Source organism: Neovison vison, chromosome 1 (assembly GCF_020171115.1).
Source record: "Neovison vison isolate M4711 chromosome 1, ASM_NN_V1, whole genome shotgun sequence".
In the NCBI taxonomy this organism is placed as follows: Eukaryota; Metazoa; Chordata; class Mammalia; order Carnivora; family Mustelidae; genus Neogale; species Neogale vison.
In genome coordinates this window covers 166,379,118-166,523,296 of record NC_058091.1, presented here as the reverse complement: position 1 = coordinate 166,523,296, position 144,179 = coordinate 166,379,118, and the positions used below count along the sequence as shown (strand labels likewise).

At 41.8% G+C, this 144,179-nt stretch overlaps 2 protein-coding genes across 4 annotated transcripts; one reads left to right on the top strand and one right to left on the bottom strand.

The window, feature by feature from the left end:
* The first annotated feature begins 50,454 nt into the window (after window positions 1-50,454).
* CNOT6 (CCR4-NOT transcription complex subunit 6) lies at window positions 50,455-126,168 on the top strand. 3 transcript variants are annotated; one of them, XM_044262384.1, is made up of 12 exons: window positions 50,455-50,629; window positions 72,192-72,305; window positions 94,882-95,068; window positions 97,006-97,091; window positions 113,828-113,917; window positions 114,014-114,082; window positions 115,142-115,299; window positions 115,970-116,124; window positions 116,737-116,891; window positions 117,818-118,048; window positions 119,938-120,140; window positions 122,103-126,168. In XM_044262384.1, exons 2-12 carry the CDS (start codon window positions 72,194-72,196, stop codon window positions 122,313-122,315), a joined length of 1,659 nt encoding a protein of 552 aa, XP_044118319.1. In that variant the 5' UTR covers window positions 50,455-50,629; window positions 72,192-72,193; the 3' UTR covers window positions 122,316-126,168. The 3 variants fall into 3 exon arrangements, with proteins under 3 accessions (XP_044118319.1, XP_044118302.1, XP_044118310.1); XM_044262367.1 differs by having other exon boundaries at window positions 50,457-50,629; window positions 113,828-113,932; XM_044262375.1 differs by lacking the exon at window positions 50,455-50,629 and adding an exon at window positions 70,588-70,607 and having other exon boundaries at window positions 113,828-113,932.
* An 11,397-nt stretch (window positions 126,169-137,565) lies between these two features.
* Window positions 137,566-139,042, bottom strand: SCGB3A1 (secretoglobin family 3A member 1). Its single transcript, XM_044239717.1, has 3 exons — window positions 138,892-139,042; window positions 138,015-138,265; window positions 137,566-137,709 (listed from the first exon to the last, which is right to left on the bottom strand). The coding sequence occupies exons 1-3, from the start codon at window positions 139,040-139,042 to the stop codon at window positions 137,686-137,688; spliced, it is 426 nt and encodes a 141-aa protein (XP_044095652.1). The 3' UTR covers window positions 137,566-137,685.
* Between the last annotated feature and the right edge of the window lie 5,137 nt (window positions 139,043-144,179).

The following is a 144,179-nucleotide window of genomic DNA, read 5'->3' as shown; positions in this document are numbered from 1 at the left end:
ACAGATGTTACATCAGAAACCATAGAACCCAGAAAGCAATGGAATAATATTTTTAAGTCTTTGGAAGAACACAGAATTTCAGATCCAGCAAAAATATCCTTCAGAAATGAGTTGAAATAAAGACCTCAGAGGAAAGAAAACTGAGATAATTTGTTGCCATCACTGAAGGAATTGCTAGACAAATTTCTTCAGATGGAAGAGGAAACTTGGAAAACTTTGAAAGAAAACTTGGAAAACTAGGAATAAAGGAAGAACAACAGAAATGGTAAATATCTTAGTAAATATAAGATATTCTCCTGTTAAGTTCTTCAAAACAAGTTTTATGTTAAAAGTAAATATTATAGAATTATGTGATAGGGTTTCTAACATTTGTAGATATAATATATAAAACAGCTACAGTGGAAAGAAAGAAGTCATGGTGAAAGTGTCTGCATTCTACTGGAAGTTAAAATATTGAGTGTTAGTAGACTGAAAAGTTAATTGTTGCTATCAAAATCCCTAGAGTGAGCATAAAAAGTCTATACAAAGACATACATACATACATTATATAAATTAATTAAATGGAATACTAAAAATTTTTCAAATAATTCAAAAGGTGGAAACTTCAGGCCAATACCACACTGTCTTGATTACTGTAGTTTTTAGAATAAATACTGAAATCAAGTAGGGTTAAAACAACCATCAGCTTCGTTCTTTGCTCCAAAGTTGTTTTGGCTATCCTAGGTCCTTTGCAATTCCATGTGAATTGTAGAGTTATCTTGTGAATTTCCACAAACAAGCCTTCTGGAAATATGTCTGAGATTGCATTGACTCTCTAGACCAACTTCAGGAAAGCTGACATCTTAACAATATAAAGCCTTCCAAATGGTGAACAAAGTCGGTCTCTTCATTATTTTATTTAGATACTCTTTAATTTCTCAGGAATGTTTTGTAGTTTCAATATATGGTTTTTCAACAATTTTTTTCAGAACTTTATAGTACTACTGTCAATATTTTTAAACTCCAATAACTGATTTTTCAATCCTAGCATGTAGAAATAGATTTCATTTTTGTATATTTATTTTGAATTTAGAACTTTGCTAAACTCATGAGTTCTAATAGCTGTTTTTATAGATTTCATCAGATCTTCTCCATAGGGAATTGTGTCATCTGCAAATAAAGTCAGTTTTTCTCCTTCTGTCCCAATCTTAATGACTTTTTTTTTTTCTTTTTCATGCCTGATTGCACTGGCTAGAAACTCCAGTACAACCCTGAATGAATGTGGTGGGAGTGAATATCCTTGTTATGTTCCTGATCAGAGGGGAAAGAAGTACTCAGTCTTTCACCATTCGTGGTGCTAGCTGGAGGTTTTATTAATCCACACTCATCAGACTGAGGAAAATCCCCTTATATTCCTAGTTTGCTGAGATTTTTTTTTTTAAATCAGGAATGGTTGTTGGATTTTGTCAAATGCTTTTTCCTCATTTATTGAGATGATCACATGGTTTTTCGTTTTGCGTTACTTAGTATGGTCTACTAGTTTCCTTGGGTTTCTGTAACAAATTACCAGTTAGAAACACAGAAATTTATTCTTGTACAGTTATAGAAGCTAGAAATCTGAAAATAAAGTGTCAGCAGGGCCATGCACCCTCTAAAGGCTCTAGGGGAGAATCCTTCCTTCTGTCTTCCAGCTTCTTGTGGTCCTTGGGTAATGGCCAGATAACTCCAGCCTCTGCCTACTTTCATCTTCACATAGCTTTCTTCATGTTTGTCTTTGTAACTCTCTTCTCCTCTTAAAGACACAAGTTATTGGATTAGGACCCATCCTAAACCTATAATAATTTTATGTCAATATCCTTAGCTAATGACATCTACAAAGACTACTTCCAAATAAGGTCATTCCCTGAAGTTCTGAGTAAACTTGAATCTCGGGGAGGAGGGAGACACTGTTTGACTCACTGCCTATACTGGATTCCATTGTGATGTTTGTTTCTAGAGAGTGAGGGGAAGAACAGCAGGAGAAGGAGAGAGAATCTTAAGCAGGCTCCATCCCCAGTGTGGAGCCTTGAATTGGGGTCAATGTCACAACCCTGTGGTTGTGACCTGAGCTGATTCAAGATTGGATTGCTCAACCAAGTGAACCACCCAGACACCCCTGTCGTTGTGATTTTTGAATGTTCAATCAACCCTACCTTCTTGGGAGAAACCCCTATTGGTCATGATGTATTAATCTTTTTGTATATTGTTGAATTTGGTTCAACAATTTACAAATATGCAAATTTTTATACATTATTATTTATATAATTATATACAAAAATAAGAATTTTTCATCTGTATTTATCAGAAATTTTAGTCTGTAGTTTGTCTTTTTCTGGTTTCCATATGAGTATAATGCTGGCCTCATGAAAGTGATTGGGAAATACTGTCTCCACTCTCATGTTATGGAAGAGATTGCATAAGATTGTTACTACCCCTCCCTTAAATGTTGGGTGAATCCTATGGTGAAACCATCTGGGCCCAGAGTTTTCTTTGGGGGAAGGTTAGTAACTACAAAGTCAATTTCTTTAATGAACACAATGCTATTTATCTATTTCTTCTTGAGTCATCCTCAGTAGTTTGTGGCTTCCAAGGAAATCTGTGCATTTCATCAAGGTTTTCAAATTTATGAACAAAATTTTTCAGAATATTCTTCTATTATTTTTCAAATATCTGTAGACATCTGTAGTAATGTTACTGCTCTCATTTCTACTATTGTTAAGTTGTGTTCTCCCAAATTTCAGTTTTATTGGTCTTCTCTATTGTTCTTTCTGGTTTTGATTTTCCACTTAATTGATTTCCTCTTGGTCTTTATTATGTCCTTTCTTCTGCTTGTTTTGGGTTTAATTTGCTCTCCTGTTTAAAGTTTTCTTTTAGCATAACTTTACCTGCATCCCATAAGCTCCTATTGCTATGTTTTCATTTTCATTCAATTCAAAATACTTTCTACTTTTCCTTTGGTTTTATTCTTTCAACTGTGGGTTATTTAGAATTGCATCACTGCTCAACTATTTGAATATTTCCCAGATATCTTTCTTCCATTGATTTCTAATTTAATTCCACTGTGGTCACAGAACATGATTTGTATGACTCAAATCCTTTTAAATTTATTGAGACATGAATCTCAGAGACATTAAGCTGAATGAAGAAGTCAGACTCTAGAAGTTTCATACTTTAATGATTTCATTTACATGACATTCTGGAGAAAAAAAAAACTATAGGAAGAAAGAATAGATCAGTGGTGGCCAGGAGTTGAGTATAGAGACTGGGTTTCTACAAAGTGGTGACATGAGGGAATTCTTTGGGGATGATGAGACTCTTCTGTATTCTAACTGTAATTGTAGCCAGACTTTTCCAGAGCTGGAAGCTGGAGTCCTCCCTCCAATTACCTAGACATTTAATATGCCCTTATTTGGCTCCTATAATGCGTAGGGTTGGACACAGGGGGTTCGATGCCTTGCCACCTGTGGAACACCAGACATGAGCAAGCATGAGGAGTAGGAAAGCATAAACTCTGTAGTACTCACTCCCAAGTGAGATGTGCAAAAGCCATGACTCCACTTTCCATCGTACCCATGAGGACCACTAGCTGTGGGGAGAGAGTCACTCAGAGACACAGGCTCCAGCTCAAACGTGTAAGATGCTCCTGGAAACTCCCCAAAATGCAGGGGGCCGGGATTGGAATTTCCATACGTGGGAGTCTGGATTTCTTGACAAGGTGATGGGAAGGCTAAGGGGCAGCCTCAGAGAGAGCAGGATGGGTAGGGACCAAACCAGGCAAGGGCAGGAGCCAGGCCAGCTCATGTAGGAGGTACCATGGGCGGCCTCAGCTGGGGCACTGGGCCATCTGTCCTCTCTTTATACCTGCAGGACTCACCTGCAGTCCAGAAGGGCTGGCCTGCCTGGTCTTGCTCCTCCCAGTCAGGATGGTCCTGAGTCCCTGAATCGAAGGTGTCACTAAGTCTGACCATGTGGCAGGGACATCTGGGTGGCTCTGTCAGTTAAGCATCCAACTTGGTTTTGGCTCAGGTCATGATCTTGGGGAAGGTTGTGAGATCGAGTCTGCATCAGCTTTGTGCTCAGTGTGGAGTCTGCCTCAGATTCTCTCTCTCTCCCCCTCTGCCCCTCCCACTCATGCTCTCTCTCTCTCTCTCTCTCTCAAATAAATAAATAAATTCAGAAAAAAAAAACTGACCATGGGGTAGGTGAAAAGTGGGGCACTGTGACCTGAAGCAGAATGAATCGACGCTGGGGACCCAGCACTTGCGATTGTGCCTGCTTTACAGTTGGGGATACTGAGGCACTGAGTGGGGAAGTCACTTGCCAAGTGTTGCTGTCTTGTTTGGGTTCTTCAGAAACAGATTCTGAGACAAGGGTTTGTGTGCAAGTAGTGAAGCAGGGCTACAGTAGGTTAGCTGCTGCGAGTCTCCAGGAAGCATGGTGAGAGAGCAGGAAAGAGACATGGGAAGGAAGGAACCCCATCAGGTCCATGTTAGTGAGCAGGTTACCACTGAGGCTCAGTAACCCATGGGACCTCCTGATAAATTTAGAAGCATATGCCTTGGAGAAGCCCACTGAGGGGCACGGGGACTGATGTACTCCCACACCCACTTCCTTCTGGAGTCATTGATCCCCAGCACCTTGAACCTGCCCTGCTCAGAGGCAGAGATATGCCTGGGATAATAGAATGACCACGGGGAGAAAAACGTGGGAATGCCAAGTGGCTTTGTGTGGGTCTAGTTAGGGCAGCCACTGGCCACATCTATACCATTCCACAACCAGAAAATGGTGGGCAGGGGACCCAAGTAAGGTGATTGGCCTTGTTCCAATAGCACATCCTCCTTCCCTCTTCATGGCAAAGCTGTCCAGTATCTTACAGCACATGGCTGCTGGTGGAGTTCAGCTGGCATTCCTCTCTGCTAGGCTGTCTGGCAATAGGCTGCTTTAACTGTAAGGAACAGGTGAGCCCCCAAAGCCAAGACTCAAACCACACTCAGAGGACCCAGGATGCTGCTGAAGGCCCGGGCTCGCTCTTCTCTCTAACTTTGCAGCTCCCTTTGGTCCCCAGCCTTCCAGAGGGTTGGGAGCAGCCTTTCAAGCTGGGGCCCAGGGTCCGGAGCATGACTTGTGGGGGGAAGTGCCTCTACCTCCCTTTGGCCAGATCTGGGTCTGTTCTGGCTGAGCTGGGGAAGTTAGCACCTCCTCACCCCCTGTCTGCCACCTGGAGGGGCTCTAGACCTGGGGAAGTGACCGAAGAGGGGCCTAGGTGACCATAGACTGCCCATGGAGGCCAATGCACCAAAGTGCCCCACCCAAAGTCTGTCTCACCTCCAGACCTCTCCGTGTCACAGGTAGACCAGGAATCCATTCTGCGAATACGCTCAGTCAGTGTCCCAAACTCCGGGTTCCCTATTAGTCCTTCCCCCATCCTGAGGAAACCAGGGAGAGAGTGCCCAGGACAATAGTCCACACCTCCTGGCAGGAAGGCCTGCTGCAGGCCTGGTTGGATGCCAGGAGCCTGGCATGTGTCCCTCCTGCATCCCCCAGTGCCTGGGGTAGTAGCCAGGGGCTGGCCCCAGGGAGCTGTCCATTTTGCCTTTCCCCAGAGCATCCCAAGCCTTGGCAGCCTCTAGGCTGGATAACAGCCACTACCAGAAAGTCTCTGAGCGGCTTTTCACTTATACTGTTAAGTTCATTTTAAATACTCAAGCATTTAAATACACTAGTATCTAGTGGATACATTTTTCTTATATAAATGAAATATTTTCAATACAGCCGGGGGTTCCTTGACCATTTGGGCCTCGGTGAATCCCAGGCTGGGATGAACATTACTTGGATTTGCTGACTCTCCTTGTGGACATCTTCTATGCATTCGTAGACACTTGTGTTGGCCTGTGGTGTATATAAAGCGTGTGTGTGTGTGTGTGTGTGTGTGTGTGTGTGTGTGTATGTGTTATAAATAGCATCATCCATGCATGTTGTTCTGCAGCTTGATTTTCTCACCATCGACTGCCTTATTGGGTGGAACCTATGTCAGTGCGTGGCCCTTTGTCATCCTCTTAATATGTTTCCCTAGGATGACTAGACTAGCTGGTGTAGTCTCATTCCTACTGATGGATATTTGGGGTCCGGGCAAGGTTTTACAGTTCTCTTCCTTGGGTTAGATGATTTCTCCTCCGTAACTATGGAGTGTCTCCAAGCTCATTTGCCCCCTTCCTCTTCACGTGCTCTATCACTGTCTCTTTCATCACCTTGCCTTACATTTTATCTCTTGCCAATGATCCCACATCTCCATCTCCAGGGTGAACCTCATCTGGCCACCTCCACTGGACAGCCCACAGGCATGGCCACCAACAGACTGACCTCTATGTTTCACAAGAACAAGGACTGCAGCCAACAAACATTTGTGGAGCCCAACAGTGTTGGTCATGCTTGAGTCCCTCTAGAAGAAATCTAGAAGGACTCTAGAAGTCTTAGGTGGGCATGCTTACACACGGACCATTTCCTCGATTACGACTGCTTGAAGGCAGCCAGTTCCAAGGCCAGCTGTGATCCATGACCCAGAATGAACTGCAAGAAGGAGTCTTGTGGAAGGCAAGAAGCCTGAGCTCACATCTCCTCCCACTTACTGGCGCTGTGCCCTTGGGCCAATGAAGACCACATCTGAGCCTTGATTCTCTCGTTGGTAATTTTGATAGTAACAGAGTGTACCTCAGGGGTAGGACTGAATAAAATAAAGCATCCCAAATGCTACAAAATGTTACTTCTGGTATGACCATTATCAGGTTTCTTCCTACCATGTTGCCAAGATCATATACAACAGAGCACAACTAGGCACTGAGCACTGCGCCAGCTTCTTAGTAGGTACTCACTGAATGCTGGCTTCCTTTCTTTCTTTCCACATGTATCTTCAAATGCAAAGAATTAATCGGTGGTGATCGAATGGCCATCCCCCGTGGCACCACACTGAGGAGTGGGTCCTTGCTGACTGCTGATCAATAGGCATTAGTCATTGCTCAAAATGTTGATGGGATGTTTACCTTGCCGGCACTAATGTTGGAGTCTCTAAGAGAGGAGCATCCAGATGTCTTGTGGCTCCAAATGGAAAGTGCTGGAAATCCCAGCCCCACCTCTGAGGTTTCTGCCAAAGAACTGAGCTTGAATCCAGGGAACACCTTTATTTTAAAATTTTTAAAGATGTTATTTATTTATTTGACAGAGAGAGAGACAGCAAGAGAAGGAACACAAGCAGAGGGAGTGGGAGAGGCAGACTCCCCAGTGAGCAGGGAGCCTGATGCAGGGCTCGATCCCAGAAGCCTGGGATCTTGACCTCAGCTGAAGGCAGATGTTTAATTACCTGAGCCACCCAGGTGCCCCTAGGGAACACCTTTAGAACTGACTTCCAGATTAGAGGAGGAACAGAAGATAGAAAGTCCAGTTAAAGGGCACCACAAGGCAGCCTAGACAAATTGGGGAGGAAGGACAGGCTACAGGATGACTGTCCTGGCTCATGCAGCATGTCAATGGCAAGAAAGGCAAGGTGGGGGGCACTCTAGATTTAAAAGAGAATTAGGAAGCGTAACATCCATATATCATCCATGGCCTTTGTACGGATTCTATTTGAACAAGATAAGGGAGAAGAGGCCTTCTTTTTGAGGCAATGGGGAAATGGGACTATGGGCTATACATTTGGTAACACCGAAGACTTCTCGGTCATTGAGTGTCCCAATGGCATTATGATTATGTAGGGAAATGTGCTTCTGAGGTATGCAGGGACAAAACAGGATTTGCTTTTTAAGTAAAGCTATGATGATGGCAGACCAAAACTTTAGTTACTTTGTGAAAGATGTCTGATTACCAGTAACCTATCTGCTTGTCTATGGCCTGAGAATCCTAGACAAACGTTCTGAATTTCCAAAAATGAAAGAATAAAGCCATTTGTAAAAATGTTGGAAAGTTAAGGCCAACAGTGCTGTCACGAAACCAGTATATCCGTGTTGGTAGCGAGAGCATGCAAACACTGGATGAAAATTTGACAATAAACAGCAAAAGCTCTAAAAATGTTTGTTCATCTTCCCCAGCCTGATCCTCTCACTGCTGGGAATTTACTCTGATGAAGTAATCTGCCAGGGCCAGGGGAGCCTCTCACAAGGGCCTGGCTCTTCGACTTACGCACTTTGGCTTAAGAACTCGGAAAGCCAAGTGCCAAGAGCTGTCGCAACTTAGAGGCCTAAGCGGTGCTTTGGGGACTGCACTGGGATTACAGGAACACGGAGGCATGGGTGCCTGGGCCCTGGCTGGAAGAGGGCCTTGGAGAGGGGAGCTCAGCCCCAGTAAGGCACAGCTGGGCGGGCCAGGAAGTGGGAGACAGGGGTGTTTCCAAGCTGGTACCACGCTGTCTGGGCCACAGATACAACTTCCTTGGGAATGATTTGGGAGCCCGGAGTGGACTGTGTTCACTGGTGAGAACTTAGCACTGCGGGTTTCTACGAAGCATTTCTCCCACGAGCTCCGCTCTCCAGTCCTGGGACTCTCTGCTCATACACAGACAAGCTTCTCCCACTAGGGTGGGATTGTCAAGGCTTTTCCCGAAATCTCGGGTGGAGAAGGGGTGAGGTCATGAAGGCAGAGTATCTGGGATGGAAAGAGGGCCTGTGGAGGAGAGAGGGAACTGGGAGACTGGTGCTAGGTTCTTGGTACATATTTATCGCGCTGCCTCAAAACCTTCTTCGAATGAGACACTGTATAAAATGTCTCATCACCGTTTCTTCACCATGGTCCCTTGTAGATATCCTGATCCCATGTCACAGATGAAGACACTGAGGCCTTGAGGGGCTGGTAATTCTCACTAAGGTTACTGGCTTATAGAGTTGAGACACCAAACTTCATGCTAAGGTGGTTGTCTGTCTCTACGGTGTCTTCTTCTCAGGTGACTTCTCAGGAAACCAAGGCTGATGCTTAGAGGCTTACACAGGTGAGCTCGCTGCCAGGTGCTAGGTCCAGGTGCTAGGTCCCATTGAAGTATGGCCTTAAGGCCTCAACCACGACTTGAGCCCAGGCCGTTGGAACAGTGGCATCATATGGTAGATATACAGTTTACCGTTTTTCTTATTGTGGTAACATTCATACAATGAAATTTGACATATAAATCATTTTGATACATACAATTCAGTATGTAGTGAGTACATTCATGTTGCTCTTCAGCCATCCCCACTCTCTAGTTCCAGAACCTTCTCCTCATGTCAGATGAAAACCCCATACCCATTAATAGTCACTCCCTGTTCCTCCCTTCCCCCAAATCCTGGCAATCCCTGATCTGTTTCTATAGATCTGCCTATTCTGGACATTTCATGTCAGTGGAATCCTGCGATATGTGTGCTTTGTGTCTGATGTGTTTTCTCCAGTCACCCAAGTTGTAGCATGGATCAGCAAGCCATTCCTTCTTTTTTTTTTTTTTAGCCAAATAATATTTCATTGTACAGTTGACCTTTGAACATCTCAAGGGTTAGGAGCCCGAACTCCTCATGCAGTCAAAAACCCGGGTGTAACTTTTGACTTCCCCAAAACTTTACTGTCAATAGCCTCTTGCTGACTGAGCATCTTGCTAATAATGTAAACAGTTGATTAACACGTATTTTATATCTTAGATGTACGATATACTGTGTTCTTACAATAAAATAAGACAGAAAAGAAAACATTCTTAAGAAAATCATAAGGAAGAGGGGCACCTGGGTGGCTCAGTGGGTTAACGCCTCTGCCTTCAGCTCAGGTCATGATCTCAGGGTCCTGGGATTGAGCCCCGCATCAGTTTCTCTGCTCAGCAGGGAGCCTGCTTCCTCCTCTCTCTCTGCCTGTTTCTCTGCCTACTAGTGATCTCCGTCTGTCAAATAAATAAATAAAATCTTAAAAAAAGAGAGAGAGAGAAAATGCATTTATGGAACTGTACTGTGTATGAACAGACCCATGCAGTTCAAATCTGAGTTGGTCAAGGGGCAACCGTACTCATATTCTACCTTCTGTTTATCTATCTGTGCACTGATGGAAATTCGGGTTGTTGATGCATTTGGGCTATTGTGAATAATGCTGCTATAAATATTCGTGCACAAGTATTTATCTGAGTACCTGTTTTCAATTCTTTTAGGTATATACCTAGGAGTGGAATAGCTGGGTCATGTCATAATTCTGTTTAACTTCCCGAGGAACCGCCTAGCTTTTCCACAGTGACTGTATTATTTTACATTCCCATCAGCAATCTGCAAGGGTTCCCACTCGGCAGCCTTGTTGTTGTAATTGTCATTCTGGGGGGTGTGACGTGGTATCTTGCTGTAATTCTGATTTGCATTTCCCTGATGATGAGTGAAGGTGGGTATATTTTCACGTGTTTGTTGGCTGTCTGTGTATCATCTCTGGAGACATGTCTACCCAAGTCCTTCATCCACTTTGTCACTGGGTTGTCTTTGCGGGTGAGTTGCGCGAATTCTTTATATATTCTGGATAGTAGACCCTTACCAGGTATGTGATTTGTAAATATTTTCTCCCATTCTCCCATTCTTCAGGTGTCTTTTTGCTCTCTCTTAAAAACTTCGTTAATTTTTAACCCAAAGAACAAATAATCCAATCAAGAAATGGGCAGAGGACATGAACAGACGTTTCTGCAAAGAAGACATCCAGATGGCCAACAGACACATGAAAAGGTGCTCCATATCACTCAGCATCAGGGAAATACAAATCAAAACCACAATGAGATATCACCTCACACCAGTCAGAATGGCTAAAATCAACAAGTCAGGAAATGACAGATGCTGGCGAGGATGCGGAGAAAGGGGAACCCTCCTACACTGTTGGTGGGAATGCAAGCTGGTGCAACCACTCTGGAAAACAGCATGGAGGTTCCTCAAAATGTTGAAAATAGAACTGCCCTATGACCCAGCAATTGCACTACTGGGAATTTACCCTAAAGATACAAACGTAGTGATCCAAAGGGGCACGTGCACCCGAATGTTTATAGCAGCAATGTCCACAATAGCCAAACTATGGAAAGAACCTAGATGCCCATCAACAGATGAATGGATCAAGAAGAGGTGGTATATATACACAATGGAATACTATGCAGCCATCAAAAGAAACGAAATCTTGCCATTTGCGACAACATGGATGGAACTAGAGCGTATCATGCTTAGCGAAATAAGTCAAGCGGAGAAAGACAACTATCATATGATCTCCCTGATATGAGGGAGTGGTGATGCAACATGGGGGCTTAAGTGGGTAGGAGAAGAATCCATGAAACAAGATGGGATAGGGAGGGAGACAAACCATAAGTGACTCTTAATCTCACGAAACAAACTGTGGGTTGCTGGGGGGAGGGGAGTTGGGAGAAGGGGGGTAGGGTTATGGACATTGGGGAGGGTATGTGCTTTTGGGTAAATTGGAAGGGCAGATGAACCATGAGAGACTATGGACTCTGAAAAACAATCTGAGGGGTTTGAAGTGGCAGGGGGGTGGGAGGTTGGGGTACCAGGTGGTGGGTATTATAGAGGGCACAGCTTGCATATAGCACTGGGTGTGGTGAAAAAATAATGAATACTGTTTTTCTGAAAATAAATAAATTGAAAAAGAAAAAATAAATAAATTACATGAGCTATAAAAAAAACTTCGTTAATTTTTAAATTGAAGTGTATCTGAAGACTAAGCATTTTCTATATTTAAGTACAATTTGATTCTCTGATATATTGCAACATAATCACCACATTCAAGCTAATTAACACACCCACCTCTTCAGATAGCTATCACTGTGTGTGTGTGTGTGTGTGTGTGTGTGTGGTGAGAATACTTAAGATTTACCCTCTTAGCAAATTCAAGTGTTCAACTGTTGTTAACTATGGTCACAGGGCTGTGCTTTAGATCTCCAATACTTGCGCCCCTTGCATAACTAAAACCTTATATTCCTTGCCATGTCTCCATTTTCCCCTCCACCCAGCCCCTGGTAACTACCATTTTACTCGCAGTTTCTATGAGTTCAACTGTTTTAGATTCCACATGTGAGTGAGATCAGACAATATTTCTCTTTCTTTTCTTTTTTTTTTTTTTAAGATTTTATTTATTTACTTGACAGACAGAAATCACAAGTAGGCAAAGAGGCAGGCACAGTGAGAGCCCAATGCTCCGCCGAGCAGAGAGCCCAATGCGGGGCTCAGTCCCAGGATCCCGGAACCACGACCTGAGCCGAAGGCAGAGGCTTTAACCCACTGAGCCACCCAGGCACCCCAATATTTCTCTTTCTGTGTCTGATTCTTCACTCAGCCTAATGTCCTTCAGGTTCACCTAGGTTGTCGCAATGCTTTCAAGATTCTGTCTTTATCTTTCAGTAGTTTAATTATAATGTGTGTCAGTGTAGGTCTCTGAGTTTATCCCACTTGGAACTTACTGAGCTTCTTGGATGGGTACGTTCATGTATTTTATCAGGTTTTGTAAGTTTCTGACCATTGTTTCTTCAAATATTCTTTTCGCCTCTTTCTCTCTCTCTCTCTGGGATTTCTGTGATGCATGTGTTTGACATGCTCAGTGGTGTCCCATGGATTTCTTGGGCTCTGTTAATTTTTCTTCATCCTTTTTTCTACCCATGAGACTAGATAATTTAATTTGACCTATTTTTAAGTTCTCTGATTAATCTTCTGCTATTTCAAATTTGTGTTGGTCCCTGCTAGTGAATTTTTCATTTTAGGCATTGGACTTTTCATTTCTTAGTCCGTTAAGGCTGCTGTAACAGAATACCACAGAAGGCTTAGAAACAATAGAAATTTATTTCTCACTGTTCCAGTGGCTGGAAATCTGAAATCACGGTGTTGGAGCCTTTGGTGTCTGGGGAGAGCCCACTTTCTGGTTCATAGGCTGCCATTTTTCACTTCAGCCTCTCATGATGGAAGGAGCAAGCAAACACCCTGGGGTCTCTTTTACAAAGACACTAAGCCCATTCATGTCGGCCCTCTACCTCCAAATAGTCTCCTCTAAGGCCCACCTCCAAATATTACCACATTGGGGATTTGATTTAAACATACGAATTTGGGGAAGGGAAGGGACACAAACACAAGTCTATAGCCTCCTTCAAATTTTCTGTTTGGCTCCTCTTTATGGTTTCTATTTCATGACTGATGTTCTCTACCTATCGAGATATCCTTTATTTGGGTTTCCTTTCATCCTCTGTCCCTGGTTCTCTTTTTTTCCTTTGAGTGTGGTTAAGACAGTTAAAGTCTTTGTCTAGTAATTCCAATGTTAGGGACACGTTCTGTTCATTTTTACCCCCTGTGAATAGGCCATGCCTTTTCATCTCATTGCATGCCTAATACTTTGTCGTTGTTGTTCAACACTGGGCATTTTATTTTATTTTTTTTTAAAGATTTTATTTATTTGACAGAGATCACAAGTAGGCGGAAAGGCAGGCAGAGAGAGAGGAAGGGAAGAAGGTTTCCCGCCAAGCAGAGAGCCCGATGTGGGGCTCAATCCCAGGACCCTGAGATCATGACCTGAGCCAAAGGCAGAGGTTTAACCCACTAAGCCACCCAGGGGCCCCAACACTGGGCATTTTAAATATTATGCTTCTATAACCTGGAAATCAGATTCTGTCATCTCCTCGGGGTGTGCTGTTGCTGATTATGAGCTGCAGTTGCTTATTTAGTGACTTTTAAAAACAACTTCCATAAAGACTTCTCTGGGATGTGTGGTCTCAATGTCTCTGGTCCTTCAGCTTCGTCAACAGCGAAAGCCTGGTAGGCATTTCTTGAGATACGATGCGCCAATAGAGGAAAAACAAGAAAAAAGGAACAAGATACCCTTCAGGTCTTTGCAGGTTGTCTCTGTGTGGAGACACACCTTCCAAGCTCAGCCAGGCCATTTTCAGCTCTGCCTGAGACCCCACTTGCTGCTTTTCTGGAGCCTACAGGTCAGCAGGTGGTAAAAGCTTAGGGTCTTCTCAGGTCTCTTCTCAGCACACGTCGTTCCCTAGCATGCACAAGGTTTTCTGGATCCCTCATGACACGTGGGAGCGTTCCAAAACGTTTAGTCCCCAGTGCACCTCAACCCCTAGCTTTTCTTCTCAGGCCTCTGTAATGTTTACTTTTTTCTCCAATTGTTATCTCCCCCACCACTCCAGGTGATAGCTGGTCACTCTTTGGGCAATATCCTCTGTATAATCACTTCTCCGTCCTGAGAGAGTTCCCAGTTGGCAAAACAAAGACAAGCCCCCTGCAGATCCTCCAGGAAACCTCAGCCAGGATAAAACAAACACAAGTTCTTGGAAACAAAGTCCACTCCGCTCCCAAGCACCCCACTGGCAGTGTGGTCTGGAAAAAGGCAGCCACAAAGCCCTCCTATCCCATTTCAGTGGCCTTTCTTTTGGTTAAGCTCTTGCTTGCTTTCTATAAATCTTTGACTGTTTTCCAGAGTTCTGATAACCTTGCTTCTGATGATTTTTACCAAGGTTTTTCAGTGTTTTTAGAGAGGGAAAAGCCCCCTAGAATTCCCCACTTCACCATTTGCAGTGATATCACCCATATTCTACTTCTCAAGAAACTGCCAAACTGTTTTCCAAAAATCATGGTAACATTTTAGGTTTCTACAGTGTCTTCACAGATCTACCAACTTGGTATGGTAGGTCTTTCTCACTTTAGCCATTTTTTCTGATCGCCTCTTATTCACCCTTTGTTGAGGGAGGGATAGTATGAGATGGCTGAACATAGAACCCCTGACACTGGACAGACGAGTATTTGTTTATTAGTCACGTATACTCACAGCCCAGGGGCAGAGGATACCATATGCCATGCAGGGTCTTTTGGAGATTGCGCTAAGGCATGGAATGAACTGGCAGTGGCTGTGGTAGGCATTCTTTGTAGTGACAAGAGAGTAGAGTGACCCTTGGTTCCCATAGAAGGATATGACTGGCTTGTTTGAGTATTTTCATGGGCTATCAGGGAGATAGACCTGTTAGATTGAAGACTGGATAGAGTGTCCCTGGTCCAGCTGAGGGGGGAGCTCCTGGGTAAGGAGACTTTCCCTTTAGTTGGGGGGATATCTGGTAAGACCAGGGAAATCACCATTAGAACGTTGAAGCGCTGATTGAATAGATCATCTTGGAGAAAACTGACATCTTAACAACACTGACTCTTCCAAACCATGAACAAGGTATATTTTCCCATTTTTTTAGGTCTTCAAAAATTTCTCTCAGCCTTTTTTCATTGTACAGGTGTTGTGCATCTTTTGTTTTATTTATTCATATTGCATATTTTTGTTGCCATTAAAAATGTTAGGTTTTAGATTTCAGTTCCTTTTTATGGAACTTCTAGCAAGTTCAATAAGGCAAGAAAAAGAAATGAAATCAGGCCATACTGGAAAAGAAGGAAAGCTCTTGATTCATAGTCTACTCGATGGTCTATGTAAAAATCTGGTGGAATCTATAAAATCTATTGGAACTAATATATGAATTTAATAAGATTTCAGGACATAAGGTCAAAGTACAAAAGTCAGTTTTATGCCTGTATATTAGCAAAGAATTATTTCAAATTAATATAGAAATTCTCAAATTAAACTATAGATTCAGTGCAATCCCAATTAAAATCCAACAGGTTTTTTTGTAGAAATTGACAAGCTGTTTCTCAAATTCACATAAAAATCACAAAGCACCTAGAATAGTCAACACAATATTGAAAAAAGAAACAAAATTAGAAGACCAATGTTACCTGATTTTAATACTTTTTATAAAGCTATATCGTCAAAATTGTGTGATATTCACATAATAGAGAAACAGATCAATGGAACAGAATACTTGAGAAATTAATGGAGAACTAATTTTTTAATCTTTTTTTTTAGATTTTTATTTATTTATTTGTCAGAGAAAGAGCAGAAGCGCGGAAAGCTGCAGGCAGAACAGGCAGAGGGAGAAGCAGGCCCCCTGTTGAGCAAGGAGCCCAATGTGGGACTCGATCCCAGGACTCTGGGATCATGACCTGAGCTGAAAGCAGATGCTTAACCAACTGAGCCACCCAGGCATCCCTGGAGAGCTAATTTTTGACAAATATGTGAAGCAACTCAGTGAAAAGTGAATAATTCCTTTAACAAATGTTTGGAAAAATTGGACATACATATGGAAAGGCAGAATCCCCAACTATATGTTGATATACCTCATACCTTATACATAAATTAACAAAAAGTGAATCAGAGATCTAAATGTAAAATGCAAAACTATAAAACTTCTAGATGAAAACAGAGGAGAAAATATTTGTGAACTTGAGTTAGCCCTAAGGCTGAATAATTATGTATTTGCCAGTTTTTTTTTTAAAGATTTTATTTATTTATTTGAGAGAGAGACAGTGAGAGAGAGCATGAGTGAGGAAAAGGTCAGAGGGAGAAACAGACTCCCTGTGGAGCTGGGAGCTGGATGCGGTACTCGATCCCGGGACTCCGGGATCATGACCTGAGCCAAAGGCAGTCATCCAACCAACTGAGCCACCCAGGCATCCCTACCAGTTTTATGTATAAATAATTCTGGATTTTTAGTTAAAGATGGTAGATTGAACTTACACAATGGACCTCTGCTCCATATGGATATACCACTACAATGAAAATAGGTATGACTTTAAAAATGCAAAACATAGTGAATCAAACTCAAGTAAAATGGAAGGAAATTATACTGATAGGGGAAAAAATGAATGAATGTAAAAGAAACATACACATAGTGAGAATTTGAAAACTCAAATTAAAGCTATTTGAAGATTATGGCATTGATAAACCCCCAATGAGATTAAGGGGGAAAAAGGGAAGAGACACAAATAACCAGCAATGAAAAAGAAAATGTCACAGTGTGTTCCTTTTTTGAAATAAAAATTGTGTGTGCTTAAGGTAAATAATATGACATTTTGATATACACACACATAGTGAAATGATTGCTACAATCAACCCATGAACATATGCATCTCCTCACATGGCTACCATTTTGTGTGTGTAGTGGAAGTGCCTGGTATCTACTCTTAGGAATTTTCCAGTATTCAACACAATATTATTAACTATAAACACCATGATGTACATTAGCTCTCTAGACTCATTCATCATATATCATTGTAATTTTGTATACATTTTAACTAATGTTCCCCCCACTTCCTTGTCCCTAATAACCGCGATTCTACTCTCTGCTTCCCTGTATTCACCTTTTTTAGATTCCAGTGAGATCACACAGTATTTTTCTCTCCATATGTGACTTACTTCACTTAGCATAATGTCCTACAATCCATCCACATTGTCACAGATGGAAGAATCTTATATTCTTTAAACATTAAAAATATAGTAAGATGTTATATAAAAGTTTATGACAATACATTTGAAACTGTAGACATAATAGATAGATTCCTGGGAAAAAACACAACCTAGCAAAATAGAATGGAAAAAGAAGATGGAAAATCTGTAGAGTTTAAATATTAAAGCAATTTAATGCATAACTTAAAACCTTCCTACAAAACAAGGGAGCCTAGATGGCTTTGCTGAAGGAATGTCCCAAACATTGAAGGAAGACATTGCAACCATCTCACTAAGTCTTCCAGAGAATACAAGAAGAGGGAACATGTTCATGAGAAAAGGTGACAGCAGGTCTGGACCCTTTCTTCACGGAAGTAAGCCTGACTGGAAAAATGACCTGGGGTTGCCTTCCATAGAATGTTTCCTTGGAAGATATGAAGTGGAATACAGAGCATGGGGAATTGGTAATGGGCCCTGTTTACTGTGACTCCCCCAGTCTGTGTGACCGTGCCTGGACCATGAGAGCTGTGAATTGACATGAAGACCAGGACCCCCAGCACCTGGAGGGAAATCAAGGCAGTGGCTTCTCTGGGCGGAAGAGTGGTAGATTTGCATTGTGTCAGGTTAGCTGAGCTACGACTGTTTCCCAGAGTTCCTGTCCCTGCATATTTCCAGGTCCACACGGGCCACAGTGACATTTCACAGGAGATTATGGAGGTGGACGCGAAGCAGCAGCATATTCTTTAATGCAATGCCCAGTTGGGGCCCACAGAGGACAATTCTCTGCTGGCTCACTTCGTTGGTGCAGGCAGCTGCTGCCAGGTCCTTCTTTATCTCCTCAGGCTCCTGGGCCAGATACATGTTTAGCTCATGATGAAGGGTTCCAGCTTCTCCGGGAGGTCACTTTCATTGTCAAAGATGGAGGCTTGAAGACAGTGATAGTTCAGCATGGGTTCTAGTCCATTCTCATTGGGTCCAGTTCACGCTTACAGGTCTCAGTTTGTCTTTGTTTCCCACTCTTCACATCCAAATCTTTCTTCTGATTACCTGGTCACCTGACTTTAGGCTCCAGCACCAACCACAGAAGCAGGAGTTCACAGATTATTTAACAAGCTCCCACATTGCATAAGGTCCAATTCCTCCAATATATCCCTATATTTGCCTGAAGCTCCTGACAGAAATGTCATCTCTGGCAACCATAAATATTTCTGTGCAAGTGTGGGGTGGACAAGATGCTACATGCACAAGCAGTTGTTGTTTCCTTCCCAGTGCATCCTACCAGGAGATACATGCTGTTGTCTTGTCTCATCATGGCTAATGTCAGCCTTCGTCACTTGGTCACAGTGGTGTCTGCCAGTTTTCTCCACTGTAAGTCAGTATCTTCATCCTTGTAGTTAATGGGCATCCTGTTGGGGGACACTTCTAGATTACTAATTTTTAGCAACCATTCATGATTCCTCTCCTGCAACAACTGTTTACAGTAGTGCTTGCCAAGTAGTGATTTTCTATTTCCATCTTTCCTTCTGTATTTATGAATTAGAACACTTCTATAAAAAAAGAGCTTCCCCCCATTTAATTACATATTTAAATACTTATTTATATCAAATTTTTGGATATTTATTTGACCATGTGGGTTATAACCCATTGTTTATTCTGTTTTGCAAATGTTCCCACATTTGGCCTTTGTGACCCCTTCAAGATGACTCCTCTGTCATAGGACCATCTTCTGATCTGTTGATTTCCTCTGTTGTTTATATATTTGCTGTTTTATTGGTTTATGGACCAGTGATGAGTTCCTTTTCCTTCTAATTTATTGCTTTTTTCCCCCCTAACTTTTGCAGGCAGAAATGTACTAAATTGATTTTAAACTTTCACTCTTGTACAATATAATCATTTAAAGTATTGGGGAGTGGGATATCTGGGTAGCTCAGTTTGTTGGGTGTCTGACTTTTGATCTCAGCTCCGGTCTTGATCTCAGGGTCATGAGTTCAAGTTCTTCACTGGGCTTCATGTAGCCTATGGGGCTCCATGTGTGTAGCCTACTTTCAGTGTTGGGGAACAAGAATTCCTGTCTTCTTAAATGTCCTTCCAGCTGGACTAAGAAACAAATTAGTATGAGTCAGACTAACAGGAGAAAACCAAATTTAATAGGCATATGTACAGCGAATCCATGTAGACATAGAAATTCTAAAGATGGTCAGGCAGAATGAAGTATATACGTTGCTCTGAACTAAGGAGAGGGGATAGGGATCTGGGTCTTAGATGGAAGGGAATGTACTTCACAGGATGGTAAGAAGAGCAGATTTTTGGTTTACCATAAGTGACTCTTAATCTCACGAAACAAACTGTGGGTTGCTGGGGGGAGGGGGGTTGGAAGAAGGGGGGTAAGGTTATGGACATTGGGGAGGGTATGTGCTTTTGGGTAAATTGGAAGGGGAGATGAACCATGAGAGACTATGGACTCTGAAAAACAATCTGAGGGGTTTGAAGTGGCAGGGGGGTGGGAGGCTGGGGTACCAGGTGGTGGGTATTATAGAGGGCACAGCTTGCATGGAGCACTGGGTGTGGTGAAAAAATAATGAATACTGTTTTTCTGAAAATAAATAAATTGGGGGAAAAAAATCTAAGCAATAACTGGAAGTTTGAAGAATAAAGTAATCACTTCACCCAAATTGCCTGAATCCAAAAGTAACTGTGATTAAAATTTGGTTGATGTGAATACATAAAAAAAAAAAAAAGAAGAGCAGATTTTTGGTAATTTGGTGTTTGCCCTATCATACAGATGCGTCATTCAGGTAAAATGTATCTCTGTTATTAACTCTTATTCGGGGGAAGACCTCCAATTTAGATTCTTCTGTGCGATTAAAGGAAGATAAAAGTTTCTCCTGAGCTTTCAGGGTCTCAAGTGCCTTCAACTCAAAATAATCCACATGCCACAGTGGCACATTCGGGAAGGAGGGGCTCTATCTTTGTCATATTTGACTTTTTCCCCCTCTTTTTATGGGCTTCTTATGTCTAGAAAAATTTTGATAGTATGCTGGACATTGTTATGCTACATTATTGTGGGACTAGATTACGTTGTTTTCCTTGAAAAAGCCTTGTGTTTTATTTATCTTTGTGGTGTCCCATCTGAGTGCTTGACATTCGTCCAGTTCTTTCTCTTTTGGCTATTTGGAATTGCAATTCCTTCCAATACTGCATGACCTCAGGAACGTCAGTTCAGCTCAGTTTCCTAATTATTTGTCTCCAAGTGGCCTCACAGAGTCTTAGCCTTAAGACGCCAGCTCAGTCTTTGGTTGAAGACTCAAAGAGACCACCATGCACATTTCTATGTATCCTTCTCTGCCCTCCTCTCTGTTATTCTGTCCCCACAGATTCTAGCTGCTGTAGCAGCTCTAAACCCAAATTCCCATTTTCCCACCTAATAAAACTAGTGCTCCCTGTTTCAGCAACAGTTTGTGGTTTGGAAGGTGCTCGCAGACAGAAAGCTGGGATGGATATAGAGCTTACCGTTTCCCTTTTTTCGAAGGTCACTTCATATCTCTTCTACAGTGTGAGACTTGTCTAGGGGAGGAAGATAAATCCAATACTTGTTTTTTGTCATGCCTGGAACTAAAAAGCCTTCACCCTACTTTTCCCCATTTTATTTATTTTTTTTTTAATTTTTATTTATTTATTTTTTTTAATTTTTTTTCCAATTTATTTATTTTCAGAAAAACAGTATTCATTATTTTTTCACCACACCCAGTGCTCCATGCAAGCTGTGCCCTCTATAATACCCACCACCTGGTACCCCAACCTCCCACCCCCCCGCCACTTCAAACCCCTCAGACTGTTTTTCAGAGTCCATAGTCTCTCATGGTTCATCTCCCCTTCCAATTTACCCAAAAGCACATACCCTCCCCAATGTCCATAACCCTACCCCCCTTCTCCCAACCCCCCTCCCCCCAGCAACCCACAGTTTGTTTCGTGAGATTAAGAGTCACTTATGGTTTGTCTCCCTCCCTATCCCATCTTGTTTCATGGATTCTTCTCCTACCCACTTAAGCCCCCATGTTGCATCACCACTCCCTCATATCAGGGAGATCATATGATAGTTGTCTTTCTCCGCTTGACTTATTTCGCTAAGCATGATACGCTCTAGTTCCATCCATGTTGTCGCAAATGGCAAGATTTCGTTTCTTTTGATGGCTGCATAGTATTCCATTGTGTATATATACCACATCTTCTTGATCCATTCATCTGTTGATGGACATCTAGGTACAGCATGGAGGTTCCTCAAAATGTTGAAAATAGAACTGCCCTATGACCCAGCAATTGCACTACTGGGAATTTACCCTAAAGATACAAACGTAGTGATCCAAAGGGGCACGTGCACCCGAATGTTTATAGCAGCAATGTCCACAATAGCCAAACTACTTTTCCCCATTTTAAATGTGGTTGGAAACTCAGGGACCACTACACATGTGAGTAAATTTTCCTATACCAAGTTAAGATACCAAAACTAACAAGCAAATAAACAAATAACTTGAAGAAACCATGCATGGAAAGAACAAGTTTTAAAAAAGAACCATTATTAATATCCTCATCCATGATCCAAGAACAGAATTTTATATTTTAAAAAGGTGGGAAACCATTTGGAAAAAAAACCCCTCACTTTTAGAAAATAAAAATTTGATCCCAGAAATATGAAGTTCAACAAAGGGATGGAGAATATAAGAAAAAAAATTTAAATACATAATCCAGCCCAAGAAGTCTAATGTTTGAATAACAGGAATTTCTGAAAGAGAAAACAAAGGAGAAAGAGAGACCAAAGAAAGAATTGAAGAAATTTCCACAAACCATGAGTCTCCAGAAAAATAACACACCTCCCTCAACAGGTACTCTGCACAATTAATGAAAATACACCAACACCAAAATACATCACAATGAAATTTTAGCATACTGAATAAAAAGCACATATTTTATAAGATCCCAGACAGGAAATAAAACAAACAAACAAACAAACAAACAAACAGATTCTGTTTAAAAAAAAAAAAAAAAAAAAAGGGCGGGGGAGGGCTCCTGGGTGGCTCAGTGGGTTAAGCCTCTGCCTTAGGCTCAGGTCATGATCTCAGTTTGAGCCCTGCTTTGGGTTCTGTGCTTGGCAGGGAGCCTGCTTTCCCCCTTTCTCTCTGCCTGCCTCTCTGCCTACTTGTGATCTGTGTGTGTGTGTGTGTGTGTGAAATAAATAAAATCTTTTAAAAAAAAGGATCAATTAGAATGGCTTCAGATGTCTCGATAATGACTCTGGGAAGGAAACAGACACCATCAGATGAGTCATAGGAGAAATATCTATCCCCAAATTAGATATCTATATCCAATAAAGGTATCAATCATGTGTAAGAGAACATTAAAGACATTTTCAGACATGCAAATCATTGAAAGAATTACCTCCCATGCTTCTGGTCTCTAGAAGCTGTTCTAGAATTTGCTGATAGGACACAGGAAGAGATTAGGAAAGAGAACAACACAGGATCTAAGACAAGGCTCTAGCCCAGGAGTGAGCAGAGGAGGACCCAGAAGGATGGTGAGAGCCACAAGCGAGGCGCAGGGCCACCTGTCCAGACTGGGCTGGGCCAGGAGGCTCCAGGAGAGTGCGCTCAAGAAGTTCAGGGTGCAAAGACATTTCATACATTTTTTACATAGTCAAAAGGAGATTTACCTAGGTGGAAAAACAGTCAAGGGATGAAATGAGTGATGAGCCCACAGAGAAATAGATGGCAGTCATTATCTCTAGTGCAAACAAAAGGCTGTTCTAGAAAAGGGAAAGTAATTACGGCACCACATGTTCAGCTGTGAATAGCATTTACATAGACATAATGGGAGAACTCCTGAAGAGCGATCCAGCCAAAATGACAATAAAACCACATACAGGGGAAGATGAGGGATGATAAGTGGGTGTGGAGGCTGGGGAGAGAGAAAGAAGGGACGTGAGCTAAATATTCATCTTGCCCTGTGGAAATGCGATAAATGAACTTAAAATGAAGCGGTCCAGAAGTAGCAATATAAATATGCTACTTAGAGATATGATCGTTCGCGCCTGCAGAACAAACTAGAAAACCTGACCAGGACGTGGCGGGACTGCTGTTCCTGCTATAATTCTTACACAGTTTCTTTCTTTCTTTTTTTAAGATTTTATTTATTTATTTGACACAGAGAGAGAGATCACAAGTAGGCAGAAGAGGCAGGCAGAGAGAGGGGAAGAAGCAGGCTCCCTGCCGAGCAGAGTCCAACACGGGGCTCGATCCCAGGATCCTGAGATCAGGACCTGAGCTGAAGGCAGAGGCTTAACCCACTGAGCCACCCAGGTGCCCTCGTACACAGTTTCTTACATCTCTATTCGTATGCACGCATACTTTTGATGACCAATGATAAATTTAAAACAAATAACACTGTGATGAGCACTTACAGGCAGAAATTTATTTTTATGTTTAAAGATTACTCCCAAAGGGCGGATTCCTAGAACTGAAAGTATTAGGGCAACGGTATACTCTTTTGGAAGCTCTTGCCACATTTTGCCAGGCTCTTCTCTAAAAGGCTGTAACCAGCTCCATTCCGGGAACAGCTCCTCCGACTTGGACTCGCTCTGTGCTCCTGCATCTTGCTCTGGGTTCTGGGCAAGCCCAAGCGTTGCGCATCTCTCCCCTGAAACCTGACGTTTGACAACTGAGCTGTGAGTCGCAGGGCCCCAGTGGAAAGAGGGAGCCTTCTCAGAGGCTACTTGAGGGAGGCTTCTTAGAGAAGGTGACATGGAACCTGGATCGAAAAGAATAAGGAACGGCTTCGCATGTGGGGGAGTCAGGGAAAGACTTCCGCGGGGAAGTAAGAGAAAGATGTTTTGTGGATTTTTTTTTTTAACTTGATGGTCAGTTAGGGGTAGCCACAGGGGAGTCCCAGGAGAGGCTCAGGAAAATACATTTTATTATATTCGCTGGTTCTAGGGACAGGAGACAGGTCACACTGTGCAAAGTCACATGGGAAAGACCCCAGCATGGTTAGAAGGCAGAGGACAAAGAGTGAGGGGAGTCTGTGTCAGAGCCTTTCTTGGGGTCTCCTCAGGAAAGGGTGAACCATTTAGGGCTGGTTTGGTGCTAAGCTAGAGGGTGGTCCCTAGTTGGGGGTCACCCGGCCTGGGATGATTAAAGCAGAGGAACCTTGCCTCCTGGGCTTCATGGGCCGGGTAGAGGAGCTAGGGGCTCTGAAACAGCTAGTTTTTAGTTTGCATAACAAAAGGCATGCTCTGGGGTGGGCCCTTTGCCATCTCCTTGAATTGGCTGGCCCCAGGAGGGGCAGCGTCCGCAGTCAGGAAGATTTGCCGTAATACGTGGAAAATAGAAAAATATAAACAATACAGAAGCCAGCTCGAATTAGGAAGGGCAGAGGGGAGGAGACTTAAGGAGAACGAAACAACAAGAGGAAGGCAGGCCACCCTCTCTCCCCACCTCCCTGTCCCTTTGTGAGGGTGTACGTCGGCTTCATTCACACAGACCAGCTTCTTCCTCCGCCCCTGGCCTGGGGTAGGTGGGGGGACAGGGCAGCCTGCGTTCCAGGACCAGTGGGCAAGGCCCCTCTCTCTGCTCCAGGTCAAAGGAGCGCCCCTTGACCTGATTCAGGTCGAACGTCCGGCCACACACACACACACCCCCCCGCCCCCTCTGCCTAGGCACACACTTCGGATCCCTCTGACAGGGGCTGGTTACTGTGTTTGAACCAGCAGGTGTCAAGGGCCTAAATCTGTGGCTGGTTGGAGGTAGATAGTGGGTGGGGGGCAACTCAAGGGGACAGCTAAAAACAGACCCCCAACTCCCTTCTCCTCTCTAACTCCCCATGTACTCCATGAAGGGGAGGTGGATCACGAGAGACTATGGACTCTGAAAAACAGTCTGAGGGGTTTGAAGTGGCGGGGGGCGGGGGGGGTGGGAGGTTGGGGTACCACGTGGTGGGTATTATAGATGGCACGGATTGCATGGAGCACTGGGTGTGGTGAAAAAATAATGAATACTGTTACGCTGAAAATAAATAAATTTAATTATATTAAAAAAAAAAAAAAAGAACAGACCCCCTTCGAGGTGTTGCCCTTGGCCTTGCTTCAGCCTGGAAGGCTCTTTCCCAGGTAGAATGGCTCCCTCTCCTGCTCTCCCTAGCTCTCTGCTCAAATGTCTCCTCAGTGGGCCCTCTTCCTGCACCTTGTCCTGCAACTGATGCTCACAGTCCACTGACCGGGCCTTTCCCATGCCTGTATGCCTGTCTCCCTGTCCTGGACTAGAACACGTGCTCGCGGGGGCAGAGCGTTGGTTCCAGTTGTGGACTGCTGTGTCAACAGTGCCTAGAACCGTGCCTGGTGCGTGGCAGGTAGTCAGCAGACATGCAGATCATGTGGCACAAGAAAGCAGTGTGTTTAGGGCCATGTCCTCCAAAGAAAGAGGAATAGCACAAACATGGTGCTGGGGTGTCATGGAAGAACAGAGACGCCCTGACGGCATCTCCTGGGGCTGGGGTCTAGGAACTCCACACCCTGAGCTAGCACAGTCCTCTTGGGCTTCAAGGCCTCTGCCCTACTGGTAAGGCTCCTTCCACTTACACTCCCATCCCAAGGACAGAAGCCAGTGTGGGCTCTGGGGATGGGAGGCGAGCGGTAAGAGAAGGGTGGGGGCTTTGCCCATAGAAGCGATGGATAGCCACCTAGCGGACCCCTTGCAGGAGCCGGGGTGAGCCACATGGGTTTCTGGACACCTGTTCTCTCTGAGACATTCCTCTCTTGTGGACAGGAAGCTGTCTTGGGAGCAACTGGGGATGGGATCACGGTGGGAAGGATGAGATTATGTTAGGACTCAGAGTGCCCCAGAGAGACCCCTGAGTACGCAGGAGCAGACTCCACCCAGGGGAAGGGAGGGCAGGTAGGAACAAAAGGTAATGAGTGGCATCCCTCCTGGTCCTCTGCCCTTGCCTGGTCCTGCTCGTGAGGTGGGCTTCCGCCCCTGCTGCTCCAATGAGGACACAGAAGAGCTCAGTCTAAACACCCACCCCGGGAAGACTAGCTCCAGGGGGCCATAGAGCCGTCTCCTTTGTTCACAAAGGTGTGTGTGCAGTGTGGGGTGGGCCTTCACGGATATTTGTGGGACCATGGGAAGTGTCTGGGCTTACTAAGCAAGCCGAAGGCTGCTTTGGGTGTAGTCCTGAGTCCATTAACATGGTCAAAGCACCTTCTTTTCAGAAGACCACCTTCCAGCAATAGGGCTGCCCAGGATGGCAGAAGCCCACCTTGACAGTGGTCAGACCTGGTCTCTGGGGGTGCTCTGGAGGTCTTTCCACCTCCATGGGCTTCTCTCTGGTGAGCTCTGCATTTGGGGACACTTCTGTTTCCAGGCTTACCTGCCCAAGTGTGGACACCGAGGCTCACCTGGTGTTGGAAAGGTCCTGCTAGACTCACCCTCCTGGCCCCACCCCTGAGCACACAGGACCCCCAGTTCCTGACTGGGGGAGGCGAGAAAGAAATCTCTCTAAACCACAGGCAACCCCCAGGACAATGACCTGCAGGGGGAACCTTCGCTCCTCAGTAGAGGCGAACCACACCCCAATAGTCCTCTGACTTCATTAACACCTGAGTCCCCTGGGGTGCCTGGGTGGCTCAATAGGTTAAGCCTTTGGCTCAATAGGTTAAGCCTTTGGCTCAGGTCAGGATCTCAGGGTCCTGGCATCAAGCCCTGCATTGGGCTCTCTGCTCAGCAGGGAGCTGCTTCCCCTCTCTCTCTCTCTGCCTGCCTCTCTGCCTACTTGTGATCTCTGTCAAATAAATAAATAAATAAAATCTTTAAAAAAACAAAAACAAAACACCTGAGAACTTGTGAGAGACCCAGATTCCTGAACCTGGGAGCCTGCTTCCCTAACGACCACCCCAATGGGACTGGGAGAGCAAAGGCCCTGTTCTCCAAGGCTCTGTTCAAGTAGCGCCAGTGTGTCTTGGCCACTCACCAGGAAGCTCCTCCACCTGGAGTTGCTGCAGTCATGGTTTGGCATGCATTTTGGGTGGGGGGGCCTCTCATGCAGCGTGTGGGGTGGAAGCCCTGGTCACCCCAACTGGAGGGTGCGCATGTCCCAGGGAGCTGCCACCACCTAGGAGCCCAGTCTTTAATGCTCACTGTGCTGAGGGACACCTCCCCTCCTCCCCGCCCAGATCCCAGGACCAGCTGTCTCCACACAGAGGGGAGGGTAGTAGGCTGAGTAATAGCCCCCGAAGATACCCGCATCCTAATCCCTAGAACCTATTAACGTTGCCTTATAGGGAAGGAGTCTTGGTGAATATGATTCAGTTAAGGATCTTAACACAGGGGAGATTATCTGGGATGATCTGGGTGGCCCTAACTGCAACCACAAGTGACCTTACAAGAGAGGGGCAGAGGGAAATGAGACCCAGTGGAGTAACTGGTGATGTGACTACCAAGGCAGGGATCACAGCCATATGGCCCCAAGCTAGGGGACCGATGCCTGTGGCCACCAGAAGCCTGGGGGAGGCAAGGAACAGATTCTCTCCTGGAGCACCCAGCTTGCCGATGCCTTGACTTCAACCCAGTGAGATTGATTTCACGCTTCTGGCTTCCAGAACCCTAAAAGCACAAATGTGTGTTTTTGTTTTTTTTTTTTAAAGTCTCCAATTTGTGATCGTTTGTTTGTTACAACGGCCACGGGGCATCTCTCCCAGGCAGCTGTGCCTGGCTGGCTGGTGGAGAGGGCCAGCAGGGGCCTAGGGAGGAGTCATCTGGGGCTTGAACCCAAAGCCAGCAGCCCTGAAGACCTCTGTTCCCCCTCAGGGTGTTGTTTTCGGTTAACGGACAAGCTGGGGGCCACCCAGACTGGCCCCAGAGCAGACGTCAGCCTGTTGGCACAGCTGGATGCCAAGGTCATTCGCAGCCCAGGTCTCCAGACCTCTGGGCCATGAGGCTGAGCCCCCTACCCCCATCCCGGGGAAGCTTAGCCCAGCCTGAGGGGATTCCTGAGCAGGCAAACTGAGAGGTGGGGCGGGGAGTCACAGTTTGCCCTCAGCCTCCTCCCCATATCCTGAGTGGGCCATGAGCCCCCACCCTAGAACCTGGGATTCCTCTGCTGCTCCTCCCACTCACATTTCAGGGCCTCCACATCTACCTTTAGACTGGGCCTCCTTGAGGCAGAGGCTGTCCACTCTGCAGCAGGAGGGTAGGAATCCGTGCTCATCACGGGATTCTTGGCCCCTACATGTGTCTGGGCTAAATGGGCCTTGGTGCCTGGGGACACAGGAGGGCTGGGCAACCAGCATGAGGATCCGGACTGCCTCGTCCTCCCATTCTGGGCCTGAAAGGCAGGGGAAAGTCTCTTCAGGTTCCTGCACCCACTGCCTCCCCAGGGATGGGGGGAGCCTGTGTCTCTGTTGAAGGAGTAGTCCCCTAGACCCTGAGAAAGCAGATTTCTTAAGGAAAGCACCAGAGATAGATCTGGGCATCAGCAGGAGGGGGAGACCCTAGAACCCAACTCTGTGAAGCCTCCCTGGTCCTCTCCAGGACCCTGTATAGGGCTTCTGGTACCATCTGCAAATGTCTTCATTTTTTGGTTCAGACCCTGACGCCCCTCCGTTCCCCTCTCCGCTGCACACACACTTCCCAGACCACCTTTCTGTCCACTCAGCCTCCGCCTGAAACTTCTCCTGTGAATTTGCATTGCCATGCTCCTTTCCTGCAGACATCCAGGCTCTAGTCTCAGCCTGTTGAGCCTTGAGCCTTGCTCAGCTCTTTTGTGCAGGGGCCCAGATGGGACCCAAGACAAAGGGCCTTCGTTGCTTGGTGAGCTGGAACTGGGTGGGTAGAAGGCAGGCCTCCTTGGTCGGTGGCTGATACCCGATCCCCAGGCCTGGGCATCTCCCCGCTGTGTTGCCCTCTCCCCCACGTGGCCCTGTCTTCACGTTTGAGCAGGCCCACCGAGCATTGAGACTTCCTGTACCAGGTTTAGCAACCCCACAGGAAACAGTCCCTACAAAAGTCCCGGAACGGTGGGAATTTTCTTCCTGGGCTGGACCTCTGCCCACCTCAGAAGCAATAGCTTTGGCAGGGAATAGAATTCTCTGAGTCAGCCTCTGGGCCTGGGCCCTGCGCCCATGGGTGCTGGGAAAGGTGATCTTGCTGGAACCCCCTCTCTGTAGAATAGGGTCAGGGAGCTGCCTAAGCGAGCAGATGCTCAGTGGGTAGAAAGAGCAAATGTGTCACCAAGAGATGCCCGTGTGCGCTACAACCATCTCTGACACCCGTTGGCACTCCCCGCCTTCCCACTGCCAACAGGCTGCCCAGATCTGGCTCTGGGAACCAGAACAGCACCTGGTCTCCCGCTGTGCCCTTTGGGCGGGGATCCTCACCAGCCTGAGCCCACCAGCTTTGTTCCCTTGCAGGGACCAGACCGAGTGAACCAATGGAGTCCTGCCCCAGGCTGGTTGTCACCTTCCCCAGCTGGAAGGGGCACCAGGGGGCAGCAGAACTGGGAGATACCTGCCTTCCACATGAGACTGGAGAATTCAGCCTCAGTCTTGCTGATCTCAACATGAGAGGCCCCGTGAATCCGGCTTACCTGCCTGCACCAGGGTGAGGACAGTTCAGGAAGGATGCTTTGCTGGCTGAGCGCCCTGTGGTAATGTGAGCCGGCTGACGGGCCTCCAGGGCAGCTCCCCTAAAGTGACCCTGAGCTTGGAGATTCCCTGAGGCCAGGGTGCGGTCCCTAGATCCTGCAAAACGCCTGCCCACCAGTCTATTTTCCGTGCCATGTGCGCTGGTCCGTGAGAGGCCACCGGCAGAGGGCGGTGTGGGCCCAGCCTCTCGTCCCTCAGCAGTCCCTGGAGAGACAGCATCCCTCTTGGCTTTCCTGGCTGATCCACATTCCGCTCAAGCTTAGAAATTCTCTATTTCAGGCCTAATGCACTCCCAGGGTCCAAGACTGGAGAGTCGAGAGTTCCTAAATGCTTCCCTCAGCCCCACGTAGGCCAAAGAGGGTGCTCACAAGTGTCCCTGATCTGTTCCTGAGAGGGAGGCCCTGGAGGGTCCCAGACCTACCAGCCTATGTGTAGGGAGGTGGGGAAGGGGCTCACGGCAGCCACCTAGCCCTGACCACTAGTCCGGGCATAAAGGGGAACCCCGCACCCTACAAAGCACCAAATCAATGAATGGAGTTTTGTGTAAGTTTTGCATAATCAGTGTAACCCATTGCAAGTGGTCTACCTTAAATGGCACAGATCATGGGAGCACGGTCCCCAGAGGAGGAGAGAGCCCTGGGGGCTGGAGTCATCAGGGAGACTTTCCCGAGGACAACGGGCCTGGGGCTGAGAGAACTAGGAGCAGCTTCGGATGATCTGCGGGCAAGACCAGGGTGGTGTTGGGAAGGCAGGGCGTGGCAGCTCTGGCTGGAGCCCACGGTGATCTTGGAATTCCCCAGGGCTTTCCAGATGCCAGAGAGCAAGGGTGGAGTGGGCTGTCCCTCCTGTCTTGCTCCTTCTGTACCAGCCACAGCTGGGAAGCCCTGGGTAGTGCCTTCAGCTAACCAGCACATTCTGCCTTTCCCAGACACAGAAGTGGGCTGAGAGGAGTGCCCGAGAGGTGTCCTGGAGGTGTGCACTCAGGACGAGAATGAAGGCTGCTAAGGGGAGAGGTGCTGACAAAAGGCGCTGATCTGGAAAATGGCATCTGAGAGTCCCAAAGTCTGACAGCAGTCAGGGTGGAGAAGCTGATGTGGGCTAAGACAGGGGTGCAGCTGCTCGGGAGGAGTGGAGCCTGGCTGTGGACTGGGCCAGACGGCAGGACTGGTCAGGGGGCAAAGCAGGAGGGCCAGAGCAGATGGCCCAGTAGCATGGTCTAAATCCAACTCGGAGGGCTCTGGGGATTTCTGGGCCTGGGCTTATCACTCTTGGCGTTGACATCCCAGAACCTCCTCCAGGCATGTTCCATGACCCGCCCTGGGACACCTCAGTCTCTCCCCTCTCCATAAGCGCAGTCTAGTCTCAACTCATGGTTGGTCCTGCCAACAAGTCTCTACTTTCAAACTACAGCTTCGCTTTGCCCCTCTTCCCACTTTGTCTCAGGAAGGCCCTCCAGGAATTGTGTTTTGAATCTCTCAGGATCCTGAAGCAGGTCGACCAGTCCCAGCACAGACAAGAAGGTGGCGGGCAGCTGCCGCCCTCACTGACCGTTGTGGGGGAAGACAGGCGACAACTAGGGGAAGGAACAGATACACGGTGGTAACTCTCAGATCTGTGAGAAGGAAAGGCTCAGTGGGTCAACGGCTACCACGGAGCTAAGAGGCAGAGGCATCTCTGAGCTGGGGATGCAGGGAAGGAGCCTGCTGTGATCTGCAGGCATCCCCTGGCAGGCCTGGGGTGTAGAAGGATGGCCTGTGGCTGTCACAGGACCCAGCGGAGAGTGGCCCAGGCCTACGGGGACAGGTTGCAGGGCCGGAATCCCACATGCTGAGGCCCTGGTGTCAGGTTTGACTTTGTTCTTAGAGCCGCGGGAAGCCACCAGTAGACTCCGAGCCGACATGGGTGGTAACCGGTTTGCCTTGGCAACCTCACTCTGGCTGCTGTGGGCAGAGGGAATTGGAGAGGTCAACATGGCATTCCAGGATACCTTGTTGAGGTCATGGCCATCCTCTGGTTCAAAATGAGGTTCTTGAGTGGGAACGGTGGGAACAGAAAGCAGATGGATTTGGGGAGCAGAATCAAGTACACTAGGGGGATAAGGAAGGGGAAATGCCCAGGTATAGCCTGCATCCACTAAGGGGGGACTCAGACAACAGTGGCCTCGGGGAGCAGTGGGGAGAAAGAAGTGAGTTCTGTGGGGTAGATGTTGCAAAACAGATGTGAGGGGCCAATCAAGGTGGAGAAGACAAGTGGGCAAGATGTCACAAGGGTTTGGTAGATGGCACAAGCCTGAGAACCCTCGTGACACCAAGGACACTTGTCTGAACTGCAGGCAAGTCCTGGTTCTCGTCTGAGAGTCCAAAGAGCTCAGTCGAAGTCTACTCCATCTCACAATTGGCTGTGGGCCACCTAGACACCCTCCTGGAGGCATTTGCATCTGCACTTGGGACTTGAGCCATCACAGGAGTGCCCCTAGCCCCCACACCTGCACCTCCTGGCCCCGGCCTCAGGCACATTCCCGGCTCCGGGCACACAGGGTGTTCCCAGGCATCCCCACATCCCATGGCCCCAGATGAAACTTACGTAGTCTTTCCCACCCTTACCCGTTCTAGTTCCTCCCGCATCCTCTCTTGGGAGTGATGTCCTAACACCCAGAAACCCAGTCAGTGTTCTAGACCAGGACTGTACCAGGCTTCAAGGTACACCTATAAATCACCTGGAGGTCTTGTTAAAGGCAGGTTTGACTCATCAGGTCCGGGAGGCGGGAGATTATGCATTTCTGACAAGACCCCGAGGGCCTGCAGCTTTTCCAGGCCCTTCTCCCCTCCTTCCCCTGCCTCTCTGCCTCCCAGAATCTGTCCCCAGTGTTCCCCTCCTACCCGGTCCCATTGTCACCTAGATGCTTCCAGCAACCTCTTCAAACTGTATTCTTTTGGTTCCTGTCGCTGGTGGGCGTCCCTGGGAGAAATCAAATGTTCCACGATCAGGGGCGCTTGGGTGGCTCAGTGGGTTAAGCCGCTGCCTTCGGCTCAGGTCATGATCTCGGGGTCCTGGGATCGAGTCCCGCATCGGGCTCTCTGCTCAGCAGGGAGCCTGCTTCCCTCTATCTCTCTCTCTGCCTGCCTCTCCATCTACTTGTGATCTCTCTCTGTCAAATAAATAAATAAAATCTTTAAAAAAAAAAAAAATGTTCCACGATCAGAATGACTTACCCAGTCACCTCGGCCAAAGCTGACGACAGGGGTGGGTCCACGCCGCCTCCGCCCTACGGCTAAGGCAGGCTTCAGGGTCCAAGGGGCTTCTCCAAAGCGAGGGACGGAGGCCCCGACTCCTAGTGCTCTTAATCAGTGGGCGTAGACTTTCAGCGTGTGGGCTAAAATCCTAACCTCAGCCCGCGAGATCCAGATTCTGTCTCCCTCGGGAGCCATTATTTTAAAAGAAAAAAATAAGCGCCACCGCTCTGGTCACTGATGCCAATGGCCCCACCTGGCGGCCTTCGGGAGAATTACAGAGCGCTCCTAAAGGAAGGCTCCCAGGGCATCCCCTTCGCCGCAGGATCGCAGGCTTGCTACATGCAGAACCGATCCAACAACACTTTGCACGAGGGATCCTCCTCCCCACGTCACTGATGGTGAAACAGAAACTCAGAGAGTGCAGGCGATGGCTCCAACATCATACACAGCCCTGTCATGCATGCTAATGGCATGTGAATCTGGCTAGTAGGCAAAAATCACCCAGGGAACTAGAGGGGAGGACTTCGGGATCAACCAGGTGCATGTGGCTATTTGCCCTCCCCTGCAAATCTGTTGCACGGAATAATCAAAGTCAAAAAGACCATGACCCTCTCCCTCCCGCCCCCCTGCCCCCGGTCAGAGGCTGGCCACAGAGCTGGGGTGGGCTCTGGAGAGCCCATCAGCTTCTGGATAATTGGGATGCCTGGGGTCTCAGAGAAGGAGCAAGTCTGTGGGGGACACCTAGAGGCTCTGGGCAGCATGAATTTACCAATGGAGGAGGAGGGCACATATTTTAGCATTTTAACAACCGGCATCTGTATTTATATATACAAATCTACATGCAAGGGGAGAACAGATGAGAGAACAATAGTAATAGCATTTCAGATAGCATTTCAGAAGCTGGAAAGCAGACACTTGAGTGGCAAGTGACTTAGCAGTGAGCATGGGCTGGATCTCTGCTCTTTTCCCAAGACCCTATTAGCAAGAGAATAAAGAAATGAAGGCCCTGTGAGCCCCTGATACAAAGAAAAGGGGGCATGTCTACAGCTAAAGGTGTTCACAAAGGAATAAGAAGTGGATGAATTGAACTGGGGTCCCCAAGGCCACCCAATCCGGAGGCAGTTTGGGACTGCCTTCTGTAACCCTGGTCTCCAGGGACAAATCTAGCCCCCTGGTGATGGCTGCCAGCCAGCAAGACCTGCCCCCTCAATATCCTGGTTATTTCTTCCCCTGTATGTGAACAGAAGCACAAGAGCCACTGGACACTTGAGGAAAGCCCATTTCCTGACAGACAGTAATGGAGAGACAGAAGCCTGCATGGATTCTGGGAGACCAGAGACATTTCTGGGAATGGGAAGGGACTGGGAAAGGAAAACTCTGGAATCCTAAGCTGACACAGACAATAATGCATATTCTATTTTCACCTAAAAGATGGCTGCAATCTGCTTTTTCCTCTCAGCATTGTTTTTGAGATTTGTTCATTGTAAATAAATCAAGTAGTCAAATTTTTCAAAGTTCCTTTGTATTCCTGTCCCCCAATTTATTGAATGACACTTCTGTAATTCTCTTTGCTCTGTTTTGGTTTTTCAGTTACAAATAATGCCTAATTGCCCTGTGCCTTTGGAAAGTCACTTTGAACTTCTGGGTCTCAGTTTAGAGACAATTTCTCAGTTTACAGATACTGATACCTGTAAAACAGGGAACAGTAGAACCAACCACATAGACTTGTGATGATGATTCAATGTGTTTATAAATGCAAACCAGCAGGGGATCTCAGTCAAGGGCAATTTTGTACCTGGGGACATTTGGCAGTGTCTGGAGACATTTTCGGTCATCATAACTTGGGTAAGGAGGCCACGGCTATTACTGGCATCAGGTGGGTGGAGCCCAGAGATGATGCCAAACTTATCCTACACTACCTAGGATAGCCTCCCACATGAAGAATTATCTAGCTCAAAATATCAGTCGTGCCAAAGCTGAAAAACCCTGGAATAGTGCATGGCACAAAATAAGCACTAAGTAAACATTAGTTATTTTTTTTAAAGTTACAGTGAAAATTCTTTCTCTTATCTTCTATGGACAAGCATAAGAATCTCTCACAGAAGGATCACAGCCTTCAAATACTTGTGGAACAGTTACCACATTTGTTTTATTCAGTCCCCAAGCAGGGACTGGGGTGTCCCCCTCAATGACACAGAAAGCAGCTATGTCTCCCCTCTCTGTGCCCAGTGGAAAGAGTCAGGTCCAGTGGCTTATGTACGCCCCTATGCCCTGCAAACAAGTCACCCAGAAATTCCAGTCAAACCTACAAAGGCTAGCTGGCACTGAGCAGGGGGCCAGGAGCACCAAAAGAACAAAGCCAACCAGAACGGCACTGAAAAGTCTCAGAAAATGAAACTGTCCTGTTGTCAGAGTTAAGTCTGTGAAAGTAGATTCAACCTGCATACTAAATTGAGTGACTGCCTGCTGACACAGAAGATTTAAGTGGCATTAAGAGTCCCCTCATATGGGGTGCCTGGGTGGCTCCATCGATTGTGTCTGCCTTCGGCTTTGGTCATGATTCAGGGTCCTGGGATCGAGCTCCGCCTTGGCGGGGTCCTGCTTCAGCCAGGAATCTGCTTCTCCCTCTCCTCCCCACCTGTGCTCTCTCTCGCTATCTCTGTCACGATCTCTCTCTCAAATAAATAAATTAAATTAAATTTAAAAAGAGTCCTCTCACACAATAATCAAAATATGAAGGGCATTGTAGAAAATCACCTGTGATTCCCAGAACAAGGACAGCCAAATGAGAGAAGACAATTGGTGGAGGCCAATACTGAAATAAAACAGGTGTTGGAAGTATCTGAGAGAGATTTTAAAGGAGCCAGCATGAAAAAACACGATTCAACAATCAGTTACAGATTCTCTGGAAACAAAGGAAAAAATAGAAAGTCTCAGCAAAGAAAGAGAAGTTGTAAAAAAGAGAGAATTGAATGAAAGTTATGGATCTACAAAATACAATTCCAAAATAAAAACTTACAGGACATGCTTAGTAGAAGAGTAGAAGTGAAAGCAGATAGAATCAGTGAGATTGAACACTGAAAGAGCTTACTCCGTCTGAGCAACAGAGGAAAAAAGACTGAAAAAATAACAAACAGAGCCTCAGGGACCTGTGGGTATAATAAAGGATTCATCCCAGAGGATAGGCAGAAAGTGTGTGCAACTGCAAAGGTGTTCATGGAAATAAGGGCTGAGATTTTTCCAAACTTGGAGAAAGATACAAGCTACAGATTCAAGAACTGAAGAGAACCCCAAATACGAAAACCCAAAGAACTCCACATCAAGACACACCATAATTAAATTTTGAAAACCTGAAGTGAAGAAAAAAATCTTTTTTAAAAAAGATTTTACTTGAAAAAAAAATTTTTAAAGGTTTATTTATTTATTTATTTGAGAGAGATCACAAGTAGGCGGGGGGGGGGGGGAAGCAGGTTCCCCACTGAGCAGAGAGCCTGATGTGGGGTTTGATCCCAGGACCCTGGGAGCAAACCTGAGCCGAAGGCAGAGGTTTAACCCACTGAGCCACCCAGGTGCCCCTAAATTTTTTTTTTACTTATTTATTTGAAAGAGAGAAAGCACGAGTGGGGTGAAGGGCAGAGGGAGAAGCCGACTCCCCACTGATCAGGGAGCCCAATGTAGGGCTCGATCCCAAGACTCCAGGATCACGACCTGAGCTGAGGGCAGATGTTTAACCGACTGAGCCACACAGGCCACCCCCCCCCCAAAATCTTAAAAGCAGCTAAAGAGAAAAGATGTACTGCCCCACAAAGGAAAAGTGATTCAATGGAGGGTGATTTCTCACATGAAAGAAAAATGGTCAACTGAGGGGCTACATCTGGTAAAATTGTCCCTCCAAAATCAAGGAGCAATAGACATTCTCAGGTGAAGAAGAACTAAGACAATTTGTGGCTAGCTGACCTACCCTTAAGGACTGGCTAGAGGTGTCTGGATGGCTCAGTCCAGAAAGCATGTGACTCCTGATCTCTGATTCATGAGTTTGAACCCCACGATGGGTGTAGAGATTACTTAAAAAAAATAAAATCTTGGGGCACCTGAGTGGCTCAGTCGTTTAAGTGTCTGCCTTCAGCTCAGGTCTTGATCTTAGGATCCTGGGATCGAGTCCCACATCTGGCTTCCTGCTCAGTGGGGAGTCTGCTTCTCCCTCTGCCTCTGCCCCCCTGCCTTCCCCTGCCTGTGCTCACACTCTTGCTCTCTCTCTCTCTCTCTGTCAAATAAATAAATAAATAAATAAATAAATAAAATCTTTCTTTAAAAAAAAAAACGATGACAGTGGAAACCAGGGACAGTGGAAACCAGGGCCCTCAGAGAAGAGAGGAAAACAATGGAATGGGTAAACAGAATAGAATGTTCCTCACCTCATGAGTTTTCTTCATCATAATTTATGGTTGAATCAAAAGTTACAGCATAATCTGATGTGGCGCTCAATGGGTATAGGAGGAATACTTCAGAAAATTACATTTTATAAATTGGAAAGATCAAGGAACTTAAGTGGAGGTAAGCTTTCTATACTTTGCTCAAAATGATAAAAACGTTGACACTAGCAGGCTATGATTAACTTACATATGTAAACACATATGATAACCCCTCTAGCAAATTACTAAGAAAATTATACAGTGATACGCTCAAAAAACTTGATCAAGAAATCAAAATGGAACTCTAAAAAAAAATGCTCAGGGCACTGAAAGGAAGGCAAGAAAAAAGAAACAGAGGACTGAGAAAAAGAGGGTGAACATCCAGGATACAAATAACAAAGTGACAGACTAAGCCACTCATGTATCAACAATTATTTCAAATGTAAATAGTTTAAATCTACCAGTGAAAGGATCTGGGAGAGTGGTTTAAAAATAATAACCCTGGGGCGCCTGGGTGGCTCAGTGGGTTAAGCGGCTGCCTTTGGCTCAGGTCATGATCGAAGGGTTCTGGAATTGAGTCCCACATCCAGTTCCTTGATCAGCAGGAAGCCTGCTTCTCCCTTTCCCTCTGCCCCTGCTCACGTGCACTCGCGCTCTCTCTTGACCTCTCTCTCCCTGTCAATAAATAAAATCTTAAAAAAAAAAAAACCCACCTATATATTGTGTATAAAGAATTCACCTTAGACTCAATAACGTAGGCAGGTGCAAAGTAAAAGAATGGGGAAAATAGTATCTCTAAGCAAGACAGTTTCATGGAAGTTTTTGTTTTTGTTTTTGTTTTAACAAACATTCAAACAATTAGCATCAATATTACACAATCTATTTCAGAAAACAGGAGAGGAGGGACCATTCTGAACTCATTTTCTGGGCCAGTATTACTCTGATAGAAAAACCAGACAGGGTGCCTGGGTGGCTCAGTGGGTTAAAGCCTCTGCCTTCGGCTCAGGTCATGATCTCAGGGTCCTGGGATAGAGGCCCGCATCGGGGCTCTCTGCTCGGCAGGGAGCCTGCTTCCTCCTCTCTCTCTCTGTCTGCCTCTCTGCTTACTTGTGATCTCTGTCTGTCAGATAAATAAATAAAAATCTTTAAAAAAAAAAAAAAGAAAAAGAAAAACCAGACAAATATAACACACACCAAGAAAACTACAGACCTACATCCCACATGAACTTAGATGCAAAAATCCTCAAGAAAATTTTGGCAAATTAAACCCAAGAATGCATAAAAAGACTAATACACCATGACCAAGTGGGATTTCTTTCAGATAGGTGAGGTTGGTTCAATATTTGAAAATCATGAAAGAAAGATTGTATCAATTTACACAGGAAAGGCGTTTTTTCTTGAACCATCAAATTTTGATAAAAATTCTCAGTACACCAAAAAGAGAAGGATTTCCTTAACTTTGTAAAGAGCATCTACAAAGCCTGTTGCTAACATCAAACATAATGGTGAGGACTGTGCTCTCCCTATAGGATTAAGAACAAGGCAAGGATGTCTGCTCTCCCCAGTCTTATGTGGCAGAGATCTAGAAGTTCTATCCACCATGACAAGGCAAGAAAAAAACAAAACCAAAAAGGCATACGGATTGGAATGGAGGAAATGAAAATGTCTCTACTTGCAGCAACATGATTGTCTACACAGAAAATTCCAAAGAATTGGCAAAAAAAAATCACCAAGAACTAATAGGTGAGTTCAATAAGATGGCCGAATCCAAAATTGCCATGCAAAAATCAAATATATGTTTATCTACGGACACTAAACAAGTAAAAATCAAAATCAAAAATACTATTTAAAATTGCTTCAAAGCAATGCAATGCTGAGGTATAAATCTAGTAAAACATACACAAGATCTGTAGGATAAAATATAAAATGGTAATAAAAGAAATTGAGAGATTAGAGAGACATACCAGGTTTAAGATTTTAAAGAGTCAATATGGTAAAGATGTCAATTTTTCTAAATTGATCTATAGATTTATCTCAATTCCTATAAAAATTTCAGCAAGATTAATCTTATAGGTATAAAAATGTTTACTATTTATGTGGAAAGGGAAAGGCTCTACAATGGCCCCAACTATTTTTTAAGGATTTTATTTATTTATTTGGTAGACAGAGATCACAAGCAGGCAGAGAGGCAGGCAGATAGAGAGAATGGGAAGCAGGCTCCCTTCCCAGGAGAGATTCCGGACATGGGGCTCCATCCCAGGACACAGGGCTCGATCCCAGGACGCCGAGATCATGACCTGAACCAAAGGGAGAGGTTTAACCCACTGAGCCACCCAGGCGCCCCTTGGATTTTATTTATTTATTTGAGAGAGAGAAAGCACGCATGTGGGCAGAGGGTTAGAGAGAGAGAGAGAGAAGCAGGGTCCCTGCTGAGTAGGGAGCCAACCATGGGACTTGACCGAGGACCCTGGGATCATAACCAGAGCCAGAGGCAGCTGCTTAACCAACTGAGCCACCCGGGTGCCCCTGGCCCAAACTATTTTTAAAAAGAAACAGAAAGCGAGAGTAATCATTCTTCTGGATGTTAACATGAGTTACAGTAATCAAAACACTGTGATATCAGCAGAGGTATGGTCACACAGATCAATGAAACAGAATTTTTTAAAAGACCCACATAAACACGCCAAATTAATTTTCGAGATAGGAATAAAAGCAATTAAGGAGAGAAGGACAAGCTCTTCAGTAAATAGAACTGGAACAATTAGGCATCCATAGCCAAGACAAACAAATAAAAGCCTTGAACCAAGTCTCCCATTTTATACAAATTTTAACTCAAAATGGATCATGGACTTAAATGTAAGATGTAAAGCTAGAAAACTTCTAGAAAAAAATTAGAGAAAATATTCTGTGTTCTGGCAAAATATTCTGGTAAAGAGTTCTTACATTTGATATCAAGAGCATGATCCATCAAAGGAATGATTGATTAATTGGATCTCATCAAATTTTAAAAACTTTTGCTCAGCAGTAGACCCCGTTAAGAGTATGAAAACACCAATTACAGACTGGGAGAAAATATTTGCAAGTCACATATATGACAGGGGACTCGTATCTTGAATATATAAAGAACTCTAAAAACCTGACATTAAAAAGACAAACGATCCAATTAGGAAATGGGCAAAAGACACACAGAGGGATTTTATCAAAGAAGCTATAGAGATGACAGAGAAGCAGATAGCAAATGGAGAGCTGTTCAACAGCACTCACGGGTAGAAAAATGCCAGTTAAAACCACAAGGAGAGGAGCACCTGGGTGGCTCAGTGGGTTAAGCCTCTGCCTTCAGCTCAGGTCATGATCTCAGGGTCCTGGGATCCAGCCCCACATTGGGCTCTCTGCTCTGCAGGGGGCCTGTTTCCTCCTCTCTCTGCCTGCCTCTCTGCCTGCTTGTGATCTCTGTCTCTCAAATGAATAAAATCTTAAAAAAAACCACAAAACACAAGGAGACATACTTATCAGAATGATCAAACTGTAAACTAGTAATAACTGAAATGCTAATAAAGATGGGGAGAAACTGCATCATCCCTGGTGAGAAATGTGACATAATACAGTGTCATATAATTTTTTAGAAAACACTGTCTGGGTAAAAAATTCTGGCTGGACACTAGTCCGTTCTCCAGGAATCCATCTATGCCCACATCCCAGCTACGTTCTTATTGGGCTGACCACTATACACCTGTCCTCGTCACCCCAGGGCCAGCCCCGGGCAGCCCCTATACCCCAGAGCCCACTGAAATGATTCAAATCAGCCAGTCCAAAACTTGTTTACCCTGCCTTGCCCATTCTTTCCTGCGGAAATCACAACAAAGTTGTTGACCACAGTTATCCCCTCTCGCTGCCTCCTGACCAATCCTGGTGTTTCCCTCTGTGGCCCAACGTGGAAGTGCACATCCTCCTCATTGAACTTTGAGCAATAATACTATAAAATTCTTTGTTTTTTCTCTCTTGACCTATGTTTGGCCTCTCCTAAAGGAATACAGTTAAATTATACAGCTACTCTTAGGAACGCCTGGGTGGCTCAATCATTCAAGCATCTGCCTTTGGCTCAGGTTGTGATTCCAGGATCCTGGGATCGAGTCCTGCATTGGGCTCCTTGCTTGGTGGAGAGCCTGCTCCCTCTGTCTCCCTAGCCCCTACTTTTTATATCTATCTATCTATCTATCTGTATATATTAACATTCAGCCACTCTGGAAAAAAAATAGTTCCTTTTAAAACTAAAAAAGTGTAGTTATCATATGCACCAGCAATGCCACTCTTGAGACTTTATCACAGAATACTGAAAAATTATTTTCACATGGAAGCTTGCACATGAATATTTAGTAGCCTCATGCATAATAGCCCCAAACTATAAATGACTTTATTGTCTTTCAGCTGATGAATGGTTAAATAAACTGTGGTATGTCCCTACAGTAGAATACGACACAGTGGTAAAAGCGACAAAACAAATGAACAGCAAGGAAGTCATGCAAAGCCATATCTGAAGGATACACACAGCATAATTCCATCTATTAGTATTTGTGAGAGAACAGAATTAGAGAGATGAGGTAAGTGGTTGACCCCGGCTAGGGATGGGTGGGGGAGGGAAGAATGTTCTTATAAGAGGCCACCACAACTGAGTATGGAGGTGAATTATCTTGATTGTGCCACAGCTACACATGGGACAAAATTACACAGAGCTACACACACACACACACACACACACACATGCTTGCACATGCAAATGCATATAAACTGGTGAAATCCAAATATCAAATTCAGTGGTTTGTGCCTACTGTTAGCTTTCTGCTTTTGACATTGTACTATAGCTATGCAAGATGTGAGCATCGGGGGAGGTTGGGTGAAGGGTGCATGGGACCTCTTGGCACATTTCCTTGCAATCTCATGTGATTCTATAATTAACTTAAAATGAGAAGAGTGTGTGTGTGTGTGTGTGTGTGTGTGTGTTAAGATTTTATTTATTTGACAGAGGGAGATAGCGAGAAAGGGAATTCAAGCAGGGGGAGTGGGAGAGGGAGAAGCCAAGCAGGGAGACTGACGTGGGTCTTGATCCCAGGAACCTGAGCCGAAGGCAAACACTTAATGACTAGGCTACCCAGGTACCCTGAGAAGTGTTTGTTTATTTTTTTAAGTGGAAATGGAACTCCTATGAAGGAAAATAAGCAAGCCAAATTTCAAAATCAGAAATTGGCATCAGTTACATTAAAAAAAAAATATATATATATATGATTTTATTATTATTATTATTCCTTTAGAAGAGTTATCCTGTGGTCCCAGGACAATTTACCCTTTTGGCCTCTGGAAAAACTTCAAAAAGAGGAAAGTGAGAGGATGGTGGCTACCCAGCTGTCACTGGTCCTTGCCCATCTGGTTTTCTAGGAACACTTCTCTGGAGGTAGAGTAAGTTATTGGCCAACCACCTGGCAGTCCTTTGCCCACTGGTCTCTATAGCTTTATCCTTACTTTCTGGAAGGTCTATTTTCTTTCGTGATCACAGTCGACTTGGGAGTTAGAGTGCCTGCGTCCTGCTGGTGCAGGTTTGAAAACTGGGTGTTGCTTTCAGGGTTCAATAATGGAGTTGTGGGCCATATTGGTTGTTCCCTTGGCAATATATTTCCCTCCAAAACTTACGAGCCTTCCATTCTATTTGTGCTTTATTAATTCCATATGAGAGTACTCATAGCCAAAGATCTTGCCTGGACAAAGTTTTAAAATCTTAAGACTTGAGTCATTTCCTTGTTTGCTCTTGTGGTCTGCTCATCACCAAATTTCACAACCTAATGAAATAGAGGCAATTTTTTAAATAATCAACTTGGTTTGGAAGACAACACTCTCGATCTACTTTTCTGTCAGCAAGTTTTTGGTTTGTGCATGGCAGGACATCAGTCTTATATCCTGCCAAATACACAGCTCGATTCTGAAGGAATTCAGTCTAGAGCTGGTATGGTGCCTCTCCTCCACAAAACGCTCAGAAACTAGGCTTCTTCCAGCTTCCATTTTTATTCTGACTTCATGGGCTCATTCTCATGGTCTAAGATGGCAGCTTCAAGCTCCAGGTAGTAGGACAACAGAAAGACTAAGGGAAGGAGGCAGCGATAGATGGGACCTTCCTTGGGGACAGGAAGAGGAGGTATGCTTTGTTGGAAGAGGGGTGCATGTGGATATCTGGTACCCAGTGGGGTGATCATGGCTGAGAAGGTCATTCAACAAAATTCATGCTGTTCCCTCCATTGTATAGATTCATTGCTGAGACAGAATCAGCTCAGACAGAATCAAGTAAGTTCTTTCCCAAGCTTGTGAAATCTTTCCCAAGTCTTTTTTTTGCATTTGGTGGGATACGTGACTAGTTCTCATCACTGGAGTGTGGGAAGGAGTGCTATGGATGGCTTCAGGCTGAGCTAGCTCTTTCTCTGTCCTGTTTACCAGGTAGATACAGAGGGCTTCAAAGCCTGGAGCAGGGATTCTTGACATATTTTATGCCACGAGGCTTCTTGGTAGTCTAGTAAATCTATAGACCCTTGTACAGAACAATGTTTCTTTTTAAGTAAAAAGCATAAAATAAAATACATAGGATTACGAAAGAAATCAGTTACTCCGAAATACAGTTACCAAAATATTCTAAGCATTATGACATAATATTTATGCATTTGAATAGCATATCAAGTAACAAGATCTACTGGAGGCTCTAATAGCTACCACATTTTCAAAGTAGTAGTTGAATGAAAATGATAGTTCAAGATATCCCCAACATTTTCAGTTAGGATGATGACAATGTTTTCCAGCTAGAGAGGGTTGTTCAACACTGTGAATATACTAAATACCACTGAATTGTACACTTTAAAGTGGTTAATTTGGGGTGCCTGGGTGGCTCAGTGGGTTAACCATCTGCTTCTGGCTCAGGTCATGATCCTGGGTCCTGGGATCAAGCCCCACATCAGGCTCCCTGCTCTGTGGGTAGTCTGGTTCTCTCTCCCTCTGCCTTCCACTTTCCCTGCTTGTGCTCTCTCCCTCTCTTTCTCAAATAAAATCTTAAAAAACAAACAGTTAATTTTAAGTTATAATCAAAAAAGAAAAAACTTCATTGTGTGTGTGTGTGAGAAGATCTCACCAATGATTATGATAGGATATTGAACTGTCAGGCTGGGGTTTCCACTGGTGATAGTTACAGGTACTACTCATTCTCCTGGGATTACCTAGATTCAAAATAGCAGGAAATGTTAAAATATTCTCAAATGGGTACACAGTCTCCCACCTTGAGGTCTGTGCACAGATCCCTTAGGAGTATATGGACCCTCCCCCACCCCGCATAAGAACTTTTGTCCTAGGGGATGACAAAGCCACAAGACAAAGGGGCCTAAGTCTCCAGATCTTTCTACATGGAAGAAAGTCATCTGCTGAAAGGATTGTTACACAAGCAAGATATTTTGTATCTATTTATTAGAGCAGCCAGCATTACCCTGAGGCAGTAAGTTCCTATTTCTGCTTGAATTATGAGTCAGGTTTCTATTCCAGAAACTGAATCAATCGTAAATCCTAATAAATTCAGAAAGTGACCCACAAATCAAATTGTTCATAAAGAAACTTGAGACTTTTGTCACCTCAGCTCCCCCCCGCCCCCCGAAGAAACCCCATGGCCCCAACCATCTCTGGACGGACCCACATTCAGTCTCCTGGCATCACTCCAACACCCCACATATCCCATAATAAATAACAAAGGAACAAAATATTTTTTTAAAGATTTTATTTATTTATTTGACAGAGAGAGATCACAAGCAGATGGAGAGGCAGGCAGAGAGGGAGATAGAGGGAAGCAGGCTCCCTGCTGAGCAGAGAGCCCAATGTGGGACTCGATCCCAGGACCCCGAGATCATGACCTGAGCCGAAGGCAGTGGCTTAACCCACTGAGCCACCCAGGCACCCGGAACAAAATATTTTTTGTCCAGAGTAGTATCAGTGATTAATCTGCCCATAGGCTTTAAATCAAATAACCCTAATGGCTGTCCTACATTTGGACTTTCAGTCTCAGAGTCAGTAAGTACCTCATCCAGTAAGCATACTTGAAGGTGTTTGGGTGTGTTTATTTGTTTTGTTTCATTATTTAAGGCCAAAGCAATTGCAATCAATTCAAATCTCTAGGGAGTGTGGCTGGAGCAGGGCCAGAGATGAAACATCTACTTTCTTCTTCATGCCTTTCTGCTGTTTGGTTTTAACTATTTTTTAAACCATGACTGCAAATTAGTTTTATAACAGGGAAAAGGGGGTTTTGGTCTCAGAAAAAACAAAAACATACACTTAAAAACAGAAATGGATTTGCAGCTTTTCCCTGTTCCCATTAATTCTCTAATTCTCAGTGCATCCAAGCTCTGAACCAGAAGAGCCTCACCCTGCCTCCCACATTCTGAGGCATGGAATCACCTTCTCCTTACTCTGTACTAGGAGTGAGACCAGGACTGGATGGGTTCTTGGAGAAGCAGCTGGCAGGGGATCTAAGCAGCTGTAGCTGGTAGACCTCTGCTTCTTCCTGTACCATTCCTTTCTTCTGGCAAAAGTATCCTCAGTTTCTTGGGGACCCCCCAATTCTTTCCATATGTGCTTTGAGTGAGCTTGAAGACAATCCAGATCCAAGAGTGGGTGCGTGACTTCTTCCTGGCCAGGGTAGAACATTGACCTGAACATGACATTTGGTTCAGGCATGAAGATGATAGTCAGATCCAGGATGTCTATTTATCTGTTGAGGGAAGCTCTCCCACTGGGCTTGGACCTGGTAGGAGCTGGGATCCATTCTGCTTCAGGGTGGCCCCTGATGATAGAATCAATGTGGAGGTGAGCAGAACTGAGAGAAGCATTAGCCCCCAGATCAAGTCACACCTAAAGCTTGTGTATGTTTCCTGGCCTTTTAAAGCCATTTGGGCCAGGGAACTACTTTCTTATCTTTTTTTTTTTTTTTTTACTACTTTCTTAAGCTGTTTGAGTTGCAGGTTGAAACAATGGGCAAAGGACCTATATGGAGAAAACTGTGGCCTGGAGGCCTTGGTGCTGGAGAAGAGACAGATGCCCAGAGTGGATCCATGTCTTCTACACTGGGTGGGGATAAGGGATTTTGGTCATTAGTTTTGGTCCCTAGCCAGCAAGTCTCCGCCCTGAGAGAAGGCATCAGACTGTCAAAGCTGAGTGGCCAGGATCCATATTTTGGGCTCACCAAGCAACCTCTAGTATGACTTTGTACTTCCTTAAGGGCTGAAGATGTGCAGATCTTCCACAGCAAACATTCTGGTCACACAGTGGTTGGCTTTGTCTTGCAAATAAACTTTGGAACCTGTTTCATTAGACAGCCTCCTGTGAATTTTAGTTACTATAGTCAGTTTGACCAACTCTGCCCATCTTTTGATGACTCTAGTTGTTGGACCCATAAAGTTATGGTCCGGATCCTACATTGATCCTGAGTTTGAATTCCAATGCTCCAGCCATGTGTGAGAAATAGATACCAGAGCAACATCGGTGATCAGGGCCGGCATTTGGCTGTCTGTCTTTACTTTTAATCCACCCACCCACTATCCAATTAAGTGAGCATCAGATTAGAAGTATTTTGATCACAAGTGGCAGAGGCTCAATTCTTAGGCAAAAAATGCATTCATCAGACATGTCCTTGGGAAAGGTCACAGGCTAAAAGGAAGACTACCAAAACTGGGACCTTGGCATCCAGTACCAAGGCTTTGTGTCATCAAGACATTCTCTCTTTATCATCTGTCATCTCTCCATGTGGTGGGAAGATGCGCTGGTTGCCACCATTTCATACTGTCCTCACTTAGCCTCCCAGTGGAGCCAGGATTCTCTTCCTATTTTCATTAATCGATCCCAGATGGGTCCTGCTTGGGTCTCATGCCTACCCCTGGACCTGAGCAGTAAGGTTCTCATAATAGAGGAAGAAACTGGGAAAACCTGCAGGTTGGGAAGCCTCAAAAGCAGCCCCAGTTGGTGGTATGAAGGCGACAACATGAGCCAGACTTAAGCATAGCTCACGGCCTGGCAGGGGAGGTGAGAAAATCATCTACTAAGTGTCCTTATGGAGGGAAAAATGGTGGGGGTGCCTGAGGAGACAGTGACCAACTCTTCTAGAGAAGCCTTCCAAGAATGGTGAGGTGGAATCTGCTCCTGTTCTCTGGCTGTCCTCAGCTCTCCCTGAGGAACCCCTTCCCCACTCTCAATGCATCTGGTTCATGTGGGGCTGACCTCACACCCTGCTGCATGGGGAAGAGATGGGGCTAAGGCCAGGCCAATGAGAGCCTGTCCTGAACTTTTTGCTGGAACAATGAGGAAAGAGGTACCCTCTCTATCCATGCAGAGAAACTGGTGGAATATGGTAAAAGCAGATGCTATTGGCCATCTTCCCTGCCTCCTCACAAAGCCTGTGTGGGGACAGTTGTGTGGAGGAGCACAGTGGGGGGGGGTGAGTGATATTGCTTGTTGATGACATCACATGATGCCTGAAATTTTCAGTTATGGGACACCTGAAGGCATAATGATCTCTTTCTGCATAAAGCCCATTTGAGTTAGGGTTTTATAACTTGCAATGGGAGGTCCTGCCTAACACAAGGGGCTCTTTAATGTGAATCTGGGAAGGCAAGACATCTGATGGTTTCTCTTCTTAAAGAACAGGATGTGCTCAGGCAGGGCCACTGGTACCTAGCCTACTGGGATGTCCCCAGTAAGTCCATCTTCCCTGTATGTGTGTACAGCTCCTGCCTTGCTTCTGTCTTCTCTTCCTAAATCTGGACTGGGCTTGTGACTGCTCTGACCAATAGAAACCAAGAATGTGATATTCCTCAGGCCTGCTGCTACCTCTTCCTCCCCTGTGGAATCCTGGGTTGCTAGGTAGGACATCCTGGGGGTGGGGAGAGGCCCCAGAAAAGCAGGAGGATGAGACACTATACAGATAGAGGTCTCCTTGGGGGGCCCTGATGTGGCAGACACTCAATCCCTAGCCACCATCTCACAAATAGACATGAGACCCCCAGTGAGACCAGCAGAACTGCCTAGGTAGGCACCAGAATCATGAGATATAAAAAAAGTTGCTTTATGCATGAAGTTTTTGGTTGTGGACTCCTCCTCCTCCATACACACTATGCCAACTGTAAAAAGTAGTTTCCTCTGGGCAGACGAATTACAAAAAGGCATTCCTCTGTTCAGGCTAGAACACAGGTTGCCAGGGCACTACTCAAATGGGGTTAGAGACCCAGATGGATGTCAGCCCCTCAGCCAGGTGATACTGAATAGCAGGGACTGCATGGGGCCAGTACTGGGAGGTCTGGGGTTGAAGGATGTGGAGGGATGCCCAGAGGTCAGTCTGCACTTGTTTTCTCAATCTCCACCCCCCCACCCCCTGGGGCTTTGGTGTTGCCCTGCCCTGTCCACCGTCCTCTGGCACTTGAAGACTGGGTTGTCACTTGATTTCTTGGAAGAATACGGGTCATGCTGGAGAGAGGCAAGCACAGAACTCCAACAGCTTTGGTCCTCCAATCTTCTCCTTGCTCTTCCAGTTCTCTGCTGCCCCAGCAGGAAGCAGCCACCCATTTCCATGTCCTCGTAGCCCAAGTCGGCCTTCAGGGAGGGGGTGTCTCACTTTGTTGCTGTTGTTCACTCCCGGAACCCATTTCACACCCACTTCTCCAGGGTGGATTTTTCAGGAAGGAGACCGTGGCCCATCCTCGTTTGCCCTGTAGTGGGCAGACGGCGATCCTTTTCCTCCTCACCACGCCCCTTGGCTTGGGTCTCTATAGAGAATTTGTTCGTTGGGTGTCTCTCTCTTTTCCTAGACTGGGAGCTTACTCGGGGCAGGGTGGAGCCTGATACATCTCGACATTCTGGCTGCAGCGCAGGGCCTCAACCAGCTAACCAGCTGGTTAACCAGCTAACCGCTAACATGCACCAAGGCCCGCACCATTACCATCAATCTCTGCTCACCTCCAACCACCACCTGCACCGAACCACTGGATTTCTGAAGGCAGCCGCGGACAGTTTCTTGGGCTGGGATCCCACCAGCAGAACTGTCCCTTAAGTTACGGGACCGAAAGGGGACGCTAATTAACGTTTTTCTGCATATTCCAGGCAGGAAGGAGCATCATGCGTCTGACTGTGCACGACCGAGTGTCTCCTTTCGAGGCGGATCACAGGCGCTGGCTCAAGTCCAGTCGGAGAGCCGGTGCGCGTCTCCACGCGATGGCCGGGAGAACGAAGGCGTAGGGGATCGAGGGCAAGAAGCGGAGAGAGGAGACAAAAGTGAGTAGCCCAAGCCCAAAAAGGGCGGCGGGGGGAATAGATGCGGAAAAGGGAGGCAGGTGGAGAAGAGGACGGATCCGGGACGGAGCAAGAGAGAAGCCACAGAGCAGACCCCCAAGGAGCTCGCGCCGGGCCGGCCCACCTTCGCCCAGCGCGGGGGGCACAAGGGGGCGGGGCTTGGCGAGCGGCGTGCGGAGCGAGCCACCCCTCAGGACAACTAATGGTCGCGCCCGGCGGCGGCGGCCAATGGGCGGTCGGGATGTTGGAGCGGCGGCGGCGGTCCGGGAGCTCGCTGGCTGGGGGACGGCGGCCGCCGCCATGATGCTTGTTTGCTTTCAATGAAAACGAGGGGGGCGCGAAGGAGGAGGCGGCGGCGTCGGTGGCGGCGGCGTCGGCGGCGCGGAGGCGAAGGCGGCAGCGGACGCAGCGAGGAGGGCGAGGCCGGGGGCCGACAGGGCGGGAGGGCGTAGTGGCGGCCCGTCAGGGCGGCTGAGGCGGGCGGCTGACGCGGTGGCGCTCGGAGGGGGAACAAAGAGCGGCGGCTGAGGCGGCGGAGGAGCGGCGGCGGCGGCGCTGCAGCAGCGGGCGGGACTGGTATGGTGGTTCCACAGGTCAGACCCCGCTGCACTCACAGGGAGGAGGCGGCGGCAGCGGCGGAGGAAGGCGGCGCACCCCGAGAGGTGAGCGAGCGGAGCCCGAGGCCCGGCCGGGCGCTGCTCCCCGCACTGGCCACGCACGGGCCCCCGCTCTGTCGCACCGCCCGGGACGGAGGCGCGCGGGGCAGTGGCGCGAGCCACTTGAGTTCTGTGAGCTGCAGAGCTGGCGGCTGTTGGGGGCCTCTGTACGCGCCGCCGTGGTGATTCCGCCGGGTCGCAGGCCGCGCCCCCCGCGCCCGGCCGGGGGGCGGGGGGCGTTGATTGACGGCGAGGGCGGGGGCGCGCAGGGGGCGGGGACGGGGCGCCCTGGCCCGGGGACCCCGGCTGCGGCCGCCCGGAGGCGGCGAGGGGGTGTCCGGGACTGTTGGCCAGGATGGTTGGCAACTTTGGCGGAGTGGCCGTGTGGGACCGTGCGTCGTGGAGTGTGGAACTTCGCAGTTACCGCAACGCGGGAAACCAACTGTTGACCCCCCCGCATCCCAAAAGTACTTAAAATTCAGTTTAACGCAGATTTCCGGGAAGGGGATGGGAGTGACAAGGACCTGGCTGAAGAGGCACTTAGCGCCAGATGAAGGGATTTCTAGTATTGCTCACGGCTTGGAGGCAGCCCTAATTACTTTGAAGCAGTTTTCTCCCGTAACCCCAACCCGCGTCTCTCCCTATTTCTTTCTTTTTATTTTTGAAAGATTTTATTTATTTGACAGAGAGAGATCACAAGTAGGCAGAGAGGCAGGCAGAGAGAGAGAGGGAAGCAGGCTCTTTGCTGTGCAGAGAGCCCAATGTGGGGCTCCATCCCAGGGCCCTGAGTTCATGACCTGAGACTAAGGCAGAGGCTTAACCCACTGAGCCACACAGGTGCCCCCTCCCTTTTTATTTCTAAATGCCAATGGTCATTTTCTCTGGGGACACCCCCCCCCCCGCCCCCCGCGCGCTTTGACGCTTTCCCTTCCTCCACTTCCCCAGGGAGTCTGCTCTCCAACACCTGTGACCCTTTCTTTAACTGTTAGAGCAGATGTCAACATTGTGAATAGTCCTCTTGCTTGACCTTCTTGGATTTACCATGTGAAGCTGACCCGGTTTAAACAGTCTGCTTGAATTTGAGTTCCCATACTTACCTGTTTTCTGGGTGGGTTGTCTCACTAGTGCTAGTGTGGAATTTTTTGCATTCTTGTGTCTGGAGATTTGACTTTGCAGAGGAAGGAAGGGAATATGAACAAGTGAGAACTAAAATGGGGCCGCAGTAATGCTGGGTGTTTATCACAGCATGCTAGGGTTTACCATTTCACAACTGTTTTGTAGGCGCTCGAGGCCCGTGTGGTCATGCGTCAAAAGGTTCTGAAGACTTTCTTTGTAGTTGTTGTCAGAGCAGACACGTCTTCAGAGTGTGATGACTGTAGAATGACAATTGCTCAGTATTTTTAGACCAGTGATCTAGTCCAATCAACCTGCTCTAAACAAAATCTTTGAAAAGCTACAGGTGTGGAAACTGAGACCCAGAAAGGTTTACGTGATTCGCCCAAGGTGCTTGCAGTTAGGAGGGAACGCACAGGAGAATGTGAGGTATTTGCTGGAGATCAGTTCTTTGGGGGAGGGCTGAGGTGTTTTAATGGGTAGAAGTTACTTGTGGTCATTGTATCTCTTCAGTTCACAGGTGAACAAGATACTAAATGAAGTAGTCTGAAATAAGGGTACGGTAGAAGACATTTTCTCGTGAGACTGAGAAGATTCGTTCTGGAAGTTGATGCTTGCAGAGTTTCAGAAATGTCTTGATCTGTGCTAATGTAGATGAAGAAGCCCTTTTGAATGGCTATTTGGTTTGTAGGTGTTTTCAGGTTTCTTAAATCTTGGTGGCACATTAAAACTACAATTATTGGGAAATTTCAGACTATATTCTCTTGACTAGAGATGGGGTTGTTTATACAACATGGTCCTGACTGCGAATTTAAAAAAAAGGCATAAAGGGGCATCTGGGTGGCTCAGTGGATTAAAGCCTCTGCCTTCGGCTCAGATCATGATCCCAGGGTCCTGGGATCGAGCCCCACATCGGGCTCTCTGCTCAGCAGAGAGCCTGCTTCCTCTTCTCTCTCTGCCTACTTGAGATCTCTGTCTGTCAAATAAATAAATAAAATCTTTAAAAAAAAAAAGGCATAAAAAAAAGGCATAAATATGCCTTTTGGTCAGTGCTTAGGCATCCCACAATACACACATTAACCTTCTTATATTCTGTGAACCATAAGGGTTTTCTTATCGTAGTGCAGTAGAAAGGGATCATGTATGTAAGGCATACTGGAATAGATGGTCAGTGCCCTCACAGTAGCCCTTGGGCCATGAGGGGTGAGTGACCAGTATCCTCACACTTGTAACTTTCCCAGGTGCAGGGTACACTGGGAAACTCTGCTTTTGAAGTGTTTATCACTTTGGAAAAGTCCAAATAGGTTCGGCTAAGGATATGTATTTTAATGCAGAAGAGACTTGGATTTGTGGGTATGTACACTTTTTTGTTGTGAATGGAACTTTATGTTATTTGTCTAGAAAAAAGTTTCAATTTCAGTTTTCAAATCCTTAGCTTCCTCTTTTGATGTACTTTTTTCTTTAACCTTGCCTGCTTCTCACTTTATGAAGGTAGCCATTTTACAACAAAGTGTGGTTAAGAAAACACTGCGAAATCAAATACCAAATGAATTAATCTGTAGACCTGTACATGGAGCCTGGTGCATTAGAGTGGAATTCACTATATTTTTGTATTTGAATAATTAAAGAGGAGAAAGTTATTTGGGTCCAAAATGGACTCATATATGCATTGTCTTAACCTTACCCTTGTGGGGTCTTTACCTCTCCCTCATCCATTTATATTTTCTTGATAACTTCATTTATGTGTCAAGGAATAGTATATGCTGGACACAGCGTCGGACCCTGAAAATTCAGAAATGAATTCTTCATTTTTACTGTGTAGCCTATAGGTGTTGTAGGCGTAGAAAATGCTATGAGAGAATGGAAGAAAGGAGGAATGAATTTGTGGAAGGTGTGGTACCAGTTTACAGAAAATAACACAGAATATGTGTTTGTCAAACTGGGGTGAGGGGGTCATTTCAAACAAGGGAATGGTGGGTGCATGAGGTATCAGAAGTTAAGGTACGGCCCATCGTGAGGTGATACTGGTACAGAGAGAGGGACTGGAGATGAGCCTGCAAAGCTGTGTCCTAGATTTTGAAGGACCACGCTTGCTCTTCTAAAACTGAAGTTCATATCTTTATCCCAAAAGAAGGGAGCCAAAATATTTTTATTAGGTGAGCAAGGTGATTTATATACTATGGGATCAGTGTGGAGGATTGAATGGAGGCCCTACATAGGAAAATAGTATGGGGTTAGTGACTCTCAGTCTTTTTAACTTGGGTATAGCGTTTTTTGTGTTCTGTGGTTCCTCTTATAATGGACTTGAAGGTTTGGCTTATTGCTCTACAGTACAGAGTAATTTAAAATCAAACTGTCAGGATGTTTTAGAAGAAGTTAAAAGCAGTCAAAACATCTTCCTTAGAGATTATGCTGAGTGAAATCAGTCAAGCAGAGAGAGTCAATTATGATATGGTTTCACTTATTTGTGGAGCATAACAAATAGCATGGAGGACATGGGGAGTTAGAGAAGGGAAGGGAGTTGGGGGAAATTGGAAGGGGAGTCCATGAGAGACTATGGACTCTAAAAAACAATCTGAGGGGTTTGAAGTGGCGGGGGGGGGGGTGGGAGGTTGGGGTACCAGGTGGTGGGTATTATAGAGGGCACGGATTGCATGGAGCACTGGGTGTGGTGAAAAAAATAATGAATACTGTTATGCCGAAAATAAATAAAAAATAAATTAAAACAAAACAAAACAAAACAAAAATTGGCAGCACACACACTCACACAAAAGCAGTCAAAACAATGAAACCCACAATATGGTATACTTGAAAATTCAGGCAGGGAGGACTTGTTTTTTGAGTTAGTTAGGCTTAGGCGGACTGTGGAGCCCAAGCTGGAGAAAAGTGTTTACCAGAAGTGAGAGGCACCAAGTTTAAAGGTTGTGACTGTTCTAATAGTTGGTTGGGACATGAGCTGTATGTATGTGAAACTTGGGCAGAGTTTTCTCTCCAGTAATTTACTGCAGTTGGAACATTGAAATTTTCTTGAAGTCTAAGAGCTCATCATACAGCTGATAGTTTATGTAGACCATTCTTTTGTGAAGCAGCATATAGGTTCTGAAAGTTACCATGGTATGCATAATTGTACAGTGGAAACTACAGGCTTGCAGGGAAAAGGAGATCAAAACACAATGCTCAAAAACTTAGTGGTTCATTGTTAAAAACAAACTTGATGAAAATGGTAACACGGTTTTACACATATGAAATGGCTAAGGAATACATAAATACTATAATAAATGTGGCACTTTACATTGAGAAACACCTTGTTTGCTTGTGGAAATGGGCATGAAAAGGTTTGCTGCTTTTGAGTTCCTATGAAATGGTAGAAGGCAGGTTACCTGAAATCAAAGGGAATGTTAAAGTAACACCGATGTGGGTGGGTGGGTGTGGCTCATGTCACACAGGGAGAACTGAGGGGGCGGGTAGTGTTTGAGGTGTGTGTGTTTTGTGTATTTCTGCACAGCTCAGTTTAGCTGGGTGCAGTTTTCTACCTTCATGTAATGTGGTAGATGCAAATGGGAAATGGCATGCAAATGAGATTTTTGCATTGTGCTCACATTCCCTGATATATCAATCACATTGGAACAAATTCATATTTCAGAACAAGCAGTATAGCAGAACTAATTATATTTGAATACAGCATTTTAAAATAGTGCTAAAACTCAGTTCCAAAAATACACAGACACCCATATGTCAGGCGCCATGTATAGACTTGCTATCCTTGTGGGGCTTATGGTCTTTTGTCCCAAGTGGATTTATAGTGGGCTATAAAGACGAATGAACCAATAAAGCACTCATCAGGTTATACAGGAATGAGGAATATATACAAAGCATTTGGGGCACGCTAAGGAAGGAACAGCTAATTCTGCTTGGGAAACTTGAGGTCTTTGAGCTGAATTTTGAAGGGCAGATAGGCACTTGTCAGGCCAGGTAGGACTTTTCATGGTGGGGAGGCATGTGCAAAGTCAGGTTACATACAGCTTGGGCTGTGAAACATAAGATGCCAGGATGCGAGGGACAGGAAGAGTGGTCAGTTGGTGAATAGTCTTAGGCTTTTTCTTGAAGTGTGGGGACTTTAATGGAAATCCATTGAGAGGTTAAGTGGATAGGGGTATGGAAATTGTGACACACTTTTTCAGGAGTCACATAGTAAAAATATGGAGATTGGATGAAAGGGGTCAAGAAACTGGGGCCAGAGAGTTCGTTTAAGTCCTTGTGAGAGGTCAAGGACATAGTAGGAGCTGGAAAAGAATAGGATAAATTTTGAAAGATACCAGAATTAGGGACAGATAAACAATGACTTATAAAAATAGAGTACCATTCAGAAGTTTTTTATCTTGGGTAACTTGGTATGATTTAACTTGGAAAGTAGAGGAAAAAGAGCAGATTTGGGCAAGAAAAGTGGAAGAGCTTTCTTTTGATTCTAAGTTTCAGATAGCCTGTGGGATATTTAGGTGGATATGTCTGATAGGTTTCTGGACCAGAGAGTGGTTGGGGATTTTATAGATACAGTATATAGTTAGTTTTGGAAGTTAGAAGATCACTTGGGAAGAGTGTATGAACAAATGCTTTTCACCTTTTTCGGGGAGGTAGGGTCCCCAATTGAGAATCAGTTGAGAATTATGGCCCCTGTTGAGAAGAATTAAAGTACACATACCCTTGTAAAGTACACATACCCTTAAGGCTGAAACACACTCCTGGAGCTCAGCTTTGTATATGACAGGAAGAGAAAAGGACCAACGGGATCCTGCGGAGCAGCCAACATTACATTTTGGACAGGACTGCAATAAAATGGTTAACGAGGTAGGAGAATAGGAGTGAGCAAAATTACAGATGCCAGGAGAGGTAGGAGTGCTGAACACGAGGGAGTTCTCAGTAGTGACAAATGATGGCCAGGTTTAGGGTAGGATGAGTTCTGAGAATGGTTTAGTGGAATATGGCAGTTACTTGAATATAAGTAGAGCAAATATTTCTGGGACCGGGGAGGTAGAAGTCACTGTAAGTTAGGTTTTAAGCAAATGGGAGGTTAAGAAAAATGGGAGGTCAAACTGCTGTTTGAAAAGTTTAAAATGGAAAAGAAAGTAATAGTTTAAAGAAGAGACAGGGTTGAGAGAAGGTAGACACCTATATTGGTTGCCAGCCTTATGTTTTCTTTAAGTCCAAAACAGGAAATAAATTTATAATAGGTATGTTTACATTTCTGAGTTTCCCCTGATGTATTGGCTTAAATGACTGCCTTTTTATTTGGTCACATAAAGTTATGTTCTTTGTGGAATTTTATGGAAGTTCAGAAACAGGAAAATTTCCTTATTGGAGGTGGATCTGATGTAAAATCATAATGTTAGAACTTTCAGTCTTAAGTTAGTGGAAGACTAAAAATTTACTTTTCATACACCTTGCTAAGTTTGTACTTGTCCTGTGCTCAGCAGTCCAAAGTTGAGTTAAATGTTTGATGCACTTTTATTATTGTTTTTTGGAGAGAGAGTGCAATGAGAGAGCAGGGTAGGGGCAGAGGAAGAGGATGAGAGAATCCAAGCAGACTCCCCGATGAGCAAGGAGCCCTGTGGCCCAATCCCACAATCCCCAGATCATGACCTGAGCCGAAATCAAGAGTTGTTGGTCCCTTAACTAACTGAGCCACCCAGGTACCCATAAGTGTAGAATAGCAGCAAAGAAGGAATCATCAGGCATAGTAACTTTCTTTCGAAGTTAGTTGCTACAAATAAATGCCTTACAAAGCAAGCACCTGGTGATCTAACAAAAAGAAAATAGGCTGGTGATCTTTGTATCCAAAAAGAGAATTAGAGGTTTTTCTTTGGATACATCTAGCTGTTGTATATAGATTTTTTACCTAGGCAGATTTTGAGTGGGGGAGGTGTGGTGGGATAGACGAAAAAAGATACTAGAGGAGTCCCTGCTAACTGAAGACCAAACAGAAATGAAGATTTATTCACATTAAGTAAAAAATACTATTTGCACTCAGCTTTTTGGCGGACATTTTTTTCTTTCATGAGATTGTATATAGTTGCATGCAAAGACCACAGCTTCACAAAGCAGGATCTGGTGAAGCTAACTGCCATGTTTTGTGGAACAATAGTTCTTCATATGTTTTCATCTAAAATTGTGCAACGTGAAAACTGTATTTGGGACATCTAAAGAATTAGCACTTCATTTCTAATTTTATGGAAACTAGAGAAACTCAGACTTAGAGATATGTAGTCAAAGAAAAAAAATTAGCTTTTTTGAATGCTAACGATGTGATAGGCATTGTGCTTTACATGTGTTAATCCTTGTACCAAAATTGTGAGTTAGATATCATTTTATAAATGAGGAAGCGTTAGCCTTAAAGATGAATGTAAACCCATCTTTCTTGATACAGGTATGTTTTACTCTGGTTTGTATTCTTCATTTCACTGTACTCCCCCCACTTCCATTGTAACACACAGTCATGATGATGTGGCTTAGAATGCCCCTTTGATACAGATTTGATAATATGGAGGAACCCAGTTGCTGCCCCAAACTCATAACTGTTTACATTGGTAGCTAATCATGTTGATGGAATAGAGCTACCTGGCAGATTCTTAATGTTTGTGATTCCTTTTTTAGGTTATGGATCAAAAACCTCATGAAAGTCCACATAAAACTTTTATACTGGCCAAAAATCAAGTTTTAAAGCGTTTCACTGTGTAGGAAAAGAAAGGCAGTTCACATATGGAGTCAAAAAGCCATGTATAGTGAAACTCCCATTTGAACAGAGTTGCTTTAGATTTCTTTGCAAATCTCCTGAAATACTACTTAGTAGCTTTAGAGCAATTTCTAGTGTTATTATAGGCTTCTTGATGATTGTAAGGTCAGCGTTTCATGAATAATTTCTTTTAGGGGAAAAAGGACTAGTGGGTTAAACTGATTGCTGGTACATTAAAACCTCCCAAGTGATTGTAGATATGAATGAGCAGCTGGAATAAATGTTGTGTGCCCCAAGAGACCAAAATCCCCACTAAATAGTGGTCCTCAGACTATTATGAGTTGTTGTAAGAGAGGGAGAAGCCAATAGATTATGGAAAATCTGACAAAAGATAAGAAAGAAATGAAAAGACTTCTGGTATCCATCATTTGATGCTGAAGCTATAACCCAGATGGCTGTTGCTTATCTCATGTTAAGGAGCACATTTAGGATTGATGGTTTTGCTCGCCTTGCCTTTTTGATCTTGGTGAGGTTTTACCCACAAGTCATGATTTTGACTTACCACCCTGCTTATTGGTGGGCACTCAGCTTTTGCTGATTAGATGGCAGGTTGTATTTGTCTAAGAATGTTGTTCATTCTGTATGTTTGACTTCAAACATAGAGAATAAAAACCTAACCTGACAAATACTTGTATTTATTTTGAGTTGAAATTTGTGGATGACATACTTGGGATATCTTTATAGTTGTATTTTGAGTTAATGTATTGGGTTGAATGAAATTGCTAGTATTTGAACCATTTTTGGCCTTTAAAATTAGTGGTTTCCTATGGTCATTGCATAGGAAGCTTCTCTCCGTGCGTTTCTGACTGTATTTTTATACTCACTTGTGTTACTGGGCATGTGCGCATGGTTAGAATTGCATTTTAACAGCAGTGTGGTCCCAGGCTGTTACAGGCTGTCTGTCACAGGCGGGGCACTGTGCATGCAGATGCCAGTCTTTTCCTTTTAGAGTTTGATCTCGACTATTCTATCCTACTGTTCAGCTCTGTGTTTTGGAGGAATATTCTACCATAATTTCCAGATCCCTGTTCTTATTGATTGGAAATTTTAGTTAAACCAATTTGATTGAAAATTATTTTTGTCCTACTTGAGAAAAGATTTAAGGAAGTTGTGTATGAGATTTTGGGGGGAGGAGGAGTTGGCTACAGAAACCTTAAGTTCTTAGAGATATTACTAAGATGTTATTTGTCTTTTTCATTCTTATTCTCTGAGGAGTGTATAGTGGAGTTTTCCAGAACCTAAAAAAATGTGTGGTATCTGATCAGATTGACTTCAGAGCAGATAGGCGAATCAAGCTTTCAGTATGTCATACATTAATGGGATTTGCAAGAACATAAGACAGTGTCCTTCTTGTGGTATTGTACTTTGTTTTTGAAGACAGTTACTTTTCATGAAAATGTTTATTAACATGTGGTAGGTTTGGGACGCCTGGGTGGCTCTTTGCTCAGCAGGGAGTCTGCCTGTCTCTGCCAGCTGCTCCCCTTGCTTGTGTGCAGGCGGGCGCTCGCTTGCTCTCTCCCTCTCTCTTTCTGACAAATAAATAAAATCTTAAAAAAAAAAAAGAGATATTGAGAGAGGGAACACAAGCAGGGGGAGTGGGAGAGGGAGAAGCAGGCTTCCCTCTGAGCAGGGAGCCTAATGTAGGCAGGGCTTGATCCTAGGACCCCGGGATCATGAGCTGAGCTGAAGGCAGATGGTTAATGACTGAGCCACTCACGCGCCCCAGTAGATAAGATCTTTAAAAAACGTGGTAGGTTTTATGTTTAATGAGTTAATACATACTTTAAGTTTTCTCCTAATTTCTAGAATGGCAAATGTTGACAGGTGTAATCCACATAAATAAAAGCTCTTTGAGGTACTTACGAATTTTTAAGAGTGTGTAAGCGTTCTGAGGTGATAATGTTTGAGCTCTGCTCTCTTAGAGTATTAGGCAGAGTTTGGGAGTCGGGAAAGCAGGTGTGGAATAGCCCAGGAAGAGGAGACGCCAGAGAAGGAAACTGGAGGGCTCATGGTCTCAACAATACAATATTTGAGAAGGAGCATGAGATCTTGGCTTTGTCAGTGACATAATTCTAGGCTTGTGTATGGAGCTTTGTGCCTGGATTGTCTGAGATTCAAACCTTAGTGCTACTACTTACAAAGTGAGTGTGACCTTGGGCAGATTATTTAAACCCTGTGTCTTCACCTAAAATAAAATGAGGGTAGCATCTACCTCATGGGTTGCTTTGAGAATTAAATTGAGGAGGATACAGGTAAATGACTGCATAGTGGTTGAGAGCACAGATCTGTGGTTCAAACTTGGGTTAAAATCATAGCTGTGCCACTAGTATCTCTGTGACCTCAGGCAAGTTACTCATTCTCTGGACATTCCCTGTGTTTGTAAGGAGAATAATAGTGTTTACTTACAGGAGTCCTGAGGGTTAAATGAGATAATGTACATGAAAGGGCCAGATAGGCCTGTCACGTGGTGGGTTTGCAAATACTGTTGGTTGTTTTTGCCTAGTGCCTTGTGGCAGATAGGCACGTGGAAGTTTTGCCATTATCCCCATCCGTTCAGGGTTTGCCCTTATTTTGCTAGAGTGTATCACTGAGGTTATGTTTATACAATTTAAGTCTTTAAGGTTGTCCCCTTGAGTCTTATCCTAGGCTGTCCTAGAACCAGTATTCTCAGTTTTTGGTCCTTTCTGTCTGTTTTTTCTAGATTTTTGCCTTCAAGATTAGAAGCCTATATATTAATTTTTCTTGGTGGTGGTAAAATGGGCACTGCTTCTGTTAGTACACTTGTCTTTTACAAAATGTTTTTCTTCCTTTTTTTTTTTTTTTTAAGAGAGAGAGAGAGATCGCAAGTAGGTAGAGAGGCAGGCAGAGAGAGGTGGGGGTCGGGGAAGCAGGCTCCCTGCTGAGCAGAGAGCCGGATGTGCGGCTCTATCCCAGGACCCTGAGATCATTACCTGTGCCAAAGACAGAGGCTTAACCCACTGAGCCACCCAGGTGCCCCTCTTCTTTTTTTTATTTTTAACTACCACAGCTTCTCTCCTTGAATTTTTACAGTTATTCACCAATTACTTAACATTTTTCAGGCTCTGAAGAGATTAAAACATATTTAAAATATAAAGCCAAGGAGCTATATTAGAGTAGGTGAGTGAGACGTTAAAAAAAAAAAAGGTGGAGTTAAACATACTATTACAGAAATATCTTCAAGGGTCGGAATAGCTCAAAGCAGGGCATGATAAGCTCCTGTGTTTGGGAGGGATAGGGAAGAAGGACCTTTTTGAAGTTGGATATCTGATTTGGCATTTGAAGATGACTGGATTCCCTGAGGTATCTGGAGGGGAGGGAGAATGGCGTTTCAGGCAGGAGCCACAGCACATGCTAAGGCGTAGAGTGTTGTGAGAAATAAGTGAGAATTGATTGGCTAAGACTGGAGAGGCACACAGGAGTCAGGTCAAAAATCTTTGTTTTGTAAATGAGCCTGGGTCTCCTCTGTTTAGCTCAACTCATCTTTGAGCCTCCTTTATGTCAGGTGCAGTGTTAATCCATGGGTACAAGGATGAAGGAGATATGGTTTTAGGACCTTGAGGTAAGTACTTATATTTTTAGGAGGTCATTCTGGATAGTGTCTAGGCTGCATTTGAGTTAGGGGGCAGCAGAAGAACGTGGATCTGAGGTCGTTGGATTAGTTCATATCTCGCGGAAGAGCCCAGGAGTGGAGGCACAGTGGGTGAGAGGAAGATTTAGGAAGTTAAAATGGGCTGGAACTGCGGACGGGATGTGAAGGCTGGGGTTGCGTGGGAAAGAGTTAAGGATAGTATCCCTATTTCTGGCTTGGAAAATGGGTGGGGATGATAGCGGAAGGAAGGTTAGAAAACCAAATGACAGTGTCACTTTTTAGGAGGGTCTTTTTTGTACCTTGGATTTTGTGTTTGTTTTTTGTTTTTTTTGTGGTTTTTTTGTTTGTTTTTTACTGGCTTTTTATTCTGTCTCTCCTGTGCAATTCAAATAACCTTTTTGAGAGATTATCATGAGTTATAAGATGCCTGCGGTAGTGTCGTTGGCTATATATAAGATTAGCCTTTGACTCTACAGATCCACAGTTAGGATTTACATTGCTTTTATGTTGGTTTTTTTTATGTTTGGTTTGCCTGCCACAGGGAACTGGTGACAGACCTGGTGATAGTTTTACCACTAAGGATAGCTTCTGAATGAGGTTTATCATTTGTGTAAACTTTTAATTGGCCCATCAGTCGTGGAGGAAACCTGGAGAGAAAAAGAAAACAAATTGTGATTACATTGAGAGGATGGTTGGGGTTTAAAATGGGATGTAGCAGTGCCTTAACGGACTAGCGACTCTAAAGAAGGCTGAAGAATGTAGTCCAAGGGGGCTAGCTGGTTTTATTTACAGTGACGTGTTTTTCAACTAATACACCTGGAAAAAACAGAAGGTAAGTAAGTAATTTACAGTAATTTAGGCCTGCCATCTCAGCCATAATTACCATCAACTTAAAATTTCAGTGTTTTCATTTTTTAAAGTATCAAATTATTATGTTTATATGACATTCACATTTTAAATGTCTTACATGTCTTGGTAGGAACAAAATCCAGGTTAAATTAGTATTTGTTGTTATGCACAATTTTTTAATGTACCTGTGAATAAATTACTGTTTGGATTGTGTTCAAAGAGGGAGGTTTTTTTGTTGTTGTTGTTTTATTTTGTTTTTTTAAGTGGCATTCATGTAGTGGTGTGGTGTTTTTGTAATAATGTGGGAATGGAAAGAAGATAGTGGAGCATATTTGAAGAATGGCAGTTGTCTGCCAGTTGTATTAAAAGAGACAAAAGTATTGAAATAAAGTCTGGAAAGGCAGAATATTTTGAATTCTAAAGTGAGACGTTTGAATGTTGTCTAAGCAGCAGAGTTGAGGCAGTGATGGGATAGGGGATGACATAGAATCATAGTTTTAAAGATGGTATAGGACCAGAAGTCATTCTGGATGATCTGCCAGGTCTTTACAAAGAATAGTTCTTTTTCCTGGATTTTCCAGTGTAATGAAAACTCAACTTTAGGAAGAATAATTTGATAGTGATAACGTAAGTTAGTTGTAATCTTAAAAGCATGAATACCAGTTATAAGAGTCCATTATATTAGTTGAGGAAAGGCAAAGTCCTAACTTAGAGTGATGTCTGTAGAAATAAGAAAGGGTTGTAGTGTGATTACATGGTTGTGAAACTTTTTTTGCTCCCCCAGTAGATTAAGCTCCATGATCATGTATTTCTTATTTTTATTCCTAGCACCTGGCATAGTACTTGGCACATAGAAGGTGATGAGTAAGTATTTGTTGAATGAATGATTCCGTGAAGGACTCTTCATTCCTTCCCTAAGGAAGGATGGTTCAGATGTACTGAGCTGCTTTTAGATTTCTCTTTTAGGAAAACCTGATTCTAGGTCATAAAAGAAAGAATGTTTAGTTCAGTTCATTAGTATAATGTGGTAGAGCTTACACGAGATGCTGCGAGGTGCAGACTGTGAGGTGATTGTAGGGACTTTGACGTTTGGACTTTAGGCAGATAGGCAGATGGGTCATCTTGGGTTTTAAGCAGGACAGTGATAGGAACAGGCATCTATCTGAAAGGTGGATGTAGAGGAGGTTGTTTAATCCTTGAAGCTGAGAAATGGGGAGGGTCTGAATGAACTCAGTAGCAGTGAAAATGGAGAAAACATTTAATCCTGAAGAGGTGAAAATCAATTGAATTCAGTGAAAAATTAGATTGGAAGAAATTGGCACGGAGGTTAGTGTCACTACCTTTTCAAATGTAATGGACTCTTGAGCAATATGGCTTTGAACCGCTTGGGTCCATTTGTTTGGAATTTTTACAGTACACTTCTGTACTGTATTTTCTCTTCCTAATGACATTCTTAACATTTTCTTTTGTCTAGCTTACTTTATTGTAAGAATGCAGTATATACTACATACAACAAACAGAATATGTAATCAAAAGTGTATGTTATTGGTAAAGGCTTGAGGTTGACAGTAGTCTACTGGTCGTTTGGGGAGTCCGAAGTTACATGTGGATTTTCAACTGTGTTGTTTGGAGGTCAGCTGTATGCTTTAACTTGTAGCCCTAATTGGAGCCTGATCAGTCACGTCACAGGGTCTTTTTGCACATGAGTTTATTTCTCCTGGGTTTTCCCCTTTCCTTTCCTCTGTCCCTCTCCCTTTTTTCTCCTCCATGTTTGAGAAAGACGCAAAACACAAAGAATGGAGGAGGAAATGTAAAAAGGAAAAGAGAGATGTTAAATTTAGCATTTTGTCAGTTGAGAATGGCTGTAACTCCCATTTCCTTGAAGAAAATTTGGCCAATATAATTAAAATAAAATGTTTAACTCCAGAGTGCCTTGTAATAAACGTTTTTGTATATGGCCAAAATAACATGATCTCATATTTATTCACTAATATTTTAAATATGAACTAGGTATTAAATCTTTTTCCAGTTGTCCACAAAATATCTTCTATTGCTGATTTGTGGATCCTCTGTAGGGACCATTGATTGCATCTGATTATATCCCTTAATTCTTCTCAAATCTAAAATAAAATAGTCTTGACACCAGGTTGTTGAAGGCAGCAGACCAGTTACCCTGTAGGAAAGTCCTACGTTCTCATTTGGTCTGATGGCTTCTTTGGCGTCATCTGGTCATTTCCTCTATTTCTTAATCAAGATAAACATTGATGTGTACTTCATGTTCCGTCATAGTGTCATATTGAGAGACAAAAGTCAGTATCTGGTTCTCCCCCCATTAGTGTTGGTGAAGATTGATGAAGAAGGTAACCTTTTATTTCTCTGTTGAACGTTTTCTGCCTTATGATCAAAAAACAGCTTGGGTGATGGTGTTATTTTAGCATTATAGCACTACCAATGATTCATCTAATGGTTTAAACACAGTTGATAATCCTTGCCTAAAAGGAATTATAAAATGAAGTTGCCTTTTTTTGTTTCATTCTTCATTTATTAGCTGTCATTTTTGTAAAGTAAGACTATTCAACTGGGGCTCTTTGGTCAGTTCTGAAAAGTGGTACCTGGTGAAAAGATAAACACTTAAATCTTTCTCTTTAGTTACCAGTTTTCTTAGTTTAAAAGCTACCCCAGATGGTGGCTAATGTGCACCTGTGGCCTTCCCTTTCCTCACTTCTTCTTCTTCTTGCTTTCTTCATGCCTTGGTTACTGCAGTAGTTTTTTCCTGCTACCAATCCCCCCTTTACAGCACTGCAGCTCTGTTTTTTGCAGCACTGATAGTGATCATTTTTCCATAGATTTTTGATTCCATTTCATTCTGTTATTATTCTTTTTGCTCCAGTTGTCATAGCTTTGGCTAGTGGAGGATCCCTTTTAGCTGGCTCCTGTGTCATGTTGGCTTAGGTTTTTGGCACTCAAGGATGTCTCAGGCTTTACGCATATTATACCTTTCTTGCCCCAAACTTGTAGTTGGCCATTTTACAAAGAACTTTGCATTCTCAAAACTGAGGATTAGGAGTGCTGTTACTCCAGAGATAACATTACTTCTAGAGCATTTCACTATGTAGTTAAAAACAAATTTAAAATCATGAGTGTAGGGGCGCCTGGGTTGGTTAAACGTCTGGCTCTTGATTTCAGCTCGGTCATGATCTTGGTTCTGAGATCAAGCCCTGCTCTGAGCTCAGAGTGTGCTTATCCCTCTCCCTCCCTCCTCCCCCACTTGTGTGGACTGTTTCTCAGATAGATAGATAAATATCTTAAAAAATAAAATCATGAGTTTATATTGATATTCTCAAGTCAACTTTGATGTTGTTTTTGCTTAATTTCTTTGACTTATAAATGTTTTCTTACCCTGAAAATCTTGGCTCCTAACATCTTTAACCTAAGTACTTATTTGCTTAATTTTTTATGAAGTGAATAATCCAGTATAATACCAATAGTTAACATCATTGTTTTCACAGCTGCTTGATTTTCCATAGTATGGCTGCACAGTAACTCATTTAACCATCATTCTTATTAATGCTCACTTAAGTTATTTGTTCTTTTTGTCATGAACAATGCTATAATGAGTAATTCAGAAAGGTATTTGGTTGTATGCTTTGTTAGTAATTGCTTGTCTGAAGATGTCCTTTTGTTTGTTTTCATACTTGACCAAGTGTTTGAGTACGGAATGTTTTTTAGTTAAGGTAAAATTCATATAAAGTGAAATGTATAGATCTTAAATGTACATTTTTAACTTGTGTTCGACCACTCTATGTTGACTTGCTTTTTATTTAGGTAGGGCATGGGTGGGTTCTTAGGCACTTCTGTTGGTTTCCCATTAGATTGATTTTGAAGGTTAGGTGTAAATGGGGGAGAGGCAGGCTGTTGGCACACCTTTTGTCTATGAGTTGTTATGATTAGTGGATTTCAGCCCCCAGTTAGTGGTTGTTTTTGTAATTACGTATTTTTTTCCCATAGGGAGCATTTTTCAGATATTTGTCTCTGCTTTTGATTGAGTGTAAATTTGATTCCTGGCAGAAAAATAGCCCACAGGCTCCTATCCCTTTCCTTATGTCCCTATCTCCATCAGCTATTTTCTTTTCACTCTTAGCCAGAGGTGTAATTTGGGAACTATGATTCTATTTGGGGGTATGGGGTGGAGTATAACTTTTTGCAAGGACCTTTGTGTATATGTTCATTCTAGTCTGCTTCTGTAGTTGTTCTTGTCTTCTTTTCTCTTTTAGATTCTGATAAATCCCTCCCTATGGGTTTTTATAAAAACCTTCCCTATGATTCTTGTCCCAACCCCCTCACTGCACCTACACACACGCGCACACACACACACTCACACACTTGCACACACATGCGCATGGCATTTCTGGAATTGTAGGGTAGAGAATATTTGGATTCCTGAATTTTTTTTCCCTATCCAAATGGCAGTTTTTCTAAGTTTATGGTATGCATTTAGGATACTCTTAGTTTAGATGCTCCAGTATAGTCTTACTAGTTGTGTTATGATTTGTAACTCTGCTTTGTAACTTAGCTTTCCCACGATGGTTATAGTTGTTTTTTTAAGCCATTTCTAAAAATATTTAATTATGAAAGCTTATCTTTCTGAGTTGGTAAATAGTATCCTGTGTTTCTTTAAGGTGAATAATTCCTTTAAGATAATGAAAAACTGTTTCTTTGAGATCTGGAGTGGGGAAGGACTTTATGCTGCCAGGATCAGTAGTGACACCTGGGCTTGGTTTGGAGGAAAAGGGGATTGACTAGTCAGGCGCTGCGTACCTGCTGACTCTGGCATAGCTGTTTTTAAAAGTCTGTTGTAATCCTTGGCAGTTTTCAAGTCTGTTTTGGAAACCTTTTAGTCTAAGATAAAAATACGGTATGTCACTGCAGATTATTTAGAGGAGAGATCTGCCTGTTGATTTTAAAGTCTTGGGAAACATCCTAAATTGTATGCATTCTTACACCCTTTCCTCTACCAGCACTGTGTTTTGCCAGACTCTACCCAAAATAGGGGAAGGGTGTTGCTCAGTGGGCAGATGTGCTCCTCTTGCTGCTCCTGAAAACAGTTTGCCCAATTTCCTACCTTTTTAAAAAAATTTGACTATAGTTGATACATAGTGTTACATTAATTTCAAGTGTACACTATAGTGTTGGACAGTTTATGTGCTACCATTTCTTTCATTCTGTCATACACTCCCTTCCCCCCACTTTCAAAACCTCACTCTCAGGATTTGGAAATAAAGATGATCTCCTTGCTGCTTTCCAGTTTAATGGGCTCTCTTAAATTTTAAGATTACCCGTCTCACATTACAAAAACCAGAAAGTGGAGTGGTTGGCTACCTAGGCAAAATTATGACTCTAATGGAATGACACCAGGTCCTGAGCCTGGTTTTCAGATTTCCTTTTCTTTCTTTTTATTTTATTTTTTAAAAATTTATATGAGAGAGATAAGGGGTGAGAAGACTCCCTGCAGAGGAGTGCAACATGGGGCTCAATCCCAGGACCCTAGGATCATGACCTGATCAGAAGGCAGGTGCTTAACCTAAACTGAGCCACCCAGGCGCCTCTGGTTTTCAGATTTCTTAGCTCAGTAACACTTTTATCCATTCTCTGACGTGTGATCCATCTCTGGACCTTGATTCAAACTAAGTGAGCTCATATGTGGTTGATAAATCAGACTTCTCAATTCCTACAAAGAAGTCAAATAATTAATAATAATAGGACCAAAATACTAACCTCAGCTGGACAGAGACCGTTTCTTACCATTGTTAAATTTTACTGGGGAAAGTCAGCGAAGATCACATTTTTTTTTTTTTTTAAGGTAGAATCGGGTTTGAATAATTTGGATGATGGGCTGTTCTCATCGACCTCTGATAGTCTGACACATTTTATATTTTCTAGGTTGTTCTTGGAATATTCATTTCATTCAAAAAGGGCACTTGCTTTGCCAGATAGTCCTCTAGAATAGGAACAGTTTCTGACTCTAGCTCTCAGTGTTAGGTATTTTTTATCATCAGTCTAAAAACTTTAGTCATTGTATTCTGTTCTCAAGAAGTTAACATGTAGGAGAATAGTTTGTTTTATCAATAGCACTTAACAAAACAAAAAAATAGATGTGCTATTTCTTGTGCAGATGATTAGTCTCACCATTTATGTTTTTTCAAGCAGCTTTTAAAGGATTATTTACCTCCTTCTGTATTTTGACTACCAGAGCCCATTTCTGTTTCAAAAATAGCTCTATTTCCCTTCGTTAGGGAGGCAGCATAACATAGTAAAAGTTGCTTTGACTTTTTTCCAGTCTTTTTTTTATTGTGGCAAATACATGTAAAATTTACTGTTTTAACCATTTTTAAGTTTAGCGTTCAGTAGTATTATATACATTGATAATGTCGGGTAACCATTAACCATCATCCATCTTCATAATTCTTCTTTTGTAAACTGAAACTCGGCACACGTTCAGTAACTTCCTTCCCCAGCCCCTGGCAACTACCATTCTACTTTCTGTCTTTCTGAGTTTGACTACCTTAGTACCTCATGTAAATGAAATCATAATTGTCTTCCTGTGATTGGCTTATTTCACTTAGAAAGTGGCTTTAGGGGCACCTGGGTGGCTCAGTTGTGTCTGCCTTCGGCTCAGGTCATAATCCCAGTGTCCTGGGATCGAGCCCCACATTGGGCTCCCTGCTCAGGGGAAAGCCTGCTTCTTCCTTTCCCTCCACTGCTCCCCTTCTTGTGATCCCTCTCTTGCTGTCTCTCTCTGTCAGATAAATAAATAAAATCTTTTAAAAAAGGTAGCTTTAATTTTTAATCGGACACAAAGCCAGACTCTGTTACTTCTCAGCCTTATGATGATGGTTAAATTGCTTAAACCTTTTTGGGCTTCAGGTTTCTGTTGGTAAAATGGAATTAATTCTGATTCTGCGGGAAGAGCTAGCAAAAGACTAAATCTAGTGAGATAAGAAAACCAATATAAAAGGTACACTGAAAGCCAAATGAACAAGTGTGTCTACACGGAGTGATCATTTACATCAAACACTGATCATAGGGCAAGCAAAAAGAGGTCTGAGAAACAAGCGCTGGATATAACAGTGTGAGGTCACTGATTTTTTTCTTGGCAGTTTTTGGTAGAACGTTAAAAGTTCATACTGATTTGAATGACTCTAACTGGGGAAAGAGGACTAGAAGAGAGAGTGCATATACAACTCTTGGGGATAATTTTTTTGGTGAAGAGAATGAGAAAAAAGGCTGGAGGGCAAAATGGGGTCGGGACTTTTAAGTAGAGGAAATAATACCATGTATATATATACTGAAGGTAAAGATCTAGTGTAGAGGGAAAAAGTGATGTAGGAGAGAATTGCCAAGTAATATCCTTGAATAGGCAAGCTCATAGGGTGGGATTGAGTGTTCAGAGGGCAGGCAATTTGTCCTACTAAAAGAGAGTGTAGATGGGTGGAAGTGGGAGATCCTAGAAAGGGCTCTTGTGTTTTCTGTTTCAGTGAGAAAATAGAAGTAAGAAAGAGACAATGAAGGAGTTAGTGTTAGAGGTTTGAAGAGAGAAGTCCTGGAGCACAAGTAATCCATTTGAGGTAAATGATTGCTGACTGGCTCAGTTTAGGTTCACATGGTGGTAAGTTTTTCTCCAGCTATATTTAGCTGAGTAGTATCCAGAAAAGGTGGAGAGTTGACTAAAGTGGGTTTGGGCTCATCCAAGTGAATAAGGTGAAGTGAGACTCAGTCCAGGAGTGAGGGATAATGTGCAAAGGGTGTGAGATTTCATTTCACCTAAATATTTTGGAGGGTATTGATAACATAAGGATTAAGGAAATAACTGCAAGTGAAATGAACGATAGTCCTTCAGTATCAACTTATGTTTAGTACTTCAAATTGTCTGATTCTCAGAAATGGTTTTTACACTTGGTTTTTCCAAATATACCCAAACAGGTGTATGTAGTGAATTTGATTGCTGTGCCTTGTAAATTGTGTGATCCATGTCAAATTCCTCCTGTCTTATTTTCATGTCATGTGTTTGTTGAAGAAATTGGGTCTTTCTCATCTGTAACTTTCCGTATTCTGCATCTGGCCAGCTGTACTTCTGTAGAGTTAAGTTAAAAAAAAATTTTTTTTTAAAAGATTTTTATTTATTTATTTGACAGACAGAGATCACAAGTAGGTAGAGAGGCAGGCAGAGAGAAGAGGGGAAGCAGGCTGCCTGCCGAGCAGAGAACCCAATGCGAGACTCGATCCCAGGACCCTGAGACCATGACCCGAGCCGAAGGCAGAGGCCCAACCCATTGAGCCACCCAGGCGCCCCTCTTGTTATTTTATGTTATTTTTTTTTTAAAGAGAGAGACAGAATGAGAGAGGAGAAGGTCAGAGGGAGAAGCAGACTCCCCATAGAGCTGGGAGCCCAATGTGGGACTTGAACCTGGGACTCCGGGGTCATGACCCGAGCCGAAGGCAGTTGCTTAACCAACTGAGCCATCCAGGCGGCCCCCTCTTGTGTTATTTTTAACATAGTCCTTTGTCTCCTGTATTTTGTTCAGCTGGTACCAGAAGTAGAAGGGCTTGATATGATTCACATTCAATTTCTTATTTTTAGTATGTTTTGATGAGGGGACCAGGGCATAGGTAATATTGGCATATAGATCTAGTTGTCCTAATGATGAAATTGGTCATTGGGTTGAGGTCTCATAACCTATATATCCATTTAATAATTTATCCATTGGATTTTTTTTTCACCTAATGCTTTTATTAATCATTGGTGATCGCTGCCTAGATCCAATTTTTTTTTTCCACTAGGGGCTGTGAAATAGTGATTTTCTAATTATGTGACTCTTTCTGTGTTTATTAGCTGGAAATCAGTTAAAAACATTCCCTTATCTACTCAGAGTCATTCTTTTATGTTCATGTTGTCTGACCTGCGGCTACTGGTTGCTTCTTCAGACTTTCTGCTGCTTTATGGCCACAGCATCTTTGTTAGCATCCAGCCCTGTTTTGTATTTTTTTGATCCTCGACCTGAAATCTTCCATTTCTCCAAAAGTCCCTAGTTCTTTTTGTTGGGAAGTAGTATTTAGAGATCATAATACCGGTGTGCTTACATTTAAAAAGATGTCATTGTTTTCGTTATTTGGTTCTTCAGAATACTGATTGGATTTTTTTAATTCAACAGGCATGCCCAAAGAAAAATACGAGCCCCCTGATCCTAGGAGGATGTACACAATCATGTCCTCTGAGGAAGCAGCAAATGGAAAGAAATCACATTGGGCAGAGCTTGAAATAAGTGGTAAGACCTGCATGCATAAATTTATGGTATAGAAATCAAGATATGGTAGAAAATTAAGTTCTCTAATACCAGTACACAAAAGAGGCAGTGCTGTATTTTGCCAGTGCTGATTTATCTTAGAGGTGGGAAGGTTCAGTGGCAGGAGCATAGTTTCAGTCAAGTTCAAAACCCATTCATTGCTTATTCTTTAAGTATCTGTGTCCTTTTATAAAATGGGAGTAATAACAAGGATGAGATGAGAATAACATCTCATGGTATATGAAATACCTAGTGCACAGAGGTTTGTTCTGATACGTAATTCTCTGGTCAGGTAGGGTCGAGCTTTTGTATTCTCAACAAATTTCCAGTGGGGTGGGAAATGCCTGTCCTAGTATAGGTTTTGTGATAGATTTGTTTCTCCTTATTTTCTCCATTTGTTTTTCAGTCTCCATCTACAAAGAATGGCCTTATTCAGAAACACAAAATCTTAAAGAATTTAAAGCAGATCTCAAAGTTCCCTTCTACCTCAATGCAGTCTAGACATAGAGAAATAGATGAACCTCCAGATATCCCCATAGTCCCTACGAGTGGGCATGCAGCCTCTTTTTTAATACTTCAGAGATGGTGATGGGAATTGTTACCTCTCAAGGCAACTAGTGCTAAAGAAGTTGTGTGTGAATGTTGGCCAGCTAGGCCTCTCCATATTTTTCTTCCAGTCTTTCTTGATTTTAGTCTTCTGAAATAATGAAGAATAAGTTTTCTCTTCTTTTTCCTGACTGCCGTGGATTCTTTTTTTTTTTTAATTTAATGCAGCGAATATACTGAGCATATGCTATTTGCAAAACATTTTGCAAGGTGCTGTACTTGGTATATGGAAGATCAATAGATGTGAAAAAAAAGCATACTCCCTGTTATTCTGGAGCTTATGAATATCAGTGAGAACAGAGTATACCAGTATGAATCACTAATAGACAGAAAATAACTGCCAGTCTAGTTAGGAAAGTATTTATAGGAAGCACAAAAGGAAGTAATGATGGTAATATTCTTCCTTTGTCAGCTCCAAATTTCTGATTAACCTCTTCACTCTCTGGCAAACCTAAACACTCTCTCTGGGTACCCACATTAGTCTCTCCTGGTTCCCTCTCTCTCGAGGTTTTTAGAGTGCTGGTGGTAATTAATTTGACTTCAGTTTCATAGAGTAGGTGTGGTAGAGTGAAATTTTTCTTTTTTCTCCTCTTGTCAGATTTGACTTTCTGGGTCAGGGTAGCCCAAAAGGAAATAACACTCTCTGATTTACCAGTTTCCTTTAAAGCTTTAGGCAGTCACCCATTCCTGCTTTCCCCTTTTAATTTCCCAAGTATTGGTATTTAATTGTATTTTTCTCTTTTTTTTTTTTTTTTTTTTTTAGATTATATTAGAAGTTTTATCCTTTGCTTGTAGGGAAGTTTCCTTTTCCTTACAATGTCAGGATAAGTTTAGAAAGTACTCAGTGAGATTATATCTCTGAGGTTAAGGGGATTCTCCTCTACTCTTCCTCCCTTTCCCTCGTGTTGGGAACCTCTTGGCAAATTTGAATCACTGTTTTCTGCTTACTCTGAGCTTTGGGAAGAAATCTGTGTATGAGATAGGAAGGAAGTATCGTGTTAGTATCCTGGAGGATAAACTGTTGGTTGTAAAAGGTCTGTGGAACATGGCCTTGTAATAAAGCCACTATCAGGGAGGTGACTTTACTGTCTTAGCCAGTCTTTAATACATAAGCTCCTTTGTGTAGAAATTGTTAAGACTGACTTCAGTTCATGCAAAGTCATTCATGTAAATGCTTTAGCACCAGTTTCTTAAGATTTCCGTTATGCAGAGTTCTAGGGATCTGAGGTCTTCGAGTCCCAGACCCACAGTTACCTCACGTACTCCTCTGGTTCCAGGGAGAATGGGTGGTAAGTTCCTTTTGCCCTTTAGAGGTAACCAGATAAATCAAATGACTACTGGTATTTACTTTTTAAAGAAAGCTTTTTTTTTTTTTAAATTGTAACATGAAACACATAAAACTGCATAGACAAATCTATTAATGAATGAGTATAAGGCCAAAAGCCTTGTAAAACCACTGTCCAGGTAAAGAATTAGAATTTTTTCATTCACCCAGAGCCCCTTCCAGTGAGCTTTAATTCCAAATTATGTATATCTAAGGATTATAGTTTAGTCCCCTACCCCCTATTTTTATTTAGTCTGTCTTCATTTACAGCTTCCCCTTCTCTGTTGAACTGGGGTGGTTTGACTTGTTTCCCCACAGTCTCTGTTTTGCTTACTGAGACTCGTGCAGTTCAGCATGTTTTTCATCCCCTACAAATGGGCATCTGGATGCAGAGGCTTGATCAGGCTCATATGTAACCCCTGTGCAGGGCTCGGCGTGGTGCTGTGCTTTTTCTTCAGACAGTACATAAAGTCTGAAGGTCTTCTTTTCCACTGATATTTCAGTGCTAGAGCCATTAATTCCTTCAGGGTTGCAAAATAGTGATACTCTAATTCTTTTTTTTTTTTTTTTACATTAAGTGAGGTACATCTATAAAGAGATGTTTTTCCTTACTGATTGATTTTCCAGCGTACAGTTTATGTAGGAAAGGCAGAAAAGAAAGTTTTTTTTTTTCATTTTATTTACTAGTTTTCAATATAAACTATCACCCTTTGAGGGTGACTAGGTTATTTATTTATTTTTAAAGATTTTATTTATTTATTTGACAGAGATCACAAGTAGACAGAGAGGCAGGCAGAGAGAGAGGAGGAAGCAGGCTCCCTGCTGAGCAGAGAGCCCGATGTGGGGCTTGATCCCAAGATTCTGGGATCATGACCTGAGCCGAAAGCAGAGAGAGGCTTTAACCCACTGAGCTACCCAGGTGCCTCGAGGGTGACTAGGTTTTTTAAAATGTCATTATTAATTGCTGTATCTAAATATTTGAGTTCCAGGTGTATGTCATGAATTGTAATTACTGTGATGCTTACATTTTCCTGTTGTTGATTAATGGGAGAGCTTCTTAAATGATTTCTCGGTTTTTGATACAACCCTAATTTGTCTTTGGTAGTGTGATACAGCAAGATTTTCTTGACTCATCTGTGTATTTCCTGCCTCAAACCTGGAATATGTAATTTTTTCCAAGAAAAAAAATTTTTTTTTTAATTTGGACATGATATTTCAAGACCAGAATTTCTGTTGCTAGGGATGCTTGTTGCTATTGGGTTGGTCATTGTTTCTGGGTCTTTCCATGGGACAGAACAAGGAAATAGGACTATACATACTGTATCTTTTCATTTTATATATATAGAGAGAGAGAGAGAAAAAGAGAGAGGAAGTCATACATATTTATGATGGAAGGATATATATTTATGTGATAATAAATACATGCTTAATATAAAATATTTTTAAATATATAAAACACATTTATATATTTACAATTAAAAATCTTATAAAAATATACTGACACTTTTAATTCAGATTTAGAAGAACAGGGATTTTTAGTTGACCTTTTCTATAATTACATGTGTGTCTCCTTTAATACTGAGTGTCCTAGTTCTCAGGGACATGGGATGATGGAATTTGAATATCCTGTAATTACTTATTTGGTTTATCCCATATTACATTGCACTTTCAGAATAACAGTACTAAAAATACTACCACTAATATGAGTACTGAAAGCAGGTAGAACTGCTTGGAATATTATTTCCATTCCCCATCCCTCTCCCATTAAATAGTTGTACTCCATATTTTGAGAGTATGTAGTCATTATGTACTATCAGCCTTCCCATTTAACCTGCATACAATCCTATTTGGACTTGTTTTCTAAGTAAGTATATATTCAGTGCCTCCCACTAGTTTATTTATCTCTAATCATTTTAGTTTTCTGGAATCTTACTCTCTGGGTGTTTCTTAGAAGGGCTTCTAGGAGCATATTCTCTGAGTTTCTTGCATGTTGATAACAGTCTGTGTCCTATATATTTGAATGTCAGTTTGGCTGTAAGTAAAATCGGTGGCTCGCGTTCTTTCCTGAAATATCTTGAATATGTTGCTTCAGTTTTGCAATAGGCTTTGATGACAGTCTGATTTTCTTTCACCTATTAGTTGTTCTTTTTGCCTAGATGCCCAAAGGATTTTTTAAAAATCAGTAATTTTAGTGGAATATATTTTGATGTTGGTTTTGTTCTACTTTGATATGCTCAGGTACAGTATGATAAGAAAAACGTGTACATGTGTAGTTTGAAATTTTTTTCTTTTAATTTTAGGACAGTTTGGATAATAACTTTTAGTATTCTGATTCCTTCATCTTTTTTCAGAGATTTCTGAATTTGCATATTTGTCTCTTGAATAATTTTAAAGCTTAAAAAAATTAAGGTATAATTTACAGGAAAATAAAAATAAAATGTAGTATAACTCACACTTTAATAGTTGTACAGTTCTTTTATAAATACACACATTTGTGTAACCAGCACCACAGTTATGAGTTTCATCACTCCCAGAAAACTTCCCCATGCACCTTTTTCCTTTTTTAAGATACTACTTATTAGAGAGAGAGCACAAGTTGAGGGGAGAGGCAAAGGGAGAGGGAGAAGGAAAAGCAGATTCCCTGCAAAGCATGGAGCCAGACGTGGGGCTCTGTCCCAGGACCCTGGCATTATAATCTGAGCCAAGGTCGAGAGTCAGATGCTTAACTGACTGAGCCAGCCAGGCACCTCTAAAAGAAACTTTATTTTTTAGGGCTGTTTTAGCTTCACAGCAAATATGACACAGTATTGTGCATGACTCACCCGCTATTAACATCCTCTACCAGAATGGTGCATTTGTTAACGATTGATGAACCTGCATTGACTGACACTATCACTCTTGGTTCACTCTATAAATGTACATTTTATGGGTCTAGATAAATACATAATGACATGTATCTGCCCATTATAAATCATAATATTTTCATTGCCCTAAAAGTCCTCTGTGCTCTGCCATTTCATCCTCCTTTTCTCTCCCTGAACCCCTGGCAACCAGTGATCTTTTTACAGGTTCCATAGTTGCCTTTTTCAGAATGTCACATAAAAGATATATTCGTTGGAATCCTATAGTATGTAGCCTTAAACTTTGACTTCTTTCACTTGGTAATGTGCATTTATTTAAGTTCCTCCATATCTTTTCATGGCTTGATAGTTCATTTCTTTTTAGTGCTAAATAATATTCCATTGTCAGGATGTACTGCAGTTTATTTATCCATTCATCACATCTACCGAAGGACATCTTTGTTGCTTCCAAATTTTGGCAGTTATGAATAAAACTGCTATAAACATCCATGTGCAGGTTTTTTTTGTGGATGTAAGTTTTCAGTTCCTTTGGGTAAATGCTTGGGAGTGCGATTGCTGGATCATATGGTAAGAATATGTTTAGTTTTGTAAGAAACTGCTAAACTCTTCCAGAATGTCTGTATCATTTTGCATTTCCACTAGCAGCGCATGAGACTTCGTGTTGCTCCACATCCTTTCCAGCATTTGATGTTGTCAGTGTTTGGGATTTTGACCATTCTAAATGTTACATGTAGTGGAATCTCATTGTTGTTTTAATTTTCATTTCCCTGATTCATATGATTAAGAGCACCTTTTCATATGCTTATGTATTATATTATCTGCATATTTACTTTGGTGAGATTTTTACGTCTTTTGGCCATTTTTAAATTGGATTGTTTTCTTATTGTTGAGTTTTTAGGAGTTCTTTGTATATTTTGGATGACAGTCCTTCACCAGATAGGTCTTTGCAAGTGTTTTCTCCCAGTGGAGAAATCTCTTTTTAAGATTTTTATTTATTTATTTGACAGAGAGAATGAGAATACAAGCAGGGGAAGAGCAGGCAGAGGGAGAGGGAGCAGGCTCCTGCTGAGCAAGGAGCCCTATGTGGGGTTCGATCCCAGGACCCTGGGATCATGACCTAGGCAGAAGGCAGTTGTTTAACTGACTGAGCCACCTAGGCACCCCTGTCTTCTCATTCTCTTGACAGTGTCTTTCACAGAGCAGAACTTAATTCTAATGAAGTCCAGTTTATTCTTTCTTCATGGGTTGTGCTTTTGTTGTTATGTCTAAGAAGTCATTGCAAACCTAAATCGTAGATTGCCTTCTGTTGTATCTTTTAGGATTTTTATGGTTTTGTGTTTTACATTTAGGTCTGCAGTCCATTTTGAGTTAATTTTTATGAAGAGTGTAAGATATCTCTCTCTATATATTTTTTTCCTTTTGGATGTCCAGTTATTCCAGCACTATCTGTTGGAAAAGAGTTTCTCTGTTGTATTGCCTTTGATTAGTTGACTGCCTAAAGATCTGGGTGCTCTGTTCTGTTCTATTGATCTATTTGTCTGTTCTTTTGCCAATACTACAGTGTCTTGTTTACTGTAGCTTTATAGTAAGTCTTGAAGGCAGCTAACATCAGTTCTCCAGCTTTCTTCTTCTCCTTCAGTTTTGTGTTGGCTATTCTGTGGTCTTTTGCCTCTGCATGTCAATATCCATAAAATAACTTGCTGGACATTTGGTTGAGATTGCATTGAATCTATAGGTCAATTTAGGAAGAGCTGACATCTTAATAATATTGAGTCTTCCTATCCATGAACATGGAATATCTGTCCATTTAATAATTCTTTGATTTCTTTCATCAGAATTTTAGTTTTTCTCATACAGATCATATACATAGTTTGTTAGAGTTATACTAAATATTTCATTTTGGGGGTGCTGGTGGTATTGTTTTTAATGTCAAATTCCAATTATTCATTGCTGGTATATAAGAAAATTGATTTTGAATCTATAGTTCTTCATGGATTTGTGATTTTTAAAAATGTCTTTTTCTAAAAGCATTTTCTTTTTGTCTACTTACTCATTATTAAGTTCTTGGTAGTTTAGTTTTTCTTAACTGAAATTTTCTAATTCTTATTTATGTTCCTTTATTGCTTTTATCATGTTCTTAATGCCAAACTTTTAGCTCAGTTTGAAATTGTAAGTAATAGTTTTTGGGGTATGTTTGTGGTATATTCTCCTTGTCCATAGGGAGTTATTCAGGTAACTTTTTTTTTTTTTAGATTTATCTATTTTTTAGAAAGAAAGAAAGAGAGCACACAAATGGAGGGTAGGGGCAGAGAGAAAGTCTTAAGCAGACTCCCCACTGAGCATGGGGATGGATCATGGCCCTGAGATCATGACCTGAGCCGAAACCAAGAGTCAGACACTTAACTGAGTCACCCAGGTGCCCCTATTTTGGTAACCTTTAAAAATACTTAATAACTTACGGGATTTGAGCATATAGCTTTTCATGTTCATTTTTATTTAAATTTTATTTATCTGAAGTTCCTGAAGGTGTGATTCAGGATTGTTTTTCTAACTTCAGAGCTCCATCTTCTGGTTTTTGAAGTGAAACTTTCTGATTCTGTTCCCTTCTCTCATTTTTATCCGGACCTTTTTTTCCCCTTCATCTCTCTTATGCCTTTCTCACTAAATTTTAATTCTGTTTTTGGAGATTTTTTTTTATCTCCGGGGCTTTGGCTGGTTAGTTTGTGGAGTTCTTGGGGTCCAGACTGCATTCAGACTTACTGTGGACACTGCACTCATAATTGAGTTGCATTAAACTCCTCCTAGTTGCAATGAGGTTCTCAGGTGGGTGCTTCCAGTGGATACTAGTTGGTTTCTGTCTTTTTAGTTCTGGTAGTTGGGTTTCAGTATGTTGTCATGTGATTTATTTTCTCTTTTCCTATCTGTTTTTTGTTGCCTTTCTCTCCTTTTTCCCCCTTTTGGATTAACTAGGTATTTTTGGTAAAATTGGGTTTTATCTCCTTTGTTGACTAATAAACTATAATTTGTTTAGTAATTGTTCCTTTAGGGTTTATAAAGTAAACTGTATCAAGACTATTATATTAGTTCGTATTTTGTGTAAGAGTCTTAACAATTTACTTCTGTTTTTTTTTCTTCTTTGTGCCATTGCTGTCATATAGTTTCCTTATACATATTATAAATCTCACAGTGTATTATTATTTCTCCTTTAAAGGGTGAAGTATTAGGAAAAGTTGTTTTTATTTACCCACATACTCACTGTTTTCAGTGTTCTTCCTTCCTTTATCTATAGGCAAGTTTCTGTTATCCTTTTCCTTCCAATTGAAGGACTTTTCCTTAATATTTCCTGTAATGGAGGTCTGTTGGTGATTTGTTAAATTAGGTTTCGTGTTTGAAAAGTCTTTTACTTTGCCTTATTTTTTTTGTGAGATATTTTTTCTGGGTATAGAGTTCTATGTTGACCGTTTTCATCTTTCAGTACTTTAAAAGATCCTGTTCTACCATCTTGTTGCTTGCATTGTTTTTGATTAGAAGTTTGCTGCTGTTCTTATTGTAGTTTCTTTTATGTATGTCCTTTTTCTGTAGCTGCTTTAAGACTTTCCCTTTATTACTAGTTTTAAGCAATGTGATTATGATGTACCTTGGTGTCTTTTCTTTCTTTTTTTTTCCTTCTTGTGCTTATGTTTTACTGAAACTCTTGAATCTGTAGGTCTATAGTTTTCATGAAATTTGAAAAAGTTTAGGTCACTCTTAAAATAATTTTTTATGTTCTCCCATCCTGTACCTACCTTTTTTGGAATGGAGTTACTTGTATCTTAAGTTGTCCCACAGCACACTAATCCTCTGTTTAATTTGTTCTGTTTCCCCTCCCACCCCCTTTTGGACAGTTTTTATTGTGTCTTCAGTTTCATCTTTTCTTTATAGTATCTAATTTGCTGTTAATTTTATCCAGTAATATTTTTTCATAACTGGAAACTATCTTTCAAAAACTTTCAAAACTAACATAATTGTTTTTTATAACTTCATTTTTCATAACTGGAATTTAAAAGTTTTTTTTTTTTTTTTAAATCTTCCATACCTTTACTTAACATTTTGCCTCTACCTTTTTGAGGGTATGTAATACAGTTACAATAACTTTTAATTGCTTTATCTTTTTCATTTCTGGATTGCTTTGATTCTTTCCACTCCCTCTACCCATTTTTCTTTTTCTTTCTTTTTGCATGCCTGGTAATTTTTTATTAGACACATTGCATTGTGAATTTTACTTTTGGGGGGGCTGGATGTTTTTATACTCACGTAAATACTCCTGAGCTTTGTTCTGGGGTGCAGTTAAGTTAGATGCTCTCAGGGTTTGCTTTTAAGTAACACCTCTCTAAATTTTCCAAGTTAGGAAATTTTCCATCTGGTGGAATGTATGATCCTAAGGATTGCTCCCTTTGGCCTTTTCAGTTTGTCCTCACTCCCCCTTCTCTGGCCTCCGTTTTCTTCACATGCATTTACACATCACTACTCAGCTGAAGACTCAGGAGGGTCCTTAGATCTTTAGGGCGTTTTATGTGTGTCCCTCTCTCTCCTCTTTGGCACTAAGCCCTGTGAACTCTAGCCACCTTGGCATCTCTGGACTGCCAGCTTTATCTCACTTTGCAAAGACTGCCAGACTTCACCGGGTTCCATCCCCCTGCACTACTCTAAGAAAAGTGTCCAGGCAGAACAGCCTCAAAGGCTCACATTGTTTCCCATCTGTCAATGATTATTGTCCCGTGCTGCCTGGTGTGTAATGTCTGAAACTCTGTTTTTCATATATTTGTTTGGTTTTTAGTTGTTTTATGTAGGAGGGTAAATCCAGTCTGTGTCACTCTTTTTTTAAAGTGTAAGTCCATCACAGTTTTTTAAAGTTTGTGCTTGATGACTCCAATATCTGAATCTCCTGGGAGTTCTGTTTTGTTGTTTCTCTTTTTGTTTGGGTTTTCAATCCTTTGGTAAGTTTCCTTGAATGCTGGAAATTATAGGAAGTGGATGAATAATTTGATGGTCTGTCTAGATGGTATTTTTTCTTCTTTGGGGTGGATTTGCTTTTGTCCTTGGCAGGCAGTCATAGTAAGGATCAGCTCCCAGGGGCGCCTGGGTGGCTCAGTGGATTAAAGCGTCTGCCTTTGGCTCAGGTTATGATCCCAGGGTCTTGGGATTGAGCCCCCACATGGGGATCTCTGCTCAGCAGGGAGCCTGCTTCCTCCTCTTTCTCTCTCCCTGCCTCTCTGCCTACTTGTGATATCTCTCTCTGTCAAATAAATAAATAAAATCTTTAAAAAATTTTTTTCTTTAAAAAAAGGGGGGGTAATCAGCTCCCCATGATCTAATCAGGAATTCATCTCATTTGAGTGTTGTTGGTGTTCAGTGGGCTGGCTTACTGCAGGTCACACTTGCTCCGTTATTAGGTCCTAACTGGAATCTTGATGGTTTAGCAGGGTCCTTCTCCTTGGCGTTTCCTGAGTTCCTGTGTTGTTTCCCCAGTAGTGGAAGAGGGATTAAAGCTTTGCTTAGCTCCTCAGCTTCTCTGCTTTCACCTCATCTACTTGCCTTTGCTGCTTGCTTTTGCTTCATATTTTGCCACAGGTAACATGGGATCTGTCCTGCCTACTACTTCTCTTTGGTTCTCTTCTAAGTTCTTTGTCTCTCATTTCTTGACTGCCTTTGTAGTTCTCCAGTGCTTTCAAATTCATTTTTGTGTTTTGTACCCTATTTTCATCTAGTTCTCTTTCTCTGAGGAGGATGATTGATCAACAACAAATTACTATTACAGGAAGCTGAAATTCAGATGCGTACAAATTTTTAAATTCTGCCTAAAGAATCTGCAAACATTTGTCATGTTTCTCTTATTCCATTGTATGGTGGCAGCATTGTAATTGCCTACTTTTGAGGTACATCTGAAGCCCACAGCAGCTACTCATTCCAGGCCCTTGTCCTCATGCTCATGCTCATGCTCAGAAGCCTTCCAGGGAAAAGGGGCCTGGGTCTGGACTCCTTGGTAGTCTTTTTTTTTTTAAATTTTTGAGACTGCATATATTTGTCTCTATAAGGTAGTCCTGGGCTGGCCTTTTCACTTTTTATAGTTGGGGAAACCTGTGACTTAGGACTTCTACTTTTAGGAATCTATCCAGACTCCCTGTTGGGGAGATAACTCCAGTCGTAGACATCATGCTCTGGTGATAAGTATATACTGATTCACCACTGCCACCATCTGCCCTGGGCCTTTTCTCCTCATTCTTGAGCCTACAGTACAGCTGGCATCCTGGGTGACGTTTCTCGATAGATTTCTAGCCAAGGATATATGTAGTTCAGCAGGCGTGTTGCTGTATAGTTGTGGTGATTTGGGTTTTGTGTTTTCTCTTTTGGCTCCTCTGAAAACATCCCTGAGAACTTGTGTGTATTCACTTGCACCTTGAAGTGCAATAGGGAAGTGTCTTCAATTTATCAAAACCAGGGTTGAGATTTTTTTGTCTGCTCATGCATGTACCACTGTTCCAGCACCAATTGGAGGTCCATCGTCCGTAGAAGAGTAGCCACCAGAGGGGAGCTGCTGGAGCTGGCAGATGGTGACCAGCTGGAGCAGCCTGTCCTCCAGCGCCTCAGCCTGCGGGATGTCCAGAAGAGCAGGCACAGGTGCTGTGTCCCTGGCGGAGGGTGGCTGGCCTCCTCGGTAGTCTTTAAGTGATAATGGAATCAGGTGCCTTAGCTATAGGGCCACACATTCCCTTTTTCTCCTTTGTGACATTTTCTGACCTTCTGAAAGCTTTAATTGAGTTTGAGTTTAGTTTGAGTAAGCTTTATTCATGTTTTTCCATGGAAGAGTGGTAGGCCATGTTTCTCAAATTCTGGATCCCATTCTTCCGATTTTTTTTTTTTTTTTTAAGAGAGTATTACATTTAGCTCTTTTTGTAAGTGTTACTTTTGGTAAGTAACACTCCAGAGTCAAGCAACTTTAAATATGTTTTCAGCTTGTACAGCTGTCTGCTGTTTGGGTGACCCTGGTGTCTGCTTTGTGGAAGTTTAGAGTGGGAACAGGTAAACACGAGAGGAAGGAACCTCAAGAGGAGGGAGGACGTCTGGAATAGGAATTTTGAGGCCATCACTAACTTACTGGAAATCACTTATATGTTACTCATTTATTCTGAAACTTATGATGTGGTAGGTGATGGGAAATAAGATTTTAGGAGTCTTGCAGGCTGTAGGAGAAGACTCCCATGAGAGGATAATTGTAAAACCATAATAAATATAGGACAAAAAGCCTGACCTACTGTCTTTTCTTTAAGACGGTCTTAGCCAGCCTGGCTAAGGATCAGGGAAAGTATCCTAGAATAGCTGACTACTGAGTTAATGATATTAGCCAGGGGAAAGTGGAGTTAAGGACATCTCAGGAAGAGGGGACATGGAGAACCTAAAAAAGCATAGAGTGGAGGTCTCCCTTTCACACAACCCCCCCATTATACCTCCAAGCGTGCACACACATATGCATTCACACCCAGGGTCAGGAGTTTCTTCTGCATTCCTTTGGAGTCCTTCTGTTCATATACAAATACAGATTCTTACTCCATACCTAATTATTAATTCAAAAGACAATATAGATTTCTACACTGTGCTTTTTTTCTCATGTGATATTATATTGTGGAGAGATTTCTAAATAAGGATAGAGACAGTTCTCCTGTAACCATACTATTTCTTTCACTGTAATTTGAGTAGTACAATAGTGATGGTCAGTCTGTGACAAACAGTGCTACAGATGGCTTTGCATCTCCCCTAATATGCCTTTATAATTTTGACATGTGACACTTGGCTTTTTTTTTTTTTTTAAATAATGAAAATCAGGATCAACTTATTTAGTTCTGGCATTTTTATCATGATCCTGTTATTTTATAAATTAGGGTGAATTGTAGAAGTCTTTCTGTTTGTTCCTTTTTGTATCCTTAAGCCTAATACACTTATTAGATTTATTCCTAGGTATTTTACCTTCTGGTTCTTGTAAATAGGGTCTTCTCTTATTTTTTATTTTTTTAATTTTAATTTTAATTTTTTTTAAAGATTTTATTTATTTATTTGACAGACAGAGATCACAAGTAGGCAGGCAGAGAGTGAGAGGGGGAAGCACACTCCCCACTGAGCAGGGAGCCTGATGTGGTGCTCGATCCCAGGACCCTGGGATCATGACCTGAGCCGAAGGCAAAGGCTTTAACCCACTGAGCCACACAGGCGCCCCGGGTCTTCACTTATTTTTAAATATATTATATATATACAAATTATTGTCTGCTTGTAATTTTGTTTTTTGTTATGCTGTAAATTTTTTTTATGTAACAGTTTTACTGAGATATAATCCACATATCCTACAGTTCACTCCAAGTGTATGGTTCACAGGGTTTTAGTGTACTTACGGAGTTGTACCACCATTACCATAGTCACTTTGAAACATTTTTAGCGCCCCAGAAGAAACCCTGTACGTACTCATTAGCAATCACTTCCCATTTTCCTCCAATCCCCTCCCTGGCCCTAGGTAACCAGTAATTTATTTTCTACATTTATAGATTTGGCTCTTACGATTTTATGTACATGGAATCATACAACATGTGGTCTTTGTGCCTGCCTTCTTTCATTAGCATAATGCTCTCAAGATTCAGCCATGTTGTAGTACGTGTCAGTACCCCATTCCTTTTAGTGACTGAATAATATTCCATGTGTGGATATCGTCCCATTTCTTTATCTATGGAAAGACACACTCCTGTGTGACTCCTCTACTTTCAGTACTCTGTTATAATTCTACTCCACTTTGACCCAAGATGAGTGGATTTTCCATACATCAAGCAATTCTCGATACCGTCTCAATTCTGACAGTTAGTGTCAGGTACCACAGGTTACAGGTTTAGTCCCAGGGGACTGTTCCACCGACTTCAGACAGTAGTCACAAGTCTGTGTTGTTACCCTGTGCTTCTGACTGAGGAGCTTTAAACCCAGAGGTTCTCAGGACCCTCTCCTTGGGTTTCATTGGCTGTATCAGCTCACAGAACCAGGAAAAGAGTTGACTTACTAGATTGCTGGTTTATTATAGGAGCACAGGAACAGCTAAAAGGAAGAGATGCATAGGGCGGTCTTTAGGGAACAGATAAGAAACTTCCGTGATCTTTCTAGACCCCTCACCCTTCCCCATACCTCCCTGTATTCTTCATCTTGGAAGCGCAGAACTCCATAGTTGAGGGATTCCTTCAGAGGCTTCCCTAGGCGTGGGTGATTAAATCTGGTGATTGATCTAATCTCCTACCTCTCTCTCCTCCCTGATTGTTGGTGGGGGAGGGGGAGAAGGAGCTTGGTGGGCACTGAAACTTTCAACCTTCTTATCCTGATTGGCTTCCCTGGCAACCAGTCTCCATTCCAGGGGGTTTTAAAAGTCCCCTTATTTAACCTTAAACTCTGGTGTCCTTGAAAAGGCACCTATGATAACAAAAGGCACTTTACTGCTTGATCCCTTAGGATATTCCAAGGGTTTCAGGAGTTCCATGTTGGAAACAGAGGTGAAGACCAAGTGTGTGTGTGTGTGTGTGTGTGTGTATTTTCTTTCTCTTTTCTTTTTTTCTTCTTTTCTTTTCTTTCTTGGTTTTATTTATTTATGGGAGAGACAGAGTGTATGGGCAAGTGGTGGTGGGAGGGGGAAGAGGGACAAGAGGACTCCGTGTTGAACAGGGAGCCCAACGTGGAACTCAGTCTGAGGACCTTGAGATCATGACCTGAGCTGAAACCAAGAGTCGGATGCTTAACTGACTGAGCCACCAAAGTGCCCCCCCCAAATACGTATTTGTTATAAAGTAGCACAGATTGTTTCTGCGTATAGGCTCTAAAGAGTAATGTTACTCTGAACAGTTGTGTTTAAGTTTTTATGTGGGCATTTTCATTTCTCTCAGGTAGATACTTAGGAGTGGAATTAATGTATCATATGGGAAATGCTTAACTTTTTGAGTAACTGCCAGACTCTGTTCTTCAAAGTTTTTGTATCATTCTACATTCTAAACCAGCCTTGTAGGAGGGTTCTAATTTCTGTACTCCTTGGCAACAATTGTTACATCTGTCTTTTTGATTTAGCCATCTTAGTGGGGGTAAAAGAAGTACTTCATTGTAGCTTTCATTAGCCTTTCCCTGATGGCTCATGAATCAGAGCATTCTTGCATGTGTTTATTGGCCATTTGCTTATCTTCCTTAGAGATGATATGAACTTATGATAATGAAGATGTACATAATGAGTGGATGGGACAAGTATAAAATGATCTATTTCTCTTTCATTGTAGGGAATCAAGTTTAAAAGTGAAATATGCAGTTAAAACTGTGAGGATTCTAACCTGTAATGTTTTTTAAATCTTTCTTAACCTCAGATCAGTATTAGAAAATCTTTTATAGCAAAAAAAAAAAAGTTTGAAGGTCTTATAGTTCCATCATTTTTTCACTTTTTTCTTTTTAAAATCACATTATAGAATCATGTATAGTTCAACTCATTTTGAGTTGAACTCACTCTCCTGCTGTGTCTTTCTGTCAAATAAATAAAATCTTTTTTAAAAAGTAAAAAAAAAAAAAAAAAAAAAGATAATTTTATTAACTGGGCACCTGGCTGGCTCAGTTGGTGGAACCCGTGACTATAGATCTTGGAGTTGTAAGTTCAAGCCCCATGTTGGGTGGGAGAGGACTTAAAAATAAAATCTTTACAAAAATCAAGTATTTTAGAAAAGTGTAAGAGGCATAACTGGTTAGTTACTGAGCTTTGCAACAAACATTTCCTTTTCCTCAGGTCAAACAGTTACTTGGCGGTAGAGCAGACTGCCGAGGGAGGTCCCCTGACAGGAGTTAGCATTAGTTCCTGTGGTCATCAGCATCACACTGCAGCAGTCATTATATATTGAACCTGAGAGGCTCACCTTTCTCGCTTTCTGTTTTCTAATACTTGTCTCAGTTTTTCCATTCTCAGGTTCTAGGTTTTTTACCTTCCGGCTAACCTTATTTTACTTAAGCTAGGTCTGTCTAATTTGAGCAAGCATTCTTTCATTGCATTTAAGACCAGAATTCCCACCAAAATTTAATGAGTGTACCTTTGCAGTTGTGTTTTCCTTCGTGGATCAAAAATTCCATTTGTTCGGGCACCTGGATGGCTCAGTGGGTTATGCTGCTGCCTTCCAGGTGCCCGAAGTGTGTTATGCTCTGGTCATGATATCAGGATCCTGGGATCAGGCCTCACATCAGGTGCTCTGCTCAGCAGGGAGCCTGCTTCCCCCTCTCGCTCTGCCTGCCTCTCTGCCTACTTGTGATTTTTCTCTCTGTCAAATAAATAAATAAATAAATAAAATCTTTAAAACAAACAAACAAAAACTTCCATTTGTTAACTCACATGCTTTGGTGTGAGTACATCTCCTTCCCCATCAACTCCACTGTGTTTAAATGAAGCACTATCGAGGATCTTCCAATTGTTCTCCTTTGTGCTCTTCCTGTAATTCATGTAACTTAATCAGGGCCCTTTTCTCCCTTGGAATCCAGTTTGCCATTCTTACAACACAGACTGCTTCCTTCCTTTTTCTGAAGCTGCAGTTTACCTAGCTACAATGAGCCTGAAAGTCCTGGTCTTTAACTGCTTCAGGAGTTGTGAGCTGATACATGGTTACATTACTATGAACCTCTAGCCACAACATTTTCATCAGTTGATCAATACATAAGCTTGTGTTAAGTGTTTTATTTTTTTTTTTTAAGATTTTATTTATTTGTCAGAACGAGCGAGCACAAGCAGGGGGAACAACAGGTGGAGGTGGGAGCAGGCTCCCTGCTGAGCAAGGAGCCCCATGTAGGACTTGATACCAGAACCCTGGGATCATGACCTGAGCCAAAGGCAGACTGTTTAACTGACTGAGCTACCCAGGCGTCCCTTGTGTTAGTTTTAAAGATAGCTTATTTAATGTCTGCCATCAGCTCCTTAATCTTGAACACGTGGACACTGTGACTGATGCCTGAATGAAGCTTACTCAAAACACTGGGCAGGTCACTGCCTTGCACTTAGCATTTCAGCATCATGCTTAGGGACCGTTTAAGACCCCCCAAATCAGCCACAGAAAGCACAAGTATTCAAAAACTGTGGCATTAAATAGACAGCATAAAAGGCATGTGTTTCATCGTGAATGGTAGAGTGACAGGCCAGAGTGTTGCCTTGTTGGACCCCATCTGGGAACTGTTCTGGGTGACTGTTGGTTTTGCTACTCTGCATGTTTGTGAATCAGTGACAGAGCTTTTGGGTTTATAAGTAAACTTGGAGGGAGTAGAATTCACAAATACAGAGTCTGGGAAGAATGGAAATCAGCTGTGATTGCTGTTTCTTCTAAAATGTCAGTTTTAGAATTTCAATAGTTTTTCTTGTTTTTTTTTTCTTAATCTGCATATGTGGAGGTAATAATTTTGGTTTCTTTATAAGTATGTTAATTACACCTGGTCCATTTAGTGTTTGCAAACTGCCCTTCTGATTTCGGGGAACACTTATTTAGATTCCCCCATCTCCTGGTATTTAACAGTAAAGGATTCTGGATACTTTAAGATGGAACTACTTCTGAAAACACACCTTAATTTAAAGTCAGGTTAATCCCAGCATTTCTCAACTCACAAAGCTGCTTAAAATTAAATATAAACTTTTGGGTGCATATGAAAATGTACAATTCTTTGGAGAAGTAAACAGATAACCTCAGAATCTCAGAAAGTGACTGTCTTGTTCATTGACTTCTCTCAAAAATTAGAGACCTTAATTTCTTGTATTATCTAGTTCCATCAGTAGAGATTGGTCTAATTGAGGAATTGTGATGGGGCAAGGGATATTCACATTTAAACTTTCAGTAGCTGTTACAGGATTGGTTTCAAAATATAGTGGTAGTTTTCCCATAATGAATGAGTGTATCCATTAACCCTCTTAGCCTTGTGGTTACTGGATACTAATTTTATTTTATTGTTTGTCTGATAGAAATGAATATTTTATTGTTAAAATTTGCATATGTTTTATTACTGAAATCCTTAACTGACCCTTTGACCCTTTGTTTATTCTTGAATAATTTACTTGTTTTTATCTGTTGTTCATTTTCCTATTTTTGTTTTATTTTTTATTGCCTGAGCATAGGGACTTTGTATTTACCATTCTGTCCCCATACCAGTCCCTGAAAGTTCACTGAATAAATGAGTGTTCTCTCTTTGACTGCCATACATGTTGGCATGTCCACATTGTAGAGGTTTTGAGTTTAAATGAATTCAAACCTGACAGTGTTCATTTTTGGATTTTAGGGTTTGCGTTATGTTTAGAAATTGCCTTCCATTACTTTTCTGTTTTTTCGGCATTTAGAAATTTATTTCAGTTTTACTTTTCTGTATATGGTTGAGATCTGAGTCTTCTGTTTCCCTTCAACCCTGTGTGATTGATGTCTTTATACATGACTCTTATACTTGATTCCTCCTCCCCCCTCCCCTTTCCTTCTTTATAGACTTCTTGGTTTCCTTTCTGGTTACCTTCTTGATTGAAAATTTTGTATACTTCCTATTAAGTTCAAGTATAAAAGCGCATAAAAATGAATTTCACTAAGTGGTGTCTTGAGGATGAAACACGGGCAAAACACGCACTCAGTAGTTTGTGATGTTTTAAATATTTATACTGAATATTAGCTGTGTGCTTTAGTTTTATGAACTGAAAAGTAAATTTGTTTTACAAATAGGCTATGCTATATTTTCTAATTATTGCACAGTGAGGAAAGACACTTTCTCAGATCAAGGTAAGATTTTATTACAAAGTTGTATTGAGGTATAGTTGACATGTAATGATTAGTATGTATGCAAAGTGAATGATGTGATGCTATATTTGGATCTGTGTGTACATCTTTGAAACCATCACAACACTCAAGGAACACACCCATCATTCCCCAGATTTGTAATTCCCTTTCCTTACCTCCTTCATTTCTCCAGCCCCTTCCCCAGTCCCTGGGATTGGGGATTGTTCTGCCTTTTTAAACCATAGGATTGGTTTACATTTTGTAGAATTTTTATATAAAGGGAGTGATATAGTATGTCTCCCCCACCCCTTTTTGGTCTAACTTCTCTACTTACTTTGATATTCATTCATGCAGTTGGGTTTTTAATAGTTCATTCTTTTTATTACTATTCCATTATTTGGATATGTCAGCGTTTGTTTATCCATTTACTTGTTGTTGAACATATTTGGATGATTTCTGGTATTTGGCTATTACAAATACAACTACATTTATATACAATTCTTTGTGGTGTGTGAAACTCTTACTTGTCTGAGACGACTACCAAAGAATGAAACTGATCATAAGGAAGTTAAGGTTTAACTTTTTAAAAAACTCAAACTGCTTTTGCAAAGAGGTTTTCTCATTTTACATTTGTGCTAGGTATCTTTGATCCATATCCTCACCAACACTTGGCAAGGAAGTCTTAATTTTAGCCATTCTTCCGGGTGTGCAGTAATACCTAATTGTGGTTTTATTTTTTATAATTATTTTTAAATCTAATTGTGGTTTTAATTTGCATTTCCCTAATGATGCTGATGTTGAACATTTTTTTTTCATGTGATTATTTGCCATCTGTGTGTCATCTTTGGTAAAGTGTCTGTTCAAATGTTTTAGCTGTTTTGAAAAATGAGTTGTGGGTGCCTAGGTGGCCCAGTTGGTTAAGCATCTGCCTTTAGCTCAGGTCCTAATCCAGAGGTCCTGGAGTCCGGCTCCCTGCTCAGCAGGGAGTCTGCTTCTCCCTCTCCCTCTGCCTCTTCTTGTGCTCTCTCTCTCACTCTAACGGTCTCTCTCTCTCTAATAAATAAAACCTTAAAAAGAAGAAAATTGGGTTGTTTTCTTACTGAGTTTGAGAGTTCTTACATGTAAGTCCTAAAATCAGGTAGTGTTAGTCTTCCAGCTTTGTTCTTTTTCAGAGTTGTTTTGAATTTTGTAAGGCCTCTGAATTTCCACGTGAATTTTAGAATCAACTTGCCAGTTTCAGACATGGTGGCATTGTGATTGTGACCATGTCACTCTCTGTAAACCAGTTTGGGGAGATACAATATCTTAATGATACTGAATTTTCTGATCTGTGAAGTTTGTATACCTCTCTACTTTTTTAGGACTTCTTTGATTTCTTTCAGGGTGTTTTGTAGTGTTGAGTACACAGGTCCTGCACATTTTGGAGGGGTTAGAATTGCCTCTTTTTCATAATTTTGGTTCTGTTGTAAATGTTATTTTAAATATCAGTTTCTGGTTGTGTGTTGCTATATATAATACAGTAGATATTTTGTATATTGATATTTTGTTCTACAGCCTTGCTAAACTCACTTATTTAATAGTATTTTTGTAGATTCTTGGGCTTTTACACAGGTGATTGTGCCATTTGCAGATATACATGACTTCTGTCTTTCTACTTTAAAATTTTTCTTGTCTTATTCCATTGGCTAAAACTTCCAGCATAATTTTGAACAGGAGTGGTGATAGTGGACATACCTTGGTTTGTTTCTATTCTTAGGAGGAAAGCATTCATTCCCTTGCCACTAATTTTATTGCTGCCCTTTGTCAAGATTGAAGAATTTTCTATTCTTAGCTTACTGAGAGAGCTTTTTAAAAAATTTAATTCGTGATTTCATTTAAATGCTGATTTTAAATGTTGATTTTTGTCAGATGCTTCTCTATATCTACATAGATGACTTTCTTTTCTAAGAAAAGTTTTTGAATCTTTTTTTCCCCAAATGTTTAATAAACCTTGGATTTCTTGGCACAGATCTTACTTGGTCATTATCCTATTAATATATTGTTGGATTTGATTTGTTAAAATTTTGTTAAAATTTGCGTTTATGTTCATGAGAGATTTGATTTGTAGTTTTTTTTTTTTTTTGCACTAGTTTTATTTCATTTTGGTATCAGTGATGTTGGCCTCATAGAGTAAATTGGAAAGTATCTTTTTGTTTTCAGTTTTCTGGATCAGTCTGTAGAATTATTATTAGTTCTTCCTTAAATGTTTGGTTGCTTTCACCAGTGAACCTCTCTTGTTCTCGAATCTTGTTTGTGGGAAGGTTTTTATCAAATACATTTTAAATGGTGTGCTACCATCACGACCATCCATCTCCATAGCTCTTTTCATCTTGTAACTTGCCTTCATTTTTGAAAGATGTTTTTGTTCAGTTACTAAGTTCATAGGATTTATTTTCTTGCAGTACATTAAGGATTTTGCCTTGTTGGGTGATGGCATATTTTTGTATTCCTGTAACATGTATTGAGCTTTGTTTTGGGATATGGTTAGAAACAGTTTAATTCTTTTGAGGCTTGCTCTTTAACTTTCTTAGGTGAGACCAGAATGGTCTTTAGTCTGGGACTGATTCTCTAAGTCTGGCACCTTTTGAATTGCGAGATCTTTCCCTTTGGTATTTGGGAACACCAGCTAGCCTTAGTTTTCTGTATTCCTGGGGATTGTTGTTTCTGCTTCTTTTGGGTGTTCCTCTGGCCCAGGCAATTTCTCACATTTTTATACTGATCGATACTCAGCTGAAAACTTGTGGGGGGACCTTTTTCCCATCTCCAGACTTTTTTTGTCTGTTCATCTCTCTCCTGTCTGGTACTCTGCCTCTGTAAATTCTAGTCCTCTTGGCTTCCCTGTCTCCAGAACTTAGGTGAGATCAATGTGCTGCCCCTGGGATCCCCTCCCTGTGCTGCTGTTCACAAGCTGAGACAACTGTAGGGCTTGCCTTCTTTGTGGTCCTTCAGGGGTCACTCTTCTGCACTGGTTGAGGTCTGATGTCTGAAATTTGTTGATTCACTTATATTTTCTGATATGATAGTTGTCCAAGTAGGATAGTAAATTTGGTTCCTGTTACTCCATCTTGATTAGAACTCTCAAGATTGCTTTTTTAGCCAGTAGAAAATCAGTTCGTAAAGACTAGTGTATTTTTGTTACGGCTGTTTGTTTCATTCTGTCTCAGACTAGGTCCTGGGTATTAAAGAGATAGGGGGAAAGTTCTTAGTTCTTAGATGGATTGTAGAAATGGTTGTCATCTTATCTGTATGTACCAAACTACTGATTTCATGTTGCATTGAAATTAATTATTCTTTTCTTAGTTACTCAATCGTGTGTCTGCTACTGTTTGATATATATGACTTCATATCTGTAATGTGTCTGGGCAATTATTTTTACTTGTAATTTTCAGTGCAGCTTTTTTTTAGTTACATGATTCTTGATGCAATTACCATTTGGGTACACTGGTCTTAAAACTTTGCTAAGCTGAGAATATATTGTTTACCTTTTGTTTTCAGGCAGAATTCTTGTTTTCTAGAGTATAGATAGGAACAGCTTCTGAGATAATGGGTTTGATTTTTTTGGCATAATTTTAAATTAATCATGGTAAAATACTGGATTTATTATCAATATAAATTATTTGTACTGTTTCTTTCATGTACATAGGTAAGGCAACTTTAAAGGATAAAGTCTTAACTGTTGTGCCCTTAAAAATGCTGATGCAGTCTAAACGTTGAGGTTTTTTAAAGTTTGCTAAGGAGAGTTTATAACCTAATCGTAGCAGTGCATTGTCCTAGAATAGGTAAGCTTTCTCCTGTTAAACCCTTCTTCACAATTTTTTGTGTAATAAATTTTTACTCACTGGAACATTAAATGTTACTTAATCCAGGGACCATAATGTAGAGAATGCTATATAATCCTTTCCCATTTGTTTCTTCTCTTACAGGAAAAGTAAGAAGCTTAAGCTCATCGTTGTGGTCACTAACTCACTTGACAGCTTTGCATCTCAGTGACAATTCCCTGTCCCGCATTCCTTCAGACATTGCCAAGCTTCACAATCTGGTGTATCTGGACCTGTCCTCTAATAAAATCCGGAGTTTACCGGCAGAACTCGGAAACATGGTATCACTCAGGTGTGCAGATTCTACTTGCTATGTGACTTTATACCCTCTAAGAACAAAATAGAGCATTTATTTTGCCAGGAAACAACACTACCAATTAAATGGTATTTGAACAAAAAGCAAACATAACTGTATCCTCTTTGTAAAGTTTTCTGGGAAAATTGAATGTCAGCCAACAAATAAATCCAGTAGATTCTTGGCCTCAAATTTGTTTTATTGCTTTATTTTGTGTAATATATTTTATTCTTAAGATATTTGGACAAAGTAGGGGTCAGCAAATAGAAGGCAGTTATATTATCCCACCTACGCACTCACCTGTGACAGATGGTGGTGGTGCTTTTCCCTCTTAACATTCTGGGGCATTGTACCATGGCTAACATGGTGTCCTGGAAACCACTGCAAATGAGCGAAACCTTTTTGGCCATTCCTGGGCTTGTATGTGTGATAGTAATAAAGCCTGAACTTGAAGCTAGAATTAGTCATTGGATTTGGGGAACTATAGTGTGGAGTATAGGTGGTAGATAGGCTGTGGAGTCACACAGTTCAATTTAGAATCCTGACTTTGCCATTTATAGGTTGTGTGATTTGGGGCAAGATTCTTAACCTTGCTGAGCACTTTTGTCCTGTATACAGTTGCTGTATAATAGTTACCTAGCCAGGGCTGAGATTAGATATATCTGAAATAATGAGTAAGAAACTATTAGCCTCCTGCTTGACACTATTTTATTTAATAAATGGTGATTGCTATTTATTTTATTATCTCTGTTTTGTAGGGTAGATGGAACCTACCCAAATTGAATGTAAAGCTAATTTCCAGTTATTTTGTTAATCCTAATGGAAAATCTTGCCCCACTTCATATTACTTTCTTTTTCTCTGATTCCACTGGCTTTTTTGCTGTCTTCTACCATTTGCTGTGTAGTAAAAAGGAATAAGACCTTGTGAGAGTTTCTTTATTGCTCCTAGTCCAGCTTTTTGACATTGTTTTGGGCTTAGTTACTTAGTATATACTATGACCATTTTTAATCTCCTTAAAAGACCTCCTTTCCCATGTGATATATGTGGAAATAAATAGAAACAAATTATTTAGAACTAGTTGTTCTGGTTCGGTTTATGGCCTCACCATTCATTGACCTCTGGTTCACTAAGTAATAACCAAGGTTCATTTAAATTCCAAGAACTAGGGGTTATAGAAGTAGTACTTATTCACATTTAAAAATTGACAAATAAAAGTTATTGGAGAAAATTGTGTCTCACTCTTGGGTCTTTTTTTCCTACTGAAGATTCCTTTGATAGTTATAGTTATCTGTACCAAAAAAAGTCATTAAAATAATCATTGGCAGTTAATATAGCTGCCATTATTACTAAATTGAAATTTTATTTAGTTTGGAGAAGTATTAACAATAGACTTAGTTTTGTAGCTGTCATAAACTATTTTCAGTTGGTGCTACATGATCATTTTAATTCTCCTTTAATGATTCATGTGTTACTTTGTTTATCATTTCCACTTTCTTAAAACTGTGTGGTAGACTCCATGTGTGCTGGGTCAGTGCTGCTCCTGGGGTGGCATGTGGACTGTGCAGTTGCAGATGGTGTCGTCGGCCTACAGTGACATATGCAACATGTCAGAGTAGTTTTATATCTGTTGAATTTAATGCTCTTTAAAAATTAGGGCTTGTGTCTTGTTGGTCTGATTTTTTTTCTCATCTCATTTTTCTAATAATTCATTTTTTCATTGTGTTTTAGAAATGTATTGGTCTGTGGCAGTTTGGGATTATTTTGTTTTTTGTTTTTTACCATCTATTGTTTGTGAAGCACTGTACTAGACATTGGAATATGCAATACAGTTTTTTCATTCTTACAAGATTATATTCTTAGAAACCATATTGCTGATTTTAGCTATGAGTTAAAAGGTAATATATCTTCTGACATGGAATTTTTATGTCCACAGGGAACTCCATTTAAATAACAACCTGTTACGAGTTCTACCTTTTGAACTGGGAAAACTGTTTCAGTTGCAGACTTTAGGCCTGAAAGGTATGACTTCCTGTATTTGTGTTTCTTGGGGTTTGTATGTATGTCTTTGAGTCTAGAGAAGCCACAATAGGGCTTTCTTTTGCTAGGGGTTTGCAGGCTCACTCCTCCCCAAAATTCATTGGTTCCTTAGATATACCCCAGTGGTTTTCTTTCTTGTCCACCTGCAGACTGTTAATCTTTGTATTCTCCTTCACTCCTAGCCCAGCTTTGCTTTCTATCCTTTGTTTTGATTAAATCTGTATTCTGATGATGCATTCCTGAAGTCATACTTTATTTCATCATACTATAAACAGCTTTTTTCCCCGTTGTATTCAAACCTCAAAAAATGGAGACTCACAAAGTGCAGAAATCAATGAGTAAAAAATTTTTGAGCCATTTGGACCTGCTAGTAACAATCAGTTTTTGATCATTTTTTTAAGACTGTAGTTTTATGAGGACTTCATTACTCCATTAGAATTTGAGGGCATAATTGATCCATTGAGAACTATTGGGAAATATGTTTTTTAAATCAGCAAGATTAAAAGTCATTTAATAAAATGTCATTACCTATTTTTTTAATCACATTAGGTGATTCTTTGCCAATCTTGTATCCATCTTACCCTATAATAAATTCTTAAATTTATTTCACATAATGAAGTCTTTAAGAATTGTACTCTTTATTTCTTAAGTATATGTAAATAGTGGGGCACCTGGGTGGCTCAGCGGGTTAAGCCTCTGCCTTCCGCTCAGGTCATGATCTCAGGGTCCTGGGATTGAGCCCTGCATTGGGGTTCCTGCTCATCGGGGATCCTGCTTCCCTCTCACTCTCTGCCTGCCTCTCTGCCTACTTGTGATCTCTGTCTATCAAACAAATAAATAAACTCTTAAAAAAAAAAAAGACATTAAAAAAAAAAAGAATCTGTAGGTAGTAAAATTAGGTTTTTATTCCTATAAATTCATTTCATATCATAAAGGTAACAGTAATTTCACAAAAACAAATGAAATGGAAAAACGTAAATAATACCTCTACAGATGTATGTAAAACCATATTCAACAAGTATTAGCTTTATAAGTGGTTCTTTGGAAAGTGTTTTTCTGTGTAGGCTGGACTTGGCTGAGGCTTCTTAAAATAGACGTCTGTAGATCTGTTCTGTCACCCTATGGTGAGCGTACTTTTGACATTTTCTTATTTTAACTTTGCAAAACAAAAATGTAAAACGTAGCAACATGTATCTGTATCCTGACTATAAGAATTAACAATAGTGCGTCACTTTTGTGTCCGTTTTCTAATGCAAAAGAAACAGGACATTACAGAGTGTGAAAACCCTCTTCTTCAGGTCCCTTTCTCATCCCAGAGGCAGCTACTATTTTTATGTTCTCTTAGTAGTTTCAGGCTTTATAATCTTGCATTATTTATTTTACAAACCTTTGACTCTATTCATTTCTCTAAGGATTCACAAACTTTATTTGAAGTGAGGGTCATCAGTCATAGATTTTTCACATTGAGTTAATGTATATGAAAGCCTTTGAAGTATTGGGGACGGGTAGGACAATCTTTGAGGCACCTTAGTTTTTGAGGCTCCCTTGATCTTCCATTTCAGAAAAATCCTCTCATGTTTGACATCTAGGTTTCATGCTTCTTTCTCAGAAGGATAGTTTCACTGATTGGACCTTTTTTTGGACAAATGCTCTTTAGTTTTTAGAGCTTGCCCCAGCTCAGTTGTTAACTTCAGACAACCACTGATACGTTTTCCATTTATATAGTTTTGTTATTTCAAGAATATTGTATAAGTAGAATCATGCTATATGTAACCTTCTGAGATTGGTTTTTTCCCACTCAGGTTGATTCTTTGGTGATTCACACAGGTTTTTGCATGTTTTTTTTTTTTTTTTCCAATTTATTTATTTTCAGAAAAACAGTATTCATTATTTTTTCACCACACCCAGTGCTCCATGCAAGCTGTGCCCTCTATAATACCCACCACCTGGTACCCCAACCTCCCACCCCCCCGCCACTTCAAACCCCTCAGATTGTTTTTCAGAGTCCATAGTCTCTCATGGTTCATCTCCCCTTCCAATTTACCCAAAAGCACATACCCTCCCCAATGTCCATAACCCTACCCCCCTTCTCCCAACCCCCCTCCCCCAAGCAACCCACAGTTTGTTTCATGAGATTAAGAGTCACTTATGGTTTGTCTCCCTCCCTATCCCATCTTGTTTCATGGATTCTTCTCCTACCCACTTAAGCCCCCATGTTGCATCACCACTTCCTCATATCAGGGAGATCATATGATATTTGTCTTTCTCCGCTTGACTTATTTCGCTAAGCATGATACGCTCTAGTTCCATCCATGTTGTCGCAAATGGCAAGATTTCGTTTCTTTTGATGGCTGCATAGTATTCCATTGTGTATATATACCACCTCTTCTTGATCCATTCATCTGTTGATGGACATCTAGGTTCTTTCCATAGTTTGGCTATTGTGGACATTGCTGCTATAAACATTCGGGTGCACGTGCCCCTTTGGATCACTGCGTTTGTATCTTTAGGGTAAATTCCCAGTAGTGCAATTGCTGGGTCATAGGGCAGTTCTATTTTCAACATTTTGAGGAACCTCCATGCTGTTTTCCAGAGCGGTTGCACCAGCTTGCATTCCCACCAACAGTGTAGGAGGGTTCCCTTTTCTCCGCATCCTCGCCAGCATCTGTCATTTCCTGACTTGTTGATTTTAGCCATTCTGACTGGTGTGAGGTGATATCTCATTGTGGTTTTGATTTGTATTTCCCTGATGCCGAGTGATATGGAGCACTTTTTCATGTGTCTGTTGGCCATCTGGATGTCTTCTTTGCAGAAACGTCTGTTCATGTCCTCTGCCCATTTCTTGATTGGATTATTTGTTCTTTGGGTGTTGAGTTTGTTAAGTTCTTTATAGATTTTGGTCACTAGTCCTTTATCTGATATGTCGTTTGCAAATATCTTCTCCAATTCTGTCAGTTGTCTTTTGGTTTTGAAAACTGTTTCCTTTGCTGTACAAAAGCTTTTGATTTTGATGAAATCCCAAAAGTTCATTTTTGCCTTTGCTTCCCTTGCCTTTGGCGATGTTCCTAGGAAGATGTTGCTGCGGCTGAGGTCGAAGAGGTTGCTGCCTGTGTTCTCCTCAAGGATTTTGATGGATTCCTTTCTCACATTGAGGTCCTTAATCCATTTTGAATCTATTTTTGTGTGTGGTGTAAGGAAATGGTCCAATTTCATTTTTCTGCACGTGGCTGTCCAATTTTCCCAACACCATTTATTGAAGAGGCTGTCTTTTTTCCATTGGACATTCTTTCCTGCTTTGTCAAAGATTAGTTGACCATAGAGTTGAGGGTCTATTTCTGGGCTCTCTATTCTGTTCCATTGGTCTATGTGTCTGTTTTTGTGCCAGTACCATGCTGTCTTGATGATGACAGCTTTGTAATAGAGCTTGAAGTCCGGAATTGTGAAGCCACCAACTTTGGCTTTCTTTTTCAATATCCCTTTGGCTATTCGAGGTCTTTTCTGGTTCCATATAAATTTTAAAATTATTTGTTCCATTTCTTTGAAAAAGATGGATGGTACTTTGATAGGAATTGCATTAAATGTGTAGATTGCTTTAGGTAGCATAGACATTTTCACAATATTTATTCTTCCAATCCAGGAGCATGGAACATTTTTCCATTTCTTTGTGTCTTCCTCAGTTTCTTTCATGAGTACTTTATAGTTTTCTGAGTATAGATTCTGTGCCTCTTTGGTCAGGTTTATTCCTAGGTATCTTATGGTCTGGGGTGCAATTGTAAATGGGATTGACTCCTTAATTTCTCTTTCTTCTGTCTTGTTGTTGGTGTAGAGAAATGCAACTGATTTCTGTGCATTGATTTTATATCCTGACACTTTACTGAATTCCTGTACAAGTTCTAGCAGTTTTGGAGTGGAGTCTTTTGGGTTTTCCACATAGAGTATCATATCATCTGCGAAGAGTGATAATTTGACTTCTTCTTTGCCGATTTGGATGCCTTTAATTTCCTTTTGTTGTCTGATTGCTGAGGCTAGGACTTCTAGTACTATGTTGAATAGAAGTGGTGATAATGGACATCCCTGCCGTGTTCCTGATCTTAGTGGAAAAGCTTTCAGTTTTTCTCCATTGAGAATGATATTCGCAGTGGGTTTTTCATAGATGGCTTTGATGATATTGAGGTATGTGCCCTCTATCCCTACACTTTGAAGAGTTTTGATCAGGAAGGGATGCTGTACTTTGTCAAATGCTTTTTCAGCATCTATTGAGAGTATCATATGGTTCTTGTTCTTTCTTTTATTGATGTGTTGTATCACATTGACTGATTTGCGGATGTTGAACCAACCTTGCAGCCCTGGGATAAATCCCACTTGGTCGTGGTGAATAATCCTTTTAATGTACTGTTGAATCCTATTGGCTAGTATTTTGGTGAGAATTTTCGCATCTGTGTTCATCAAGGATATTGGTCTATAGCTCTCTTTTTTGATGGGATCCTTGTCTGGTTTTGGGATCAAGGTGATGCTGGCCTCATAAAATGAGTTTGGGAGTTTTCCTTCCATTTCTATTTTTTGAAACAGTTTCAGGAGAATAGGAATTAGTTCTTCTTTAAATGTTTGGTAGAATTCCCCCGGGAAGCCATCTGGCCCTGGGCTTTTGTTTGTTTGGAGATTTTTAATGACCGTTTCAATCTCCTTACTGGTTATGGGTCTGTTCAGGCTTTCTATTTCTTCCTGGTTCAATTTTGGTAGTTTATATGTTTCTAGGAATGCATCAATTTCTTCCAGATTGTCAAATTTGTTGGCGTAGAGTTGCTCATAGTATGTTCTTATAATAGTTTATATTTCTTTGGTGTTAGTTGTGATCTCTCCTCTTTCATTCATGATTTTATTTATTTGGGTCCTTTCTCTTTTCTTTTTGATAAGTCTGGCCAAGGGTTTATCAATTTTATTAATTCTTTCAAAGAACCAGCTCCTAGTTTGGTTGATTTGTTCTATTGTTTTTTTGGTTTCTATTTCATTGATTTCTGCTCTGATCTTAATGATTTCTCTTCTCCTGCTGGGCTTAGGGTTTCTTTCTTGTTCTTTCTCCAGCTCCTTTAGGTGTAGGGTTAGGTTGTGTACCTGAGACCTTTCTTGTTTCTTGAGAAAAGCTTGTACGGCTATATATTTTCCTCTCAGGACTGCCTTTGTTGTGTCCCACAGATTTTGAACCGTTGTATTTTCATTATCATTTGTTTCCATGATTTTTTTCAATTCTTCTTTAATTTCCCGGTTGACCCATTCATTCTTTAGAAGGATGCTGTTTAGTCTCCATGTATTTGTGTTCTTTCCAAACTTCCTCTTGTGGTTGAGTTCTAGCTTCAGAGCATTGTGGTCTGAAAATATGCAGGGAATGATCCCAATCTTTTGATACCGGTTGAGTCCTGATTTAGGACCGAGGATGTGATCTATTCTGGAGAATGTTCCATGTGCACTAGAGAAGAATGTGTATTCTGTTGCTTTGGGATGAAATGTTCTGAATATATCTGTGATGTCCATCTCATCCAGTGTATCATTTAAGGCCTTTATTTCCCTGTTGATCTTTTGCTTGGATGATCTGTCCATTTCAGTGAGGGGAGTGTTAAAGTCCCCTACTATTATTGTATTATTGTTGATGTGTTTCTTTGATTTTGTTATTAATTGGTTTATATAGTTTGCTGCGCCCACGTTGGGGGCATAGATATTTAAAATTGTTAGATCTTCTTGTTGGACAGACCCTTTGAGTATGATATAGTGTCCTTCCTCATCTCTTATTATAGTCTTTGGCTTAAAATCTAATTGATCTGATATAAGGATTGCCACTCCTGCTTTTTTCTGATGTCCATTAGCATGGTAAATTCTTTTCCACCCCCTCACTTTAAGTCTGGAGGTGTCTTCGGGTTTAAAATGAGTTTCTTGGAGGCAACATATAGATGGGTTTTGTTTTCTGATCCATTCTGATACCCTATGTCTTTTGATTGGGGCATTTAGCCCATTTACATTCAGGGTAACTATTGAGAGATATGATTTTAGTGCCATTGTATTGCCTGTAAGGTGACTGTTACTGTATACTGTCTCTGTTCCTTTCTGATCTACCACTAGTAGGCTCTCTCTTTGCTTAGAGGACCCCTTTCAGTATTTCCTGTAGAGCTGGTTTGGTGTTTGCAAATTCTTTCAGTTTTTGTTTGTCCTGGAAGCTTTTAATCTCTCCTTCTATTTTCAATGATAGCCTAGCTGGATATAGTATTCTTGGCTGCATGTTTTTCTCGTTTAGTGCTCTGAAAATATCATGCCAGCTCTTTCTGGCCTGCCAGGTCTCTGTGGATAAGTCAGCTGCCAATCTAATACTTTTACCATTGTATGTTACAGACTTCTTTTCCCGGGCTGCTTTCAGGATTTTCTCTTTGTCACTAAGGCTTGTAAATTTTACTATTAGGTGACGGGGTGTGGGCCTATTGTTATTGATTTTGAGGGGCGTTCTCTAAACCTCCTGAATTTTGATGCTCGTTCCCTTTGCCATATTGGGGAAATTCTCCCCAATAATTCTCTCCAGTATACCTTCTGCTCCCCTCTCTCTTTCTTCTTCTTCTGGAATCCCAATTATTCTAATGTTGTTTCGTCTTATGGTGTCACTTATCTCTCGAATTCTCCCCTCATGGTCCAGTAGCTGTTTGTCCCTCTTTTGCTCAGCTTCTTTATTCTCTGTCATTTGGTCTTCTATATCGCTAATTCTTTCTTCTGCCTCATTTATCCGAGCAGTGAGAGCCTCCATTTTTGATTGAACTTCATTAATAGCTTTTTTGATTTCAACTTGGTTAGATTTTAGTTCTTTTATTTCTCCAGAAAGGGCTTTTATATCTCCCGAGAGGGTTTCTCTAATATCTTCCATGCCTTTTTCAAGCCCGGCTATAACCTTGAGAATTGTCATTTTGAACTCTAGATCTGACATATTACCAATGTCTGCATTGATTAGGTCCCTAGCCTTCGGTACTGCCTCTTGTTCTTTTTTTTGTTGTGAATTTTTCCGCCTTGTCATTTTGTCCAGCTAAGAGTATATGAAGGAGCAAGTAAAATACTAAAAGGGTGGCAACAATCCCAGGAAAATATGCTTTAACCAAATCAGAAGAGATCCCAAATCGTGAGGGGGGATTTCTCCCCTCTCACGATTGAGTGAGGAATCTCCTCTGATTGGGATCTCCTTTGATTGGGATCTCCCAATCTCTTCTGATTGGGATCTCTTCTGATTTGGGGATAAAAAGAGGCTCAAAAAGAAAGAAAGGAAAAAAAAAAAAAAGAAAAAAAATTTAAAAAAGAGATTGAATTAAAAATTCAATCAAGAATTTAAAAAATTAAGGAAAAAAAAGATTGAAGAGATTAAGATCTCTTCTGATTTGGGGATAAAAAGAGGTTCAAAAATAAAGAATTAAAAAAAAGAAAATGAATAAAGAAAAGTATAAAAAAGAAAAAAATATATATACATTAGATAATCTAGTTAAAAAAACGTTAAAAAAAAGGGTAAAAGTTATAAAAAATTTTAGCAGAAGAAGAGAAAAAAAAATGAAAAAGAAAAAAATTAAATTAACTGCAAGACTAAAAAAATCACAGGCAGAAAGCCATGAGTTCCGTGGTTTGTTTTCTCCTCCTCTGGAATTCTGCTGCTCTCTCCTTGGTATTTAAACTGCACTCCTTGGTAGGTGAACTTGGTCTTGCCTGGATTTCTTGTTGATCTTCTGGGGGAGGGGCCTGGTGTAGTGATTCTCAAGTGTCTTTGCCCCAGGCGGAATTACACCGCCCTTACCAGGGGCCGGGCTGAGTGATCTGCTCGGCTTTGCTTTCAGGAGCTTTTGTTCCCTGAGCGCTTTCCGTAGAGTTCTGGAGGACGGGAATACAAATGGCGGCCTCCTGGTCTCCCGCTCGGAGGAGCCGAGAGCCCTGGGCCCCGCTCCCCTGTGCGCCCTCAGCGAACAGCTCCTAGTAACTCACGTCTGCCTAACCTCCGGCCACGCTCCGAGCTCACCGAGCTTGCGGCCGGTTCAAGGCAACTCCGAGCTGCAAGCTTACTGTCGGCTCTGTGGGCTCTGTCTCTGCAGCCGGCTTTCCCGTTCCAATATCCGCAAGCTCTGCGACACTCAGACACCCCCAATCCTTCTGTGACCCCGCGGGACCTGAGGTCACGCCAACCCCGCGTGGGCTTCGCCCCGGTTTAGCCTCCGGAGCTATGTCCCTCAGCGGAACCGACTTTTAAAAGTCCTGATTTTGTGCTCCGTTGCTCCGCTGCTTGCCGGGAGCCGGCCCCTCCCCCCGGGGTCTACCCGTCGCTTTGGATTCACTTCTCCGCCAGTCCTACCTTTCAGAAAGTGGTTGTTTTTCTGTTTCTAGAATTGCTGTTCTTCTTCTCTTCGATCTGCCGATGGATTTGCAGGTGTTTGCAATCTTTAGATGAGCTCTCTAGCTGATCTCCTGCTAGCTGAAGTAGTCTCAGCCTGCTACTTCTCCGCCATCTTGACTCCTCCCCCGGTTTTTGCATGTTTTGCTCCTTTATATTAATGAGCAGTGTTCCGTGGTATGGACATGTCATGGTTTGTTTAACTGGTTACCTGTTGAAGAACATCTGGCTGGTTTCCAGTGTTTGGCTATTATGGATGAAGCATGAGCTGCGTACAGGTTATTATGTGAACATAAGTGTTCATTTCTTTAGAAGAAGTGCCTAGGAGTGCAGCTGGCTCAGTCATACGTTAATGTCATGTTTAGTTTTTTAGGAATTGACCAAACTGTTTTCCAGGGTGGCTGTACTATCTAACATTTTCACCAGTGATAAGTGAGTGATCCAGTTACTCAGAATTCTCACCAGCTTGGTGTTGTCACTGTTGTTTCTTTAACCTTTCTGATAGATGTGTATTGATATCCTCGCGGGGTTTTTTGTTTGTCTGTTTGTTTGTTTTTTTTGCATTTCCCTGTTAGCAAAAGGTATTGCACATCTTTGCATGTGCTTATGGGTCATCTCTATGTCATCATCTGTGGCATAGTTTTCTGTCTTTGTCATGTTCTATCCAATTGGACTCTTGGTTTGGGGAGTCTGTAGTATATTCTAGATACTAGGCCTTTGTCAAATATGTGATTGGCAAATATTGTTTTCCCAGTTTGGAGTCTTCTTATCCACTTAACACACCCAGTTCCAGTGCTGGGAGGCTTTCCCCCACACCAGCAAGCCATTCTATGACAGCAGCTAGAGGTCCTATAATTCAGCTAAATTCTGACACTACCTACCCAAGGATAGCATCAGATTCCACAGCTAAAAGGGTCCAGTCTTACATGATGGCTCCTTGCCTGTGGTTCTGACCAAGGTTCTCACAAACCCCCTCTTGCATTCGATTAATTTGTTGGAGTGGCTCACAGTAATCGGGAAACCTGTTTACTCACAAGATTCCCAGTTTATTATAAAAGGATAGAACTCAGGAACAGCCAGATGGAAGAGATGCATAAGGCAAGGTATGGGGAGAGGGCACAGAGCTTCCATTCTCTCCAGGTACGCCATTCTCCCTGAATCTCCATGTGTGTACCAACCTGGAGCCTCTTTGAACCCCACGCTTTTGAGTTTTTACAGATCCTTCATAACATAGGCATGATGACTGAGCCAACTTGCAGCCCCCTTCCCCTCTGGAGTGAATGTTCCAGCTCTCAGTCATATGGTTGGTTCCTCTGTCAACCCAGTCTCTAGTCCTTAGGTGAGGTCTGAAAGTTACTTTCTTAACGTGACAAGAGACATTGTACAACTTCTTCTCTTAGGAAATGTTAATGGTTTTAGGAACTTTAGGAAATAAGGACCAGATATGTATTTCTTATTATAAGTCACAATATCACACAGGGTCTTGTATGTAGCAGAAGTTTTTAGTTTTGATGAAGTTGTTTATCATTTTTTCTTTTTATGGATACTGCTTTTTGCTGTCAAGTCTGAGAATGCTTTGATTAGCTCTAGAGCCCAGAGATTTTCTCCTGTGTTTTGTACTGAAGGTTTCATGGCTTGGGTGCCTGGGTGATGCAGTCGGTTGAATGTCCAACTCTTGATTTCAGCTCGGGTCATGATCTCAAGGTTGTAAGATGGAGCCCCACATCAGACTCTGGGCTCAGTGGGGAGCGTGCTTGAGATTCTCTCTACCTCTCCCTCTGTCTGCCCCCCCCAAAATAAATCTTTTTAGAAAAAAGTTTCATGGTTTTATGTTTTACATTTAAGTCTGTGATCTATTTGGAGTTAAAATTGAGCTAAAAGAAATGAGGATTAGTTGAAAGTTCATGCTTTAGTCTGACTGTCCAGTTGGTCTAGCACCATTAGTTGAAAAGTCTATCCTTGGTTGAATTGCATTTATACCTTTTCCCAAGATTAGTTGGACATATCTCTGTGGATCTATTTCTGGATTTTCTTTTTTCCATTGATGTATGTGTCTGTCCCTTTACCAGTAGTTATTTGAAAGTTGAAATAGGATAGTTCAGTCTTGAAATAGAATAGACAGATTCCTCTATTATAGTTGTCTTTTTCAAAACATTTTAATCTGTTTTAGATTCTTTGATTTTCCATATACATTTAGAATAATCTTGTGTATAGTTACAAGAAATATTGCTGGGATTTTAATCGGAATTGTGTGAAACCTGGGATCAAATTGGGGAGAATGAATCTTCTCCATGAACATGCCATGTCTCTCCCTGTATTTAGAGCTTTGATTTTTGTCTTTAGTATTTTGTACTTCCTGGTATAGAAGTCATGTAAATGTTTTGTTAGATTTATTTCTGTTTTTTTTTTTTTAGCAATTATAACTGATAATGTATTAAATTTTGCTGTCCATGTGTACATTCCTGGGCATATAGAAATACAGTGGATTTTTTTCTTTATCTATTTCATCCACCCTTCCATTCCTCGCCCCCCACCCCGTTCCCTTTGGCAACCACCCATTTGTTAATCTGTGTTTAAGAGTTTGTTTGGTTTTTGTTTGCTTGTTCATTTGTTTTGTTTTTTAGATTCTGCTTATAAGTGAAATCATGTAATATTTCTTTCTCTGTATGACTTATTTCACTTAGTATAATATCCTGCAGGTCAATTCATGTTGTAGCAAATGGCAAGATTTTTTTTTATTATTATTAATGGCAGAGTAATATTCCATTGTATGTTTGTACCACATTTTTATCCATTCATCTGTGGATGGATACTTGGGTTCTTCCATTTCTTGGTTATTGTAAGTAATGCTATAGACATAGAAGTGTATGTATCTTTTCGAATTGGAGTTTTATATTTTTGTCTTGTATCCTCCACCCTGTTGAATTCATTTCTTGTTTTAGGAGTTGTTTTGTTCTGTGTTTTTGTTTTTGTACACTTCTTGTTAAAATTTTTGGGAATTTTCTATGTAGTAGAAAATTATGTCATCTGCAAACAGGGATGATTTTATTTCTGTTTGTCACTGAGAGAGAGAGAGAGATAAGAAAGCACAAGCAGGCAGAGGGAGAAGCATGTTCCCCACTGAGCAGGGAGCCCGATGTGGGACTTGATCCCAGGACCCTGGGATCTTGACCTGAGCCAAAGGCAGACACTTAACCAGCTGAACCATCCAGGCTTCTCTTTTCTTGCCTTAATGTTCTGACTAGAACTTCCAGCACTATGTTGAATAAGAGTCATCCCTCTTTTTCCTAATCTTTCAAAGTATTCTGTCTTCACTGTTAAGTATAATGTTAGCAGTAGGTATTTTATAGATTGTCGTTATCAATTTGAGGACATTTCCCTCTGTTCCTCCTTTTCTGGAGTTTTAAGTCATGAGTGCTTTTTTAATTTTTTAAAATTAAAATTAAAATTAAAATTAAAATTAAAATTTTTTAATTTTTCCAGATGCCTATTTTGCAGCAGTTGATATGATTATGTAATTTTGCTTCTTTACCCTTATAATTGATTTCTGCATCTTGAACCAGCCTTGTATTCTAGAATAAATCCCACTTAGTCATGGTTCTGATTCTTTTTATTTATTGCTCACTGTTGTATGCTAATATTTTCTTAAGGATTTTTATTTATTTATTTATTTTAGCAAGAAAAAAACATACATGGCAATTTATTTATGTGAAGGTAAATGTTGTCCAGTGTTCTGTTTTGTTTTTTTCTTTTTTTCTGATTTTTTTTTTTCTCCATATGGGTGGGGTGTGGAACAGGCAGAAGAAAACAAATCTTGGTTTCCTTCTGGGTGGCACCTGTTCAAGTTTAAACCCTGGCAAGAAGCACTTACGTTCTGTTGCTGGGTAGTAAAGGTGTGATGTTTGAGCTTCCGCCGCCTCTGCCTTCCTGCCTCTGATCATGCAGGTGTCCTGTGATGGTCTTGGATTTACAGATAGCAAGATCTGACTCTCTTTTATGGCAGGACTCTGGATTTGTGAAAGATAAAATGATTAGGCTTTTAAATTGGGATTTTTCTTAATTTATCCAAATGCTTTATTATTTAGTAGGTTCTGGGGATACTCCTTTCTTAAGGATTCTTGATTCAGTTAGATATTCAAGGGGTATTTGTCTTCAGTTTTATTTGTATGCTCACTGTCTGGTTTTGGTATCTAGGTAATATTAGCTTTATGAAATGAATTTGAAAGTGTTCCCTCATCTTCTGTTTTCTGAGAGTCTATAGAATTAGAGTTAATTCTTTAACTGTTTCCCAACAAAAGAGATTTCCCAACAAAACAATATGGGTCTAGAGATTTCTTTTCTGACAATTCTTGAGATTTTATTTACTTACTTATTTATTTAGAGTGAGTGCGTGCAGGAGCAGGGGGTGTGCACAGGAAGGGAGAGAGAATCTCAAGTGGACTCCACACCGAGTATGGAGCCTGACGTGTGGCTGGATCCCACAACCCTGAGATCAGGACCTGAGCTGAAATCTAAGGGTCTGACTCTTACTTAGCACACTGAGCCACCCAGGTGCCCCTCTTTCATGGTAGTTTTTAAATCATGAATTCATCTCCTTTAATAGATATTTGGGCTATTTAAATTACTTACTAGGTGAGTTCAGAGAGTTTGTATTTTTCAGAGAAATAGCCCATTCATATAATGTTGTTAAATTTAGGTGTGTAGAGTTGCTCATAGTATTCCCTTCTCCGTTTGATTTCTGTAGGGTTTGTGGTGATACCCCTTTCACTTTTTTTTTTTTTTTAAGATTTTATTTATTTATCAGAGAGAGAGGGAGAGAGAGCGAGCACAGGCAGACAGAATGGCAGGCAGAGGCAGAGGGAGAAGCAGGCTCCCCGCTGAGCAAGGAGCCCGATGCAGGACTCGATCCCAGGACGCTGAGATCATGACCTGAGCAGAAGGCAGCTGCTTAACCAACTGAGCCACCCAGGCGTCCCCCTTTCACTTTTTATATTGGTAATTTCTGTTGTCATTTACTTTGTCAGTTTTGGTAGAGATTTACTAACTTTATTGATCTTTTTAAAAAATTTCTTTGATTCCTATTCTTTAGTGCTTTGAATTCGTCTTTTTTGCTTTCAGTTACTTTATTCTTTCTGGGTTCTTAGGATTGGAGTTTAGATTATTGAATTGAGATTTTTTTCCTTTTCTAATGTATGCATTAGGTGCTATTAATTTCCCTCTTGGCCCTGTGTTAGCTGTGTCCAGCCACAAATACTGATATGGTGTGTTTTCATTTTCACTAATTCAGTGCATTTTTCTCTTTGACCCATAGATTATTTAGAATTTTCTGAGTGTTTCCATATTTCCCTTTTGTCTTTCAGTACTGATTTTTTGTGTGATTCCCTTGTGGTTGAATAATTCTGTATGATCTGAGTTCTTTTAAATTTGTTGAAGTTTGGTGGTTTATGGCCCAGGGTGTGGTTTATACTAATTTATGTCCCTGGGGCCATACACAAGAATATGTATTGTGCTGTTATTGGGTAGAATGATCTGTAAATCTCCACTGGATCCTATATATTAACCTAGTTAGTATCTGTTGGATTGATGGTGTTTGGAGTTTTTTTTCTTTGGTTCTGTCGTTGAGATGGGTGTTAAAGTCTCCCAGCGTAATTGTAGATTTTCTCTCTTGTTCTTTCAGTTCTATCAGTTTTTGCTTAAAATATTTTTCAGTTCTGTCATTTTGTAAGCACATGTTTAGAATTGCTGTGTGTTCTCCTTTACAATATGTGATGCCACTCTCTGTCTCTAGTAAATTTATTTTCTCTGAGATCAACTTTATCCGATACTAATTAGACACTAATGCTTTCCTTTGATTAAGATTTTCATGACATCTTTTTCCATCCTTTTCCTTTCAACCTGTTTATAGTGTTGCATTTGAAGTGAGTTTCTTGTGGAAAACATACATAACTTATCAAATCTATTAGTGCTATCATTTTGAGTGAAATACAGAATCCCTCTTTTTTTTTTTTTAAGATTTTATTTATTTATTTATTTATTAGTCAGAGAGAGAGAGCAAGCACGAGCGCTTACAAGCAGGCAGAGTGGCAGGCTGAGAGAGAAGCAGGCTCCCCGCTGAGCAAGGAGCCCGAAGGGGGACTCTATCCCAGAACCCTGGGATCATGACCCGAGCCGAAGGCAGCGGCTTAACCAACTGAGCCACCCAGGCATCCCATTCCCCCCCCTTTTTAATAGATTTTTATTTATTTACTTATTTAGAATCCCTAACTTTTTAAGACTTCCCATTTAGTCCCTGTTTATAGTATCATTGTCTTAAATATTTTCTGTACCTATATTTAGAACCACACCAGTGTTACAAAAATATTTTAATGGCTGAACATAAGTTAGAAAGCTTAAGGGAAGGAAAGCCTATTATATTTGCCCCCTTCTGAAGACCACAGTCTTTTTTTTCTTTTCTAGTGTTCCAAGGTTCTTTCTTTCATCATTTTCTTTGTATTTAGAGAACTTCTGATTCTTTTAGGATGGATCTGCTGGCAGTAGGTTCTCTTAGTTTTCTGTGCTCTGAGAATGTATTTATTTTTCCTTCCTTCCTAAAGGCTGTTTTCACTGGGTATTGGTTCTGGGTTGCCAGTTCTTTTCTTTCAGTGCTTAAAAATCTTGTGCCACTTCCCTTTGACCACTGTGGCTTGTGATGCAAAGTCTGCTGTGATTCAGTGTGTGTTCTCCCTAGAGGTAGGGTGTTTTTCTCTGGCTGCCTTCAAGAGGTTTTCTTTTTCTTTAGTTTTCAGTTTAATTATGGTGTGGCTTGCTGTGCATTCTTCTGTGTGTCCTGTTTGGATTTTATCAGACTCTTGGATCCGCAGGTTTATTTTTCTTTCCAAATTTGGGGGATTTTTCAGGCATTATTTCTTTGAGTACTGTTTCAACTCAGTGCTTCTTGTTCTGTGCTTCCACCCTTAGAATTCTGTTGTGGTCCCACATGTCCCGGAGGCTCTGTTCATTTTTTTTGCAGTTTTCTTTCTGTTGTTCAGATTGGGTAATTCTTACCGTTCTGTCTTCATTTCACTGATTCTTTCCTCTGACCCTCTGTTTTGCTGTTGAACGCACCCACTGAACTTTTATTTCATGTATTCTGTTTTGCAGTTTTAATATTTTCATTTTCAAAAACATGTTTTGTTCATTTGCCAAAACTTTTTCTTTGCTGAGTCTTCCTGTTTTTTTCATTTATTTCAAATATGTTTTTGCTATTTCTCATTAAAGCATTTTTTGTCATGACTGCTGTATTTACATCAGATCATGCTAATGTTTTTGTCATCTTGGTGTTGGACTCTTCCTTTAGTTTGAAATCTTCTTGGTTCTTGGTATGATGAGTGATTTTTACTTGAAACTGGGCATATTCAGATTACATTATGAAACCCTGATTTTACTCAACCTTCTCTTTTTGCTGGCTTTCTCTAAAACTGCTCTGGCAGGGAAAGTAAGGGGGCAGCATCTTTGAAAATATTTTTTCATTTGGAACAGTAAGGATCTTACAGTTACTTTACAATGATTTATGAATCATTTGTCTTCTTAAGTCTATAAAATTTATTAGTGGAGCTGTGGCATCCAGAACAATATATCCCCCCCCTTGTGTGGCATGGGTAGGAACTTCACTGTCCAAAGCAGTTCATTGTACTGTTAATTTTCGAAGGCATGTAAGAAATCCTTCTGAGAGGATTTGAGACTCTTGTAGATTCATGTAAATCATTGCTCTTGCTTTCATTTCTGGTACTTCGGAAACCGTTAACTGAATTTGCAGATGGCACACAGCCCTGGGGTTTTCCCCTTTCCTTAATGACTTAGTCTTAAGCCAAATCTATCCCATCTTGTTATTACTTTATTTAGTAGAATTTTTTAAAGACTCTAAGTGCCAACTACATTTGTCATTAGGATATCTCCTTGTTAGATTTGTTGCATTCTTAGTTTTGATTCGCTGATTCATTATAGTGGCTCTCCTCTTTTCCCTTGTCTGTCCCTCCTTCCCACTCTTCCCCTTCTGGTTTCACTGGGGTTTGATCATCGTAAAAGTGTTGTTGAGGCAGGGCCAGATACAGAGCACTGTTAGGTCTCTTCTACATTGACATCAATCCACAATAATCATTTTCTGGCTACTTCTTTAGAACAGGATATGAGCATTTTTATTCTTCTCATCAAAAACTAGTAAAATATTTCCTCTGGTTTGGTATATTACTAGTAACTATATACATTGTTATGGTTGATCTGATAATTTTGGAATACTTTGTTACCTTTCTTGGTTTCATTTTACCTATTTAAAAAATACTTCTAGGAAATCCACTTACCCAGGATATATTGAACCTCTATCTGGAACCAGATGGAACAAGAAGGCTACTGAACTATTTGCTTGATAATTTGGCAGGTACTGCAAAAAGAAGTAAGTGGTTATTTGTTCAAACAATTTTTTTAGGAAGATGTGTAAGAATATTGCTTAATTTTGTGTTTTATATTCAACTAGTTTCAACAGAACAGCCACCTCCAAGATCTTGGATTATGTTGCAAGAACCAGACAGAACAAGGCCAACTGGTTGGTAGCCTTATATTTTTTTAACTTATTTTTACTTGGTATTATAAATCTAACAGTGTTGTTGGCGTGGGTTAGGTTACAGGCTGTGTTATAGTTGAATGCTTAGGATTGATTTGGTTTGAGAGATTATAATAAAGACTTAATTGTTACTTAGTTGGCCTCTCTCCTATGCCATAGGGATGCTGTGGAGCAGTGCTTCTCAGGGATTTTCATCCCCCAAGGGACACGTAGCAATGTCTGGAGACATTTTTGGATTTTCACAACTGGGGAAAGTGCTACTGACATCTCATGGTTAGAGAACAGAGATGCTGCTAAGCATGCTACCTCGCAGCACTGCCCCACCCCCGCTCTCCACAGCAAAGAATTTACCCACCTGTAATGTCAGCAGTGCCACTGTTGAGAAGCTTCACTCTGAAGTACTGGGCAAACCCATTTATTATAATAAATACAGCAAAATCTTTACACTGGAAGTTTCCAAACCCTAGTATATTCCAAATGTCTTCGATACTACAGAATTGTAAGATAGCCCAGACACTTACTTGAGAGAGAAATGGAACTAATGGCCTCTGATGTCCTTTTAACTTAACTTGTGTGAAAATAGTTTGAGAATTACATGGTGTGTATAATAGGATTTGGTCTATGATTCCTCTTTCCTTTCATATGAATTGATCGTTGCTCCGTAGAAGAAACTTACCCATGCCTATTAAGAAAACTGTCAATTTTCCACATTCTGCATTAGCACTTAGCAGAGTGATGGAGGGAGTACAGATGCGATGAACCCTGATCTTAGAGACAGAGAGGCTCAAGACCTTAGTCCTTTAGCCTCAAACCTTCTGTGGGTATCTCTATAGCAGATAACACATCGTATTATTTGTTTAGCTATCTCTCCTTCCTTATTCAACTTTATTTATATCCGTTACGTCTGGCATATAGTAGCTTTTCAGTGAATATATATTGAGTGAATAAAGTCAAACTTAGCGTCTAAGTGAAAACGATTGAAATTAATTGTGTTTTTTTTTCTGCCACGTGTGTGAATAAGTAAAGTTATCTTTCCTACAGCCTTATTTTCTGTCATGTGCTATAATGTTCTTTGTGATAAATATGCGACCCGGCAGTTATACGGCTACTGTCCATCTTGGGCACTAAATTGGGACTACAGGAAAAAGGCCATTATTCAAGAAATTTTGAGCTGCAATGCTGATATCATAAGTCTTCAGGTAAGTCATTTACACAAGAATTTGTGTAAATTGCCCAGATGCCCCAATGTTGATAAGCAAGGGACAAATTGGGAACACATTACCCTGACACATTTGAAGTTCTGGCCCAGCAATTCTTAAAATAATTGGCTCTGTTTTTAGCGAATCCTGGGAGTGTTCACCACCTGCTTTGTTTTGCAGCATTGTACTGCCAAGTGAAGCAAATGGGTTAATTTGGGTTTTCATCTTTCCCTCTCAAATGCCCTCACACTGTTTTTAATTGGGTGGCAGAGTTACTGAAATTGCAGCATTGTCAAGGTATAGTTTTGCTTTGCTGTCAGCAGTAATAGAATAATTAGGGGATAGTGGCAAGTGCATCGAACCTGATGCCCAGTAACTTTGAGGTCTCAGTCCTGCTCATAATAATTTACACAACCTTCGGCAGGTCACTGTTCTGCAGTTAGAATCTGCGAAGTTCCTCCTCTCTCTCTGATTCTTATTCCCCATTAATTCTAAAATACAAGAAAATAGACACACAGCAACGTGTATGTATATCGAAGAGACGTTGCATTCCTTATTCTGCAGATTAGTCCTTTGAAATTATTTCAGCCCCTCAAACTGTACATGTAAAGTTAATGCATAGGACTCATTTTTGTCTTATGAAATAACTTTGCCATTTGCAATTTTTCAGGAGGTTGAAACAGAACAGTATTACAGTTTTTTTCTGGTAGAACTGAAAGAACGTGGCTATAATGGATTCTTTAGTCCTAAATCTAGAGCTAGGACAATGTCAGAACAAGAAAGAAAACATGTCGATGGCTGTGCAATATTCTTCAAGACAGAAAAGTAAGTCATCTTATGTTCAAAACAAAATTTCTCAGTATTTGCAGGGAGTCAGTATTTGCAGGGAGTGTGGAAATTAGTTGGCAGATCGGAGAGTGAAGCATTGTATTATTACTCAGTAAAACAAAACTGTTGATTTAAAGTGTTTGGTTTGGTTTTGAAGCATCAGAAGTGATCTTGTTTTGGAGACTTCGTTGAAAGTGCTGCTGTTTCTTCAGGTGTTCACTAGGGTTTAACTCCAATTGTTAATTGAAACACCTCGTAATTAACATTCCCTCTAGGATGGTAGGGGATTCTTAACCGATAGTTTGGAAAAGAATTATTTTAAAATTACAAGATGGAATATTCCAATATGAAACTTAAGCAGAAGATGACTACATTATCTTAAGTTGTAAAAGTATTTCAGGATATTATCTGTATCAGTACAGACTGAGAACAACTTGAAACGGATGTGGGAAGCTTGGTGTGAAGTGTGGAGGATTTTCCATAATGTGATTTACATGCCTTCATATTTGTTAAGGAAGTTTGGGAAAACTGCATTTCCCACAAAATTAATACCTTGGTATTCCCAATTCTATGTGTGTGTGTGTGTGTGTGTTTTTGTTTGTGTTTTAGATTTACTTTGGTTCAGAAACACACTGTTGAATTTAATCAGCTAGCAATGGCAAATTCGGAAGGGTCTGAAGCTATGCTGAACAGAGTCATGACAAAAGATAACATTGGAGTTGCAGTACTGCTAGAACTTCGAAAGGAATTGATGGAAATGTCATGTGAGTGACCTTTTCACTTCCTGTAAAATTGACCTCCAAAATTTAACAGAAAGCAGAACATTTGTCATGTATTAATAGTCTTGTCTAACACCTGAAGAAACTCAGTGAGAATTTAAGTCATTTCTAAAATGCCGTATCCCTTTTTCTCCACCACAAAGCTTAAGATGAGAAAGCAGGGCCCAGAAAAGTATTTCAAACTTTGGAAGGCATAAAGCCAAAGGAAAAACGTGGTGTGTGTTTTTTTTTTTCTCTCCCAATAATTTTTTACATAAAAGAAACGTTGAAGTAAATATTAATTAAAGTAACTGCTCAGAGAGAACTCCATCCCCTCCTATAATTTCTTGGCAGCAAGGATACTCTGTAAGCTAACTTGTATTCCTGCCCTACTTGTAATCATTATTTTAAATGTTTTGAGTTTTGGATAAATGGACCATTTATTTCAAATGAAAAGTACATTTAGGGCGACCATCATGCTGAGAACTGAAACTTGTGTCACTCGAGGAACAGTTGGGACTGGAGATGTTTAACCTGAAGGAAAGAAAATAGAGATGAAACTTAGCACCTGTATTAAGTATAAGAAAAAGGGTGTAGATTTAACTTCATGAGATTCAGTTTAGGACATCAATGAAGCCAGCAGTTTCAAGGAGACAACTGTTTAAAAGTAAAGCTGTCCCAAATAGAATGGACCATGTGTGTTCACGTAGTACATGCCTTCCGTCAGACTGTTTAAGCAGAGCTCAGAGGACTGTTGCTCAGGTTTGTGTATGGTATATTAGTCATCAGGGGCGTGGTGGTTAGGGAGAGTTTAGGATCCTTTTTTGTTCCTGAGACTCTGAGATACACTACTTGCTTTCAGATCCTGTGAGAATATATGGGCTGATGGGCGGGTTTTGTCTGTCTCTTTGTTTTCTTTTTACCTACTATAGCTGGAAAGCCACATCTTGGAGCAGAAAAACAACTTATTCTTGTGGCTAATGCTCATATGCATTGGGACCCTGAATACTCTGATGTGAAGTTGGTTCAAACTATGATGTTCCTCTCAGAAGTGAAGAACATTATTGATAAAGCCTCACGAAACCTCCAGTCCAGTGTATTGGGAGAATTTGGAACTATTCCACTGGTGTTATGTGCAGATCTTAATTCTTTGCCAGATTCTGGTAAGAAAAGATATTTTTATATAGGATGCTTTTTTTTTTTTTTGGACTTAAAATGTTGTCGTAATATATTGTTTTTGGTAATTCCAAATTTAGTCAAAATGAAAATTCAGCTTATAGCAGCAGCTATGAATCAGGTTTAACATTTTTTGTGTGTGTAGCAGGGAGACTGTTTTGGAAGCGAGATGATGTTATGAAAACCTAAGGGGGGATTTAATCATCTTTGATAAACATGTAGTTGATAACTTGAAATAACTTGTTAAAGAACATATGATGATATTTCATTATCCCCAAGTCACGTATAATCCAGACTCTGAGAAGGTTATTAAGATAGCTTCTCTGGGATTCCAGCATGTAGTAACAGGATGTGGTGTAAATGGTTCTGTACAGGATCTTAATATTGGTGGGCCTGGGGCGCCTGGGTGGCTCAGTTGGTTGAGCAACTGCCTTTGGCTCAGGTCACGATCCCGGACTTCCAGGATTGAGTCCCGCATCGGGCTCCCAGCTCCTTGGGGAGCTGACCTTCTCCTCTCTATGCTCTCTCTCACTCATTCTCTCTCAAATAAATAAAAAATCTTTAAAAAAAAATATTGCTGGGCCTGATGCCGCTACACTTTAGGTGGAAATTGAGATCCTTTGTTTATACAGATCATGCTAGCACTGTGAACAAAGGATGAACTGGGATCTTGATTTTTATTACGATGTAGAAGAATACAGAAAGGCTTATTCTTGAGTACTTTCCCATTGGATAGTACAGTGACCAAAACCATAGTTCTTGTAATATCAGATTAAGTATTCCCTTTTTGTGTTTCAACTCCTCATTTATATTCTGTCATTCGCACAAAGTACTTTTCCAAGCCCTTGCACATGTGCCCGAGCATGGAAGTACAGTCACATTTGGAGTGGTTCAGTTCACTAGCAGTTCATTGCCTTCATGATGGATGAGAGCCAGGGGGAAGATAAAAACTGTTAAAATTTGTTTTCAGGGCAGCTAAAGATATCTGAGATCCATAATTCTTAAGGCCATCTCAGCCAGCTCTCTTGGGTTCACTACTGCTGAAGCAGGGGGGATGTTCTCTGGCAGTTTCTCTGCATGTGTTCTGCCTTCTGTTTAACTACAGAGTATCTGAGGGGCAAAGACAGACTCTAGTCAAATAATACATACTAAGCCTCATTTCATTGTTAAAAAAAATAGTATTTAACATATGGGAAAATGTCCAACTTTGCTAACTAATTAAATGAAAAGTAAAATAACTATTTGCAGAGCCCACTAGCTGGTGGCATTCTCTTCCATAGTTGGCAGTATGTATAATGGCACATTTAATCCTAATCTTGGCATTTTACACCGAGTAAATAACTCAACATAGGCAGAAACCTAGATACCAAGATTTTAATTAGGGAGTTAATTCTTTTTAAAAAGTAAAAACAAGGGGCACCTGCGTGGCTCAGTGGGTTAAGCATCTGCCTTGGGCTCAGGTCATGATCCCAGGGTCCTGGGATTGAGCCCCTTGTCGGGCTCCCTGCTCAGTGGAGATCCTGCTTCTCTCTCTGCCCTCCTCCCTCCCCTGCTTGCTCTCTCTCTAGTAAATTAAATAAACTCTTTTAAAAAGTAAAAACAAGCTGAATTTAAAAAGAAAATAAAGAACTAGTTCAACAAATATGAAAGACCAGCACAGCAAAATATAAAATATTTAGTACACTAGGATCAAAACCATGTAAAAATGGAGTTAAGGTAAATTCTGGGCAATGGAAAAAAATCCAAAACAAAACAATAACAAACATTTTAGAAAGGGGCAGTGTGTGGTTTAAAGTATTTACTGTTACATATTTTCAGTTTTGTACACTGCATATTATACTTGACAGTGAACAAAGTACCTGTATTTTTGTTATAGGTGTTGTAGAATATTTAAGCACCGGTGGAGTAGAGACAAATCATAAAGACTTTAAGGAACTGAGATACAATGAAAGTCTTACAAATTTCAGCTGTAATGGGAAAAATGGGACAACCAATGGAAGGATCACGCATGGTTTCAAGTTGAAGAGTGCCTATGAGAGTGGCCTGATGCCTTATACAAATTACACGTTCGATTTCAAGGTGACTGTTGAGATTGAGAAACTTTTTAAACCTCCATTTTTTGGGAGAGTCTTGTAACTTTATTATGTCTTTGAAGTGTGGATGTGGGTTGAGACCTAAAGTAAGCCATCTTGCATTCAATGGCAGCAGTAGTCTCTTATTACTCTTCTGTGATTGGTGTCCCGTTCCTACTTGATAGTTACCCCTTAGAGCTGTTTCCAGGGTAAGAAATTGGATGAAATAATGATCGTAAATCCTGAGTTTAACTGTCATGGTTTTGGGGCAGTTAACGTTTTTTATATGCTTATTGCTAACTAAGCTGTTCAGAAAGTACCATCATATCTAACTTGGTGTCCATTGGAGTGACGTATTTCATCTTTCATATTTTAATTTAACTGAAACTGTACTCCCTGAATGTCAAAATGTGGTTTATATTAGCCATTTAAAAACATATCTTCTATTTATATGCCCTCAGACACAGTTAACGGCTTACAATATGGAGTCTTGCCTTAGTGCTTCTCCTCTTTTTTAATACCAGTGGTTGTTTTGGACTGCATTCATCTGTTCTTTTAACCATCTTTTGCATTGCTGCTCTTGAATCTTAGTTTCTAACCTCCTGGAAAAAGAACCATTCAGGTTAGGTAGTATGTTAGAATGTTAAATACTAGTGCTAACTGGGTCTTAATTTCAGAGGGGAGGGCTGTTAGACTTCTTTGAGAAACTTGAAAAGGTTGAAGTTTTTAAAATTTGACTTTGGAGGAGGCACAGTGCTGTAGCTAATGATTTAACCCTGGGAACAGATGAGTGTGTGGAGATGGAGAGAGGCTGGAGCAGACTCTGGGCAAAAGGAACATGTAAGTGACAGAAGAGGGGCCAGAGAGAGGAGGTAAACCCGGACAGTATAGGAGCCCAACTGCCAAGGCAGGAAGGCCTTTCTGGGGAAGAGAAGCATGCCTTCAGCTTCCAGAAGCTGTGGGTAAGAGATGCTTCACTGGAGAGCTAGGCACAGAGACAAGAATGTGGAGAGGCAAGGAGATAGTAAAAAGCAGCATTGAGATTCTTACTTGAAGCAGATTGATTGAAGAGGAGGTGAGGGTGTTGACAAAAAGGTGGGAGAGATTAGGGATTTTTTTTTTTTTCTTTCTGTTCCTGTTGCTGATACAGAGACAAGAGGAAGACACTTGAATGTGCTTAAATATCCTTCACTGAAAGCATGTGCAGGAGAAGCTGAGTTACAGGGAGGAGAGGGGCAAACCAAAGTGCTTACCTGGGTGCCCAGTGCTGGGCCCCTGTGCTGCTGCAGGTGTGCAGGGCAGAGGTGTCCCAGCCCTGGTGGAGCTCACAGTCTGGTGGGAGAGTCCTGTCTCCAGCACCCAAGTGAGTGTGTAGTAGTTACACCTGGAGTGTGTATGAACAAGAGAAGAGACTTGGAGGTGGTAGCAGGTAGCAGGGGGGTGAGGGCAAGATTTGGGAAGGACTTGCAGAAATGATTGAACTCAACGTAAAGATTGAGAAGAAATGAGCCAAATGACAAATAGAAGAAAGTATTCCAGGCGGAGGGTACAACATGTGTAGAGTCCCTGGGGCAGGAAGGAGTTTGACACCTACAAGGAATGTTCTTCTTCCCTCCCAGTACACCCTTCCACCACCACCAAAAAGGGCTAGTACAGTGTAGTAGAGTAACAGAATGAAAAAATAAACAAATCGTTAGGAAAGTGGAGCTGAGGCCATACTAGGAAGGTTCTTGTAGGTCTCATTAAAGATTATGAAAAGGTCCAGAAAAGAGGAAGAATGAATGATTATCATCCTAAACTGTCTTCATTCTGCTGCTATATTTGACATCTGGGATCATTTGGTTTATGTAGTACTGTCTCTTCCCCCATGCTTGTCCCTTTCTTTGTCCACCAAATGCAACGGTAAGGGTATGTCTTGAAGGCTCTCCACTTCCATGAGGCCTCATCTCTTTTACCTTCTGTTTTTCAGGGTATAATTGACTACATCTTCTATTCGAAACCTCAGCTGAACACTTTAGGCATCTTGGGACCTCTGGACCACCATTGGCTTGTTGAGAATAATATCAGCGGCTGCCCACACCCACTCATCCCCTCCGACCACTTCTCACTTTTTGCACAACTGGAGCTCTTACTGCCTTTCCTGCCCCAAGTGAACGGCATTCACCTTCCTGGCAGGAGGTAGTCCAGAACCTTCAGAGGACGACCTCAGTTTCACTTGTAAACTCATTAAAATCTGAATATAGGGGAGTGAGGTATGGCCACCAGGGTTTGGTTTTTGTTTAGTTTTTTTTTTTTTTTCCTTTTCCTTGATGATTTGAGTTTTCAATCTTGATTATTTGATAAGGATATAGTATGAAAGCCAGGTGCTAGCAACAGACAAATTCTGAGCCCAATATGCTTTATATACTGTTAGACAGGGATTGGTGTGTTTACACCTATCTTTAATTTGTTACAAGTGATTTTCCTGTTTCTTCTGTCCGATATGATATTTTCATGCCTTGAAATAGGAAAATGTTTGAACAGCATATCTCTTTGCACAGACATCTGTAGCACTACTTTTTTGAGGCCAGTAATAACATCCAGAGACCATTCTTCATCCTTTACTCCCTCCCTTTTCAGACTTGTTTGTAAAATAGAGACTTTGAATTTAGCCTTTATGATTGTATATGATCCACAGAAGACCTGATTTATGAAATTTTGTACTAAAAAAAAATCAGATTTGGAAATGATTGTATTGTAAACTAAGGCTAAGTTTTTTTACTGTTTCATGTGTTATAAAAGGCCAGCTTGTAAAAGAAGTTGCAACAGACTTTCTCTGCTGATGATTTGCACTGTTAGGGTTTTGTTGGCCCTTTTGTACTACTTTATTTTTAAACTGAGAACATTGCTCTTTAAATCTAAATCTGCTTAAAGCTTTGGACATTTTCTCAGACCAGAGGCAACTTATCCATGAATTCCTGGGTTTTTACAAAAGCTATCTTCCAGGACAGATAAGCTGAGCAGTGAATGATCTGTAGGCATTTATGGACTGAATGTAATGGTTGATATATGTACATTCTGATATTTTTAAATCTTTAACTTTTTTAAGTTACAAACTTACAGCTGCTTGAATGCAGCTTCTTAACTCCTTTTTGAGACACTTCCTGTCCTATCTCCACTGTGCCTGCCTAAATTTGTTCTCACCAAGCACTGCCTGTGCATGCAGAGAAAATCTGTGCATCCTCTTTTCTATTTTTTAAATACTGTTTAACATTTGTGAGAATTTTATGAAAACGCTTTTGTATAAGCTGTGGCTTTTTTTTCCCATTGTGAAGCATTGAATATCACATTTTGGAACATGTTCATAGGGTGGGTCCCGGGGTCTTTGCTCACCAGACCCAAGCACTGCTTCTTGGTGTCATTGCACAGTGCCGTCTGTCACCCGGAATACTGCTATCATGTGAATTCTTTCTGGTTTCCGTGTATTCCTTTCTCTCCGTGTTTTTTTAAAAAATCATTCCCTTTTTTTTTCTTAAATAATTTTCCATTTATGAAGCAGTGTAAATGAGATACATTTTCAAAACAGGTCCCTAAGACAATTCTTCAGATCATTTAGAGAGTGACTAAGTCATTTTAATAGGTCAACTGAGATAAAAGTTCTGTTGTACCCTGTATTTTCCCATAGTGTCGGTAGTAGATTAGAGATTAAAGCCAGGCAAAGGTAACTTGTGTGTATTCTGTTCTCATTCATTCTCTCAAAAATCAAATGAATTCAGAGGGAACTTGGTCTAACTGCTTTTGTTTCAACTGCGGGCAGGGGAGCAAAAGGACAACATGTGAGCAGTAAGGAAAAAATGTTGAAATGTTATTAACAATTTTTATACAGAAGAGTCATTGTGAATAATGACTTAAAATTTTATGAAAAATATTCAGCACTTAAATGTGCTTATTCTGTTTTTAAGAGAAAATAAAATTACATACTGTTTAAATAAATGATTTTTTTTTCTTTTTTAAAGAATTTTCCCAAAGGTTTTGATCTTGAATCTTTGTCTGGGACCTGGTTTTTCCTTTGAGGTTTTTTTAAGATTTTGTTGTGATTGCTTTTTATTTTTTGCTTTTTGTTTTAAGTTGTGCTGACACCAAACATGTCCAGTTTATAATCAGTACATTGGAAAGCTGGTATTATTGATATAGAACCAATGCATAACTTTTTATGGGGTTTTTGTTTTATTTTATTATTATTTTTTTTTTTGTAAAGTGTGAATAAAAGGTGTGTTTACTCATTTTTCCTAAACACTGTGTTGGTAATGTGCATCATGACAATTTCCAGCGAAGGTGAGCTGGAGCTGGTTGGACTGATGAGGCAAGGAGACCGCTTTTCCTATGATCTGCATTATGTGATAACAGGTCCAGAGAGCTTTATGGAGGGGGAGGGGAGAAGCACTTACTCGTTTGTATTTGTTAATGGAGGATGTATTCTTTTCATAGATGCTGGAACTAGAGTGCACTTGTTAGATGCTAAAGGTTTGAGCTTTACACAAAATGTTTTCATCTGTATTTGTTATCGTCTGCAATATATTTGAATTTGGGGGCAGCGTAGTAAGATATAAAGGCCTGTTATGTCTTGAATTTATTTGTTCTTGCCTCTTCTGGGCATACTGCATTCTGTGGGTCAGTTTGAACAGCTTCTCCATCTTATTTAGATAGTGATAAATTGAACCAAGAGTGTAGACTGACAACTGTAACCTTCAAAAGAGGAAGAAATATTTGGGGTCTGTAGGGAATAAACAGTCACACCAAAATAGACTGATACTTTTGTTAAGCAAGGTTTTGTGTTCTAAATATTTTCTGTGTCCTGGATAATTTCCAATAATCCGTACTCTTTGAAATGCAATAAAAACTAGTATGTTTTCTCAGTATAGATTTTTTTTTTCAAAATTCTGTAACAGATATATTTAATGTGGTGTTGCCATAATGTAATTTCAGTGTTTTTGCTGGGTAAATCCATTTTATGAATGTTTTACAGAAAATCTGGGGTGTGTTTTCTATTTATACTGATCAGAAATTTGGAGGCACACAATACCTTGTAAATCCCTTGAAGTACATTTTACTGTATTATTGGTAATTATTTATGCATTGAGAATTTAAATAATGTTCATCAAAATTAATTTATGGCATAATTTAAACTAAAGTTTAGAAATAAATTGTTGATTACAACTTTAATAATCCTAGAAGACAGGCAAGGAACATCTCCAAGAAATATGGTTTTATTCTTGATTTGGTGACGGCCAAGAAAACTTATTTTGAGTTAGCACTTTGAAACCTAAGGACATTATTAAATTGGGTGGGATGCACTTCTAAATGTTAAAGTTAACATTTCAAAGCTCTTCTAAGATTCAGGTTTTCGGTAATAAATTCCAGTTATAGTATTCCATTTTTCTTACTATTTAAATTCATGGAATTAGTTTCCATAGTGACGTAAGGTTTGGGGGTCATGTCATGCCATATATAAGACAAAAGCCAACCTAGGCAAAATAGTTACAGCAGTTTGTTCTTTTAATGAACCAATCAGAATTTTCAGTACAAATGCTGCAGATAATTCAAAGAACACCTTTAGCAAGTGTTTCTCCCCTACTCGTAAACAGTATTTTAGGATGTTCACTTTGCTCTTCTTTTTGGTTACATAAGATTTAATAACCGGTATGTTGAAGTAGTGTCTAAAATAGAGTATCTAGTCTTTGTTCACAGTACATTATATTGTGTAATGCACTGGACTAATTTTTGTTTACCATTCATGTAACAAAACTCAGCACATTATCTGCACTAAGCTCAAAGAATGTCGCATTTGCCTAGGCAGCTCTTTGATAAGGGTGATGGGAAACCGAATATGTACCTATGGACTGGTGGTAACAAGGGCTTTTACTGTTCTTTTCAGTGGAACCTTCTTGGTCAAATTGTAACTAGCTAGTATTATATTTATATACAGGGTCTCTTTTCTTTACTGATGTATTTTCCTACTCATAGCCAACCAATAAATTCAATATCTGTTTCAAATATTTTAAAAGTGTAATTTGTATAGCCGTGGTACTGAGGTTTGAGAAAAATAAATATTAGCAGACCACATAGTTAAAATTATGAGTCATCTGGGACAGGATTGTAACTCACCCTTTGGAAAGGGGAAGGGGTGAATGGGGGACAAGGGCCATGATATGGGGAGATGGTACATTGGCTGTGTTGTTCTGTATGACACGTCTTTGCCAAAGATAATTTTTATATCTAGGCAACTGATGGTCCATTTGCATTTAGGAATTTTGTCGTTACCATATACCTCGTTTAAAATAAGAAATGGGCTCATGTGTCCTCCGTCTTTTGGAAGGAGTTTGACATATTTTAAATAAATGCTTTTAAATACCGTGACAAACCCTGTGTTGGTGGGGTTATACTAATCGATTCTATGTTTTACTTTTCACTTGTGTATTTTACTGTATATATATAAACTTTAAAAATGTGACTTCCCAACTCTTCAGAAAAAGTCCATTTGTTTTTTAGAAACTACTTTCTATAACAAACGTGAATTTTTAATGTAGATGCTTTAAAAAATCATAAAATCAGATGACAATGAATGTTTGCCAAGATGTACACTTTTTAAAGTAGGCATTTTCTACCTAATGCTTAATATATAACTTTACCTCTGTAACAGAAGTCTTGTTCTCCTTATAATTGTTGAAAAGCAAGTGTATGAAAAGTAAATGAAGTATTATGTCCAGGTTACTTTATAAATTCTGGTTTATGTTCTTGAGAAGAAGCAAGTACCTAAGGGAACACAAAAGGAAAATATATTTAGAATAAAGTTTTCCTGTTCTATGTAATGTTATATATACCTAGAATTCCCATTTTGGAGTATTATTTAGGTATTCAAATGTAAATTGGTTTTAAATTTCATAAGTACTTTGAAGACAATTTTAATAAAACAGATCATATGTTAGAAGAATCTTACAGAAGAAGATAGTGTTTACGAGAATTTTGAGAAATATCTAAGTTTAATTTCCTCCAAATAGTGAAACATAAAATGTTCTAAGTAGATTGCTCCCCAGGTGATTCTGGCCAACCAGTCTATAGGAATTGGGAAGACAAGGTGGCTTGCGAACCAGTTTCTGTAGTTTCTTTAGCAACATGAACATTTTTAATCCGCTAAGTAAGGAGATGGCAGTTTTTAAAGTCGGCAAACTTTGAATCACTCCAATGCATTAAAAAGCTGTTAAATTATCTTGGCCCTGTCATAAGAAATGCTGTTCACTACGCCAATGTGCCCAGAGGCGGGTGGGCATGGGAGTTCTTCCTGCCGGTGTCGCCACCCTTCCTAGCACAGTGAGTAAGCCGCAGGCCCCAAGGAACCCATCGGCACAATACTGTCTTCGTTAATGCCTCATCCACCAGCCCTACAGCCCGGTGAGTGGAGTATTGCCCTTCCGCGGCACACCCACTCGTACTGTTCCCCAACTTCATGTAGTTCTTAACAAACCCAGTCTGTCAAGGATGCTGAAGAGGAATGACCGTGTGACTAAGGCTGGGTGGAAGACGTCTGCAGGGTGCAGGGCTTGGTTCCCGTGTAATAGTCACGCTGGTGCAGGTGGCTGGTTCTCATCAGTGACATAGGTGTGCGAGGCATGTGCTCGATACTGGGAGCTTTGTGAGTTACCAGAACGTTTTTCCTCTTGTCCTCGGCACGATGCTTGCTCATGGTAACTTTGAACAGCCGCGATGGTGGGGGCGCTTTGTGTAGTTGGTCCATTTTGGTGATCAGAGTTGTTCTTAGTGTACTTTTCTTGGTCACCATACTGATCCATACTCATTTGCAATTTCTTCTTGTCAGACGCTGTGCCAAGATTGGAAATAGAGACCTCCAGCGCTGGTCTCTGACTTCAAGTTGCTCCTCAGTCATTATAATCTGATGTAACACGTGCTAAAGGTATTCTTGGTGTGGAGGGCGCAAATCTGCATGAGCCTGTAAAGTTTTCCAGAGGTGACCTTAGAACTAGTCCTTAGAACTTAGAAGGACTAAGAACTTGTTTCCCAGATGAATCATAGTAAATTACTCATCCCAGATGAATATAGTAGCCCTTTGTGAAATCGTGCGTAGTTCTGAATTTCGAGCACGAGGTGGGTCTTTCAAGTGGGAAGCACACAAGTGGGGTGGCTGGAACACAGTGGATGCCTTTGGAACCTTGAGCCACATGCTGAAATTTGAACTTAATCCTGCAGGTGGTGGTGAAGAGCCAGATTCGAGTTTTAAATAGGAGCGGTATGACTAGGTTTATGTTTTAGAAAGGTTGCTATGGCAGTGCTCTGGAGGGTGGGTTAGAACAGGAAAACTAGTTTACTGGCTTCTGGCATGGTCCCATTGACAGGATAAGCTGAGGATGGCTTGCAGGGAAATCAGTGGAAAAAGGAAGGAGAATTTGAAATGTTCAGGGAACAGAATCCGTAAGAACCTCGATTGGTCCCTCATCACTTGTGGGTGAAAAGACATGTAAGTGAGTTTGTTCAGCCCCTCATTACTTTCATTAGGCAAACCCTGACTCCCCGCCCCTTCAGGTGTTTGCTGGCAGACCCTCCTTTCTCCTTTACTGACCTCACAGAAACATTTAGGCAAAGAATTTTGTTTCTCAAACTACACTTTACTTCATTTTGCATTATTTTTCATTCGGAGTTTAGTCTGCAAGAGAGATCCAGTGTGCCCCTAACTGAAGAGTTCAGTAATTAATGGGTATTAGAAGACACTTCAGTAGAGCAAATGAGAGGAAACCATGAATTCTAAATTGACTTTCCTGTCATGCAGAGGATTAGACCTGTGTTCAATCTGGCAGACTCTGCCACGTGTGCCTTTTGAGTCCTTGAAATACGGCCAGTGGGATTGGAACTGTAAGATACTTTTCAGTTTCGCTGAAACTTTATTGTTGTGATAGGACCAAATTTCCCTTTATCTGACACATTGTGTAAGATGTGAAACTGGTGTATTGCTTGTGTTACACATAGACACATCACCAGTTGATGTCAAGAACTGATGCCATCCTAACAATATTTTACGAACTGAAGTAACTTTAGAGTGTGTATGAGTACTTCCTGCCAGCAGCATGAGTTACTGTGCCTATGGAAGTCACTAGTGATTGAGATGCCTTTTTTCGTTTTAATACAAATTATTTCTCTGGTTTAAAAAATAAGTGTGGACAAATTATTAAACTTAAAACCAATGCTGATGCAGAACTAGCTAGTCCCACAACTGGAACGATGAAGACTAGAAGGGATATCATGAATTTCATGGCGAACAACAATGGCAATTTGTTGCACCAGAGGAAAAGGAAAACCAGTGTAAAAAAATTAAAGGTAGTAAAGTGGGCAACAGTAGGGTACATTTTCTTGAAATGCTTAATTGAATTTAATGTTTCCTGCTAACAGTCAAAAAAGAATAATAGATGAACTTAATTACTTGAAATAAGAATTGGAAGTCCAGCAGATTTTTTAAAAAACTTTTATAACAGGATATGAGCTTGTAGATTTGACCAGCTATAAAAAGGGCTTGTATTCTTCCACAGGAAAAAACATTTAAGTGGAGATACGGTATGAAAAATATATTTATATTATGGAAATTTTGTTAGAAAATGAAGACACAAAGTATTTTACAAGAATGAAGTATTTTCAGTTTACCTAGAGACTATAAGACCTAGTTACCTAGAGACTATAAGACCTTCCTAATACTCTTAAAGATTGTTTAAAGTTTAAACATTGAAGTACTTACTAGCTTTACATGAGTTGTATGATACAAGAGACACCAACAGTTAATACTTAGTGTATGCATTTTCTTAAAGAACTTTCAAATTTACAAAGAAATGTGAACTCTTGGCCTAAACTCAGACTTAAAACATAGATATTTTTGTGTTTTTTACATCCGCCAAAGAATTTCTTCCAGGTATGAAGAAAGATCATTTCTGTTACAGATAGTACTGTAACTGTGTTAGGTCAGAAATCTGGATTTGTTGGAATTTTAGTGATTTCCTTTATTATTTTGTTATACCTTATGCTTTTGAAGGTAGTTGCACTTAATTTCCTGAAACAGACTGAAAATGTCAAATCAAGTTTGTGAAGACTTCAGAGGGATAGAAGGCTAAAATTCAATTATCTTGTCTTCTGATGCTCATTGGTTGAATTATGAAAGGAACTTTAACAATGGTTTACTGTTCATTTAATACCAGTTTAAGATTATCTTGCAACAAAAGAAATGCTTGCTATAAATAGTCAGTAATCAAAAGCAAACCATGTCTCTATGATACACATTTTCTTACAAGTATCGGTCAGCATATGAGTGAACCAAAATTGAAGCTCCAAGGAGAGGAAAGACGATTTGTGACTTTCACAGGCAGGTACAAGAATTTATGTTGAACCTCATGATACAAACCAAGAATGCCAATTTTTGTATATATTCTAACAAATCTTAACTGTCATCACATTTTGTAAATTGGCTGCTAAAACCAGAAGAAAAATTTGAGGGACACTTTGTTGATACCTTGGTTTAAGTTTAGAGTTGTTTTTCAAATTATGCAAATTTGAATCTGATGTTATTCTAGAGCAGACGTAAGAATTAATGAGAACTGGAATGAAAATGTTCTTAACTTGGAGAGAAGTTGATAAGCTTTTGCTACAAAGTTAAATAGATTATAAAAGAATAAACCAGTTTTGTTGATGTGGTTTCAAAAAAGTTTTTAATGACTTTTGATGATTCACTTGTGGGAAAGTGTTAATTTGGGATAATTTGGATATATGAATCTACTTTCTCAGTTTTATGTAATTGTTAAAATAATTAAAATGTTACACTAGAAAATATTAATGCAAAAAGTAGAAAAGGAGGAATAGACAGAAGCATGAGACTGGAAAAAAAGTAAGATGGCAGGCATAAATCCAATAATATTAAATGTGAACGGATCAAGCAAGGTCAGACTGCATGAAAATAATGGAACCATGTGCTAATTGCAGGAGATGTACTTTAGATTCAAAGACACAAACAGGTTGAAATAAAAGGATGGAAGAAGGTATGCGAACAAGAAAGTTGGTGTAGCAATCCAAATAAGACAAAGTAGACTTGAAAACAAACAAAATTACTAGAGATAGAGAAACTTTTTGTAATCATGAGCAATGCTAAATGATAAACCACAGTCTACATGAAGCAAAACTAACAGAATGAAAGGGATAGATGATCAACATTAATAGTTGTCCACTACCATATTCCCAATGGATAGAAAAACTAGGCAGAAGATCAAGGAAATAGAATACTTGAAGCACTATAAACCAAGTAGACTAAACAGATATGTATAGAACATTCTACCTACCCATAGCAGAATACATATTCTCAAGTGCACAGGGAACATTCTCCAGTAGATAATAGGCTATGCCATGAAACAAGAAGTTTAAAGAATTGAAATTGTACCAAGTATATTCCCTGATCATCATGAAGGGAAGCTAGGAGGAAAGTTGGGAAATTGGAAATATGTGGTAAACTACACTCTAAATACCAGTGGGCCAAAGGGGGAAAAAATTTGAGAAATTAGAAAATTCATGAAAATAAATGAAAAGACATAGCACACCAAAACTTCTGTGATGCAGTGAAAGCAGTACTTAAAGGGAAATTGGCAGCTGTAAATACCTACATTTTAAAAGATCTCAATAACCTAATCTTCCACTTCAAAATGTTGGAAAACAAAAGAGCAAGGTAAACCCAAAGCAAGCAGAAGGGACATAATAAGGGACTGGAGCAGAAAATAATGAAATAGAGAATAGGAAACTAGTAGGGAAATCAACAGATACGAATGCTGATTCTTTGGGAAGATAGGCAAAATTGATGAGCCTTATACTGAGCAGGAAAAAAAATTACTAAAATCAAGAATAAACGGGAGGACATTACTACTAACCTTACAGAATAAAAAGTCTTATTATGGAGTACTATGGACAATTGCTGTCTAATGATTGAGATTATGTAGATGAAACAGACAAGTTACCAAAACTGACAAGAAGAAACAAAATCTGAATAAATATATAACAAGAAATTGAATTAAAAACAAAAGCTATATAGAAAGAAAAGCCTGGGTCCAGATGGTTTCACTGGTGACTTCCCCTGGGTACTCAAGAATAAATAATTTTTCACAATCCCTTTCCAAAAATTAGAAGGAACACTTAGCTCATTCTGTGAGACCAGTGTTACTCTCATATCAAAGCCAAAGATGTCACGTGGAAAAAAAAAACTACACACTAATGCTGCTTATGAATACAGCTAGGAAAATCTTCAGTAAAACACCAGAAAACTGAATCCAGCAACATGTAAAATAATCATACACCATGACCAAGTGGGATTTATCTAAAAACGAGGTTCCTTAATATCCCCACTTAATGTAATACACTCCATCAATAGGGCAATACCACAGGATCACATCGTTAGGCACAGAAAACGTATTGACAAAATTCCATAACACCTCATTCAAAAAGGAAGAGAAGAGAACTTCCTCAGCCTGATAAAGGGTGAGGAACCCACAACTGACATCCTTCTTAATGGTGAAAGAGTGTGAAGGCTCTTCCTCTCTAAGATCAGAAAAAAGATGTTCACCCATCACTTCTCTTAAGCACTGTACCAGAAGTTCTAGCCAGGGAAATAAGGCTTGAAAATGAAATAAAAAATAATAAGATCAGAGAGGAAGATGTAAAAGTATATTTGCAGATGACATGATGATATACCTAGAAAACCCCAAGTATTCCACACACCAAAAACCTATTAGAACTGATAAATGAATTCAGTAAGGTTATTAGAACAAGATCAACATATAAAAACCGTATTTTTATTCACTAGCAAAGAATAAATAAAAAATCAAAGCAATTGCATTACTGTAATAAAGAGTAAAATTCTTAAGAAATTTAATGGAAGACTTGTACAAAAAATTACAAAACTTTGAAAAAAGACCTAAATAAGCATTAAGACTTTTCATGTTCATGGACTGAAACACCTGATACCATTAAGATAGTGATACTCCCCCAAACTGATCTGTAGATTCAACTGTAGTCCTGTCATAGTTCCAGCTGGCTTTTTGTTTGTTGCAGAAATTGAAAAGCTGATCTTAAAATTCATGGAAATCCAAGGAACTCCAAAGAGCCAAACAATATTGAAAAAGAACAGAGTTGGAAGACTCAAATTTCCTGAGTATTACAAAGCTTCAGTAATCAAGAAGTGTGGCATTGGCCTAAGGATAGCATATTGATCAATGGAATTGAAAGACCAGAAATAAACCCTTACATTTATGGTCTATTGATTTGAGACAAAGGTAACAAAGACACCTTATTAGGGGAAGGAATAGTGTCTTTGACAAATGGGGCAGGACGACTGATTTTCCATGAGCAAAAGAATGAAGCTGGACTTCAGTCTCACATCATGTAAAATAAATAAAAGGAATTAAAAAAAATCTAAATGTAAGAGCTAAAACTAAAATCCCTTAGGAAAAAACATCAGTATAAATCTCCATGACCTTAGGTTGAGTAATAGTTTCTTAGATAAGACATCTTAAAGTGCAAGCAACCAAACAGAGGAAAATAGATTTCATCAGAATTAAGAACTTTCACACTTCAAAGGAAAAGAAAGGGGAGCAGCTGTCCACAGAATGGAAGAAAATATTTGTAAAACATGTATCTGTTAAGTCTAGTCTCCAGAATATATAAAGAATAATTACAACTCAACAATGAAAAAGCAGCCCAATTTAAAAATGGGTAAATAATTTGAATAGACATTCTCCAAAGAAGACCTGAGTTTCTCTTTGGAGTGATAAAAATATCATAAAATTGGATAGATAGTCACTATGGTAGATATTTTTTTAAAAGCTATTTTAAAAAACTATTATTAAAAAATAAATTATATGAATTATGTACTTTAAAAGGGTAAAGTTTACAGTATATAAGTGATCTTAAAAAACAAATGAAATAATTTTGTATGATTTCTTCTGGGACTTGAATTATTTGAGATTCACTCACGTTAGTGCATGTAGTTGTAAGCTGCATTGTAATATTGCATTTTGTATGAATATTCCAAAATCTATCCTTCCCTGCAAGTATTTTGAGTTGTTTCTAGTTTTCTCTCTCCTTCCCTGAACACTTACAAACCATTCTGCTCTGAATATTCTGGTAGGTGCCACTGTAAACTGAGCTTCTCTGGAGTATAATCTTAAGGGTTGGAATTGCTAGGTGTTGGGGCAGGCATGTGTTTGACTGTACTAGATATGCTTACTCCTGTCCGAAGTGTTTCTGCATGGGGTGCCTGGGTGGCTCAGTTGTTAAGTGTCTGCCTTTGGCTCAGGTCCAGCCCCTCATCAGGCTCCCACTCAGGGGGGAGCCTGCTTCTTCCTCTCCCATTCCCCCTGCTTGTTGTGCTCTCTTGCTGTCTGTCTCTGTCAAATAAATAAATAAAAATCTTTTTAAAAAGTGGGGGGGGGGGTTCTGCTTACTCTCCCACCAGAAGTTGATAAGATTTTGCCTTTCTTCCCCAACTTTGCCAATGCTTGTTTTTGTCTGACTTAGTTTTTGGTAATCTGATGGGTACAATGGTAACCCATTGTGATTTCTGTTTATAGTTCCCTTATTAGTAACAGGTGTATTTTTTTTCCCTATTTCGAGTTTCTCTTATGATTTTATGTCTGTCAAGGATTTTGTCCTTTTCTGGTTAATTCGTGATTTTTTTATGCACTCAGGGTACTTAACCTTTTAACCCTGTATCTTTCCTCAGTTGTCTTTTAATTTTTACATGTTTTAAACTTCGTACTTTAAAATAGTTTTTAGTTTTCAAAATAATTTTAAAATTTTATTTATTTATTTGACACAGAGAGAGCGCACAAGTTGGGGGGGCAGGCTCCCCGCTGAACAGAGAGCCTGATGTGGGGCTTGATCCCAGGACCCTGGGATCATGACCTGAGCTGAAGGCAGAGGCTTTAACCCACTGAGCCACCCAGGTGCCCCCAAAATAATTTTTTAAAGATTTATTTATTTGGCAAAGAGAGAGCACAAGCAGGGGGAGTGGCAGGCAGAGGGAGAGGGAGAAGCAGACTCCCCTCTGAGCCAGAAGCCCAATGCAGGACTCCATCCCAGGACCCCAAGATCAAGACCTGAGCCGAAGGCAAACACTTAACCATCTGAACCTCCCAGGTACCCCAGTTTTCAGAATAATGAATTGATTTTCTTGTGTCCTCCAAAGGTTACCAGTCTATTTTTTCCTCCTGTATCAAAAACTTATGGATATGAGCAAATCTGATGCCTGTAATCCACTCCACTTACTATCATTACTGATGTTCAAATTACCCCATCCTTGGCCAGTGACTTATTCACGCTGGTCCCTGTGTCTTTTTAGTACAATTCTGATAGTCTTTAGCAGCTTCTGTTATAAGAAGATGGTCTAGGTTCATCTTTTACATTTCCTGCTCCATATCTGGAACCAGCCATTTCTCCAAAGACTCCTGGTTCCTTCAGTGAGAAATGGGATCTGGAGGCCACTGCTCTGGGATTTGATCAGTTTCTGGAAACTTCCAGGGGACAGAGATAAGAGAGATTTTTTTTCCCCTCTTGCAGATAAAATACACCAGGCAATTATAATTGTACTTTCTGTTGAATTTTGTAAATGACTATTTTCATGTTATTTGGAATGCCTTTTTTTTTTTTAACTAATCTCCACATACACTGTGGGATTTGAACTCATGACCCTGAGATCAAGACTTGTATGCTTTTCCAGTGGAGCCAGCCAGGTGCCCTGAAAGAGTCCTTTGGGGATTCTACCACCACAAGAAACAAAGTCAGATTCGTTTCTCTCTCTTTTTTTTTTTTTTAAAGATTTTATTTATTTATTTGATGCAGAGAGAGAGAGTGAGAGAAGGAAAACAAGCCAAGGTAGAGGGAGAAGCAGACTCCTCGCTGAGCAGGGAGCCTGCTGCGTGGCTCGATCCCAGGACTCTGGGATCATAACCTGAGCCGAAGGCAGGCACTTAACAACTGAGCCAGCCAGGCGCTCCTGTTTTCTTTTTATTAACTCAATTTTTAGACTTTTTTTTTTTTACTATTCAGTCTTTTGGGATCATGTTAAATATCTACATAGTTATCAAGTCAAATGGGCAAAATAAGATATTTAAGGAAATCTAGCTTTAAACCATATTCCCTCTTTCCAGGGGATTATGGTTGGTGTCTTCCATTCCTGCAGGAATCTACGGGAGGGAGTTAGCCTCAGGGCTTCAGATGTTACCCTCAGTCTCCTTTCTCTACTAAGTGCTGTGATTTCCCCTCAGGTGTTTGCCTGGGAAGACTCCAGAGGTAGAAGGCTGCAGGGCCATCTCAGACGGGTCATTGGCTGAGTCCCCAAGCCCACTGTCTGTTCGAGCAAGCTCCTGTAGTCTTGGTGTTCTTCCAGAGATCCCTCTTGAACATTTGAGTCCAGGGCATTAACTGAGGAACCTATGTCATGTCGGGAGAAAAGGGCCTGTGGTCGTTTCAGGTCAGGTCATGACCCCACTGCCTTCTCCACCAGAGATGAGCAGTGATCTGTCTCTCTAAGGTTCATTTTTGCCCAGACCCAAGCCGGACGCAAAGATTCAGAACCCTTGGGAACTCGGGGGCAGTGGTGTTGATGAGAGATTTAATCTGCATCCTTGGGAGCCACCTGTTCTAGGTTGAGTCGGAACTTGTCAAAATGCACCCTCCCCCATTTAGATCCCTGAATGTCCTTATCCAAGTAGGAACAGAAAAGAGCCAGACCCATGTCTTCATAGAGTAGCAGCTAGAAAAGGAGTCAGATTGTCTGTGGTGGTTTGGTTGATAGTCAAGCTGGGGAGAACCCTTCCCAGGAAATGTGACTTGTCATTTATCAGTAAAAAAGGAGTGTACTGGGAAGTTTCTCCAGAGATGGACCTCACTATCTAGCTCGGGGCACCTTCCCATCAACCCTGAGGATCAGTTCAGAAATGCTGCTGGTAGAACAGAAGCAATCAAAGTCACTAATTATTCCAATGAAACTACCAGAAATCACAGGGAAAACCAGATGCAAGCCAGGCTTTTCCTGCATGCAGCCTTCAGTTGTGCCTCATTCTAGGGAAGAAATCAAAGTAGATGGAAGAAAACAAAACTTCCAAATTTTAGCCACAGAGAGGGTTAAGTCACAGTAACTTATGCTTGCCTGATGCCCAACAGCTTTAATTACTGGCTCCGGGTCACCTGCTGAATGTCAGTAGGGTTCCTCACACACATGCACACACCCACACATAATCTGGGCACAGTGCTCCTCCTGCGGGGTGGGATCCATCCTCCCACTGGCCCCTTCTTTCTTCAGCACCATCACTTTCGGGAGGAAATGAACGGGGATCGGTATCATGGCAAGAACAAATCAGCACCAAAGCTGCTGTTACTGTGTTTATTCAGAGAGTAGGGGAAGGGCTTGGATGATCAGGGCTGGGCAGCAGGTCCCCAGCCTGTGACGGCAGCATCTCAGCCCCACACTGGGATACACCGGCCTTGGCTCAACCAAAGTATGTCAGGGCCCCCTGCAAAGAGAAGCCAGGCTTCTGCTCTCCTCCAGCCCACCACCGCGGAGCACCCAAGGGGACTCAGGGCAGAGTTCCTGGAGGGGTCCCCCCTTACCTCCAGGGGTCTTCTGCAGCCCCCCTTTCACATAGAGTCAACCCGGTTCCCACCCAAGGCCATCCTGCTTTTCCTGAGGGTGGGCCATGAGGTTTCCCTACACAGGGCCCAGACGCCTTGTTAGCCTTTTAGGGAATGGGTGTTTCCATTCTATGGGAGGCTGGGAAGGGCTGCTCTCGCAGGGAACGCCCAGGGTGTCCCATGTTACCAGCAGCGTCTTCATGGCCCCCATGGCTTCCACGGCCTCAGGGCCCAGCTCGGCCACACACTTCCTGGAACCCTCCACAAGATGCTCCACCGGGATCCCCAGCATGGTCAGCATAAACTTCAGGGGGTTGAAGCTTCCGAGAAAGGGTTGGACCTTGGCTCCTGCCCCGGCCACAGCCTCTGTACCAGCCTCTGCAGCACTCAAAGCAGAGGCCACAGGCTTGGCCATTGAGTTCCCGAAGAAAGATGCAGCTGCAAACACAAGCAGAGAAGATCCCCCCACCCCATCTGAACTGGTGCTCCATGGAGACCTGCCAAGGGCCTGGCTCCCCCCAGGAGGTGCCTCCCTCAACCCCACTCCCTCCTGAGGCAGGGAGTCCCAGTTGGCTGGGAGAGGCAGCCGTAAACAAAATCGGGGCCCAGCAAGCAGGGGGCTGGACAGAGGCGCCTACAGGGTGGCCCCAGGGTGGAGGGAGGAGAGGAAAGCTCTGAGTGGGGGCCCCTCAGAAGAGGGGACACCTGGGCTGTGCCTTGAAGGATGAGGCAGACAGTTCCAGACTGGGGCCAGTACTGGTCCGAGCTCACCCTGGTGCTGGGTGGAAAAGAGAAACCAGGGCCAGCCAGTGGGGACATGAGAGAAAGCCTGAGGGCCCTGGGCAGGGGAGGCCCCAGAGGGTCTTGAAGACCCCAGGAAGGAGCAGGACTTCCTGCCCAGAAGGACAGGGAGTTCTGGGAGGCAGAGGAGTGGCCTGGGACCCAAAGCAGGGGCTACAGGATCCGGATCGGCTACCTTTGGGACCAGGGGACCAGGGGACCAGCAGAGACCCTGCCAGGACCCCGTGGCGAGGAGCTGGGAACTGAGGTCTGCCAGCACTCACCAGGCTGGCTGAGCAAAGCCACACAGAGCACCAGGAAGGCAGCAGTGAGCTTCATGGCGGACCTGCTCTCAGGAACAGAGATGGGCCCCGCTGTGGGCTTCATATACCCCGAGCTCTCCGCCTCCCCTGGGCTGGGGCCTCCCCCTGACATGCTCCTGAGAAATGTGCTATTTGCTCAGCCAACAGAGCCCCGGCCAACTTCCTGCTCGGGCTGGTGGGTCCTGGGAAGCCTGTGCCCCCCTGCTCTGCCTGAATCTCAGGGACTTCCTGTTGGCAGGGCCCCCTGGGCCGAGGGCTGTTCTCCCCAGCCAGAGCAGGAACGCAGGCTATTCTTTGTGGGCACGAGGCCCATCCAGGCCTCTGCTTTTGCAGAGAGCTTTCTGTTCTGAGTCCATCTGGCCCTCCAGCCGTGCTATGGGTCCCGGTGAGGAAGGGGCAGAGGGGACAGATGTGTGACCCAGTCCTGCCCCCCACTGCCAGACCACGGAAATGTCAGGCAGTGGGGGCCATCTTGGCTCCCCTGGTCCTGGAGAGGCAGAGAAAAAACTCCAGGTAGTGAACCTCTCCCTGCCCCCAGTTTAGGCCTTATTCCTGGTCCCCTCCCTGGTGGGGCCACAGGTAGCTACCAGTGAGAACAGAAGGACCCAGGACATGTTCTCATCTTTGCAATCAGTCTCCATGTCAAACGTTTCTTTAAAAGTCCTCACACATTGGTCACTACAGAATATGACAGTGGAGGATAAGAAAACATATGTAGTCCTGAAACATTCAGGCTCATCAGTGGGGAGCCCCCCCACTTTGGTTATGCGGGGGTCTTGAACTTGGCAGCCCACCCCTGAGTCCCCCCAGGCCCTGACTCATCTCTGTAGGTGTTGCCCACCACCGCCCCCACCTCCTGCCTGCAGACAGCATGGGGCTCAGTAGTAGCCGTGCTCAGCGTGTGAACATTCGTGTGACCTTCTCACAATTCTCCCTTGATTGTTTTGGGGACAGGGGTGGGGTGGGTGGGGGCTTTTGCATTATAAATGTATGTTTTGCTGGTCATCGTGGAAATAATTTCAACAGGGAAGTACATTTTCAACGTGTAAAACTTTAACTTTGAGCGATTTCTTTCTGAAGGGATGCTGGGACGGGACCTCAAGAGAGTGCCGGGCTGGGATGTAGGGACAGCTGGGTGGGAAAGGCCTCTCGCCCTGGGGCCTTGGCCATGGTGTGCCAAGCCTTCTCCTCTCCGGGTCTTCCCACCAGTCTGGGTGACCCATCCTCTGCCCACAGACACGATGCTGGAGCTGGGTGGGGGGGAGTTCGGAACGGTTGGTTTCTCTATGATGTTGTGCACTTGGGTCAGGACACGTTCTTTGAGGAGAAGTTGAGGCCACTGATGCTTGTGTGTGTGTGTCGGGCATGGGGGTGGGCAGTGCTGCTGCAATGTTCTCAGAGACCTCTTGCTCCTTTGAGACCTGGACACTGTGGATCTCGAAAGAGCAGGCCCTGCTCCTTCTGGCTTGGGGTTGGGAGGAAGTTTGCAGGGTCCCAGGGTCTCCCAATGGCTCAGGTACAGCCACAGCCAAAGGACCCCTGACCCACTCGAGCCTCGGGAATGGGTGTGGGGAATCACAGCTGGGAGAGCCACGAGGAGAGATGGAGGAGGGCGAAAGTCAAAGTTGCGTTCTTCTTGGGGACTCGAGTCATGACTTTCAAGTAGAATTTGGTTGTGGGCAAGGTGGAGGGGGCTGATCTCTTGTTGGTTGAATTCTGCACGTGATGGCACCATTGGCTTCACCCAGATCCTGTCCATGGCTGCTGGTGGCCGGAACCCAGCCCTGTCTGCAGAGCCTGAACAACACAACAGAGCCTAGTTCTGGGCCTGAATGGGGACAGGGCAGGATGCTGGGGGAGTGGTCCTCAGAGCCGACTTCATGACAGACCCATTTCACCCTTTCCAGGGCTGTGTCTTGGCAGCAGCCCTCAGAAGCAGGGAAGTCACGCATTTGTCACTGAGAGGAGGTCTGGATGCCCTCCACGCCCGGTCACCCACACCTTTAGGTGTTATGGTGTGTTTACAGAAGAAAGAAAGGGATGGACCACATTTCCTGTGGGGGTGGGAGCTATCTAGGCCTCTGCTGGCCCCCAGCCCACCACTGTACCTAGTGACAGTGACACCTGTCATCTGGTCCACGCTGTGCATGGTTGAGGGGTCCCGCTCATTGGTGGGCCCATTGAGTTTCCTCCTTTGTCCGAGTGGCTGTGGGTCGGCTGGTGCTGGTCCTCTCTGCCTCTTGCTTCTCCTCTCTTACAGATACGGGCCAGGGAAGCGTCTGGCCCAGGCTTCAGGCCTCTGTGGTTCAAGTCCTCTGCTGTCCTATTCTTCTCTGCTATTGCTCCCTTGGGTTCTTGGCCAAAGACCCAGCTAATAGCACTGCAACCCTAACGCTACGGGACAGGGACAGATGGCTTTTCCTTGAGCTTGGTTTTCTGAGATGCACTCAATGAGGACCAGGGCCCAACCGGAGAAGACAGTTGAGAGAGCTGACCCAGAATCACGGAGCCAGAGTACATGGGATCTGACATTTCTTGACCTTCCTCGCCAGAGCTAAGCCACAGTCACTGTGTCCCCAGCTGGGCTCTCGTCTTTGTTTCTGGTGCCCGGGGCAAGTGCCCCCACAAATATTAATTACATCGGAGATAAGAGAGATAATAAAAGTAATTCATGAGGTCACACTGAACATTTTTTTCCCAGTAAATTTTTTTTCTGATGTCAAACACGACTCCTTCATACTTTTATTTGCTAAGTTTTATCTATTGATTTTGCTAATTGTTCCCAAATCTTCCAATAAAAGTCTTCACTGGGGTCCTTTACAGGATGTGGACATTTACAGAGACACCCTTGACAAGTCCTCTGCCCTCCTGCTCCGTTCTAGCAAGGGGTGGATGTCTTCTTCCATAAATTTAAAAAAAAAAAATATATATATATATATATATATATATATATATATATACACACACACACACACATATTTCATGACCACATTGTTGAATCCAGGCTGGATCCATTATTATACATATTCATTACCATTATATTACTTTTTTTTTTATTTGAAAAGACACCAAAATGAAAGCCTTTTTAAGACCTTAAGTGCCACCTGGGCCCTCGACTCTGGGCCTCCTGCACCTGGCACAGAAACCATTGGCCTTTAATGGAAGTGACTGGAGACAGCTTAGTGCAGTGTCATGGAAACCGTAAGCCTTCTTCGTAACGTCACTGCCCAAAATGATGCAGGAAAACGTTGCCCATCTGGACTGGGGTGGGGTGTGTAGGACATCACCTGCGTCTCTGCACCCCAACCCGGTCAGTGAGGCTGCCCGTGCACCCTGGCATCGCCTGAGCCCACGTAGCCTGGTCTGCAGTCCCTGCGTTGTGGGGGCAGGCACAGGGTCCCTGCTCCGGGCCCGGCTCTGCCCCTGACACTCACTCCAGGTTCTGGGGTATTATCAAGTCCCACCCATGCTCACTGCCAGGGTGGGATGTAGGATGGCAGGGGGTTCCCCTTCCCCTGCCCCCACCAACACCTTCCACCATGCAGATGGGACCAGAGAAAGCTGACGGTGGGAAGAGACAAGAGTGAGACCAGAGAAGGCGGAGGAGGCAGGCAACCTGCAGGTTCCCAGCAGCCCTGGTTTCCTGGCCGCATCCTGGGGGATCTCCTTGCACCCTCTTCCTGGAGGTCCTTACTTTTAAAGTACCCACCCCCTCCTGTGTGCCCCCTTTCTGGCCCCTTGTGGATGGAGTAAACCTGTTCCTGGCCTCCCATGAGCCTGCACAGTGGTGGGAGGCCGGCTTCAAGTGCACCCCAAGATTTCCAACCCCCGAAATGTGTCCCCACAGCTACCCAACAAAGTGTGTGTCCCAGTGTCGCTGTTTCACCACTGAGGCCGAGGGACTGGCCTCAGTTCCCTAAAGCCCCTCCTGCACCAGCCCCCTGCCCCCAAACCCCTGTGAACCTTTAGCAGCAGGTGGCGGGGGGCAGCTGAGGGTCCTGAACCCCAGGGAAGCTGGCCGAGCAGGGGACGCCGATGCCCCTGTAACAACTCACCACATACTTACTGGCTGAACACAGCACACATTTATTTGCTCATAGTCTAGAGACTGCGAGTCCAGTATCTCTGGGCCAGAGTGAGGGTGCGTTGGGGCCAAGCTCCTTCCAGAGGCTCAGGGAGCCTCTCCCAGCTTCTGGCAGCTGCCCATATTCCTTCTTCCCTTTCCATGTGCATGTGCGTGAGTGCGTATGTGCGTGTGTGTGAAATCTCTGTGTCTCCCTCTTCAACATTACATACCACAACTTGCATTCTGGGCACCAGTCTCCTCATCTTCCTTTCAAGACGATGAACTTGGGGCACCTGAATGGCTCAGTCGGTTGCGCATCTGCCTTCGGCTCAGGTCATGATCCCAGGGTCCTGGGATCGAGGCCCGCATCGGGCTCTCTGCTCAGTGTGCGTGTGTGTGTGTGTGTGTGTGTGTGTAACCCTCTTCATCTCAAATAAATAAATAAAATCTTCAAAAAGAAGAAAAGATGATTAACTTCGTCACATCTGCCAACACTCCTTCCATATGAGATAACATCCAAAGGCTCAGGAACTAGGACCTGGGTAGTCTTAGGCGCTTCTCTACGCATCACAGCCTCTGAGCTCTCTGTAGCCTCCTCCCCGGGTTAGGCCAGTTGACAGCATCTGGAGGGGCATCAGGGCACAACTGGCATGAGGCCAGGGTGCAGGATGGGAGGAGACGGAGGCTGGCTGCCGTAGCCCTGCCTCCTGCTGATAACATGGTCAGCCTGGATGTTGGCAGAACTTCCTCTGGGCCCAAACAGACACTGGCTTGCTCCTCTGGGGATGAGGTGCTGAAGGTGGACAAGAACTGTGGTGACCCTGGACGGGTGAGTCAGTTGCTCACTGTCAGAAGGACCAGGAAGCCCGCTGGACCCCAGAGCCAGACCCCACCCTGGCTTTGACTTCAGCAGACACCTACAGGGGACTTCTGACAGCCGTCCCCATACTGTGACCCAGGCAGCAGCCCCTCACCTCCGCCTGGGGCCACCACGCATTGCACCCTCCATTCCCGAGGTCCCGGGAGCTCCCTTAGTCTCTTCGTCCCTTTGTGCTGGGTCAGCCTCTTTGTATCTGAGCCCGGCCTAGTGACCTGGTGGATTGTGACAGGTGACAGCACTTTTTTCTCTCAGGGAAGAGCGTGGTCACTCTGGGCAGGTAGGCCCAGCCGTGCCTCCACACCT

Coding starts and splice junctions, on each gene's coding strand:
- CNOT6 (XM_044262367.1), top strand. CDS start 72,194: ATGCCCAAAGAAAAATACGAGCCCCCTGATCCTAGGAGGATGTACACA. Junction 95,069..97,005: donor GGAAACATGGTATCACTCAG/GTGTGCAGATTC, acceptor TTATGTCCACAG/GGAACTCCATTTAAATAACA. Junction 113,933..114,013: donor GGCAGGTACTGCAAAAAGAA/GTAAGTGGTTAT, acceptor ATATTCAACTAG/TTTCAACAGAACAGCCACCT.
- SCGB3A1 (XM_044239717.1), bottom strand. CDS start 139,042: ATGTCAGGGGGAGGCCCCAGCCCAGGGGAGGCGGAGAGCTCGGGGTAT. Junction 138,266..138,891: donor GGCTTTGCTCAGCCAGCCTG/GTGAGTGCTGGC, acceptor TTGTGTTTGCAG/CTGCATCTTTCTTCGGGAAC. Junction 137,710..138,014: donor GGGCCATGAAGACGCTGCTG/GTAACATGGGAC, acceptor TTCTCTTTGCAG/GGGGCCCTGACATACTTTGG.